This window comes from Paramisgurnus dabryanus, chromosome 4, assembly GCF_030506205.2.
Source record: "Paramisgurnus dabryanus chromosome 4, PD_genome_1.1, whole genome shotgun sequence".
NCBI lineage: Eukaryota > Metazoa > Chordata > Actinopteri > Cypriniformes > Cobitidae > Paramisgurnus > Paramisgurnus dabryanus.
The window spans coordinates 19,161,690-19,262,836 of record NC_133340.1 but is presented as its reverse complement, the minus strand read 5'-3'; the positions used below and the strand labels follow the sequence as shown (position 1 = coordinate 19,262,836).

Below are 101,147 nucleotides of genomic sequence, written 5' to 3'. Positions count from 1 at the left end.
AAGCCAAGGGTAGAGAGTCCAACTAAAACACACACTGATCACCATAATGGTGACTTTGGCTATACAACAGTAATGAAAATGTTAGGATTTATTTTATTTAATTAGTTATTTTGTAACTAAACTAACTATTAAGCACATGACTGTGGACATGGCAGTTCAGCTTACTTGCCCTGAATAATGTGTAATTATTTTAAATTTAATTTAATTCTAGGTACATGTCATTGTGTTCTATGGTGGAGGGGGGTTTATCATATAAGACAAGATTAAAAAAAAATAATATATAAAATTGGATTTTTAAATAAAATAAACACTATTATGTGTTGGGGACACAAATGGCACCAAATAGTAAGAATGATCCCTTTAGTAATTGGACGTCCGCCTATAAATTACTAGAAATCACTAGAAATCTGAAGTCACTGGATTCATAAATTTTTCGCTGGAAAAATCAACATAACCCTTACCACCATGAAGAAACATTTAAAACTTCTTGTGTAATGAATGAGAGATGAATGAAGTGTTGAGCGTCTTCTCTCTCCAGTACAGCAGGAGGCGCTCTGCAGCTCTTTAGTCCGCCGATAAACCCACTAAAGAAAGAAAGAGCTCGCGTGTGATGTGTTTGTGTATCCTCAGTGTTTTTCTCTCTTGAGTGTTTTATTGAGTGTAAACAGAGTCTTGTCTCTGTGTATTTTAGTGTTGATGATGAGATGGATGTGATGTGCTGTAAATCAGGAACTGATCAGGGCTTACAGGATGAGGAATCTACTGATCAAACCTCCACAGAGTCTCTGGATTCTGTCTGGAACGCTGGAGAACAGCAGCAGAACCTGCAGACCAAACTCAAGATGTGTTCAGTCAAACTCATCGACTTCAGGAACCTCATGATGAAGATAAAAACTGAACCCACAGAAACTGAACCTACAAAAGAGGAAGATCACATTGATGAAGAAGAGGATTTTATTACGTCAGGTATGTATCCTCAATTTTTTCCCATTCAACTGTAATGAGTTCCTGTTTTATTTAAGGGTGTTTTTAAGTCACTAACAAAAAGACAACAAAAAATTACGACTGAAATGTTAAAGGCGTTTATTTAAGATATATTTAATACTTATTGAATACAACACACACAAAAAGTGCTTTTTCTCATTCTAGAATTTCAATTCAAATTTATTTATTTAGTGCTTTTTACAATTGTTTGTTTCAAAGCAGCTTTAAATTAATAAAAGCAGGAGAAAATACAGAAACAATGGAGGACAAAATAAGCAGCAGAATACAACGGAGAGATACATAGCTGATTCTATAGAGGATATAATATATACTATTTTATACAATATCTATCTATATGAATAAGTAGATCAAGTAAATAGGGTGGCCGGTGGTTGTTGGTCAGACATTGGCTAGGCATCATATTGAATGAAGGCCAGTGGTGTGTTAAGCTTCACATCAGCATAAACTGGGTCTGTTTGTCTCATTGTCCTCGGGATTGAGGATGAGACAGGGAAAGAGAAAAATAATTTTATAAGCGTAGGGGCCGTTCACATGTAATGCAAGTGTCACACAGTATTGTGGTTTAATATCAACTCGGTTCCAGACAGGCTAACTATTGCAGCATAAATATATTACCCAGACGAGTTATGTGAATGCTTTGCTCCGGACATGCTAAATATTGCATCATAAGTACTAGACAAATTATGTGAATGCTTTGTTAAAGAGAAATGTTTTTGGTGTAGACTTAAAGTAATCGACTGTGTCAGATTCTCGAACATTTTTTGGTAAATCATTCCAGAGCTTAGGGGCTAAAAAGAAAAGAATCTACCACCTTCAGACACTTTTGATATTCTAGGAATAATTTAGTGACCGGAGTTTTAAGACTGCAGTTTTGAAGCTACAAAGGAGCTGCTAGGCCATTTAAGACTTTGTAGGTGATTAGCAATATTTTAAAATGTATGTGATATTTAACTGATTACCAGTTTTAAGATGCCAAAATTAGGCTTATGTTTTCATTTAGTTAATGTAAGAGTCAAGAGTCAAGTTTAAGTTTTTTGACTGCTATAACTCTCTGTGTTTAAGACATGTTTTTTTATGGCAGAGAGTGCAACTCTTTGGTGGTGGTTAGTACATGATGTCAAACATCATCATATAGAAACCATATAGATACCCAATCATATAGATACCCAGCATGCATTGCAAGTGTCAGTGTTTCAAAATTCTCCAGAATGACAAACTGCAATGAGAGTGCTGCATCTTATAATATAGTATCCCATTATTGACGGATGTTTCTTATAAGTGCGCAAACACTTAATTAATACATACATTTTCTAGATAATGATGTTTAGACTTAATGTACTAACCACCACCAAAGAATTGCCATAACAAAAATCTTAAACACACAGTTATAGCAGTCAAAAAACTGTACAAGGCAAGAGTCATGTTTTCAAGTAAAACAAACACTGATCACCATCTGAATAACGTTTAGCCAATGAGCAAAAAGGCTATGCCCATAAAGGGCCATTGTAGGCTTGCTTGCAGGGCAGTTTTCTGTTATCATACAGATTTACTGTACCACCCAAAAGTCTGGACACATTACTATTTTTAATGCTTTTTTTTAAAAGAGTCTCTAATGCTCGTTAAGCCTACATTTGTTTAAAATCCTTCAGAAATAATTTATATTAGAATGAAATCAAATAAATCTACAACTTGATGAGCATAGGTATCAGGAATCTTCAAATTACCTTGTATGCATGTCTGAAACTAAATGTTGGATATGATACACTTTATATAAATTTCCTTAAATTCCCATTAAGTTTCCAATCTGCAATATTCCCAAAATTCCCCAGATTAAGTTCCCATTGAAAGTATCCGAAAAATTATCGGAAACTTTCTGTGGAAAGGGCCAGATTTACTAACAGCTTGCACCAGTGCAAACCTCATTATGGCATTAAATAAGGACTGTCAGGATGTACTAAAGAGTGAGGTGCAGTGGATAATTAGCGTTGAAAAAGTGTGGTCTAGTTTTTTTGCGACTGACCTTATTTCATATGCTTTTCTAGGAGTTTCCTTTTCAGATACAAAATGTATGGGAAGAAACGCGATCTACTAAGGTGTGTGCGTGTGATATAACTGGTATTTGCGCCATAATTTAATGCAGAAAAAGAGCATGTCTTAAATCATTTTGCACTTGAAATGGCTGCAATTGTATCTGATAAGATTAGGTTTATTTATAATGCCAGAAGAAGATATTATTAAAAAATAATGTTTGCTAAGCCATGTTATTTTTGTATTTGAGTCGCACAATAGCAGGTGTTTCAAAACTTCGGGTAAACCTTCATGTTTTATATCGGTTTAGTGTAGTCTGGCTTTGTAACTAACTTCAGGTTTCACACTCCGAATTTTCAGTTGAGATGTCCGTGGTGCTGATCTCGAACGTATGTGGCGATAGTAGATCACTTTTGGTGTATTGATTATTATCAGCAAAACCATGGTTTTACTCTACAGTAACTATGGCTTTTTGGTAAAACCATGGTTACTTTTCGTACAGGATGAGGATCAGATCTGCTTATTTGCGACCCTGAGTTTGCGCTGCTCTTAGTAGATTGCGTTGGTCAATATTGAAATCAGTTGTTGCGCCTGTGTTATTTAAATAGGGCATTTTTGGTAAATAACCTGCCTTTTTTAGAATTGTATATTATAAAATATACAGAATCTCAATTCATAATTTTTGGTATAAATAAAAGTAAAAACAGAATTTAATTGTTTCATGTTTCTTTCAGATGTGAGGAGTGAATTATGTTTGGATAGAGAAATAACGTCATCGACTCTTTCCTGCATCACCGGTGGAGAGACATTGAGCTCACGGAGACATTTAGAGAAACTTCATTCAGAAGAACACAGAGAGAAGAAGAAGAAGAAGAAGAAGAGGCAGTGTCACTGTGAGCAGTGTGGGAAGAATTTTTTTACAGCAACATCTCATATAAACAGACACATGAGGACACACAGTGATGAAAAGCCTTTCTACTGCACTGAATGTGGTAAATATTTCAGCACCAAACAAAATCTTAAAACTCATCAGAGAATTCACACAGGAGAAAAACCATACGAGTGTCCTCACTGTGAGAAGAGATTCAAACACAAACCTCATTTGAAGAAACATGTGCTTTTACACACCAACGAGAAACCATATCAGTGCAGTGAATGTGACAAAGCCTTTATGTATTCATGTTCCTTAAAATTACACCAGAATATTCACTCTGAAAAGAAACCCTATCAATGTTCACACTGTGATAGAAGTTTTGGTTATAAATATCAGCTGATAGTCCAAGAGGTAATTCACACTGGAGAGAAACTTTATCACTGTAATGTTTGTGGAAAAAGTTTCAGTCACTATTACCTTTTAGTGTCACACCACAAAACTCATATCGGTGAAAAACCTTACAAATGCTCTCAGTGTGGAAAGACGTTTACTCGACTATCTTCCTTAAAAATTCATGAGAGAATTCACACTGGAGAGAAACCTTATCACTGTAGTGTTTGTGGGAGGAGTTTTAATCAACGTGAACATTTAGTGTCACACCAGAAAACTCATACAGGTGAAAAACCTTACGAATGCTCTCAGTGTGATAAGACCTCCTTTGCTCGATTAGATGGCTTGAGGAGCCATGAAAGAGTTCATACAAGAGAGAAACCTTACGTCTGCTCGATCTGTGAAGAGAGATTTGTTTATTCTAAATGTCTTTGGAAACATCAGAAGAAACATACTGAAGAACAAACTACACTGAAATCATCATAGTGTCTCAATGTTTGGGAGTCAAACCCAGAGTGCTTTAAAGGTCAACATCACATTGAGTTGTCATGTGGTTTAGTGTTGGAGTGAAGCCAGTGATATTCTGATGATTCTTTTATAGAAGCCTTTGTGTTAAAGATCAAAGGATTTGGCTTTGATTTCCTAAAAACACAGCGCGGGGCACAAACTATCACTTTTTGCCTTTGGCTCTATCATTCAAAAAATATTTAAGTTAGATTAATAATTTTTTTACACAATCAACACAAACATCTCTGTTACAAATGAACACAAAGGGGTGGTTTCCCGGACAGGAATTATCTTAAGCCAGGACTAGGCATTAGTTTAAATGGGTAGTATAACTATTTTTAACAATCATGCCCCAGCTAACAGAACTTTTTTCTAAGAACGTTCTCTGAAAGTTCCCAACATTCCCAAAAACGTTCTGCCAACGGAAAAAGTGTCCAGTTTTCTTGACGTTCTAAGAACGTTTTTGTGTTGTCTGAACGTTAGAGGAATGTTACATTTAACCATTTTTAAACGTTATGACAATGTCATGTTTTAATGTTCACACAACGTTTAAAACAACAACTGTTTATTATGCTGACTTGTTTGATTGTTTTGTAAATAATAGAGAAACATTTAATTTTATTATTTTATAAAACATTATTTCTGAATGTTCAGTAAATATATTGCTGTAGAAAACACAATTCACTTATTAGGTTTAGATGTTGATGTTTGTTTCATTTTAAGTCACCATTATTGTGATTAGTGTTTGTTTTAGTTGAACTTTTGCAGAGGTGGATAGTAACGAATTACATTTACTTTGTTACATTTACTTGAATACATTTTTTTGGGTAACTGGTACTTTTAGAGTAAATTTAAGGATGGGTACTTTTTACTCTTACTCTTACTCAAGTACATTTCTAGTGAGAAAACTGTACTTTTACTTCGCTACAATTGGCGGCGTTACTGCGCTACTTTCAAATGGTAATAATTAACGAATATATATATATTTTTTTAAACTTTATAGGGCGTGTTCAAAAGTTACGCGAGACAGGCTGCGTCACCCTTTAGCGCGCGCTACCGCGCGGTCACCCTTTAACGCGCCTTACCGCGTGTAGATGATAGGAGAAGCAGATGAGGGCGCGTGTGCGTTGTGCGAGATATCGGAGGCAGATCATGCATGGCTTCAAGTTCGGTCTATGTTTTCACTCCAAGAGGTCAAAAATAATAGTTTCATAATGCGATGGATGCTTTGTTAAACGAGCTGACATCTCAGCGTACAGGAATTCAAGATCCAACCTGAAGTGGTATGTGTCGGTAATGTCTATTTGAACACTATTATGTGACACACTGTCTGAGTTTTTTTTTGCCATATGCACTCTTGTGCAAGCGATGACAAATCCTAGTGTAAGTTAAACCATACAAACAGCACGTTCACATCTGCACATTTGCATATCATTTCCCCACATCTAAACAAACTGAACAGCATAATGTAAGGACGTCTTGCATTTATACACAAATTCGGACACCTCACTAATGTGTAGAAAATAAGTTCAACTAAAAACGGGATTGTATTTTATTTAAATCCTCCCTAAAGAATGAATGAATAAAAATAAAAGAATAAAGTTTGATTTTAAAGAAACATGTATTATATATTATAATACATGTAGAGTTGATTTGCACAAACAGATAAGTTCCATATGAAATTCTAAAATGATCATTTTTATTAAGCTTGTGTTTATGTTCAGTAATTGCACTTAAATGGCAATGAAAATAAAATAGTCATATAAAAACATGATAACAAACAGACACACACGTTCTTTTTTGTTTACTGTTTGCATGTTTAAAGGCAGATGCTGACAAGTTTGTGTTGTGAACATGAAAATAAATACAGAGTTAACCGTCAAAAAACATCTGTGTGTATGTTTGTGATTTTTTCTCAAATGACACGTTATGTGATGTTAATGTACCCACTGCAGGACTGAGATAGGCTGCTTTACTTGTATAAAGAGAACAATGAGACTTTTAAGGAGAGGTTTGTGAAAACCCTCCAAGTAGTCTGAAATTCAGTGCTTTTGCGCTATTTCTTTATCAGATCGGAAGTAACGAGTAACTAACTACTTGTAGTTTTTTCATCTAATACTTTTTTACTCTTACTCAAGTAAATAATTAGATTGATACTTTTACTTTTACTGGAGTACATTTTTGTATAAGTACTTGTACTTTTACTTAAGTACAGGTTTTGGGTACTCTACCCACCTCTGGACTCTTGACCCTTGCCTTTTGTGTGCTAGTTTTTTCCCTGGTTGTGTTAACTTTGTGTTAATACACCACATTTGTTATAAACCTGTTAAGTTAATAAGGTAGTTCTGTGGTGGTTGGTACACATTGGTAAAGAACATCACCTAGTTAATTTACTAATCAAAAGTTTATTTTCTATCAATAATGTTTATGAGATCCAGCACTTTCAGAGCAGTTTGTCATTAAGGAGTTTTAGAAACTTTGGACAAAAAATATCCGCTGTATAATTGGGACACACAAACATCAAGAATCAGAGTATGAATCTCTCAACCATGGTGACAATTAAATGAAAAACTTCATGCTGCAATGCATGCTGGTTATCAACAAATTACAAATCTCATTCAGGACTCCCAGCATGCACTGCAGCATGGATAAATAAAGATATTTTTTACAATTTTATTTGTCACCATGGCATGGCGCGTTTCACACAAATTGAGCATTGCCGCGGGGAAAAATCTGAACTTTGGCAGATTTCTGCGCTGCTTTAACCAATTAGGACCTTGCTGTAGTGGTGACGTGATTACAGGAAGCGAGCACACTCTAATTTTCAAGCACCCAACTACGCGCAAACATGTTTGTTATCATGTTTTTTTTGCCGCCTCTACCGCGGCTGGTGTGAACGCAGCATAACCAGCCCAGTCACATGTCGCGTCACCCCCGATCACCTGCATGGCATTAGATGCATGTCTTGCTGCATTTGCATGATCACCTTTTGTTAGATTAAAAAGGCCATGGCATGAAAATATTAGCATTGCCACTTTGTTGGTGTGAGCAAAAATAAGGTCATTGAAATTTCGCTCTCCTTATGATGTCATAAGGAGATCTTATTATTATAATAATACCGCCCCCTTAATCTGCAAAATCCAACCACAGCACTGCCATTTAGTTCAGAGAGAAAGAGAGAGAGAAAAAATAATTGACAGCACAATTGAGTTTGAATTGCATCAAACTACCATCATTGTGATCAGTGTTTGCACTTCATCTGCTCATTTGCATTTTAAAGGGCATACCCAAAACAACACATTTTTGCACCCATAGAGACAGAGCGCAGTTATGCAAATTTGAAAACCCCACCCACCAGTGGGAAAACAATCCAACTGTCTCCATTGACTTTGTATTGCGAGAGGCCGCCTCCTTGTCATTTCTGGCTTATAACAAAAAACAGAATAATGCCAAAAAGTTGCTGTGTGACAAGGTGTACAGCTAACAAGCCAAAAAACCCAGAAATAAGTTTTTATAAGCTGTCGAGCCGTAAAACTCAGCCTTTAAGGAGAAACAAATGGATCGCTGACTACGTTTCCCCCTAGTGGGCGCATTTCTTTTAGTAGTAGTACTATGAAAAGTTACTGGTTTCCACTTTTGTGTCTTTAAACGCTCGTTTTTTGGGGTCGACAGCTTATAAAAACTTATTTCTGTTTTTTTTTGGCTTGTTAGCTTTACATCTTGTCACACTGCAGCTTTTAGGCATTATTCTGTTTTTTTGTTATAAGCCAGAAATTACAAGGTGGGGCCTTTCGCAATACAAAGTCAATGGAGACGGATAGATTGTTTCCCCCCGGTGGGCATGGTTTTCAGGTTATGACGTGCTGCGCTCTGTCTCTATGTTCTGAGTATAGTATATGCTATGTGTAGTGACCCTTTATACGCACACAGTTATGGTGATATAAAATGACTTAAAACTTTAAAGCAACAGTATGTAGTTTCGATGTAAAAATGACTTACAGCTCCCCCATGTGGTTGAAAAGTGCAACAGTGCCTGGTATCAGACACTCTTCTGCAGGCAGGGGGAGGGGCGGGGCTGTGTTTCCTACCCTCCACCTCCACTTTCAGAGTGTGGTTGTAGCAGCTAGGAGGCTGCTCAGGTTGCAGCAACAGTACAATTTGTCCAGTTAAAAGTTGTTCTATCTCTGAAATAATTTTAGAGACATTATTTAAAGGTAAAAAAACTACATAGTGTTGCTTTAAATAACATTTTGGATATTTTGCCCATCTTCAAGTCATTCAATCCCTGTGCAACTTTTTTTGCTTGGTCACACCACAAGGTGTCACTGTGGCCTCAATGCTTCAGCACTGGCTCTCAGAGATCTATTGTCCAAGGTGAAACATGCCCCCTCATTAGTCTACAGATGAATAAATAAATAAATGTGAAAATAAATAAAAGTGTAAATAAATAAAAGTATAAATAAATAGTTAATGTGAAAAAAATACAATTATAGACCATTTCAGCAGTAACAATATAAACAAGCGGCTGTCACGGTCCGCACGTAACTTCCGGTAAACTCCGCTAAGAATAAATAACAACAAAGTTCTTTAAACGTAGTTTATTTATATAACAAGCAAAAAAACAACACATAGATTACCTAGGAAACCAAAACATTTGTTATTTTTGACGAGGCATTCGTTCAAGAGATCAGTTTAGTAACTAGTCAGACCATTAAAAAAACGAAACCGGAAGTAAGGTTCGGATCCAGACGTGTATCACGTGCGTCCAATGAAACCGTCTATACATAATTAAGGAAATACATGTGCAAATTCTCATTTATTTTAGTTTTTTTTACATTCCTTTGTAAATATATTTTTATATTTATTATGTATGTACTTTTTTACATTTTCACGTATATTTATTTATGTATTTATTTATTTATAATTTTGTCACCTTTTGAGTTCCATACTTGGCAGCTATGATGAGGACGTCAGTAATGCAGGGAGGAGCAATTGTAACTTGTAGTCAAAAGATTGTTTAGCACCTGTTATTTTTTGCTGTCATTTATAATCATTGTTTTGTGATAGGTGATGTGCAGGTGTAATATAGTTCATGGGTTTTATCCGCATCTTTGTAGTTTATTATTCAGCACTTTGTTATGTCTGTTTATGTGTATTACTGAAGGAGCTCATGAATCTTCTGTAAGCTGAAAACTATAAATTCTGCAGTGTGACATAAATGCTTACAAAGAGTGTTTTGTCTGAAAATGTTTCTGTCTTATAGTTACAATAATATGTGAGAATCTTCAATTGTAAATCGTGTGTATAAACAGCATTGAGTTGAGTGTAGTGCAGTAAGAGGTCTGTCCTCTAGAGGCGCTGTTTGACTGTGATGATGAATGCAGAGTTCAGTCACTGCTGATAGTGGGTGGGGCCAGTAAAGATGATTGACACTAATAAGAGCTGAATAGAGAGGAAGAAACTGAAGAGCAGTCTGATGTGTAGAGACACAGAGAGAACATTCAACATCAAGAAGATCAACATCCTCAACTCACAATGAAGATCATCCTCATCTTCACTTTCTTCATCATCTCAGGTCACAACTTTTCTCTTTCTGTACTGCAGCACTCATCATGTCATCTGCTTACTAATGTCATCATACACTTATTTCATCTATTAGTTTCTGACTCATTTATATAACTCTACAGACAAATGAAAGGACTAGATGAGCTTTCTGACAGTATGAATCTGATTGACAGGTGCTGTGAAATGCTTGGATGTGATTGGATATTCTGGAGGAGGTGTTCTTGTTTCATCATGGAAAGATTGCTGTAAAGACTGTTATAAATACTTGACCAAACTTAATCCAAATAAAAACATAATAAACTATAAGAAACATGATTGGCGGATTAATGAAGGAAGATTCACTCTGTATTGTAACAAAGGAAAACTGATGATCAACATTAGAGATCTGAACACAGAGGATTCTGGGACATACCGGATTGAGGTTGATGGTGAATGGTCTATTGATATGAATCTGAATGTGAGAGAAGGTGAGTTATTTAACATTAAACTATTTGCTGATCATGTCCAAAGTACTGATGACTGTGAAATAAATGTCTTCATATGTGATTGACAGATTCATGTTGTGGGGCGTCACAGACAGTGATGGTGAATACTGGAGAAACGGCAAACTTCAGATGTCAATATTCACAGCATTATAAGTACTATTACAAGATTCTCTTTAAAGAAGGAAAAGACTCCATTGATGAAGTGATCTATAACACATGGAAGAAGCAGAAGAGATTCAGTATTTCTGATGACAATGATAAAAACCTCTTCAGTGTGAAAATTAATGATGTGAGATCAGAAGATGCAGGAGTTTATTTATGTGGAGTTTATATTTACAATCAAACATACGATTACTCTATTATTACTGCTGTTCATCTGCACACTATGAGTAAGTTAAACAAATCATAAATCATTGAAGGGATAGTTAATTGAAAAATGAAAACAACCCCATGATTTACTCACCCTCAATCCATCCGAGATGCTGATACTCTGCTGAATGCGCATTGGCCGTGTCAGGAAACTGGTAATTATAGTTGGGCACAGATAATGGCTTCAAAACGAATAACGAATTCATCCGAATAACAAAAAAATTATTCGGCCAGACACGTGTTTGCTCTAGCAGCGCTAAATAATATGTGTGAAGTGAATGAGCGTAATCTATGAAATTACATGAACATTTTTTGCACATCTCTAGGCCTATTTGGAAATCCAAGCTTTTTTGGAATTAATTTAAAAATCTTAAAAATGCTGCTAATATCAACCTTCTTTTATGTCAAACCCAACTGTAAAAATTGACCCTTTTTGGGTTTTTTTCTTTCTTCGATTTATTTCAAGAACAGAAAAACTTGATAAAATGCTGCACTCTGATAATAAAATATTTGTTAATAATTACAGACTCCGGTAACAGTTGATCTTTTTATTACATCTAGTTGAAGGAAGATTTATTGTAAATTTAGGCGAATATAAAATAAGTAGATAAATAATAAAATGTAAAAATTTTAAAAGCAAAATTTAAACTGAAGATTACTATGGCATGAATTGCAGTTAACATAAAAATAAAGTAAATAAATAATAACTAACACATTTGAATTTAATGTTTCTGATTACCTCATTGTTTAAAATCATGTTGCTTGTTTTAAACTTATGGTCAAAACTTATTTTTAAAAAACAGAGCATACAGTTGTTTGAAATTTTAAACAAATGTCTGATTATTTATTTAGATGAAGATTAATGAGAACGTTTTTTTTAAAACAATTTGTTTATGCAAACGCATATGGACATTGATAATAGAGCTCAAAAAAGTTTGTTGTAATGTTTATTATGCTTTTGTGAATTTTGTCAAAATTTTTTAACTATTCTGTGTATATGTGTATATATCGGCAGAGGTGTAAAAAGTACTCAAAAATGTTACTCAAGTGAAAGTACAAGGATCTGGCCAGAATCATACTTGAGTAAAAGTAAGAAAGTACCACATTTAAATTGTACTTGAGTATTAAAAAAGTAAAAGTAACAGGAAGAATAAAAACTATAGATTGTTGTTTAAGCTTTTAATCTCTAAAAACATGAAGTGAATGGACCACATACAATTCTGTTTTCCACTGTTTTTATTTGTCAAACTATAAATCTACTTACTAATTTCAGTATGCAACATGCTACTGTAAAACCTCGAATTTAACTTAAATTTCAAGCTCTATCAAGCCTCTCACAGGCAGCCGATGCAGGAAGAGGTGTACAAGACCTTGTTCACACTTTCAGTCCAAATCCGACTTTGGTGCATATCCATTTAGAATGTGTGAATGGGCAAAAAACAGATGAAATCCGTTTTTTCTAATCCGTTTCAGGCTACATCCAAAAATCCTTTTCAAATCGCATTTCCGGAAATCCATTTCAGTCTGACCGCACTGATCGCATTTGTGTAGCTTTTCTGTTACATCATGCTGTTGCGTCACATAAAACGTAAACACGGCAGACGTTGAGGCAGGTGGTCGTGCCAGTGCGACATCATTGCCATAGAAATAGTGCAGATAATCTGGAAAATGGCAGAACGCTACAGGACGCACAGATCGGATCTGAACAGTTAATAGGGACAGCAAGGGGCTAATCACAGCAAACCTGTTTTAAAGAGTAACTAAACCCTAAACCAACTTTTTTTAGTTAATGATCTGTACGAATGATGCTTTATTAGTGCTGTTCATTGATTTTAGTAAGTTTTTTGACATTTGGATATAAAGTGTTTCAATACTACAATATATGGTGTAAAAACGTCTGAGTGCTGCCTTCTTCAGGTTGAACGGTGGCTACTGCAGTTGAATTTTCCTATTGGATGTTGGGTCCAAGAAATAACTCGTGACGTAAGCAGGTTCAAGCTCACCATGCCCTTGTTACTATCTCACCACACACTTAGTTCGTCCCCTCTATCTCCGTTGGGATCTGCCCACTTTTCTTGCATTTTTCAAATATTGCAGTGGGTGGAGTCAGGCTCTGACCAGGGGTTTAGTTACTCTTTAAACGCTTGGAAAAGCAAGGTGAGACACACTGCTTTTTTTAAAAAAAGAGCAGTGCAATGCGGCTTTTTATTTTGCTAGGCAACCACCGAGTCAGATGTCTTGTCAATCAAATATTGCTCTTTTGCTGTTAACTGTCATATTAGCAGAAACTTTAAAAAATGGACACTTGCTAGATATCTCTTGATAGAGAGGCTACAAATAGGCTAAAAATAAACTAGCTATCAGCGCAATTCAATTGGTATGGTAAGAGCAAGGGAAAATAGAATGAAGTGATCTCTAAAAAAGTAGTACTTTTTGACTGTAAATATAATTGTAAGGAGTAAAAAGTATGTGTATTTTTTATTTATTTAATTAAGTAAAAGTAAAAGTATTGATTTTTAATTGTACTCAACTAAAGTAAAAATAAAAAATAATAATATTTAAGTACAGGAATCAAGTAAACTTACTCAAGTACTTAACACCTCTGTATATCAGAGTTAATCAGTTCCCAAACTTTTTGTCTCATAATAATTCTTTAAACATCAAGCAAGTCCTGCATTTTCATTTTAATTCCTGCATGTTTTTAAAGTGAAACTAAAAAGTCAGATGTGCATGTGGATGGACACGCATCTTTTAGTATTAGGTTAATTATTTAGGACAGTACACCTTTCAGAAAATGGTTAACAGGGCTGATGCGTTAAAAACCCTGTTGTTATGACGCAAGAGTTGCAACTACGGTAGCTGAGAGGCCATTCTTTGTGTTCTTTTTAAATGTTTCCAGAGCCCGATGAAATAGTTATAAATACGTGTTAAATACTCTAAAATATGCTCGATATTACAGTCACTGCACTTGCTGTCCAGAATGCAAGAGAATCTTCCAAAAATAAAAATAAAAAGAGGCCTGTAACATATTATATATTAATTGTTTTTGACATGTGTAACTTTAATAATAATGACACCTAAGATTAAGATAATGACATTATTTATGTCCCCACCAATGTCAAAATCAAAATTACGGGTTGATTACTGGGTTGATGTTTTCTAGGCTGATAAAAGCAGTGGGGACCCAATTATAGCACTTAAAGCAACACTATGTAGTTTTTTTACCTTTAAATAATGTCTCTAAAATTATTTCAGTGATAGAACAACTTTTAACTGGACAAATTGTACTGTTGCTGCAACCTGAGCAGCCTCCTAGCTGCTACAAGCACACTCTGAAAGTGGCGGTGGAGGGTAGGAAACACAGCCCCGCCCCTCCCCTGCCTGCAGAAGAGTGTCTGATACCAGGCACTGTTGCGCTTTTCAACCACATGGGGAAGCTGTAAGTCATTTTTACATGGAAACTACATAGTGTTGCTTTAAACATTACATTTTTGCTTGCACCTACAACTCCAGCCCTGTTTACTACCATTATAAAGCTTGGAGAGCAAGGACATTTTCTAATATAACTCCAAAGATGGGCTGAAAGAAGTCCAATATAACTGAAAGAAAATGGTGACCATATTTAGGATGGCTTGAGGGTGAATAAATCATAGGGTAATTTTCATTTTTGACGAACTATCCCTTTAAGGCTATTTGAGGCTATAGCATGATTGCTCTGTCCTATTATTTAGGCTTTGAATTAGCTTGTATTGTACATTTATGTTAACTGGATATGACAATATTATTTATTTTGATTGTTTATTTTTAGATATATCCATGATCACTGTGTGTGTTTGTTTGATTCTGCTGCTGATTGGAGGAATTACTCTGATTGTTTGTAAACTCAGACACAAGATGACATCAGGTAATGAACTTCAGTTTCTCAGAGTTTTAAACAGATCTCACCAGAAAAAGAACTCACTGTCTGATGATCCTGACCTTTCATCTTCATCTAGTTTGTTTGGTTTGGGGTTAATTAGGAAGGAATGCTTTATACAGATACAATACAATAAATATATTTTGTATTTTTTCTATATTCTCCTAGATCCTGGATCAGCCCAAATTTTCCGTAGTGCACAATTACCTACAACCCCCTCTGATGATCTGCTGTATGCTGCTGTCAGTTTCCACAAGCATGAAGATTCAGTCAGTGATGTTACAGTAACCTTTAGTAAGGAGGAAATGTTAACCGACTTTGCCAGTGTCAGACGACACACACGACTCAACTAATTTTTTTTTTAAGAAATCAAAGCTCTTCAAACATTTTTAGTTTTTTACTATACCTTTAAAGAATGTATATCAAGTTTAAGCTTCAAACTGTATTTTAGCCAGATAAAGTACATAAAACCCTACATTTTACACTGTAAAAATTGCTGTGATTATGCAGCTGGTCGCCAGTAACTTGCTGTAGATGATAAAGACTGAAAATATTTTATGTTCATTTAACTTTGAACGAACTGTTCCGGGTAAACAACATAAATGTAAAATCTACAGTAAGTTACTGGCATCCAGCTGCCAGTAACACTGTAATTTCTACAGAAATGTTTTACAGTGATAGCTCTTAAATAGCCAGATAAACCTTTGTGAAAACGTTGTTAAAAAGAGTTTGTTTATCAGATGCAAGATCATTTGAATAACTGTTTCTATTTTTGCAAATTTAAAACTCAAATCTGGGTGTACAGAAGTCTTATAAAAACTAACTTTTTTGGAAATACTTTAAACTTGACAAAGGTTATTGCTGTTTAAATATTTAAAATTGCTGTTTAAAATTCTATTATTTTCCAAAGACTAACTGCTCTTGTGGTATTCTTTTGCTTGCTGTTTATCTTTTCATCATAGAAACTAGAAATGATGTTTGTGTTTTCTTGTTACAAATAAAGATGAAGATGAGATAATAACAGGAAATGGTTTCTTCAGGGTATAAAGAACAAAAGTTTCCATGACCCTCTTCTAACAGCATGAGTTTGTTCATTTTTTTATATTATTATTATTTGATTCATTTGAAGAGTCTGTCAGAGTTGCTCTTGAGTTTAAATTTGTGGTTCATGATTTGTGTTATATCCAAGTATATCCAAGGACATGTTGTTTTTTATGTTGTTGTTCATATACACTAGGGAGTGTCACTGTGATTTGTGTTATGTGTGACTATCTTCTGTATCTTCTACACTGTAAAAAATGATTATGTGCCTTAGTAAATTTAACTCACAAAAAATGAGTAAATTCTATTAAAAAAACTTTGTAAAAAGTAAAGATAACACAAAAATGTAAGTTATTCTAAATTAACACATTATTGAGTAAATTTTACTTTATTTTATCAAGTAAAATCCACTTAAATTTGTATGAAGGAAATGAACTTAATAATTTTGTTATTATTAAGTCATTATTAAAGTAAATGTAACTAACTAGGCAGTGGACTTGTACTTCCCAGTATGCTTTGCATGGGACTGCATTTGGAGAGTAAAATGTGAAATTAAACACTATTTTATGTGTTTTTAACAAAAAAAGAAAGGCTTGTTAGTGTTTAATGGTAAATTATCTTTGAGATTTAGAAGAGTTTCTGTTTTGAGTTTTGTGGTTGCCATCATTTAGAAGAGTGGTGCTTGTGTATAGACAGTAGGTGACACCATGAAAATCATTATCTTCAATCATGATGTGATCATCACTGACTACTAACTTTGCTTATTCCAGTACTGAAACCTACTGAGTTATTTGCTTAATGTTATGTGGCATGTAGTAATAAAGAAAGAAAGAAAGAAAGAAAGAAAGAAAGAAAGAAAGAAAAGAAAAGAAAAGAATAAGCTTTACATAATTAAACCAGAATGATTCCATTAAAAAAGTAACCAATTAAAAGTATCTAAAAATGTTTTGGTAACAATATTCTAAACGATTTCGTTGGTCGCACGTGACACGATTATGTGTCTGGTCTGAACTTTCCTTCCCGTTTCAGTTTTTTAATGGTCTGACTAGTTGCTAAACTGAACTCTTGAACAAATACCTCGTCGAGAATAACAAATGTTTTGGGTTCCTAGGTAATCTACGTGTTGTTTATTTTGATTTAACTACTTTAAAAGGACTTTGTTGTTATTTATTCTTAGCGGAGTATACCGGAAGTTATGCACCACGAAAGCCGCTTGTTTATGTTGTTACTGCTGAAACTGTCTATACATAAAATTTTTAAGTAAACGTGTAATTTAACTTAACTTAGTTAACTAAGGTAAATTCTACTTATTGTTTTTTTTTTACTCAGCTTTTCTTAGTAATTTTTACTTGAAGGGGACATATTATGAGATTTTTTTTAAAGATGTAAACTAAATCTAAATCTAGGTCTGAGCAAAAGTGTGCCATTTTGGGTGTGTCATTTAAAATGCAAATGAGTGGATGAAGTGCAAACACTAATCACAATGATGGTGGTTTGTTGTAATTGAAACTCAATTGTGCTGTCAAGTCCTTCTTTTCTCTCTCTTCTCTCTGAACTAAATGGCAGTGCTGTGGTTGGATAGTGCAGATAAAGGGGGCGGTATTACCTTATTCTGATGTCACAATAGGAGCCAAATTACAATGACCTATTTTTTCACATGCCTGCAGAGAATGGTTTACCAAAACTAAGTTACTGGGTTGATCTTTTTCACATTTTCTAGGTTGATAGAAGCACTGGGGTACAATTATAGCAGTTAAACATGGAAAAAGTCAGATTTTCATAATATGTCCCCTTTAAGCCCTCAACGAAGCCTTCATGGAAGTGGTGCCTGGAATTTACTCCCTATGCCCCGAGCGTTTCAGCCAATCACAGCACTGGTGCTAGATATCGAGCCTTCCGCCAGCTTCTGGCAGTTTGAGCTCACCATTGGTCATGTGAATAGAGCAAATATGGTAAGATAGGAATGTGACTGTATTTATATTCTGCTTGAATTTGACATTTAAGAGACGTGTTTCCACGTTTTCGTGCCAGTTTCACGTATTGATTACTCAATTGTTTTCCCAATTTTCTTACCATTGTAGCTTGGGATTGGGGTTAAAACAACTTTCTGTTAAATAAAATGACATCCTAACCCAACTCTAACCCCAAGCGAAAGCAGTTTAAAATTCTGACAAATAAAAATATAAACCAAAGCTTAAAACGACATCCGCCTTTATGCCAAACACATATTTATCCTCATGCAAAAACAATTAAAAATCAGACAAAAACCACAAATCTAACCCCATTCCCAAGCAACAAGGGTTTGAAAAAAGGAAAAACAATTGAGTAAGTAATATGTGAAACTGGCACGAAAAGACAGTCATGCCACGGACACATGAAAACGTGGAAACACGTTACATTTCGAGCTGAATTCAAATATAGTCACATTCCTATTTTACCATATCTGCGCTACTCACTGGACCAACGGTGAGCTCAAACTGCCAGAAGCTGGCGGAAGGCTCGATATCTAGCACCAGTGCTTTGATTGGCTGAAACGCTCGGGGGCGTGGAGTGCCTTCCAGGCAGTGCTGCCTTGAAGGCTTCGTGAGGGCTTAAAGAGTAACTAAACCCTAAACCAACTTTTTTTAGTTAATGATCTGTAAGAATGATGCTTTATTAGTGCTGTTCATTGATTTTAGTAAGTTTTTTGACATTTGGATATAAAGTGTTTCAATACTACAATATATGGTGTAAAAACGTCTGAGTGCTGCCCTCTTCAGGTTGAACGGTGGCTACTGCAGTTGAATTTTCCTATTGGATGTTGGGTCCAAAAAATGACTCGTGATAAGCAGGTTCGAGCTCACCATGCCCTTGTTACGATCTCACCACACACTTAGTTCGTCCCCTCTATCTCCGTTGGGGTCTGCCCACTTTTCTTGCATTTTTCAAATATTGCCAGTGGGCGGAGTCAGGCTCTGACCAGGGGTTTAGTTACACTTTAGAACACCAGCGAGCCAGGAGGTCACCTCCTGCTGAAAAACTGTGCTAATTAGCTAATCCAGGTAATTGGAACAAAATACTGGAGAGGACTTTTACTCATGGCACATGGATTACACACCTCTGCTACAAAGTGGCAATGCTAACACTTTCATGCCGTGGCCCCTTAAAAAAAATCTCATAATATGTCCCCTTTAAGGTGAAATACATGGTAAAGAGCTTTTGTCACCCTTCAGTAAACATGCATGTGTGACAAATGGAGATTACAAACTTAATATTCTGCTGTGATTCTTTAATAATCTCTGTTTGTTTGTATGTTTCTGTCATAAGGGTCTAAGCTGAGCTTGGTAAACACAGACATCACAACAACGGTAGTCTACAGTCTGCACTTACCCATAAACTCTTCTGACAAGTTAAACCTCTCTGAACATTTACTGACAAAGTGTGAAATATCAGTTAGCTCTTATGGGAAATGATTGTTTTAATGTATATAATGCATTGATAAAGATTGTTTGATGTATGTTCAGTTTCATAAGTGTCTCCTGATGCACGTGCATGTGTTCTCGCCGACCCTGAACATCAGATGATGCACTGAGATTCACTTTTATCGCCACTAGAAGGCAGAAAATAAGTTTCAACCTTGTACAGTACTGTACCGTTAGTGTAATAGTTGATACGTGTTAGATATTTGAACAAATGGAATTCAATTTACTTGTCATTTACTTGTTATCAGAAATAAACTACTGTTAAAGGACTCTGTTATTATTGATTCGGTGTGAAAGTTTACCAGAAGTTGTGTTAAGTCCACAAAAACCATTTATTTATGTTGTTGCTGCTGAAACCGTCAATAACCGTCAATACACCAAATACTTGATTATCTGACCTTATGCAATAAAATGAATGATTTTGTTGCTTTTGCAAATTAAACTCATGAGATTCCAGTGCTGTCCGCTAGAGGCTGTGATGAAATGATGCAATGATTTTTCTTTCTATTCCTGTGTAAAACTACGTGAATAAGCATGATTTTTTGGGTGCATTTATTACCATTGGTGTTTCCATGTTAACTATAAAAATACCATTCATTGTTAAACTATAGTTTTACAATAGTAAGACCACTGAAAAATTGTGGTTACAAAAGAAATGGGTAACTGTATGTTACAAAATACATTTTTATAAGAAGCTAATAGACAAGGGGGATAATCAGAATAAAAGTTAAAGGGGCCATGGCATGAAAATCTGACTTTCAACTGCTATAATTGAGTTCCCAGTGCTTCTATTAACCTAGGTAATGTGAAAAAGATCAACCCACTAACTTTTGTTTTGTAAACCATTCTCTGCAAGCACGTGAAAAATTAGTTCATTGAATTTTGGCTCTCCTTATGACGTCATAAGGGGATCTTATATAATAATACCACCCCTTAATCTGCACTATCCAAATTCCAATTTCAACAAACCACCGTCATTGTGATCCGTCTTTGCATTTCATCAACTCATTTGCATTTTAAAGAACACAAACGGCACATTTTTGCACACACCTATAATGTGTCAACTTTAACATTTTATAATAAATTATCTATATAGTTTTTTGAGCTAAAACTTCACATACATACTCTGGGGACACCAAAGATTTATTTGACATATTAAAAAAATATTGTGACATGTCCCCTTTCATTAATTTTATAAAACTGGGGCCCCCTGGCACAATCTCACGGCCCCTAGTTTGAGAACCACTGCATTATATGTGTGTATGTTATTGTATCCACCTTATTTTCAATCGTACAAGTAAGTTATGTGACATATTTCCTTTTTTTGTGTGAGACCATTTTAATAGCCAGCTGGTAGAAAACAATGTTCTGGGAGCACGCACGTTATGGTAAATATTTACTATACCAGCAGCAACACATCTTTTTCATGCAACACATTTATTCAGTATTGTATACATTTTATACAAAATATTATAATATTGCTTCTTACACACTAGAGGGAAACATTGGCAGTCAATCAAGGAAATTCTTTACTTTCTCATTTTAAACATAACAAAAGTACGCACAAAGTTTACACAGACATATTATAAACAGCTAATAAGCAGTTTATGTTGTATATATTCTGAACTGTAAGCACATTTTTGTAATAATATATAATAGCAGAATAAATAAACCAGCTGAATCGGCACTATATTCGTTGTTTTTGAACAATTATTGTATTTATTATTTACTGGGAGTTTCTATTAAAGATTTTACAGAATGGATTTGTGAATACAGATCATGGATGCACGTGCGTCACATCTACATTCAGCTCTGGTGCGTGGTTATGGTAAAACAAAATTTTTGTAGAGATTTACTGTGTTTGTACCAGCTGTTATGGGAACCCCTAACTTGCACAAATAATGCAATCTTCTTGGATTTCATAATAAGCATTAACTAGCCAATCAAAACAACACACTCATGTCACTTGCAGTACGACTATCATTAGCTTTGGTGGCTCACCGGAAATCTTACACAAAAGAGCTCAAAGATGGTGGCGCCAACATTTACATATAATAAATAAGGTGGATGTCAACACATTTTTTGTGCTTAAAAGCAGACCAAATCACAAAAAAGAAAACATCTAGTATAATATTACAGATCACTATTGTGAAAGCATTTTATTCTGATCCAACCATATTATTAAATTCAGTAATGTTCAAGATTAAACTGGATAAACAATAAATAGATTCATCACAAGACGCTTATAATGCGAAAAAAATGCTGTACAAAAGTTTGTACATTTATTGAGATCTTGAACATGACATCTTCTGGCTTGTTCCTAACAAAACACATAACTACATCCTCTGCATCACACACAATGTGTTTGGCTTACAATCTGCATAAAAAGTTCACTGAACTGAAAGCTACGATGCAGTAGCGCCTCACTGCAGAACGCGACATCCAGGGGGCGGGGTTGGATTAAGATCCAGAGGCGGAGCTGGATCTTGATCCAGAGATCCCATTGGTCGGCAGTTTTACCACAAGACACGTCATACACGTGTTGCTGCGTTACCGGTTCTGCATTAAGTCGTAACTAAATTAAGTTATTATTTTAACATAAAAACTAACTTTACTTATGACTACAATAAAAGTAGTGCCTTTAGGGTGAAATGTAAGTTTTTTGCTATAATGTTTTGGAGTAAAACATTTCGGGTAAGCCTACTACGAGTAATCTTACCACATGCAGTTTAAGACCTATTAATGGATACAGTATAAATATGCATAATTATTAAAATATATAGGCTATGGCATGTTATTTAGAAATTAATAAATTGAATGTTTATCTTGTATGGACTTTGAACTTGTTTTAACGCGTCTTTGCTTACAGCCATTAGGAAACAGGTTTCCCTCGTAGATGGTTCACTTTTTTTATTTGCTAATAAAATATATCAAATAAATTTGTTTTTATATTTACTCGTATAGGAATAGCTGTGTTATAAGTGGGATAATGTACAAATAAATCCCTTCAGTGATATCAAACTGTTGGGAACGTGTCCGTACCTCTCCTTACACCTAACTGTGATACTTTCTAAATTATGAATCTTTCTCAACTATATTATTGATCAAACGTACACTTAAATTGATAAGAGCAAACGTTGGCGACCATAGGTTGCAACTTATTGCGGGCTGCAACAACGTAAATATACTGGTTCATTTGGCTGAACAAAGTATATAAAGTGGGAGGAGTTGGATCTAGATCCAACCCCGCCCCCTGGACGTTGTGTTCCGCAGTGAGGACCATCTCCTACGATGGGGTGGGTAGCACCGTTGCCTCACAGCAAGAAGGTTCCCGGTTCGAGCCCCGACTAGGGCAGGTGGCCTTTCTGTGTGGAGTTTCTGCATGTTCTCCGTGTCAGCGTGGATCTACTCTGGGTACTCTGGTTTCCTCCCACAGGCCAAAAACACGCAAGTTAGGCAAATTGGAGATACCAAATTGTCCCTCCCCCAACTTCTGTCTGAATAAAACTGATTACCTGGTTCTCGCCATGAATATAGCATGTAGATGCTGGAATGGCGTTAAGAAATAAAAGAAGAAGAAGAAAGTTACGATGATTCAAGTGTAGTTTGTTCTTCAGTATGTTTCTTCTGATGAGTCTTAAACGGTCCTGCTTTAGTGAATCTCTCTCCACAGATCGAGCAGACGTAAGGTTTCTCTCCAGTGTGATCTCTCTGATGGAGTTTTAAAGAAGCTAATCGAGTAAACGTCTTCTCACACTGAGAGCATTTGTAAGGTTTTTCACCTGTATGAGTTCTCTGGTGATTCACTAAATGTTGATGTCGACTGAAACTCCTCCCACAGACATTACAGTGATGAGGTTTCTCTCCAGTGTGAACTCTCTGATGATTACTGAAATTAGATGAACTAGAGAAGCTTTTATCACATTGAAAGCAGATGTAAGGTTTCTCTTCAGTATGAACTCTCTCATGAACTTTCAGCTGAGCTTTCTGACAAAAATGTTTATCACAGTGTGAACATTGAAAGAGTTTCTCCTTACTGTGTATTTGTTCATGTAATTTTAAGGAGCCTAAAACCCTAAAGGTTTTTCCACATTCACTGCACTGATACGGGCTCTCATTGGTGTGTAAAAGCACATGTGCCTTAAGACTGTGTAAATAGGAAAATCTCATCTCACAGTGAGGACACTCGTATGGTTTCTCTCTTGTGTGAATTCTCTTGTGAACATGAAGAGTTTGTTTGGTGCTGAAATATTTGTCACATTCACTGCAGTGAAAAAGCTTTTTATTATTGTGTGTCCTCATGTGAGCATTAATATGAGAAGTTGTTGCAAAAAGGTTTATCCCACAGTGCTCACAGTGAAATGTCGTCTTCTTGCTGTGTTCTTCTGAATGAAGTTTCTTCTCTTGTAAGGTAGTAAAGCTGATCTCAGATCTGGTGCAGGTGAAGATTTTCTGTTCTGTGTGTGCAGTCAGTCGCTCTTCTGATGTTGAAGATGTTTCTCCATTCAAACACAATTCACTCTTCATATCTGCAAGGAACAAAAAAAATCTCTTTTACTTACATTTACACTAACTAATTATATATATATATATATATATATATATATATACACACACACAAATTAAAGCACATAAGCCAATAACAGTGATGTTATATCTTCTCCATTATACCCAATGATATTAATTATATTGTATTAATTATCTATTAATTTATTAACTAAAATGGATTCTTGAAGATCGCAAAACAAACCTGAAGGAATAAAAGCATCAATGTGATCTTCCTCTTCTGTAGGTTCCGTTTTAATTTCTGTAAGTTCGGTTTTAATTTCTGTAGGTTCCGTTTTTATTTCTGTAGCTACAGTTTTTATTTCTGTGGGTTCAGTTTTGATCTTCGGGCAGGCAATAGGTTTGACTGAACAAATCTTGTGTGTGAGGATCTGCTGCTGTTCTCCAGCGTTACAGACAGAATCCAGAGACTCTGTGGAGGTTTGATCAGTAGATTCATCATCCTGTAAGCCCTGATCAGTTCCTGATTTACAGCACATCACATCCATCTCATCATCAACACTAAAATACACCGAGACAAGACTTTGTTTACACCCAATAAAACACTCAAGAGAGAAAAACACTGAGGATACACAAACACGTCACACGCGAGCTCTTTCTTTCTTTCTTTAGTGGGTTTATCGGCGGACTAAAAAGCTGCAGAGCGCCTCCTGCTGTACTGGAGTTATATGTACGGACGTTAAGCTGGTAAAATTCCCACAGAAGTATCTTTAAAATGCATAAATCTACACAACAAAAATGTACAAGGTGGGACACATTTATCTAGACATAAAGTGTGTTCTGGTGAAAAGATACAAAACACTTTTCTTGTAAAAATTCAGCATACTTAAAAGGGATACTTCTATCATTAAAGGGGACATATTATGATTTTTTTTAAGATGTAAACTAAGTCTTAATCTAGGTCTGAGCAAAAGTGTGCCGTTTTGGGTGTGTCATTTAAAATGCAAATGAGCGGCTGAAGTGCAAACACTGATCACAATGATGGTGGTTTGTTGTAATTGAAACTCAATTGTGCTGTCAAGTCCTTCTTTTCTCTCTCTTTCTCTCTGAACTAAATGGCAGTGCTGTGGTTGGATAGTGCAGATAAAGGGGGAGGTATTACCTTATTCTGACATCACAATAGAAGCCAAATTACAATGACCTATTTTTTCACATGCTTGCAGAGAATGGTTTACCAAAACTAAGTTACTGGGTTGATCTTTTTCACATTTTCTAGGTTGATAGAAGCACTGGGGACACAATTATAGCAGTTAAACATGGAAAAAATCAGATTTTCATAATATGTCCCCTTTAAATAACTGACTAACTACAGTAAAATTATTATTATTAAACCAATTTCCAAAATAAAGAGATTTATTTTTATTATCTCTATTGTGCTAAATTAAGTACCTGTGTGGAGAAAAATTATGCTTGTAAATCAAGTTCCAGTATAAGAGACATTGGGTCTCATTCACTAAGCATGTGTATGCACGAATTTGCACAAGAGGTGGGAATACGGATGTTTTCATGAACAAATCATGATATAACAAAAACGTTTGTAATAAATTTATTTCTAAATATATGAAGTGTAGCTTAGGCTTAATAATGCCTATATAATAATGTTGACATGGAAAATGTACATTAATATAATTATAATATATTAACATGACCTATATTATTATTATTTGTATTATATAGAGCAGGGTTCCTCAAATCTTACCCTGAAAGTATGGAGCACTTCAGAGTTTAGCTCCAAACCTAATCACCTTTGATTTTCTAGTGATCATAAAGACCTTGATTTTCTCCCGCAGGTGTGTTTGATCAAGGCTGGAACTAAACTCTGCTGAGCTCTGGACCTCCAGGGTAAGATTTGGAGAAGGGGAATATACAGTATAAATTAATACAATAGTATAGCCTAATTATTTTCTTCCTCTTCTATATCTTAATGCTTTGCTTTCTCACATTTAAAATCTCTATATGAAAGCATCTGTTTAAAGTAGCCTAAACGTTATTTAAATGTAATGAGAAGTACAAACATTAATCACTTGATCTCCTGCCTGTTTATTTTGGATAAATATGGGCATCTGTGAAGTCATAATAATTGTCTTCATTATCGTATCCCATACTTCTCTTTTTACTAACGTTACTTCGGTGGACACACAGCACATCTGGCTTCCTCCACCAATAGCAAAACCTCCAATGCAAGCTGGGGCCTGTTTTAGAAAGGTGGTTAAGTGAAAACTCTGAGTTTGTTAACCCTGAAATGAGGGAAACTCTGAGTTATCCGTTTCAAAAAGGGAGGTAGGTTAAACCTGAGATGGTGGGGTAAGTCAAGCCTGTTTCAGAAGGAGAGGTAACTTATACTCAGAGTCTGTTTCCGGAGTAACTTACTCTGTGAACCTAACCTGGTCGGGAGCAGGTTTTATTCGGTAAACTCAGAGTTTCTTGTGGTCTCCTCCCCATTTTTAAAGGAGTAGCTGTGTTTAATCTTGTTAGTTGCTTTAGTACATTCATTCATTGCGCACATTTTTATCATGTACACTGTAAAATATGTTTTAGCTGTCTTTAAGTTTTAATCAAATTGCCAGTGCAAATCATTTTACCTTAGTGCTTTATATATTTTATAAATTACACTTAAATTTAAACAAAAAAATGTAGACAGTATATTGAAATGACTAGTAAAGCCAATTTTATATACTTAAGTGCAGAGACGTCTAGTGACTAAAATTGTAAGTGCTTTTATAGAGGATCCTGTAGATGATGATGCTGCATTCATTTGTAGAAATGTACATGTTGCAAGAGGATTTTGAGACCCCGAGTGGATTTTTGTCATATCCACTTGCATTTATGTGAGCGGAATTATATATATTTTTTGCAGTCATTTTAGAAATAAATATACTTGCGTCACTAATATCAGTCTTTGTGGTGCTCTTGCATCTAAACAGTTGCCTTGACATTTCTTATGCACTCACTCGTCATTATCGCTGGTCTAGTGGGTAGTTCTGTGCGCAGCGGTTAGGGCAGATGTACCCACTGAGCAAAGCGTCTTAAAAAGACGTCATTTCGACGTCCCATGAGGAGCCAGAATGAAAGTTTTTATGACGTCTTTTTATGACCTGTTCTGAACATCCAAGATTGATGTCACGGGGACCTCCACGCAAAGTGAAACTATTTAAAATGTGGCCATTTTAGACATTATATGTGTATATATAATCTTTATATATGAATAAAAGTTAAAAAATATTGCTTATAGATAATTCCCAAATATACCAGTTCCACCTTAACTGTCTGCGTCTGCAATCTTGCTCTCTCTCTCTCTCTCTCTCTCTCTCTCTCTCTCTCTCTCTCTCTCTCTCTCTCTCTCTCTCTCTCTATCGTTCAATAATTGAAGTGAAGTGACGTGAACTTCACTCTCCCTCCCACACTTGCTCTCGCTGGATAATTGTTACATGTACATTCTCTAAAGCAATGTCATCACCATTACAAAAAGTTGTTTTAACAAAACATTGTTTTGAAGTAGGACCATACTGGCTAAACAAACCAAATTCACACTATTTTTTTGTCATTTCTACCTGCTCGTTTTTGAGAATTTACAAGATTCTGATGTTTTATTGAACATGTTTTGTCACCATCATGGTGATCAGTGTTTCCTTTAGTTGGGTAGTTTGACTCTTTGTTTTTATATTGTAGCGTGTGTGCTTGATGATGGCGTTCTGTAAAACACGTTATTATCGCACCAAGTGTTTGTTACCAATGCAACTTATTTGTGGCTTCACATTAGTTACATTGATGGTCAGAAGTGATGATAAAATATAACTGAACTAACAACACAGATAAAACATCATAAATTTCGTTTAAAAGTAAACTACGGTCTAATTTTTGTTTGGCGCTGCAATAAACATACTTCGGGGCACACTGCTGCCTACTGTAACTGAAAATGAAATCTCATGGCTGTAATCAAAAATGTAAAGTCTAAAATTTTTTGACACAGATGCAGACATCAAGAATCAGCTCATGAATCACAACAATGGTGAGTTTTCTAAATGTTGCAATGCATTGCATCAGCGTATTATAAAACTCATGAGTCCAGAGATTGTCACCACTGTTGTGATTCATGGGCTGATTCTTGATGTCTGCATATGTGACAATGACATCTGGACTTTTAATTTTATATAAGCGCTTCCCAGTGGTGGTATGAACCTAAATAATAAATTGGATGTGACACCTCAAATCAACAGAGAAATTGAGACAATACTACATGGTTTACAAAATTAATTTACAGACTTTACATATGTGGTATAAACTTGGTAAACTTTCAATGAAGTTGTAAGATCCACATGTGAGTTTTGTTTATAACAAATTTTCTTTGCAACAAATAACATGCTTTAGCAATCACTCTTATAAAGACCAAACACTCATATGAAGAGTCAAACTACCCAACTAAAGGAATCACTGATCGTCATTATGGTGACAAAACATTTTAAATAAAACGTCAGCATATACATCTCTGTTAATTAAAAAGAGAGAGAGAGAGAGAGAGAGAAAGAAAGAGAGAGAGAGAGAGCATTTAAGGTGGAACTTTATCTATGAGCAGTGCTATGTTTTTGAACACTCATTCATATATAAAGATTACATTATTTTATCAGCTTAACAAAATTGTTCTACAAAAATACACGTGATGTTTATGTTTTTTGACTCAGAACTCATAGACCACATTTGTATAAAATGTTTTTGAATTGATTTCCCGAACCCCTTTTGGACGTCTACCTGACGTCCAAGAGGGGTCATAGTCAGACGTCCAGATACTGTACCAGATCTGCACGTTGTATAGACGTACAGATAAGGGCCTGGACCAACCGACCTAATATAGACATGATCTGCACGTCGAGCGGACGTCTCATGTTTGGTGGGTACTGTCGGCGATCTGAGTTCGAATCCTGGCTCAGCGAATTTCTGTTTTATTCATGACAAACATTTGTAAAGTTCGTAGCCTTATATGCCCAAGGATTTTGCTTAATTTAATTTTTAGCTGAGTTGCTGTCATATCCATGGGATTGCATCTGCATGAAAATGAATATAATAACACACAGTCCTCAGTTTATTTACTTCTGATATTTTAACTGTGATAAAAATTAAATGTACGCATTTACTAGAGTAGCAATTTCCAACAACAACTCTTTTCTTTAAAATATATGCTCGTAGTTGCTGTACACTTGCAGTAACACTTTCAGTTTTAGTAGTAAAAAGGATTAAGACCTCTTTGTCACGTGCTGTTGCCATGGTGAATCGTAATATCGGAGCTCCATTGATGATGGATTTTCATTGTGGCTGTGCACGCGCTTAACTCAGAGTCAACCTACTCAGAGTCGATTGAACTAACTCAGATCAGCTGTTCTGTAACCGAAAACTCAGTTTCCTATCTCAGAGTAAGTCAACTCAGAGTTCAAGTTTAAACTCCGAGTTGGTTGAACCTCCTTATTGAAACGGGCCCCTGAACATTGCAGATCTTAAATATGATCATGGATTTCTTTTCAAGCTCTTTTGCTTCGGTGACACAAAGCTCTGAAAACTTCTGGGGATGAGCGGTGCACTACAGAAACCCCTTATGGAGCTGATTTGGGCGTGTATTATGCAAATTGCCAACCTTGTGCAGGCAGCTGATAGAAAGTATGTGGCTTTTGTGCAAAAAGTGCTAAAATTATAATTTTTACATGTCCATTTCCAACCCTTTCTGTTTACAGAGTGATAAACATGTTTAGAAATCCCACTGAGAATGCTGTATCTCATTTTGACAAAAAAAACTTATGAAGGGTAAATAATTTATTGTACCAACCACCACAGAATTGTACTATTAACTTTACATTATCATAACAAATGTGTTTTGTACACACAAAGACAAAGTTGATGCAACCATTGAAAAACTAGCAAGCAAAATGTTAAGGGTCAAGAGTCCAACTAAAACAGACACTGTTCACCATAATGGTTACTTTAAATTAAACAAATCATTAAAATCTAAACCTACTAAGTGAATTGTGTTATCTACAGGAATATTATTTTCAGAACATTCAAAATAATAAAAAAGTTAATATAGGAAACAGTTGTTTTACATTACATTACATATAACATTGTAAGAAAATTAAAACATGACATTGTCATAATGTTTGAAAATGGTAGAATGTAACATTCCTCTAATGTTCAGAAACCCCAGAAACATTCTTAGAACGTTTAAAAAACTGGACACTTCAAAACACTGCAAAAGATGAGTTTCTTACATAGTATTTTTGTCTTATTTTCAGTACATATATCTAAAAATTCTTAAATCAAGATACATTTTCTTGATAAGCAAAATGGCAAAAAATATACAATTTAAGTGAATTTTTGCTTAAAACAAGCAAATAAATCTCAAAATGGGGGGAGAAAAAAATCGTAAAATAAGAAAATATTTCTCACCCCATTGGCAGATTTTTTTTGCTTGTTTTAAGCACAAATTAACTAAAACTGTATATTTTTTGTCTAAAAACTAGACTAATGTTCTCAGGTCATTTTGCTCATCAAGGAAATACAATTGGTTTAAGAATTATTTTATATTTCTACTGAAAACAAGACAAAAAAGTAAGAAAGTCATTTTTGCAGTGTACACAAATGAATTGAATATATGAATTATTTTCTTATGACTTAAACTAGAACTATTCAGTTAATCATCTTGCACATCAATGGATTAACTACCCTGAAAAAAATTGGAGTAGAATTTACTTGAAAAAAGCCACTTATAGACACTATGATAATTTCAGTGTCGTTTGTTCTTCAGTATGTTTCTTCTGATGATTCCGAAGACATCTAGAATAAAAAAATCTCTCTCCACAGGTTGAGCATACATAAGGTTTCTCGCCAGTGTGAAATCTCTCATGGGTTTTTAAGTAATCTGATCGAGCAAACGTCTTCTCACAATGACAGCATTTGTAAGGTTTTTCACCTGTATGAATTCTCTGGTGTGACACTAAATGTTCACATTGATTAAAACTTTTACCACAGACAGTACAGTGATAAGGTTTCTCTCCAGTGTGAAGTCTCTCATGGACTATCAGCCGATATTTATAAATGAAACTTTTATCACAGTGTGAACATTGATAGGGTTTCTCTTTAGAGTGAATATTCTGGTGCGATTTTAATTTAAATGAATCTCTAAAGGTTTTTCCACATTCACTGCACTGATACGGTCTCTCATTGGTGTGTATAAAAACATGTTTCTGCAAATGATATTTTTGTCTGAATGTTATCTCACAGTAAGGACAAACGTATGCTTTCTCTCCTGTGTGAATTCTCCTATGAACATCAAGACTTTGTTTGCTGCTGAAGTAATTGCCACATTCAGTGCAGTAAAAATACTTTTCACCACTGTGTGTCCTCATGTGAACTTTTAGATTAGAGGAAGAGCCACACACCTTCCCACACTGCTGACAGTGAAACTGCTTCTTCTTCTTCTCTCTGTGATCTTTTAAATTAAGTTTCTTCTCTTGAGTTTGTGCTGTCCGTCGCTCTTTTGATGTTGAGGACAATATTTCTCCATCCAAACATAATGCACTCTTCACATCTGAGAGAAATATGAAACAATTAAACTCTATTTTCATTTTCATTTACACAAAGAAGGATGAATTGAGATTCTGTATATTTTTGTATATTCACACAGAGACAGACATCAGCTGTCAGTCCTGTTATTATAGCTAGGTCATTGCAATTAAATGAAAAACTTAATGCTGTATGGATAAAAAATTAACTTTAAAAAAATGTCTTTGTCCCCATTGTTGAAATTCATAGTCTGATTCTTGATGTTTGTGCGTCCCAAATACACAATGGATACTTTTTGCCCAAAGTTAAAAAAATCCTTAATGATAAACTGCTGTGAGAGTATAGTTCTTCCCATACATTAATGAAAGAAAAAAAAAACATTTGATGAGTGAGTAAATCAGTTATGTAACTATCAACACAGAATTGTACTCTAACTCTACATTATCATCTTAAATATGTTTTATACACAACAGGTTATTAATGTAACCAGGGTATAACTAGCAAGCAAGATGTCAAGAGTCCAGCTAAAACAAACACTAATCCGCATAATGGTGACTTCAAAATCTAAGCCCAATAAGTGAATTTATGTTTTCAATAGAAATATTTTTACAGAACATTGAGAAATAATGTTTTATAACAGTTTCAAAATAATAAAATGCAATGTTTTTCTATCATTTCCATAAGAAGCAAAAAAGTAAACATAGAAAACAGTTGTTTTTAACATCGTGTAAACATTAAAACATGACATTGTCATAACGTTTGAAACTTCAAGCAACCAAGAAACATTCTAAAAACATAAAAAACTGGAAACTTTTTATGTTGGCAGAATGTTTTTGGGAACGTTGGAAACGTTAAAAGAACATTCTTAGAACTTTTAAAACGGCAATAAAACATTATTTTTTGAATGTTCGGTAAAATATTGCAGCAGAAAACACAATTCCCTTAGTAGGCTTAGATGATGATGATTTGATTTTAAGTCGCCATTATGGTGATCAGTGTTTGTTTTAGTTGGACTCTTGCCCCTTGACATCTTGCTTATTATTATTATTATTTTTTTCTTATTGCATTAACTTGTGTTTATAAAAACACATTTATTATAGTAATGTACAATTAGTATAATTCTGTGGTGGTTGGTACATAATGGTAAAAATCACCATGCTAATTGTTTTACATATCAAAAGTCCTGAGGGGGGTCCCAATGACTGAATTAAACAACAGAGAACTCTGGGCCTGTGAATTTAACAAAATGATTCTCGCTTTTCTCAAAAACTCCTTGAGCTTTCCAATGATATATCGTTTGTCAAGATTTCTTTAAGTAGGTTATTATTGGTTTAATAGTTACATTAACAAATTGGGCTCACCTGTGGACTCTCAATAGTTAAGGCCAAGGGGTTAAACATTTTTAAAAAATACAACATTACTGAGGAGACATACCTGATGGAATACAATCATGACCATCATTAAGATTGTCTTCATATTCATATGCTGTACGTTCAGTTTTTATTTCTGTGGGTTCAGTTTTGATCTTCATCATGAGGTTCCTGCAGTCGATGAGTTTGTCTGAACACATCTTGGGTTTGGTCTGCAGGATCTGCTGCTGTTCTCCAGCGTTCCAGACAGAATCCAGAGACTCTGTGGAGGTTTGATCAGTAGATTCCTCATCCTGTAAGCCCTGATTACTGTCACACACTGTAGTGTCCTGAGCGTCTGTGGGCTTTGACTCAGTATAACAGAGTAAAGTCAGACTGAGCTCGGAGTCCTGTGTGTGTCCGGATTTCTCTTCAGAGAGTTTAGAGTCCAGCAGTGGCTGTGGTGTGCGGCTCTGATCTCTGCTCATCCACACTGAATCCAGAAATTCATTGGCGCTCTCATCAGCCACATACACTGAAGCTTCACAACCACCACATTCTTAAAAAACAACACATTAGTAAGATTATAAATGATTTGATGTTTGATGCAAACATGTAAAGGATGTTTAAGCTGTACAAACCTCTCTTTATATAGTCTTTCATTTCCTATAACCTCAACATGTCAACAATAAACAAAACAAAAAACACAGATTTCAAATTGTTTCTCCTTAGATGAATGCTTTAAAGCTTTAAGCACAAATAGTGAAAACAATATTTACATTGCATTCATTAAAATCGGTAAGTAAGTACATTAACATATAACTCATGTGAACACATCGGTTGATGTTTGAGCTCTTTCTTTCTTTCTTTCTTTCTTTAGTGGGTTTATTGGCGGACTAAAGAGCTGTAGAGCGCCTCCTGCTGTACTGGAGAGAGAAGACACTCAACACTTCATTCATCTCTCATTCATTACACAAGAAGATTGATGTTTCTTTGTGGTGTGGTAATGTTGAATGATGAAATCCAAACACTGATTACAATGATGGTGGTTTGTTGTAATTGAAACTCAATTGTGCTGTCAAGTCCTTCTTTTCTCCCTCTTTCTCTCTGCACTAAATGGCAGTGCTGTGGTTGGATAGTGCAGATAAAGGGGGCGGTATTATTGTAATTCGCCTTACTACCTACCTCACAAAACAGGCAAAATCTGAACAACCTAATTTTTCACATGCTTGCAGGAAATGGCTTACTCAAATTAAGTTACTGGGTTGATCTTTATCACATTTTCTAGGTTGATAGAAGCACTGTGGACCCAATTATAGCACTTAAACATGGCAAAAGTCTGATTTTCACGCTATGACCCCTTTAAATGTAACTAATGCAGGTTGCGGTTTAAATCTCATAACCATTCATTAATACAGTACGGTTTTCAAAATGGCACCTGACAATAAAACCTTTCAGTCTGCTTCAAACCAGTGGAAATAATTACAGTAATGTGAGAGATGAACTACTTTTGTGGTTTTACTTTGTTTGCTGTTTATAGAAACCTGAGGTGACTTTGTGTTTTCTTGTGATTAGATGAAGGTGTGAAGTAAAAACAGGAAATGGTTTCTTTAGCAAAAGTAAGCACAAAGGCTTTATGACCCTCATCTCACTCCACACGAGCTGCTTACTGGTTACTGGTCATATTCATTTCTGCTTCAGACTGCATCTACATGATTATCATTGAGTTAAAATGTGTGATGTCTCATTTATGATTTGTACTTATAATAATTAGTGTTGAATCTTGTTAGATCACAGTGGCCAGTTGCATAAACCTAAGACTAGTCTTAAAAGTTAGTCATGATTTTTTTTAATAATAAGACTAATTAGCCCTAACTAATTGCTAGTTAGTCAGAATCATCCTTAAGATGCAGTCTTAAAGTCACCGCTATGTTTATGCAACCGGCCACAGGTCTCTATGCCAGACAAAATATTTAGGATCCAGCCCTGGATGCCAGATCCCTCCAGAATATATAAATTACTCAGCGGAGCCGTAAATACCAAAATTGGTGTTAAACAGACTTCTGTCAGTCAAGACGTTGATTGATTAAAGCTAGAGAAGAGCACAGAGCAACAGAGTTTTTATTGAACAATCTCAATTGCAAATGTCTCAATTTTCAAACGTCATTTGCAGAGCATAAATTCATGCACCGTTATGCTGCTTTACAGCAACATCCCATTTCACCTTGGGCTTCCATAAACTTTCCCTTATCTATCTCTGCTTACACAGACAGGATAGCTCATGAAACTTCACAAATATGAGATTGAACTCCAATGAAATTAATAAGACATATAAAATTTAAAAATATAATGGATGAATAAATTAATAAACAATAATTATAATATAATGATAAAAATGATCAAATAATGAAATTGATAATACTAATAAATAATCAAATAAACAATCATATGGATAACTAATAATTATAAAAGGATTATGATGATTATGTAAATAAAGGATTAGGAAATAACTAAAAAACACAATAATAAAAGCTTTCTGCACGTGAGGATCTAAGGTAGGATCCATTAATCTTGAATAGACAGTACAGCACAGACAGTAAATGCACAGAGTTTATGTGTTTTTGAATGTTGTGTCTCCATCTAGTGGTGAATATTAGTAAGAGTTCAGACTGACTGCTGCTGTCTGTGGTGCTGAACTCACAGCTGTCTGTTAAGTCAGCTTGATTTACGCATTCATATTTACCTAGTTCCTCATCTACAATTTATTTTCGACATCTAGTGGAAGATTTAAGCAATGTCGCTCTATAGATTTGTCTTTATAATGTGCAGCTACGATACACAATTTTTTTTTTGGTTTTGTATAAATGTACATGTTAATATTCATAATTTTTTAAAGATGTATAAAGTCTGTCCAATTTCTTTTATAAATGTGGGACTTTTATTTTGTTATGGATTACGTTCTTTGCACCTGATGTTTTTCTCTTCATCTCTATAGCAAATCAAAATCAAATCAAAGTTTATTTATAGAGCACCTTTTTAAAACAGCAGGTGTTCACCAAAGTGCTGTACATACAGTATAAAATAAACAGAAAATTAAAAAGCATAAAATAAATATAAGATAAAAATGTAAAAACACAATAAAATAAAAATACAATAAAATATCAAATAAAAACAATAGTAATCAGTAATACACACTTAAAAATAACTCCTAACAGGTAGCTCTCATACTGCGTTATATGCTGCACTATACAAATATGTTTTTAAATAAGATTTAAAAACAGTAAGTGAAGGTGCCTGCCTAATGTACAAAGGTAAATTATTCCATAGTTTCGGGCCCGCTACTGCAAAGGCACGTTCACCTCTGCTCTTCAATCTTGCATTGGGGGAGACTAAAAGCAGCTGCCCAGCAGACCTAAGTGCTCTAGATGGAGCATATGGCTGTAATAGATCTGAGATGTATTTAGGAGCAGTGTTGTTTAATGATTTAAAAACTAAAAGTAAAATCTTGAAATCAATTCTAAAAGGAATGGGCAACCAGTGAAGAGAAGCTAAAATAGGTGTAATGTGGTCTTGTTTACGTGTCCCCGTTAATAAACGTGCAGCTGCATTTTGTACCCTCTGCAAGCGTGTTAGGGATGTCTTACCAATGCCAACATAGAGACTATTACAATACCTGCTTCATGGTTGATTTGAAGTATTAACTCTTGATATTTGAGTACAGATTGAGTGATTCACTGATGGGGAGAAAGATCAAGTGAAACTGGGCTGTTAAATAGAAACTTTATGAAGTTCTTATTTGAAAGCTGACATTTCGAGGTTTTATTGTATAGTGTATTGTCTATTGTTTTGTGGCACAGACAGACAGGTTATTATGTTGTCTTTATTATAATTAATAAATTAACTATAATTACTAAAACTTCTATTCAGTGTATTAATCCCTCTCTTTTTATTTTTTTGGTCAACCATCTCACTTCACGACTTTGATTTTGTGTCAAATGCCTGTTACTTTTTCTCTTGATAAAAGTATCCCAAAAGTTATTAAAAGTCTAATGACTGGTCTCTGTAAAATGTATCTAACTGTAGATGACAGCAGATTTGATTCAGCTCATCCACTGAGAGAGAAGCATAAAGTGATGATTTGTGATTGATTGGTCGAATAGACAGAGGGACTGACACACTAAACATACACCAAATCAAATGAATACTCTGAATTAAACTGAAGCAACTAATAATCTGCATGTCAACACCGTAATTATATTCTGTATATAAATACATTATTGTTCATAGATGCCAAATATCAAATTTATTCGCTGTCACAGCAAACATTATGCAGGCTTCTTGTGCTCAAACACATGCAAGGGATTCGCGTCTTTTCTCTCCAGTACAGCAGGAGGCGCTCTGCAGCTCTTTAGTCCGCCAATAAACCCACTAAAGAAAGAAAGAAAGAAAGAAAAAGAAAGAAAGAAAGAAAGAAAGAAAGAAAGAGCTCACGTGTCATTTGTATCCTCAGTGTTTTTTTCTCTTGAGTGTTTTATTGAGTGTAAACAGAATCTTGTCGCTGTGTATTTTAGTGTTTATGATAAGATGGATGTGATGTGCTGTAAATCAGGATTTGATCAGGGCTTACAGGATGAGGAATCTACTGATCAAACCTCCACAGAGTCTCTGGATTCTGTCTGTAACGCTGGAGAACAGCAGCAGATCCTGCAGACCAAAATCAAGATGTGTTCAGTCAAACTCATCGACTGTGGAAACCAAACCGAGATAAAGACAGAAGAGGAAAATCACACGGACGATGACGATTTTCTTACGTCAGGTATGTGTATATATATATTGACAAAAATTATACTTTTAGCTACGTACGTTTCTAAATTGTGCTTTTTTATGTGCAATGCCCTCCCAGATAGCAAGGGACAAGACCAAAACCAACGAATCAATGCTAAAAACTGTTACTTTGTCAATGTCATGTTGGCACCCTCCATTAAATTTTGTAATTAAATGTAAAATTTCAACAAACCATTATTATGGTGATCAGTATTTGTTTCAGTTGGGCTCTTGACTCTTCACTTTCACTAAGTTAATTATTTTTTTAGTGCTTGTATTTGCTTTAGTACGAACAGGGCTGGTAATAGGGCTGTGTGATTTTCCCTTTTTTGTTTTTTCTTTCGATTAATTTGAATTTACGTTTTGACGCAATTTTAATTGTATTTAAATCGGGGAATCAAGATTTTAATAGCAGTTTGTTACAGTCAAAGTGAAACAGTGCAGACATCATCTGATTACACAGCAGACTTTTCCTGCATAAAAAAAATGAAATTGCAGCCGCCAAGTAAAATTTGTGTTTTATAAATAAATTTTATTTTATGAGCTTTTATTCTGTGTACGCTGTGTGAGAAGTACAGCACCGTTATCCCTATTCAGGCGAGTTACCGCGCTCTTAGATCTTAAGAACTCGTTATAGTTGTGCGTCAGTTTTCATTTGTACTGTTGTGTCGTCTTCCGCGTCGACGTGCAAACACATGCTGCAGAAAAGTGCTAAATAAATGTAACAAATTATAATTATTATTATTAAATAAAATAATGGAATTATTTCATTTTTCTTTCAGATGTGAAGAGTGAATTATGTTTCAATGGAGAAATAACGTCCTCCACATCAAAAGAAAGACATTTAGAGAGACATGAGAGAAAACACACAGAACAGAAACTCTTCACCTGCAGGAGATCTGAGATCAGCTTTACTACCTTACAAGAGAAGATACTTCATTCAGAAGAACACAGAAAGAAGAAGAAGAAGAGGCAGTTTCACTGTCAGCAGTGTGGGAAGGATTTTGTCATCTTATCTCAGCTGAAAGTTCACATGAAATCACACAGTGATGAAAAGTCTTTCTACTGCACTGAATGTGGCCATTACTTCAGCACAAAAGGACATCTTGATTCTCATAAGAGAATTCACACAGGAGAAAAACCATACGAGTGTCCTCACTGTGAGAAGAGATTCAGCCAAAAACATAATCTGAAGAGTCATGTGCTTATACACACCAATGAGAGACCGTATCAGTGCAGTGAATGTGGAAAAACCTTTAGGCAAGCAAGTTCATTAAAATCACACCAGAAAATTCACTCTGAAGAGAAACTCTTTCAGTGTTCACACTGTGATAAACGTTTCTGTAAGAAAGCACAGCTGATAGACCATGAGAGAATTCACACTGGAGAGAAACCTTACGTCTGCTCTCAATGTGGTAAGAGCTTCTCTACTCAAAGTTATGTTAGACTTCATCAGAGAGTTCACACCGGAGAGAAACCTCATCACTGTAGTGTTTGTGGGAAGAGTTTTAGGCATCAGGGTAACTTAATAAAGCACCTGAGAACTCATACAGGTGAAAAACCTTACAAATGCTTTCAGTGTGAGAAGACGTTTACTGGGTCAACTTCCTTAAAAAAACATGAGAGAGTTCACACTGGAGAGAAACCTTACGTCTGCTCTCAATGTGGGAAGAAATTTACTCAGTCATCTCATTTCAGAGTCCATCAGAGAGTTCACACTGGAGAGAAACCTCATCACTGTGATGTTTGTGGGAAGAGTTTCAGTCGACATGCCCATTTATTGTCACACCAGAGAATTCATACAGGATAAAAACCCTTACAAATGCTCTCAGTGTGAGAAGACGTTTGCTCATTCAGGTAGCTTAAAAGTCCATCAGAGAGTTCATACGGGCGAGAAACCTTACGTCTGCTCGATCTGTGGAAAGAGATTTGCTTATTATGGAGGTTTTCAAATTCATCAGAAGAAACATACTGAAGAACAAACTACACTGAAATCATCATAATGACTGTTTGAGAGTCAGTCAAACCCAGTGTTTTATTGAGTTTTCATGTGGTTTAGTGTTGAAGTGATTTCTGATGATATTTCTGTCTTCTTTATGGAAGTCGTCATGTTGGGAGATCAAAGGTTTTGGCTTCTAAGAACACACACACACTGATAACATGTATACCTCAAATGCAATGTAAGCCACTATAAATAAAAGCATCTGCCCAATACCCAGCTAACAGAAAAAAGTTCTAAGAACGTTCCCTGAAAGCTTTTAACGTTCCCAAAAACGTTCTGCCAACGTTAAAAGTGTCCAGTTTTTTTGACGTTCTAAGAACGTTTTTGTGTTGTCTCAACTTTAGAGGAATGTTACATTTTACCATTTTTTTACGTTATGACAATGTCATGTTTTAATGTTCACAGTCACACAATGTTTAAAACAACAACTGTTTATTATATTGACTTCTTTGATTGTTATGTAAATGATAGAGAAACATTGCATTTTATTATATTTATTTATTATATTTATATTATTTTATTATATTTATTATATATTATATATTTATTATATATTATATATCTATTATATGTAAGTTTAGATGTTGATGTTTTGTTTCATTTTAAGTCACCATTATTGTGATTAGTGTTCGTTTTAGTTGGGCTCTTGAGCCTTGTCTTTTGCTTGCTAGTTTTTTCCCTGGTTGTGTTAACTTTTTGTTAATACACCACATTTGTTATGAACATGTTAAGTTAGTAATGTAATTCTCTGGTGTGGTGGTTGGTACATAATGGTAAAAAAATCATTCCTAATTAATTTTCTAATCAAAAGTTTATTTTCTGTCAATAATGTAAATGAGATCCAGCACTTTCACAGCAGTTTGTCATTAAAGAGCTTTAGAAACTTTGGACAAAAAATATCTGCTACTTAATTGGGACGTACAAACATCAAGAATCAGACTATGAATCTCAACCATGGTGACAATTAAATGAAAAACTTCATGCTGCAATGCATGCTGGGTATTAACAAATTACAAATCTCATTCAGGACTCCCAGCATGCACTGCAGCATGGATAAATAAGGATTTTTTTCCAATTTTCTTTGTCACCATGGTTGAGATTCATAGTCTGATTCTTGATGTTTGTGCGTCCCAATTATACAGCAGATATTTTTTGTCCAAAGTTTCTTAAACTCCTTAATGACAAACTGCTGTGAAAGTGCCGGATCTCCTTTACATCATTGACCGAAAATACACTTTTGATTAGTGATGGTCGTTTTCGAAGCACTGCTTCATGAGGCTTCGAAACATTTACGAATCTTTTGTTTCGAATCAGTGGTTCGGAGCTTGTTTCAAACTGGCCAAAGTCACGTGATTTTAGCAAACGAGGCTTCGTTAGTGATGGGAGAAACGAAGCTTTTCGAAGCTTCGAATCAATTGAACCAATTGCTTCGAAAATTGATTCAGTTTTTCGAAGCAGTTCGAAACCCACACACGCTGGCGACCCCTGCTGGTCAAAACAGTGTAAAAGCAGATCTGTCCACACATTTTACACTTTTTTTTTACAAAATAATAGCAAGATTTTTATTAAAATATGTTTAAAAAATGATTTAACTTATTTAAGACATAGTTAAAAGTGTTTTATGTGTTTTTAGTTGTATTTAGGGCAAACAAATGAATAAAACTAACTACCCTTTTAATTATGCACATTTTTGTCATTAAATCTGTCTATAAACAAAAAGTAGACAACATGGCAGTGTTATTAGTCAGAAGGATAAATGTTTTATGAACTTTCATTATAAAACTGACCCGAGTTCACCTAAACTTATTAGACACTGGTCATGTGATCAACTCCCCCTAGTGGTGAACCATCGGATTTTCGAAACGTTTCGAAACAGTTATGACGTAACGAAGCCTAGTGATGGTCGTTTTCGAAGCACTGCTTCATGAGGCTTCGAAACATTTACGAATCTTTTGTTTCGAATCAGTGGTTCGGAGCTTGTTTCAAACTGGCCAAAGTCACGTGATTTTAGCAAACGAGGCTTCGTTACGTCATAACTGTTTCGAAACGTTTCGAAAATCCGATGGTTCAGTGTTTAAATCATAATTTTGAGGAGAACTTGAATGTGTCTTACACTTGTCTCCCATCTCTTGGTTTTGACTAGAAGAGATACAGCTACGACCTAAACCTCACGAGATGTTGGGTTTAGGTTTAGGTATGGGGGTAGGATTAGGATGAATACAGCGGTCCTGGCTAGATGGAATACAGCTTAGGCCTAAATCCTGTGAAATTTTGGCTTTAGGGGTAGGATTAGGATAAAAATCCTAAAATCCGAGGTTGCATGAGATTTCATTGGTTGCTGTATCCTAGCACACATTACATCTTCTCGGCTCTCTCTCAAGAGTAAACGATCCCATCACGCCGCATTGGTCAAGGTCAGTAATTTCTAGTCAGTTGTTTTGACCCTCCCACAAAGGGACAACTAGTTATGTATCTAGTCTACTGGGTAAATCTTCTGGCTATCAAAAGTTGTTCGTCTACATAGCTGTATTCTGCACATTTGTGTACGATAATCCAAATACCATAGTTTTGAGCTTCTGGTACGATCCTTGAACATTTCCAATCTGGCAACCCTGAACTGCATGCATCACACTTATGTATGAGTGTTCTACGGGGTGCATTGGAAAATTTAAAATGACAAATGAAATAACAGATGCCAAAAGTGATATTTCTATTATATCCAATGATATAATGCCCACAAAAGTGTAAGTACCAATTAAAAAAATATTTTAGAAATTATCAAACTGAAATACTGAAAAACTCATAAGGATCAGCAAGCATATTAACAGACAACCAAACAACAACAGAGAAGGAAACAAACCTGAAGGAACAAAATCACCATAATGACTGTTTTCTTCCTCAGTGTGATCTTCCATTGGTTCTGTTTCCATTTGGTTTCCACTGTCCTCCTGTTTGACTGAAGACATCTTGAGTTTGGTCTGCAGGATCTGCTGCTGTTCTCCAGCGTTCCAGACAGAATCCAGAGACTCTGTGGAGGTTTGATCAGTAGATTCCTCATCCTTTATGCCCTGATCAGTTCCTGATTTACAGCACATCACATCCATCATCAACACTAAAATACACAGAGACAAGACTCTGTTTACACTCAATAAAATGATTACAGAAAATGAACAAACACAAAATAAAACTAATGTAAACGCATAGATGTTTTCTTCTTCGTACTTCTTCTTCTTCCCATTTAATACACTACTGTTAGGTCAGTTCTGTGATCAGTTACTTTCTCTTTCCCTCGTTCTCAATGCAAATCAAAAGGTGATTGAGCTTTCTCTGTAGCCGCTCAGTGATTTTTGAGATCAGGGACAAAACAGGGTTTGATTTTCTGAAAAAATCTTCATTATTTTAAAAAAAAGTATATACATATTTGTTAAATGAGGGTTTGGGTGTGTAACCATGTTTTGAAACAACCTCCCATTTTTTTAGTTTGCGGAATCAGCACTGAAATGTCTATAAAATATTTTTTTTAGGAAATGATCACAAATATTTTGATTCTTAGCAGTTTTTAATGGTCTTAAACACTAAAAAATGTTTTTAAAATAATCATATCACCTTTGAAAAGTTTAGACGGATTGCGGTTTAGGCTGTACACTGTAAAAAATACTTTGCTGCCTTAAAATTTTTTGTTGAATCAACTCGGATTTACAAGTCATTTCAACTTACTATTATTTATCTTGACTAGAGATAAGTTGGTATAACTACAGGTGAGTTGTTATAACTAATAAAATTAAGTTGACTTTTCTCAACTATATTTTATAAGTTGTGACAACTCATTTCTGTTGACATGACTTGTAAATCTAAGTTGATTTAACAAAATTTTTTGCAGTGTATGGATTAATCAATTTATCATTTAATATCCATAATGAACAGTGATACTTAGAAGCATACAAATTACACAATAACTTTCTATTAACAAATATTGTTGAGGGAACTAAACAGCTCATCTTTACAAAAAAAAAACAACAACAACAACAACAATATATCATTCGGACGGAGTTGATAAGGCATCAATGGTGTTGACATGACGGAGTTGACAAAATACCATGTTTCCTCTCATTACACATGTGCTTCTCACAAGAGCCATCTTGTTTATCATTAATTTCTTGTTACCTTTATACTTTACTTAAATTAAGCATTTATTTCAGAAAATATCATACAAATCTTACATTACATTGTTTATAGGTTTGACACACTATGGTGTGACATGCAAAGTATTACCGAATAGGTATACATTTAAAAGAATATTAAAAACTTACCAGAGCTAGAGTGGTCTCATGGCATTTGAAAAAAAAGGAAGTGATAAAGGGGTCCTCAGAGTTTTGGTTGCCCTCAATGATTCCTGATTATTTTTTTTTTTTTTAAAGTCTGACGGTGTTGACAAAAACTCAGGACACAAAATCGGTTTTTGAGTTGTAACTTTTGATGCTCATTAAATACACATAGTAAATATAACATTTAATTTAAAATGACTTTTAATTGTTTTTAAGCTATTGTAATGTAATGACACCTGCTTCCGGACAAGGGTTTTTACAGACACTGGTCCCATATCATATCATTTAGAATTAAAAACATTTCTAAAACAAAATGAAATAATATTTAGTTGTGCGTTTATTATCCTTTTTAGTCTTGTAGTTAAAGGTGCAGTGTGTAATTTTTAGAAGGATCTCTTGACAGAAATGCAAAATAATATACAAAACTATATTATCAGGGGTGTATAAAGACCTTTCATAATGAACCGTTATGTGTTTATTGCCTAAGAATGAGACGTTTTATCTACATACACAGAGGGTCTCCTTACATGGAAGCCGCCATTTTGTGCAGCCATGTTTCTACAGAAGCCCTTAACAGACAAACTTTTTGTCTCCAACGATGACATGTTTGTCCGGTTGCATCTCTATGTGTTTTAAAAGCAAGAGGTGAGCAGTGGAATGAGCCGTTGGTTGCAATTCGCAACCTCACCACTAGATGACGCAAAATTTTCACACTGCACCTTTAAGTGTATGTGTATAATATTAAGTATTTTTTACCCACAAACTGTGTTTTATCTGGTGGACATGTTTTGTCCCTGAGATCAAGAATCACTGATATGATAGAATGTAACATCTAACATTCACACAACCAAGAAACAGGTCATCGCTTGAAATGAAAAGTCAAGGGCCCTCATCTAAAGCAAACACTGATCACCACAATGGTGGTTTGTTGAAATGTATTTTTTTACACTAATGGAGGTTGCAAATCTGGTATTAATTTAATGCAACAAACATTCAAAAAACAGTTTTTAACATTAATGGTTGCTTGCTATCTGGGAACATTTTGCTGTTATGATTATACTTCATGTTTAGCACAATGTCAAGGGTATTATAGAAGTGGTTTGGTAAGTGAAAAATGCATAGATAAAATTTTAAAGAATAAACTCAGTTCGTTATGCTATGCTAACATTAATTCTGTTGTCAGTTCAAATCAACAGCGACAAAGTGATGTCGATTTAAATAAAGATGTTTTATTGAACAATCTTAGTTGTATTTTCGATGCTCTGGCTAAAATGAGGAGGTGTTATTATACCAAACGCTGACAGTGGACATCACAACATTCTCATGACATTAGGCTGCACAATTAATCTCATGTGTTTGTCACGTGCATCTCGTCAGTAAAGCCGGTTTCTGGAGTTGTAATAAATCACCATCATCTGCTTTCAGATGGAGCGGCTTTTACTACACAGAGCCGTAGTTCACTGATGAGCGGGGAAATATCGCATTCATAATCACGGATAAATCGCCTGTGAATATGAACGCGATATTTCCCCTCGTCATTCAACTACGACTCATTTTAAAAAACAATAAAACCGTTACAGAAAATTCTAATGGTTTCCATTAAAATACCAATAGGAACCATTAGCTTTTACCATAAAAACCACTACACTGTAGTGTGTTTTGGGCTATATTCCATTAGAACCAATAAAATTCCCAATACAACCAATAGAATGTTCGTTATTGGTTACGCTCCATTCTTCAGGAACGAGAAGAGCAGGGGGAGTTCATTAGATTGATACAAGAGTTGAAACTGTATCTTGATCGTTTTCATTTGTATTTCAGGATGTCCTTCGATCACTTGTATAAATGTTTCAATGGTGTGATTGCGTGCGCTGTAAATACAGTTTTGTGTGCTGTACCGCCACGTCTCACTCTTTTGACATACTACATTGGCTCTGGGAATGTGGCGTTATGATCAGATCTCATTGGCACTATGATGATTTCAGTGTAGTTTGTTCTTCAGTATGTTTCTTCTTATGATGATGCTGAAGACTTCTAAAAGAAGCAAATCTCTCTTCACAGATCGAGCAGATGTAAGGTTTCTCTCCAGTATGAACCCTCTCATGGACTTTTAACCTACTTGAATAAGCAAATTTCTTCTCACATTGAGAGCATTTGTAAGGTTTTTCACCTGTATGAGTTCTCTGATGTCTCAAAAAATTTTCACGTTGATTAAAATCCTTCCCACAAACACTACAGTGGTAAGGTTTCTCTCCAGTGTGAAGTCTCTTATGCGTTTTTAAGGAAAATGAATGAGTAAACGTCTTCTCACACTGAGAGCATTTGTAAGGTTTTTCACCTGAATGAGTTCTCAGGTGTGGCACTAAATTGTAATGTTGACTGAAACTCTTCCCACAAACATCACAGCGAAACGGTTTCTCTCCAGTGTGAACTCTCTTATGGCGTATCAGATGAGATTCATGACTGAAAGCTTTATCACAGTGTGAACACTGATAGCGTTTCTCCTCAGAGTGAATTTTCTGGTGTAATTTTAATGAACCTGAATCTTTAAAGGTTTTTTCACATTTACTACACTGATACGGTCTCTCATTAGTGTGTAAACGCATGTGTTTTTTTAAATAATATTTGTGGTTGAATCTCATCTCACAGTGAGGACACTCGTATGGTTTTTCTCCTGTGTGAATTCTCTGATGAACAGCAAGATTGTGTTTGGTGCTGAAGTATTTGCAACATTCAGTGCAGGAGAAAGACTTTACACCACTGTGTGTCCTCATGTGACTTTTCAGCTGAGATAAGACGACAAAATCCTTCCCACACTGCTGACAGTTAAACTTTTTCTTCTTCTTCTTCTCTCTGTGCTCTTCTGAATGAAGTTTCTTCTCTTGAGTTTGTGCTGTCAGTCTCTCTTCTGATGTTGAGGACGTTTTTTCTCCATCCAAAAATGATTCACTCTTCACATCTGAAAGAAACATGATACAAATTAAAATCCTCTTTTCACTCTTAAGCCCTATTTGGATGGTAATTCTTTCTCATGGGGACGTAAAGCATTTTCAACATTTACAGGGAGTAGTTTATGATTTTATTGCCACCCGAATACATAATATCTACGTTTTTCTCTGACCACTCATTTAAAAATTCCCAAGCAGTGTGGAAATTTATTACCATCTGAATGAGTTTATAAAAGAGGATCAATGAAAAAGTCACTGTGCACATTGATTAAGACCAGCGGTTTTCAAAATGTAGTCCAGGGCGACTTTCTTTGCAAGCATTTTTAACACCTTCATATCTGAAATGATGAAAAGTTAGGGTGACCATACGTGCCATTTTTCCCAGACACGTCCTAGCCAGGATTCCGGGTGGGTCCTTTGAAAGTCGCATTTGGTGACTGCATATGTCATCGAGGTTTATCTCAGAACGTGAAGTAGATGACGTATGCAGTCGACAAATGCGACTTAACTCAGACCAACACCTCACCAATACAAAAGAACAAAGAAAGGAAATGAGGTCTCATCTGGGATTTATGGGTAATCAAGTACACTGAAAATCGGTGATGCAGTCTGCAGAGGATTGTGGAGATCTGGAATACATCTGGTGTGTAAAAACAACTTATAAAGGTCTTAGAAAGAGCAGTGATACTTAAAATCTAACTCAAAAATGTCTTGCAGACATCTTCAATATCTCCATATGACATCTTTTAGGAAACCTCTCAGAGACGTATTGCAGATGAGCAAACAATTAAAATAATACATCTTCTCTTGCAGAAGTAAACGCAGACATCAAACAGATATCTCAGAGATGTATGTGTGCTATCAGAGACATTAACATTAAACATTAAACAAGTGATGTTTTTTGACATTTTCTATATACATAGCTCAAATTCATTGCATTTTCCTGTTATCTTTTGATTGACAGGATATATCGGCCATGACCAACAACATGGAGATAACAAACACTGAAAAAACTTGTGGACACACCGGTTGCACATGATTAAATTAATTAACATTCATTTAATTAAAAGAAAACTCATTAAAATCATGTTGAACTGATGTACATAATTGGGTGATTCTCACCAAACCATTGAAACACCACGGCACTAATGATTTTAGATATAAAATGTGTAATACAGTAATATTAAAAAGCCTCAGAATTAACACAATACTGTGTTCTACCTTGCACAATGTGTGATTTCAACATAAGAATTTATAATTTGTCAATTTTATCTCATTTTCTGCAGAAATTCTCATTACCGCAATGCGTCCGGCTGTGTTTGAACATGCGTTAGGCTGTAATTTAAACATATTAAAACAAAAATATTTAGAAAAAAAATAAATGGATGTTTTGCTAGACTACTATAGATGACAGAAAAATAATTTACTGAATATTCATGTATAATGATAATGAAGAAAAATTAGGAAATTGATATGTCCATGCCTGATGTTCTCATCCTCCGCAACACTTTTTGAGAACAGTTTAAGCACACATACAGAATTTTAATAAAGTTTGATTTTGAGTGAGCAAGCACATGGACCAGTTACTTCAAGATGGCTACCAGGTACGATCATCTCTTTATATCTTTCCAGTTAAATTTGAAATATTCTCTTGTCCGAATGCTTACACGACATTTTGATTATCATTACCGAAACAGGTAGTTTTCTACATTTCGAAAATTGTTTGATTTACAGTTTTTTATGAAAATGTTCTTTATTAAAGTCTAATTATATGCACTGAATAAAACATGAGCAAAGCCTACGTGGCATCTCTATTTTTAGCAAAACATACTGGGGTACCTCATCCTCCGCAACACCATTCTCATATACCGCAACCATTTAATAGCAGTTGCGGTAAAGAGAACTTCTGTTTCGGAAATGAGAATTTAAGCATATTGTTTATTACATTTAAATATCTCTTATGAATTTAAGATAAATTTAAAATGTTATAACTGTTGATATTTTGCTTTATGATGCTTCATTGTAGACAGTCAGCAAGTGAGGAAAAAGCTTTAGCAAAGGCCAGGTTGACAAAGTTCAGGGAGAAACTTAACAGCAACCCAGAATGGCTCGAGGAGTACAGAAGGAAGGAGAGAGAGAGGTTAGGTTTGGAGATTTACTAGCAGGTGTAATTAGCAAAAAACACACTACAGTGTTAGGAAATGTACATGACACACACACAACACAACGCAACAAGTCTATACTATATGATGATGTGTACATACATTTTTTTCTCCCATGTTGTGAGACATGCTAATTTAATGTTATGCTTTCTTTCCACTTTCAGGTATCAAAAACAACCTAGCGATGGCACGCCATGCATCTAGGCGCTGCAACATCAGTTGGATCACAAGATCCACAAAGTTGGATCCCATGCGTGCCAGCATCTCAGCTACCTGCGACCGCACAACGCGCGCTGTCTGCAGCATCAGATTGCTGCCTGGGGGCGAGGGACAAAGGGAGACTAAAGGCGGCACCTCCTTTCTGCCCAGTGCGGGAGTCACAGACACCAGAGAGGATGGCCTAAAAGCGCCCGGCGCTGTGACAGAAAGCGGGTTGCTGCGCAATTCATTAGGACTGTGCGTTAACCCTTTCCGCCTCTGCTGTCTTCGCAGCATGTGGGTCGTGTTCGAGAGTGGGGGGGCGTGTTGTAGACGCTTATGTGAGGACGGGCCCTGGGGCGAGCAACACAAAACCAACTGAGGAGAAAAATGCTGTTTTTGAGCGGCTTCGTTCCGGACGGCAGTCCCCCGGGACCCAGTTTCTTGCATCATATACTGGAGGATTTGTGCCAGGGACTCTTGTTATGCACCACCGGTTCTGGTCCATGAGACACAGGGTGGTGAGGTAGGAAGTGGCTCATAGATTTAGAGCTCTTCACCGCTTCCGAGAAATGCTCCGTGATTGTGCCCACCGTGTCACCAAACAGGCCGGATGGAGAAACAGGCGTGACTGTGCATGACCACCATGAGTGGTCTTCGTGGCCCTTAGCGTGAAATCCTTAGCCATTCTCAGATCCCTGAAGGTATTTAGATCCGTGCTGCCCTCATCCAGAGCCTTAAGCACCTGCGCCTAAAAGATCTGTAGGACCGCCATAGTGTGCAATGCAGACAGAGCCTCTCTCGGCGCGGGTATGCTTTTTCGGACAGATGTGTTGTCATGAGGCTTCACTACCCTCAAAGCTGTGCCACACCATCCAAGGAAGTGGACAAGGGGCAGAGGTGAGCAGCCACAGCGTCCTTGATGGGGGGAATACACAGGTAGCCTACCTAAGAAAAAAATGGGGGGAGGGGTAGCCCACGCTTTGGTGACTTTCCTCCGAGCATCAGCGGGGCGGCCTGAGTGAAGAAAACAAAAGTCAAGCTTGCTTCTCTGGGGTTCTTGTGGGGTGCTCCACTCAATCTCCAAGTCCTGCACGGCTTTGAAGAGAATGCGCACCAGTTCCTTGTAGAAGGATGGCTGTGTGTCTGATGCACCATGTGGAGCCTGGTCCCAGTCTCCATCCAACGCAGTCAGAGACATCTCATCTTCCTCCGCCGGAAACCCAAAGGAAACAGACCTGGCGGCTCCCGGTTCAGGACACAGGCTCTCGGCGACAAACTGAACCGGTTGAGCGAGGGGAGGACGACCACCAGCGGCTCTTTGCCGGCAGTGGGACACTGCAGTAAGAAACCTCCAAGGGCAATGTTGAGCCGGGTCCTGAGCACCTTCATCGGGAGATCCTCACAATAAGGGACAACCTGAGCCAACAATTGCCGCCTTTGGGTGGAGAAGCCCCAAGCAGAGCACACAGAGCTCGTGTGAATTGGGTGGGTCGATCAGACCTCCGCACCACAAGCAGATTTGCGACATCCCGGGACACAGAGAGGGCTGCTTACATTTCAACCTGAATTCAATTTTGCTGCCTATGAAGTCTGTCCTAAAGCATTTCTCGGAGCTGCCATTATGCAGCCAAAGTCATTGTCTCATAAAGCAGCGAGGGAACAAGTCAGCTGTCTAAACTTTCGGATACAGCCTCTCTCTCTCTCTCTCTCTCTTTAATCGAAACAGATACAGAATGGTAAAAGGTCAGAAGACCAAATCATATCCAGCAAGGAAATATTTTTCATCTTATTTACACAAATGTTTTGTGATATCCAGCTGACATTAGCTGCCCATTTCTCAATCCGATGGCTGCAGCCTTCAGAGCTCGCATTTGTAGGCAGCATATGTCATCAAGACCATCTTATTTCAGTATGTTAAATGCATAAATGGGGACTTAAATATGACACAAAGGAATATTAATATAAGCCTTCCTGTTCTCATGTTTTTTCTTTAATATTTTTTCCAAAGACTACACAATAAATCAGTTTTGAACTTGAACGCATGATGCTGTAAATATTATCAGACTTTCTACTTTAAAATTTGTTTTTAACTAAATCTCAGGCTAGTATACGTATTCTCATTACCGAAATATTTAACCTCATTTCCGAAACCTATGTATCATTACCGCAACAGATGCTTATTAAATGTTAATTTCATTAATAGAAGCATAATACTTTGATTTTAAATGCATGTGCAGAATCTCCAAATTATGTTCTTTCAGGTTTGTCATGTCATTTTGAAAATGTGTCAGGTTTCCTCGAAATATAAAAAAAAAATAGTTGTAAATTGTGGAAGGTGTTGTGGTATATGAGCTAAATAAAACAAAATAAAAAAAAACGTTAAATTTAAAATAAATATTATTTCAGAATTTCAATTTACTGTGCATGACTATTAATAATCAATTTTTAAAAATGTGAAAATAAATTAGCTTTTCTAACAGTGTTGATGTTTTCTGACTGTTGCGGTAATGAGATTTTTTAGGACTTATTTTTGAAATTATGTTACAAAAAGTGTTAAATGATAAGTAAAAGTTTTTAAATTAATGTTCCCATATACTTCAGACTTTGTTTCTAATGTCTGGTGGAAAAAAAAGTACATTTAAGCAATTTTTACATTTTCATGCTTGACATTTTACAACCAAGTTTTCGTGAGAATCACCCAATTAAATTACGTCACAACTTTTTTACATTTCATTGGGAAAAAAAATTAATTCAATCATGTGCAACCAGTGTTTTTCAGTGTTCATACATGCATACAAAGCACCCTAAAAATGTTCTAGCCAATTGGGGGCCATGAAATGGTGCCAGGGGGCCAAAGTTTTATGACATTTTATAAAATACATTAATTTTACATGCGAGTGAATTGTGGTAAAAGACAACAGAAGAAACATACCTGAAGAAATAAAAGCATCATCATGACTGTCTTCATCTTCCTCAGTGTGATCTTCATCTGCTGTAGGTTCAGTTTTTATTTCTGTAGGTTCAGTTTTGATCTTCATCATGAGGTTCGAGCCGTCGATGAGTTTGACTGAACACATCTTGAGTTTGGTCTGCAGGATCTGCTGCTGTTCTCCAGCGTTCCAGACAGAATCCAGAGACTCTGTGGAGGTTTGATCAGTAGATTCCTCATCCTGTAAGCCCTGATTACTGTCACACACTGTAGTGTCCTGAGCGTCTGTGGGCTTTGACTCAGTATAACAGAGTAAAGTCAGACTGAGCTCGGAGTCCTGTGTGGAAGATTCACAACAAACACACACAGAGTAAGATTAGAAATGATTTGATGTTGTCTGATTCAGGTAAAGGATGTTTAAGCTGTACAAACCTCTCTCTTCAGTCCTTCATCTCCTCTTAACCTCAGCTTTGTCTCCAGTAACGCCACCTCTTTCTTCAGCTGAGAGATTTCTGTGATGAAATCATCAATATCCAGCATGGACAGATCAGTTCCTACTGATTTACAACACATCACATCCATCATCAACACTAAAATACACAGAGACAAGACTCCGTTTACACTCAATAAACACTGAGGATATACAAACACATCACACGTGAGCTCTTTCTTTCTTTCTTTCTTTAGTGGGTTTATTGGCGGACTAAAGAGCTGCAGAGCGCCTCCTGCTGTACTGGAGAGAGAAGGCGCTCAACATCGTCAGACTCGCACTGGTACCCAGATAGCAGTCAGTTCTGGGCCAATTCTGGCTTTTTTCCGCCAGTGTACAGATTTTTAGTGTGTGCGCCAGAACTGGCCCAGATGAGGAAATTGTATACCAGTAGTAAACACTATTTATAGCTGTTGGCCCAAGTGTAAGCATATGCAGCTGAGGTCCGGGTCTACTAAAGTAGTGCCTCAGTGTTATCGAGCCGAATCTGGCATTGTGCAGTCGGACTGACTACATTGCATTGTGCCTGGGCCGATTACGGCTGAATATAATACTGCCAAGATGCATGATGTCAGAAATTCAGTATGTGGCCCGATGCCAGTGGAACTGAAACATGCAGGTGTTGTGTCGAACTCAGTTCCCCCTATGTTTCCCTTTAGTGTAGTGCTTTTATAGCGTTTTCATCACGTTACATTTAGAAAGATTAAAGATTTGAATTGGTTATACTAAAAAGGCATAATATCATGTATTTTATAATACAATTTATTAAATATTTCATACATTTGACAGTTTTCTATTAGGGTATTTATTTTAAAATATAGCCTGTCTTTTTCTTTTTTTCCCTTTACTGGTTGTTTTAAAAATGTAATGTTTGCATACATAATTAAATAAATATTATACATATAATATGATTCATACTGTAAAAATAATTGACTTACCATTAAGAACAATACAGATACATTACAGAAATGCACATATATACATCTCAGTAGCCATTAAAACTTTAAATATATAAATAATAAAACCTATAACGTGATAAAAACGCCATAAAAACACTACACTGAAGGGAAAAATAGGGGGAACAGACTTCGACACAACACCTGCTGTAACGCTGTTTGGCGGCAATTTAGAAATGTTTATGCTTCAGACGGACAGTATACAGTACACGGGCCGATTCCTTGACGTGACAATCAGCCCAATCAGCAACATCTCGACTGCCGTTACTGATTTGAATCAAGCAGAGCACAAAGCTGAGCTTGCCTTTGACATCATCATCAACAACTGGTAAGTCACTCATTTAGTTTTTATATGTTAAACATGCATGAGAACAATGAAAAGGAATTGTTTGCTACATATTCAGAAGCGTGAATTTTCCTGCACATTTAGCCAGCTATCACGGGTAGTTTTAAAATTGTTGTTAGTATAAGGTGACCAGATTTTTAAAATGAAAATCGGGGACATCTCCTAGTTAAATGGTCAAAATATCATTAAAATCTCATTTGTTGTTATCAATGAATTACAAAATGGAGACAAAATGTTTTTTGAAAGTTTTCTTCTTTTTATTGTTGTGGGTTCACTGCAAAAAATTACTTACTTCTTACTTAATAGTATTTTTGTCGTATGTTCAGCTAAAATATCTAAAAAATCTTAAATCAAGATGCATTTTCTTGATAAACAAAATCCCCTATGAAAAATCTAGCTTTAAGAAAAAAAAAATTAAGTGAATTTGTGCTTAAATAATTTCTTGAATTAAGTTTTAAAGCACAAATTTGATATTTTGGTCTAAAAATTAGACTTATATTCTTAGGTCATTTGCCCATCAAGAAAATGCAAAATATTTTATTTATATTTGTACGGAAAACAAGAGAAAAATACTAATAAGAAAGTAATTTTTGCAGTTTTTCTAATTGAATATTTTCTGTATCCTAAAAATCTATTTTCCCCGTTTTTTACAAGAGACATACCCCATCATCAAAAATGACTTCTAAGGTACTTCTTCAGCTGATTTCATAACATTGTAAACGTGAAGAACAGAAGGAATAATGCAAAATGTAAACATATTTAGCCTACACAAAACAAATGCTCCGTAACATACTGTGATCAGTTCACTTCAATGGTTTATTATTTTAATTTAGCATGAGTAGTTAGTACCTTAAGCCCCCATGATTGAACTGTTTTCATATCTTATGATAACTTGATTGATGATAATGACGCTTTCTCATATGTCTCGTATTAAATTCTTCATCGCAAAATCAGTGGCGTGCACAACTAATAAGTAGCTCGCGGGCGCGGCCCCCTCTACTGGTGAAAATAATCATTACATGATTGCTCCGGTCTGGTACTTGTTGATAGGGTTTTTCAGTGTATTTGCTGGTTGTTTTGGACATGCTGTAAAACGGGGACATTTCCGGGGACAGCTTCAGTCGGGGACAGAACACCAAAAAACGGGACAGTCCCCGGAAAACGGGGACGTCTGGTCACCTTATCTTACATACTCATGTACAAAACACTCTGCAGCATGTTTACTTGCTAAACAAGCAGTGCACTCCGACATAATATTAGTTTGCCTCCATATAAACTCATCATTACTCCCGCTCGGGTTTGAATGACAGCAGAGAGACTCGCCCACCGTCTCAAAGATCACCCCCAAAAGAGACGGATTTAAATACCAGGTGTAAACGTAATGTGTCTCTCTCGTCCACTTGTGATCCGATCGACGAAAACACATCTTAATACCAAGTGTAAACAGCCCCTTTTTTGTTGTTCTTCTCCGAGCTCTTCTGCGCTTTCTCCAATGAAGACAGGTCTTTAAATCATGCTTTAAACCGTAATGTATCCCTTATGCTTTGTTCTAATACATGTATCAATCTCTCTACTCTTAATAAAAAGTAAATACAAAACCATGTCATTTTGTTAAAGTAACACTATGTAGTTTTTTTTACCTTTATATAATCTCTCTAAAATTATTTCAGTGATAGAACAACTTTTAACTTGACAAATTGTACTGTTGCTGCAACCTAAGCAGCCTCCTAGCTGCTACAAGCACACTCTGAAAGTGGCGGTGGAGGGTAGGAAAAACAGCCCCGCCCCTCCCCCTGCCTGCATAAGAGTGTCCGATACCAGGCACTGTTGCGCTTTTCAACCACATGGGGGAGCTGTAAGTCATTTTTACATGGAAACTACATAGTGTTGCTTTAAACATGCAATTTAAGAGCTGTCATGCATATATTCCCAACTCAGTGATTATAATACTTTGCATTAAAAGAACAATCAATTGCAGTGATGAGGTTTCTCTCCAGTGTGAAGTCTCTCGTGGATTCTAATAGATCTTAAATCAGGGAAGCTCTTTCCACAATGAGAGCAGATGTAAGGTTTCTCTCCTGTATGAACTCGGTGGTGCTTTAAAACATTAGCATGTTGCCTAAAACTCCTCCCACAGACATTACATTGGTAAGGTTTCTCTCCAGTGTGAATTCTTTCATGGACTTTGAAGGAAGCTGAATGAGTAAACGTCTTCTCACACTGAGAGCATTTGTAAGGTCTTTCACCCGTATGAGTTCTCTGGTGTGTCACTAAACTGTCACGTCGACTGAAACTCTTCCCACAAACATTACAATGATGAGATTTTTCTCCAGTGTGAAGTCTCTCGTGCACTCTAAAAGAACTTAAATCAGAGACGCTCTTTCCACAATGAGAGCAGACGTAAGGTTTCTCTCCAGTGTGAACTCTCTGATGGGTTTTTAAGTGACCTGAATGAGTAAACGTCTTCTCACACCGAGAACATTTGTAAGGTTTCTCTCCAGTATGAAGTCTCTGATGGTCTTTTAAGGAACCTGACTGAGTAAACGTTTTCTCGCACTGAGAGCATTTGTAAGGTTTTTCACCTGTATGAGTTCTCTGGTGATTCACTAAATGTTGATGTCGAGTAAAACTCTTCCCACAAACACTACAGACGTAAGGTTTCTCTCCAGTGTGAATTCTCTCATGGACTATCAGATGAGATTTATGACTGAAATGTTTATCACAGTGTGAACATTGAAAGGGTTTCTCTTTAGTGTGTAGTGTTTGGTGTGACTTGCACTGATACGGTCTCTCATTGGTGTGTTTCTTCAGATGATGTTCATGTTCTGTGTGTTTTCTCTCTAAATATCTCAATGTCTCTCCACCGCTGATGGAGGAAAGAGTCGAGGACGTTATTTCTCCATCCAAACATAATTCACTCTTTACATCTGAAATAAACATGAAACAATTAAATTGACTTTTATTTATATAAAGTAGGATGAATTGAGATTCTGTATCTTTTCTATATTTACACAGAGACAGAAGACAGCTGTCAGTGTTGGTATTATAGCTGCTTGGGTAATTAAATATTGATTAAATCAAATAGTTTTGTCTTTTACTGAATTTATACTTAAAACCACATTTTCCTTATAATAGTTTACTATGGTAAAGGGCTAACATAAAATTTAGCTTGTTATGGTTCTATTCAGGGCTCATAAGATGACTTGATGTTTGCTACATACTCTTGTGAAAAAAATATACTATTGCATAACTATTAACACAAAGTTTTAAAATTTTGAAAAATATATTCTTGGAGCTTTCCATTGTTTAGATTATTTTAGGTTTACAGTGTGATATTAGTGTTATAAATATGTATTAACAACTTGATCTCATCTGTGGGCCCCTTACATTTGACAAAATTCTCACTCCGTCATTTTCTTTCTCAAAAAGGTGATGAATATAAACTACACACTTAGAGCTACATAAACAGTTTGTGTGGGCCCGCAACAATTCGTGTTAAAAAATAGTAAAAATGCAACAATTGTGGAGACATAAATTTACCTGACAGAAAAAAATCATGACCATCACTGTGTTTGTCTTCATATTCATCAGATGTGGTTTCAGTTTTTATTTCTGTGGGTTCAGTTTTGATCTCCATCATGAGGTTCCTGAAGTCGATGAGTTTGACTGAACACATCTTGAGTTTGGTCTGCAGGATCTGCTGCTGTTCTCCAGCGTTACAGACAGAATCCAGAGACTCTGTGGAGGTTTGATCAGTAGATTCCTCATCCTGTAAGCCCTGATCAGTTCCTGATTTACAGCACATCACATCCATCTTATCATCAACACTAAAATACACAGAGACAAGACTCTGTTTACACTCAATAAAACACTCAAGAGAGAAAAACACTGAGGATACACAAACACATCACACGCGAGCTCTTTCTTTCTTTCTTTCTTTCTTTCTTTAGTGGGTTTATCGGCGGACTAAAGAGCTGCAGAGCGCCTCCTGCTGTACTGGAGTTATATGTACGGACGGTATGCTGGTAAAATTCCCACAGAAGTATGTTTAAAATGCATAAATCTACACAACAAAAATGTACAAGGTGGGACACATTTATCTAGACATAAAGTGTGTTCTGGTGAAAAGATACAGAACAGATTTTCTTGATAAAAATTCAGCATACTTAAAAGGGATACTTCTATCATTAAATAACTGACTAACTACAGTAATATTATTATTATTAAACCAATTTCCAAAATAAATAAATTTATTTTTATTATCTCTACTGTGCTAAATTAAGTACCTGTGTGGAGAAAAATTAGGGATGCATCGATACCGATACTGGTATCGGGTATCGGCCTCGATACCACATTTTCTAAAGTACTCGTACTCGTTAAAAGTCCCCCGATACCAGGGATCGATACCAAGGTCTGAGAAATGTCTATGTTTGAGTGGCGTGTAAGGGGTTAGTGCCTCTTGTGTTGTCCAAAGAGGCAGAGTTTAGAACAAACTGGAAAACTAGTCACTTGTTTTTTTGTTAAATTATATGACTAAAGCTGTTACCTGTAAATTTGAATCATGTTTTTTATTAAGTACTCAGTATCGGTATCGGCAAGTACTGAAATGCAAGTACTCGTACTCGTACTCGTATTCCAAAAAAGTGGTATCGGCGCATCCCTAAGAAAAATTATGCTTGTAAATCAAGTCCCAGTATAAGAGACATTGGTTCTCATTCACTAAGCATACGTATGCACGAATTTGCACAGAGATGTGCGTATACGGATGTTTTTATTAACAAATCATGATTTAACAAAAACGTTTGTAATAAATTTATTTCTAAATATGAAGTGTAGCTTAGGCTAAATAATGCCTATATAATAATGTTGACATGGAAAATGTACATTAATATAATTATAATATATTAACATGACCTATATTATTATTATTTGTATTATATAGAGCAGGGTTCCTCAAATCTTACCCTGAAGGTATGGAGCACTTCAGAGTTTAGCTCCAAACCTAATCACCTTTGATTTTCTAGTGATCATAAAGACCTTGATTTGCTCGCGCAGGTGTGTTTGATCAAGGCTGGAACTAAACTCTGCTGAGCTCTGGATCTCCAGGGTAAGATTTGGAGAAGGGGAATATACAGTAAATTAATACAATATCCCAGCTAACAGAAAAAAGTTCTAAGAACGTTCCCTGAAAGTTTTTAACGTTCCCAAAAACGTTCTGCCAACGTTAAAAGTGTCCAGTTTTCTTGACGTTCTAAGAATGTTTTTGTGTTGTCTCAACGTTAGAGGAATGTTACATTTTACCATTTTTAAACGTTATGACAATGTCATGTTTTAATGTTCACAGTCACACAATGTTTAAAACAACAACTGTTTATTATATTGACTTCTTTGATTGTTATGTAAATGATAGAGAAACATTGCATTTTATTATATTTATTTTTTATATTTATATTATTTTATTATATTTATTATATATTATATATTTATTATATATTATATATCTATTATATGTAAGTTTAGATGTTGATGTTTTGTTTCATTTTAAGTCACCATTATTGTGATTAGTGTTCGTTTTAGTTGGGCTCTTGAGCCTTGTCTTATGCTTGCTAGTTTTTTCCTTGGTTGTGTTAACTTTTTGTTAATACACCACATTTGTTATGAACATGTTAAGTTAGTAGTGTAATTCTGTGGTGTGGTGGTTGGTACATAATGGTAGAAAATCATTCCAAATTAATTTACTAATCAAAAGTTTATTTTCTGTCAATAATGTAAATGAGATCCAACACTTTCAGAGCAGTTTGTCATTAAGGAGTTTAAAATGTTAAAAATACAATAAAAATTTAGGAGACATACCTGACAGAATAAAATCATGACCATCATTAAGATTGTCTTCATATTCATCTGCTGTAGGTTCAGTTTTTAATTCTGCAGGTTCAGTTTTTATTTCTGTGTGTTCAGTTTTAATCTTCATCGTGAGGTTCGTGCAGTCGATGAGTTTGACTGAACACATCTTGAGTTTGGTCTGCAGGATCTGCTGCTGTTCTCCAGCGTTCCAGACAGAATCCAGAGACTCTGTGGAGGTTTGATCAGTAGATTCCTCATCCTGTAAGCCCTGATTACTGTCACACACTGTAGTGTCCTGAGCGTCTGTGGGCTTTGACTCAGTATAACAGAGTAAAGTCAGACTGAGCTCGGAGTCCTGTGTGTGTCCGGATTTCTCTTCAGAGAGTTTAGAGTCCAGCAGTGGCTGTGGTGTGCGGCTCTGATCTCTGCTCATCCACACTGAATCCAGACATTCACTGGAGCTCCGATCCGCCACATACACTGAAGATTCACAACAAACCTCATCCTCACAAAACAACACACAGAGTAAGATTATAAATTATTTAATGTTGTCAAACAGACAGATCTGATTCAGGTAAAGGATGTTTAAGCTGTACAAACCTCTCTCTTTTCATTCCTTTATCCTATACACATATATATACATACATACACACATACATACATAAAAAAATCATATTCTCACATACAGCCCTGCACTCTTAAGGAACCTAATCAGTTCCCCTGGCTTTACTCCAGGTCCCAGAACTGCAGCCAAACTAAAGCCTGAGCATCCTGCTCTTTGTAATTGATCCTTCCACTGCTCCCTGTGACTCTGATATTTAGGACAAACAAGCAATACATGTTTCACTGTCTCCTCTTGATCTGGACACCACATGCAATATCCTTTCTCTACTCTACCAACCCTGCACTGAGTGCTGTTCAACAGTGTATGCCCAATTCTAAGCCTAGCAATGACAACTTCATCCCTTCTGCATCCTCCCACTTTAGCTTCTATCCCAACCTCTGTGTGGATATTATACATGTGCCTCCCTTTGGAACTTGAGCTCCACTGGGTCTGCCACTGCTTTGTCAGGGCTCTTCTAATAAAAACTTTTACCTCCCCCCTCCCAAACTTAATATTGACCTGTTGATCTGGTCTCTCTAGTCTAGAGCCTTTTTGGCAAAACCATCCGCCTTTTCATTGAGAGCTGGAATCCACAAGAAACATACAGAGCCACCTCTCTGCTCCAGCCTATATAGGCACATATACACTTCATTTATTAGATCCATTCTACAGGATCTATATGACTGTATACTGCTCAGCACTGCTGTAGAGTCAGTGCAAATTAGCACCTTCATACTCCCAGCATGGCTCCATCACCTTTTTAGCAGGATTCCCTTGATTATGGCCCTCAAGATTTGACCAGTAAGCTAATGATAGTTTTTTCCTTCTTCTCCCAGCTCCACGTGTAAACCCTCCTTTCTTTCTTTCTTTCTTTCTTTCTTTCTTTCTTTCTTTCTTTCTTTCTTTCTTTCTTTCTTTCTTTCTTTCTTTCAAGGGTTTATCAGTGGACTAAGGAGCTGCAGAGCGTCTCCTGCTGTACTGGATAGAGAAGACGCTCATCACTTCATCTGTCATTCATTACACAAGGTTTAAATGTTTCTTCATGGTGTGGTAGTAAGGTTTGCCACAATGCTGATTTGTAATCCAGCCTCAGGAAATACAGCGATTTTAGATTTCTAGCGATTTGTAGGTGTGTACAATGTTGAAATGCATGTCATATTGGTTTAAAACTAATTCAGTTTATATACAACTCCTCAGTTAAGCACTTCTGAGATTTTAACGTCATAAAAATAAAGTTTTTCCTTCTCAAACAACAAATCAAACTGTTATTTTAACTTTAAACACTGTTTCAATGTTTCAATTCACTTCTCAAATGTCATTCTGAGTGTTTAATCGTCTATTTAAGAGCTGATATTTACTGTAAGAGGTTTTATTAATTATATGAGGAAAGTATAAAGTGTAAAGTGTCTCATCTATGTTTGGAGTAAAAACTTATAAGATCACTTTTATTTCCTATAAAATAAACTTTTAAATATTTTTATATAAATATTTTGTCTTGCTGACACTGGCATAGTTGGTAAAAATCTCCTTACTGCTCTGTAAATAAAATGCTGAAAATTGTGCATCCTGTGCTGTAAAAAACATGAATATGACTGCAAGTTGCCAGTGGATTCAATCAAATGTATATAAATTATTAAATAAACATTTTGCTATTATACAATAAAGCATTTTAAATGTTTTTCTTGTATGTAATTAATATACAATTTTCTATTCTTATTTTCTTTAATTTATTATTTGGATTGTGTTTTACCTTTGATTTTGATGAAACGAATTGATATATTGTGATCGGTTATTTTACATTTTGTCTGTTTGCACAAATTTAGTGGACCGGGGTCTGGATGAAGTTTCGGGACAATCTTTTGTCTCAGTCCAGCCCTGATTTAAAAATAAATATTCTAACTTTTATTGTAACTTTAGACAGATTGTCTCAGACTAAACTGATTTATGTCACAGATTTATGTTACACTGTTGCTGAATTTATAGTTTCAGTTGTTTGTTCTGATATTTACCACTATAGCAACCTTAACCTTACTGATAATTTAAAGTGGTTAATTGTACATCACACATTCACTGAAGAGTCAGTTTAACTTTAGAAAGAGCTGAATAATAAATTACAAACATGCAGATAAAACCCATAAATTACAAACAGCTTCATCACCACAGACAGCAGCAGCAGTCAATCTGAATACCTACTAATATTTACCACTAGATGGAGACACAAGATTCATTTACACATCAACCGTGTGTTGCTTTAAATGTGCTGCACATTTAAAACTAATTGATATGCACACAAATATTAAGTTTTTCTCAAGTTTAGAGAAATAGGTAAAAAAAGTTAGTAGAGAGCTCCAGAGTAGGCAAAAAACAAAGGCAAACATTTTCAATTTTTTTTATTCTGGTTGCGGTTTAAATCTCAAAATTATTCATTATATACAGTACTGGTTTAAAAATGGCACCTGACAATAAAACTTTTCAGTCTGGTTCAAACCAATGGGAATCAAACCAAGGTTTAATCTGCATGTGTAGTGTACTACGCTGCAGTCCTTATGTTTATTTAATGTTGTGTAGTACTGCAGGAGTTCATAAATCTACTGTTAGCTGAAAACTATAAATTCTGTGACATAAATCCTTTTAAAGAGTGTTTTGTCTGTATTATTTTGTCTAGTATATGAGAATCTTTATTTGTAAATCTTGTATATAAACAGCATTGAGTTGAGTGTAGTGCAGTAAGAGTGTTGTCCACTAGAAGCGCTGTTTGACTGTGATGAATGCAGCGTTCAGTCACTGCTGATTGTGGGCGGGGCCAGTAAAGATGATTGACAGTGATAAGAGCTGAATAAAGAGGAAGAAACTGAAGAACAGTCTGATGTGTAGACACACACAGAGAACATTCAGCATCAAGAAGATCAATCCTCAACTCAAAATGAAGATCCTCCTCATCTTCACTTTCTTCATCATCTCAGGTCACAACTTTTCTCTTTCTGTCCTGCAGCACTCATCATGTCATCTGCTTACTAATGTCATCATACACTTATTTCATCTGACTCATTTATATAACTGTACAGACAAATGAAAGGACTAGATGAGCTTTCTGACAGTATGAATCTGATTGACAGGTGCAGTGAGATGCTTCGATGTGATTGGATATTCTGGAGGAAGTGTTCTAGTGGATTCACAGAAATCTTGGTGTAAAGACTGTTTTAAATACATGACTAAACTAAACCCAAACAGAAACATAATAAACTATAAGAAACACGATCAGTGGATTAATGAAGGAAGATTCACTTTGTATTGTAACAATGATGGAAAACTGATGATCTACATCAGAGATCTGAACACAGAGGATTCTGTAAGTTACCGTATTGGTGTTGATGACCAATGGTACACTGATATGACCCTGACTGTGAGAGAAGGTGAGTTATTTTAAACATCAGTGAAGTATCTGCTGATGATGTAAAATAAATATATTTATATGTGATTGACAGATTCATGTTGTGGGGCGTCACAGACAGTGATGGTGAATACCGGAGAAACTGCAAACTTCAGATGTCAATATTCACAGGATTATAAGTACTATGACAAGATCGTCTTTAAGGAAGGAAAATACTCAGTGAAGAATATCTACAGCAAATGGGAGAAGAAAGAGAGTTTCAGTATTTCTGACGACAAATATAAAAACCTCTTCAGTGTGAGAATAACTCATGTGAGATCAGAAGATGCAGGAGTTTATTTATGTGGAGTTCAGCGTTACAGAGAATCCTACAGTTACTCCATTATTACTGCTGTTCATCTCAACATTATGAGTGAGTAAAACAAAACTCTCAATAACTCCCCAGCTAACAGACAAACGTTCTAAGAAACATTTCTGGGTTGTCAGAAATGTTCTACCATTTTTAAAATGTCCTGTTTTAATGTTCACTCAATGTTTAAACCAACAACTGTTTTCTATACAGTGGCAAGCAAAGTATGTGAACCTTTTGGAATTTCATGGTTTTATGAATTAATTTGTCATAAAATGTGATCTGATGTTTATCTAAGTCAATGGTATTGACCAACATAATCTGTCTAAGAATAATAGCACAAAAAATTCAGATCTTTTTTTCATGTAATTGAAAACACTCATTTAACATTCAAAATGGCAGTGGAAAAGGTAAGTGATCACTTAGAACTTAAAAACTGGTTGACCCCCTTGGCAGCAATAACTTCAACCAGGGGCTACTTGTAGCTGTGAATCAGACCTGCACATTGTTGAGAAGAATTTTTTGCCCATTCTTCCTGGCAGAACTGCTTTAGCTCTGTTATATTCTTTGGACGTCTCATGTGTATGCCCTTTTTCAAGTCAAACCATAGCATCTCTATTTGAGCATCAGAGATCTGAACACAGAGGATTCTGGAAGTTACTGGATTGGCATTCATGACCTGAGCAAGACACTTAACCCCTAGTTGCTCCAGAGGCATGCAACCTCTGACATATATAGCAATTGTAAGTCGCTTTGAATAAAAGTGTCAGCTAAATGGATAAATGTAAATGTAGGCCCAGCTAGCAGAAAAAAAGTTCTAAGAACATTCCCTGAAAGTTCCCAAGGTTCCCAAAAACATTCTGCCAACGTTAAAAGTGTCCAGTTTTCTTTAAGTTCTAAGAACGTTTCTGGGTTGTCTGAACGTTAGAGGAATGTTACATTTTACCATTTTTAAACGTTATGACAATGTCATGTTTTAATGTTCACACAATGTTTAAAACAACAACTGTTTATTATATTGACTTGTTTGATTGTTATGTAAATGATAGAGAAACATTGCATTTTATTATATTTATTTTTTATATTTATATTATTTTATTTTATTATATTTATTATATATTTTATAAAACATTATTTCTGAATGTTAAGTAAATATATTGCTGTAGAAAACACAATTCACTTATTAGGTTTAGATGTTGAGGTTTTGTTTCATTTTAAGTCACCATTATTGTGATTAGTGTTTGTTTTAGTTGGACTCTTGACCCTTGACTTTATTCTTGCTAGTTTTTTCCCTGGTTGTGTTAACTTTCTGTTAATGCACCACATTTGTTATGAACATGTAAAGTTAATAGTGCAATTCTGTGGTTATTGCTCCATAATGGTAAAGACCATCACCTAATTAATTTACTATAAAAAGTTCATTTTCTGTCAATAATGTAAATGAGATCCAGCACTTTCACAGCAGTTTGTCATTAGGAGTTTGAGAAACTTTGGACAAAAATTTCCACTGTATAATTGGGACGCACAAACATCAAGAATCAGCCATGGTGACAAATAAAATTGTTTAAAAAAATCCTTATTTATCCATGCTGCAGTTCATGTTGGGAATCCTGAATGAGATTTGTAATTTGTTAATACCCAGCATGCATTGCAGCATGAAGTTTTTTATTTAATTGTCACCATGGTTGACATTCATACTCTGATTCTTGATGTTTGTGCGTCCCAATTATACAGCAGATATTTTTTGTCCAAAGTTTATAAAACTCCTTAATGACAAACTGCTGTGAAAGTGCTGGATCTCATTTACATTATTGACAAAAAATAAACTTTTGATTAGTAAATGAATTAGGTGATGATCTTTACTATTATGTACCAATCACCAAATAATTACACTATTAACTTTTCATAACAAATGTGGTGTATTAACAAAAAGTTAACACAACCAGAAAAAAAAATAGAAAGCAAAAAGTCAAGGGTCAAGAGTCCAACTAAAACAAACATTAATCACAATAATGGTGACTATAAATGAAACAAAACATCAACATCTAAAACTAATTTAAAAAATAAATAATTAAAATAATAAGTATATATAAATATAAATATAAATAATAAAAGGAAACGTTTCTCTATAATTTACATAACAGTTAAGTCAATATAATAAATAGTTGTTGTTTTAAACATTGTGTGAACATTAAAACATGACATTGTCATAAAGTTTAAAAATGGTAAAATGTAACATTCCTCTAACGTTCAGACAACACAGAAACGTTCCTTGAACTTAAAGAAAACTGGACACTTTTAACATTGGCAGAACGGTTTTGGGCACCTTGGGAACTTTCAGGGAACGTTCTTAGAACTTTTTCCTGCTAGATGGGGACTGGTCTCCGACTCGGTCACTCCAAAAGTCTGGATTTTGTCTTTCTCAAGCCATGCTGTTGTAGACTTGCTCCGGTGTTTTGGGTTCGCATTACCCACCTCCTACACAGTTTCAGCTGACGTACAGATATTCTTCCATTAGGATGAAGAATTGTCTGATATACTTGGGAATTCATTTTCTCCTCAATGATTGCAAACTGGTCAGGCCCAGATGCAGCAAAGCAGGCCCAAATCATGATGTTTCCTCCAACATACTTACAGTAATGATGATTGGTTTTTTTATGATGATGATACGACATGCTCTTTATACACAGATAGTTAACGCAATCAGGCAAAACCAGCAAAGCAAAATATCTAGGGTCAAGAGTCCAACTAAAAGAAATACTGAGCACCACAATTGTGACTTGAAATGAAACAAAACATCAACATCTAAACCTAATAAGTGAATTGTGTTTTCTACAGCAATATATTTACTGAACATTCAGAAATAATGTTTTACCACAGTTTTAAAATAATTCTCTATCATTTACATAACAAGCAAAATAGTAAATATAGGAAACCGTTGTTATTAAACATTGTGTGAACATTAAAACATGACATTTTCATAACGTTTGAAAATGGTAATATTGAATTCCTCTAACGTTTAGACAACCAAGAAATTTTCTTAGAACGTCAAGAAAACTTGAACACTTTTATGTTGGCAGAATGTTTCTGGGAACATTGGGATCTTTCAAGCAACGTTCTTAGAACTTTTCTCCTTTAGCTGGGTCAAATAAATTCACACAGATAATTGACTCAGAACAGTTTAAATATTTTATATATTTTAACATGTTTGTAATTGTCTTATGGTTTATACAGATACAGCTTTGTCACATTTGTGGGTGAATAAATCAGTTTTTCTTGGTGATGAAGTCAATATTAGCTGTCAGATCCCAGAGGAACATCAAGTCCATCCAAAACTCTTCTGTAAAGAGGATGAAAATCACATCTGCCAAAACATCAACACATCTAAAGTTAAACGGAATGATTTATCTCCTAAAAGTGTTTTTACTGTGACCATCAGTAATGTGACAGTGAGAGATGCTGGAGTTTACTGGTGTGGAGCAGAAACCACTGAGAGAGATTTAACTTTCATCTCTCTGACCACTAAAGTTCAACTCAATCTGTTCAGTGAGTAAAATCTCAATATGTTTTATCATATACATGTATGGTCAGAGTTTGATATTGTATCTGTTTGTGTGTTTGCAGTGCCTCCAGTGTTTGGAGATGAAGGAGGATCTGCTCAGATCATCTGTCCTTATGATCCCATCTATAAATCAAAGTCAAAGTATCTGTGTAAGAGCTCCACTACAGATAGAAATCCTCTCATTGAGACTGTGAGAGATGAGAATGTGATGAAGATGAACAGATTGACTGTGAATGATGACATGACAGCAAGTGTGTTTACTGTGAACATCACTGGATTGACAGCAGAGGATGCTGGGAAATACTGCTGTACAGTGAGATTAGAAACAGATGTGATTTATCTTTACACTCATCTGATTATTATCATGAACGAGGGTGAGCAACATTTTCAATGAACATGAATATTACATGTGTAAGGGGGTACAACTAGATCACCCATCCATCCGTTTGGCCCACCGGCGGAATCCAAGCACCATGGTGAAGGATTGTAGCGTGTTCTGTCTTTTCCGGCACTTTGCAGATGACGTTTTGGAATTACGTAATTAATGTATATTTATCTCTTATCCGACTCCAAAGAAAAAGATTTATATTATAATACAAATTGGATTGATTATTAATTTTAAAACTTACAGAATTTGGATGTTTGTTTATTTATTCTGATTAAGCTCTGGTATTACACTCGTTCATTCGGTTCTCATAGTCGCACATGATCCTAGTATGGGCCTTATAATTAATATATTGGTCAACGGTCATAAGCGAATCAGTATTGGTCGCTGCCAGAGGTTGGACTATACGCTTAAGCGGCCGCTCTCTGCATGCTCAACTTTAAACATACTTTATATAGTCCCCTAAGAGGTGACACTTAATTATTACAAGAATTATTTCTAGTCAAAGTTAATGAATAGAATAATATTAAAATAAACAGAGGTTGAGGCTGACCCTATTTAGAATAATCAGAAATGTTACTCTAAACGGAAACACAGCCTCCACGCTTCTAAGTACACTTAAACTAACGGCAATCGCTAGTCGTATCTCACAAATCCTCAGCTGATGTATTATTCACTATCTAACTGGGATTGGGCCGATCCTAGCCTGATTTCAGTCCTTACGGTAACGACGGATACAACAATATTACTTGCAGTGTCAACATTTACCGAGCAACACAGAATAAAATCAAACATAACAATTTATTAACCAGGTAGGAAAAACATAATTCAAAAGCCAATTTAGATTCCAATTCAAATACGAAGAAACAAATAGAATCAAATGAGAATAATGCATACCTGGCAAATGATGAATATCTGGTTACAGATTTCTCAAAGTAAAATGAAATACAAATATCAAAGATACAGCATCATGGGGGTGAGTTTCCAAATACAGAAAGACCCACTGAACCATTTTACATCATTCCCTTAAATATCCAGAGAGACAAAGCATATAGGAATTTGGTACTGATTGGTTGTTGTAAAACTCAGGGCTGTCCTTAATTTGCATACAGTGGGTGATTGGTTTATGTTTAGGATGGGATGTGTCTATCAATATTGAAGGAAGTTTACTTATACTTTAACATTGAATTCTGTTGTTAAATGAGTGAGACCATTGTAAACACTTGCAATGAGATATTCTAATGAAAAACAAATATAAGATCAGTTTTTAGATTCTTTGTGCATGTAGCATTTTATATACAGTTTGCGAGAGAATAAGAATACAAATGTATGACACCCTAAAGGTGTGTCTTGGAAACTCAATTTTGTCTCAGTTGGAAGTCCTCTGTGAATCGTAGAGAGTTGTTTTCCCGGGCACTCACTTTGCCCCCATGCAGTGTCGTTTGGGGAGGTGCTATCTTTATTCAGGAAATTGTCCTTACACGTGTGACTGAACCTTCTGTGCTGATATTAAAACTGATGATGTTTTTAGAGATGATCTTGAATAAACGTGAAGGAGACGACATGTCAATCCAGTGTAAACATCATGCTGAATATCAGAAACTCTTCTGTAAAGCACATGAACCCTCAATGTGTATAAATGATAGAGTTTCATTACAGTCAACGAGAGATGATGAAACATCTGCTGGAGTCTTCACTGTAAACATCAGTCATCTGAGAGAAGAGGATTCTGGGATATACTGGTGTGGATCTCACATCATCACTAAAGTCAAGTTAAACGTCACAAGAGGTGAGAGAATTTATTTATCTTGCATCACAAGTCAACAATATAGCCTATCAATAATTAGGTTACGGTAATATGATTTCAGTCCCTCCTGACATGAGAAACATGTCATCTTTTGAGTGCTGTTCACAAGCTTGTTCTCAGAAGACACTTTATACTCTATTAAGTTGAGCTCTTTATACAGTAAATATGAATACCCTGCAAGCAAGCCTACAATGGCCCTTTATGGGTCCACTTAGGGCTATCCCAAGGGCCCCGCGCAGGTTTGCTCACTGGCAAAATGTTGGCCCGTTAGTGCTGGCCCTGCGCGGGCAGCCCTCACTTAGCCCCCAGGAAGCCCTCATACACAAAACTCCCCAGAGTTAAATGAACACTTCTTGATGTATATATTGTCCCATCTTACAGAGTGTTAAAAAGTAACACTGAAGCAGAATTAAAAACTCTTTTATCCCCTCACTCACCATCTCTGTCTGAAACCAATGAGCAAACCTGCGCGGGGCCGTTAGGCTAATTCTATTGAGTAACCAAACAATAAATTAGTAAATCAGTTTTTTAAACTGTATATAATTTTGGAATTATTTATTAATTAAAGAGTTGCTCTATTTTCTTTTTACTGTCATAACAAACATGTTTTAAACACATAAAGTTATATCAACAAAAATAAACAAACAAGCTAAGCGTCAAGAGTCAAGTCCAACTAAATCAATCACGGATCACCACAATGGTGACTTTAAATGAACAAGCCAACATCTAAACCTAAGTTAAAGGGGACATATTATGAGATTTTTTTTAAGATGAAAACTAAGTCTAAAATAGGTCTGAGCAAAAGTGTGCCGTTTTGGGTGTGTCATTTAAAATGCAAATGAGCGGATGAAGTGCAAACACTGATCACAATGATGGTGGTTTGTTGCAATTGAAACTCAATTGTGCTGTGAAATATTTTATCTCTCTCTTTCTCTCCCTACTAAATGGTTGTGCTGTGGTTGGATAGTGCAGATAAAGGGGGCGGTATTACCTTATTCTGACATCACAATAAGGGCCAAATTCCAATGACCTATTTTTCACATGCTTGCAGAAAATGGTTTACCAAAACTAAGTTATTGGGTTGATCTTTTTAACATTTTCTAGGTTGATAGAAGCACTGGGGACACAATTATAGCACTTAAACATGGAAAAAGTCTGATTTTCATAATATGTCCCCTTTAAGACAACAACTCATTTTACACATTAGATGTAAAATGCAATTTTAGGTTTCAAACAGAGATGCTGATAGAGAGGATCAGGGGCGTCAGTTTGTGTTGAAAAGTGGTGGGGACAAAAGATTGGAAGAAAAAACATTACAGCAGGACGGGAAAAATATTGAATAACGGCGGATCAAAGATGGGCATAGTGTAGGCCGGTCAACAACACAAAAATACTCAGCATAAACCCTCAACAATGTCGACTGCACATGTAACAGTCCCTGCAACACCAGATCAACCAAACAGTGCCAAAGCACCATACTGTAGAAAACAGCAGCATGTTAAGTCAATGATTACAATGAAATTCACAATGCTGTGACCCTGGACCACAAAACCAGTCGTACACTTCAAAAAATCATTTTCAAGAAAAACATTTCTTAGTATTTTTGTCTTGTTTTCAGTAAAAATATCTAAAAATTCCTAAATTAAGTTGCTTTTTCTTGATGAGCCTAGTTTTTAGACCAAAAATACCAAATGTGATTTTGTGCATAAAACAAGCTAAAAAAATCTGCCAATGGGGTAAGCAAATAATCTTGAAAATTTTTCTTAAACACTAAATTCAAGAAAAATTCAAGAAAAAATTGCTTACCCCTTTGGCAGATTTTCTTGCTTATTTTATGCAGAAAATCACTTAAATTTGATATTTTGGGTCTAAAGATCAGATTTTTGCTCCTCAAGAAAAAGCATCTTAATTTAAGAATTTTTAGATATTTTTACTGAAAACAAGAAAAAAATACTAAGAATTTTTGTCTTGAAAATCTGACTTTCTTACTTAGTATTTTTGTCTTGTTTTCAGTAGAAATATCTAAATATTCTTAAATCAAGATGTATTTTCTTGATGAGCAAAATGACGTTACAAAATAAGTCTAGTTTTTAGACAAAAACTATACAATTTATGTGATTTTGTGCAAAAATATCTGCCAATGGGGTAAAAAAAAATTGCTTAAATTAAGTGTTTAAGAAAAAAGAAATCTTATTTTTAGATTTTTTTTCTCATCCCATTGGCAGATATTTTTGCTTGTTTTAATCACAAATTCACTTAAATTGTATATTTTTTGTCTAAAATCTAGACTTTTTCTTGGGTCAATTCTTGATTTAAGAATTTTTTGATATTTCTACTGAAAACAAGACAAAAATACTAAGTAAGAAAGTAATTTCTGCAGTGTAAGTCGCACATGTATTGCTTGATTTTTCAGAACATTTTAACCAAATGCTTTCAAAAAGTGGTGGGGACAAAATCAGCCATTTCAAAAAGTGGTGGGGACATGTCCCCAGCGTCCCCAGTGTAAATGACACCTATGGAGAGGATTAAGTTACTCATTGAACTGCTTCTAACTCTGCTTCAGTGTTACATTTTAACACTATGTAAGATTGGGACAATATGTACACCCAGCAGAGTTCATTTAGTTCTGGGGATTTTGCTCAAATGTATTTTCAACAGAGGTGGGTAATAGTGGGCGGCACAGTGGCCTAGTGGGTAGCACTGTTGCCTCACAGCAAGAAGGTTTCCGGTTCGAGCCCTGGCTAGGGCAGGTGGCCTTTCTGTGTGTAGTTTCTGCATGTTCTCCCTGTGTCAGTGTGGGTTTACTTCGGGTACTCCGGTTTCCTCCCACAGGCCAAAAACACGCAAGATAGGCAAATTGGAGATACCAAATTGTCCCTCCCCCAACTAGTGTATAAATCAACTTATCTGAATAAACTTGCGTATGGATTACCTGGTTCTTGCCATGAATGTAGCTGTAGATGCTGGAATGGCGTTAAGAAATAAAAGGAAGAAGAAGAGGTGGGTAATCCATGAGTAAAAGTCCTCTCCAGTATTTTGTTCCAATCACCTGGAACAAATCACCTGGATTAGCACAGTTTTTCAGCAGGAGGTGAGCTCCTGGCTCGCTGGTGTTTTAATCCCCATGCCCCGAGCGTTTCAGCCAATCACAGCACTGGTGCTACATATCGAGCCTTCCGTCAGCTTCTGGCAGTTTGAGCTCACCAATTGGTCCAGTGAGTAGCGCAGATATGGTAAGATAGGAATATGATTGGATTTTTTTTTCAGCTCAAATGTTTTGAGCGTTTAAGAGACGTGTTTCGACGTTTTCGTGCCAGTTTCACGTATTGGTTTCTCAATTGTTTCCCCAATTTTCTTACCATTGTAGCTTGGGGGTTGGGGTTAAAACAACTTTGTGTTACATAAAATGACATCCTAACCCAACCCTAACCCCAAGCGAAAACAGTTTAAAATTCTGACAAATAAAAATATAAACCAATGCTTAAAATGACATCTGCATTTATGCCACACCCAACTTTATCTTAGCATGAAAACAGTTTAAAAATCAGACAAAAACCACAAGTCTAACCCCAATCCCAAGCAATAAGGGTTTGAAAAAACGAAAAACAATTAGTAACCAGTATGTGAAACTGGCACAAAAAAGACAGTCATGCCACGGGCACGTGAAAACGCGGAAGTGGCTTCCAGGCAGCGCTTCCTTGAAGGCTTCATTGAGGGCTTAAAACACCAACGAGTCAGGAGGTCACCTCCTGCTGAAAAACTGTGCTTATTAGCAAATACAGGTGATTAGAACAAAATACTGGAGAGGACTTTTACTCATGGCACATGGATTACCCACCTCTGATTTTCAAGTACTACTATGTATTTGCATGAACCTTACAACACTCAGTACAGAGCCACACCCCAAGAGATTAATCTGTCAACCATACTGAGCATTGCATTTCCCCACTCATAATAAGAACAATGGCATCTTGTTGATATTTTATTTTTGAAGTGGCTTGGAGAAAATATGGATTTTTCAAATAGAAATTTGCTTCCATTAACAAAACAATTTCAGTGCTACTTTATGGGTTCTTTGCAAAATACACTAAATGCTTGTCCTCTGCACATCAGACTTGTACTATGCTGTTATCAACCGCTGCTATAATATTTGTAAGGATGTTTACAGACATTCTGATGTAATCAGACTACAACTGTACTAGTCAGTGCTACTTCTAATTTTGTATTCTATTTTTATATTTTATTTTATGACTTTGTGGTGTATTGTATTGTTGCACTGTCGTGTATTTTTTTTTTTTTTTTTGCACTGTCTCTTGTTTGGCACTGTCTGCACTATAGGTTGCACACATGCACGTTATGTGGCTTGGTTAAAAAGTAGCTTATATAAGTACTACCATTGTCCTGGAAAAATGTTATCTCATACTACGCTGCTATAGATGATTGAAATGACAATAAAGCTTCTCTTGACTCAATGCAAGAATTCTTTATAAAAATTTATTTTAAATGTTACAAGCAATGTTAAATGCAGTAGGCTATAGTTGGTCTGTACGTGAAGTGTATGCATTATGAGTTGGTCATTTGTTCATACCAGCTCTAAACCACAGAAGAGATCTAAGTTTAGTTTTACTGTCATCAAAGTTCTCAGGAAACCACATCTCTGAAGTAAGCAAGAAAGGTGGAAAGAAAGAGAAGAAAACATACGTCTAAAATACATCTTAATACATCTTTAACTCAAGTCACTTTTACTCCTGTTTTATTCTTTTTAACATTTTAAACTGTTTTTATTAAAATCACATTTATTTTCTTTAATTGTTCTCATCTATCTTTGTTTTTATTGTGATTTTATCGTGTATCTCTTATTTTTACATTTTTTTTATATATTGTTTTCTCATTTCTGTGTAAAGCACTTTGAATGACCTCTGTGTATGAAATGTGCTATACAAATAAACTTGCCTTGCCTTGCCTTGCCTTGCCTTGCCTTGCCTAAAATCGAATCATGTGTTCAGAGGACAATTGTCCATAATACTGTGTGAACTTATTGTAAGATGAAAACAGAATCAATTATAAATGAGACACAAACTGAAACTTGCATATAATTCAGCTTTTAATTTTGTTCATACTATTGTTTTTTTTTCCAGATCTGTTAAACATCATCACTATTTCTGTGTGTGTCCTGCTGTTAAGTAAGACAATAATGCTGGTGATGAATTTATGGTGCATTAAAACAACAAGATGATGCTCAGAGAGAGAGAGAGACAAACAAAGTTTTTTTGCCATTTCTGTGTGCTACTGTAATAAAGAGTAATGTCATGCGAAGTCTCCTGGTTCAGAGACATGATCATATGTTTATGTTCATGTGTCTTTTAAACCCTTTATGCACATTCAGACATAGATTAACTTTACATTTCTCAGCCTACTATCAACCATCTTATTTATATTTATGTTTTCATGATATTTTATTGTGATATTTGATAATTTATTTCATTTCAATATATAAAGTTGTCTGTTTTCAGGCCTCAAATGACTGTCATTAAAGTTTATATGTTGTCTGAACTCATGAGTTTTCCAGCAGGTCTTTTTACTGGTCAGTGTGAGGGTTTATATACAATATATACATATCTGCTCAAATCATCAGTAATACAATCTGATAGTAAAACTTACATTCAAATAAAGATCATCTGTGTTTATTTGTCTCCCCCTGCTGGTTATTATAAGTCATTACAGAAACTTCTGACTATATCAGGTGAACACAGCTGAATTTTATCCTATGATGATCCTCATAAACACAAAATGAGCTGATCAACAATGAAGCTTTAAAGGGGTCATATTATAAAAAAATAAGATATGAAAGAAATCTTTGGGATCCCCAGAGTGTGTATGTGAAGTTTTAGCTCATAATACCTCACAGCTAATTTATTATAACATGTTAAAATTGCTAATTTGTAGGCCTGAGCAAAAGTGTGCAGTTTTCGGGTGTGTCATTTAAAATGCAAATGAGCTGATGAAATGCAAACACTGATCACAATGATGGTGGTTTGTTGTAATTGAAACTCAATTGTGCTTTCAAGTATTTCTTCTTTCTTTCTCTTTCTCTCTGCACTATGGCAGTGCTGTGATTGAATATTGCAGATAAAGGGGGCGGTATTATTGTAATTCGCCTTGCTACCCACCTCACAAAACAGGCAAAATCTGAACGACCTCATTTTTCACACGCTTGCAGAAAATGGCTTATCCAAACAAAGTTACTGGGTTGATCTTTATCACATTTTCTAAGTTGCTAGAAGCACTAGGGACCCAATTATAGCACTTAAACATGGAAAAAGTCTGATTTTCACGCTATGACCCCTTTAAATATTGTTAAAAGGGAACAAAAAGTCAATCGTTTATTGAGTTAAATAAGTCAAAGACTTCATGTCATCCTAACTTCTGATTGTGTGTATAGCAGTGTCATTGTGGCTTCATGTTTCATCTTTGACATGAGGTGAACTCTTCTATATTTACAATACATGTGAGAATAAACAGCATTGAGTTGAGTGTAGTGCAGTAAGAGTGCTGTCCACTAGAGGCGCTGTTTGACTGTGATGATGAATGCAGCGTTCAGTCACTGCTGATAGTGGGCGGGGCCAGTAAAGATGATTGACACTGATGAGAGCTGAATAAAGAGGACGAAACTGAAGAGCGGTCGGATGTGTAGAGACACACAGAGAACATTCAGCATCAAGAAGATCAACATCCTCAACTCACAATGAAGATCCTCCTCATCTTCACTTTCTTCATCATCACAGGTCACAACTTTTCTCTTTCTGTCCTGCAGCACTCATCATGTCATCCGCTTACTAATGTCATCATACACTTATTTAGTCTGACTCATTTATATAACTGTACAGACAAATGAAAGAACAAGATGAGCTTTCTCACAGTATGAATCTGATTGACAGGTGCAGTGAGTTGCTTTGATGTGATTGGATATTCTGGAGGAAGTGTTCTAGTGGATTCACAGAAACCTTGGTGTAGCGACTGTTTTAAATATATGACTAAACTAAACCCACACAGAAACATAATAAACTATAAGAAACACGATCGGTGGATTAATGAAAGAAGATTCACTCTGTATTGTAACACATTTGAAAACCTGATGATCTACATCAAAGACCTGAACACAGAGGATTCTGGAAGATACCGGATTGGTGTTGATGACCAATGGTACACTGATATGATTCTGACTGTGAGAGAAGGTGAATTATCTTAAACATCAGTGAAGTATCTGCTGATCATGTCAAAACTACTGATGATTGTGAAATAAATATCTTCATATGTGATTGACAGATTCATGTTGTGGGGCTTCACAGACAGTGATGGTGAATACTGGAGAAACTGCAAACTTCAGATGTCAATACTCACAGGATTATAAAACTGATGAGAAGTTCATATTTAAAAAACGAAAAGACTTAACCGATATTATCTACAACACATGGCAGAAGAAAGAGAGATTCAGTATTTCTGATGACAGAGATAAAAACCTCCTCAATATAAAAATTACTGATGTGAGATCAGAAGATGCAGGAGTTTATTTATGTGGAGTTCAGCGTTACAGAGACTCCTACAGTTACTTCATTTTTACTGCTGTTCATCTCAACATAATGAGTGAGTAAAAGAAACTCTCAATAACATGTCATGTCAATTCACACAGTCTGAAAAATTCTCACATTAGTTTAAATATTTAATATTCAATATATTTAAACATCTGTATAATGGTCTTATGGTTTATGCGGCAGGTAAAGCACTGGAACATTTGTGGTTGAATAAATCTGTTTATGTTGGTGATGAAGTCAATATTAGCTGTCAGATCCCAGAGGAACATCAAGTCTCAAAACTCTTCTGTAAAGAGGATGAAAATCACATCTGCCAAAACATCAACACATCTAAAGTTAAATTGAATGATTTATCTCATAAAAGTGTTTTTACTGTGACCATCAGTAATGTGACAGTGAGAGATGCTGGAGTTTACTGGTGTGGAGCAGAAACCACTGAGAGAGATTTAACTTTCATCTCTCTGACCACTAAAGTTCAACTCAATCTGATCAGTGAGTAAAATCTCAATATGTTTTATCATATACAGGTACGGTCACAGTTTGATCTTGTATCTGTTTGTGTGTTTGCAGTGCCTCCAGTGTTTGGAGATGAAGGAGGATCTGCTCAGATCATCTGTCCTTATGATCCCATCTATAAATCAAAGTCAAAGTATCTGTGTAAGAGCTCCACTACAGATAGAAATCCTCTAAATGAGACTTTGAGAGATGAGATGAAGATGAACAGATTGACTGTGAATGATGACATGACAGCAAATGTGTTTACTGTAAACATCACTGGATTGACAGCAGAGGATGCTGGGAAATACTGCTGTACAGTGAGATTAGAAACAGATGTGATTTATCTTTATACTCATCTGATTATTATCATGAACGAGGGTGAGCAACATTTCCACTGAATATGAATATAACATGTGACTGAACCTTCTGTGCTGATATTAAAAATGATGATGTTTTTTAGAGGTTTTATTGTTTTATTAGGTACCCCATTAGCAGCCCATTTAATGGCAGCTAATCTTCCTGGGGTCCTCTTTAAAATTATTCACAACATAAAATTACACAAAGCAATACCAACACAAATTACAATCAAGATAATTCAAACATTGCACTTACATTCAGGAAAAAAATTACTATTTGAAAAAACATGACAATTTCCAGCTGGCACTAGATCATTTGCAGCAATTCCTGAGTTACTGTCCTCTTAAATTTGTATTTGTTCTGAATTTGTTCTGAATTCAGAGGTGATCTTGAATAAACGTGAAGGAGACAACATGTCAATCCAGTGTAAACATCATGCTGAATATCAGAAACTCTTCTGTAAAGCACATGAACCCTCAATGTGTGTAAATGATGGAGTTTCATTCCAGTCAAGGAGAGATGATGAAACATCTGCTGGAGTCTTTACTGTAAACATCAGTCATCTGAGAGAAGAGGATTCTGGGATATACTGGTGTGGATCTCACATCATCACTAAAGTGCAGTTAAACGTCACAGGAGGTGAGAGAATTTATTTATCTTGCATCAAAGGTCAACAATATATCATTAATTAGGTTATGATAGTATTTTTCCATCCCTACTGACAGGAATTAAATTGAAATTGAATGTTATTTATATAGTGCTTTTCACAATTGTTAATTGTTTCAAAGCAGCTTTACATTGATAGATGCAGGAGAAAACACAGAAAAATTGATGGACAACATAAGCAACAGAATACAGTGGCACAGATTAAACTGTACTAGCGAGCGTAGTAATAATGTAACGTATAGAAGTTAAGTTTAGTCAGCAGGGAAAAAATCCTACAGTAGGAGGGAAAAACCTTGAGAGAAAGCCAGACATAGCTGATTCTATAGAGGATATACTATATATTAAATGCTATTTTATAAAATTATATATATACACATCAGTGGCGGCTTGTGACTGCTCTTCCGAGGATGCGCTAATTCAGAATACGTTTTCGGATTGTCACGTGTGGTTCCCTTTTCCAAAATATGTGTCCTGCGTGTGTAGAGATCCTGTGTGCATCACGTGTTTTGTCAAAATAAGTGCCTGCTGCACATACATCAAAACCGTTTATGATAAAAGAGACGCGCACATTCCCTAAATACACGCAAGACACTCCCTTAACAGTAAACTCTGATTACGCATGAGATTATGCGTGTATTTGGCAAACGCGAGCGTCTCTTTTCAAGTTCAAGGCAGCAGGCACTTATTTTGGCATGACACGTGATGCACACACGATCTCTCAAAGAGCAGAACACATATTTTGAAATGAAGAACCACACACATGAAAAGCTACATACATGTTGTGACGAACTTCGCATTGTGCGCTTCAAAAAAATAATGATACACATGGATAAGTAGATTAAATATGGGCAGACAATGGTCGTTGGTGAGACATCAGCTGGGCATCACGTTGAAGGAAGGCCAGAAGATCAGTGGTGTGATGACCTTCACGTCAACAGGAACTGGGTCTGTTTGTCCTATTGTCCTCGGGACCAAGGACAAGACAGGGGGAGGGAGAAACAAAATCCTATTAGTGTAGGGGCCGTTCGCATGTAAAGCAATTGTTATACAGTATTGTGGTTTAATATCTGCTCGGTTCCAGACAGGCTAACTATTGCGACATAATTATATTACCCAGGCGAGTTATGTGAATTCTTTGCTCAGGACACACTAACTATTGCGGAATAAGTACATTTACTAGAAAAATGCTTTGTTAAAGAGAAATTTCTTTAGTTTAGAATTGATCGACTGTGTCAGATTCTCGAACGGTTTTTGGTAAATCATTCCAGAGCTTAGAGGCCAAGTAGGAAAATAATCTACCACCTTCAGACACTTTTAATATTCTAGGAATAGTTAAGTGACCATAATTTTGTGACTGTAGTGTACGTGATGGATTGTATTCTGATTGTAATTCTCTAGATACAAGGTGCTAAGCCATTTAAGGCTTTATAGGTGATTAGCAATATTTTAAAATGCGATATTTGGTAACCAGTGTAAAGAGGCCAAATTGGGCTTATGTGGTCATACTTCTTAGATCAAGTAAGCACTCTCAGTGGCGTTTTGAACCAGCTGAAGCCTGTTTACCTGATTTGCCTGACACCCCCCGAGAAACGAGTTATAATAAAAGCATTGATAGGCTTCTCTGTATCTGATGCAGACAGCATATGGTGTATTTTTTATATATTTCTAAGACGTAAGAACGCTATGCGGCAGACTTTGGAGAAATGACTATCAAAAGATAGATTGCTGTCAAACATCACACCTTGGTTCTTGACTGTGGAAGACGGCACCACAGTGTAATCTGACATAGCAGTGAAAACTTATGTTTTGTTTCCTGATAATGTCTCCTAGAGGTAAAATATACTGTATAACAAGAACAGGATAGGACCTAAAACTGATCCCTGCGGTACACCATATTTAACTGGGGAGTGATATGACTTCCTCATTTACATGAACAAAGTGAGGATACGATCTAAACCAGGCTAGCGCCTGACCACTGATGCCAACATAGTTTTCTAGTCTGTAGAGTAAGATTGTGTGATCTATTGTGTCAAAGGCTACACCAAGGTCTAATAATATAAGAATTGAGATTTGACCACGATCGGATGTTAAAAGGATATCATTTGTAACTCTAAGCAGTACTTTCTCTGTGCTATGGTTGGGCCTGAATCCAGTAGCGGTACGTTCATTTCACACCTAGGCCTTCAGTGGTGTCCTATCTTAATGAATACATCTTGTAATATAAGGCTGTCCCTCACAACACTCAATACAGATCCCCACCCACAGAAAATTGCAACTGATGATTGGTTTCTTTTCAGTAGTAGGCAGGACGTCTGTTTCTAGAGCGGCCATGTTGAGCTTTTTTACATTTATAATAACAGAAAACAGAAGTGGCTTGGAGAGTGGGTAGATTTTTACTAATCAAAATTTGCTGATAATAACAAAACAATCCTTACTAAAAATTTCTTGATGATTTCGAGAATTTTAATAGCAATATAAAAGGTAGAATAGTTTAAGGTTTTATAGTTTTAGGCTTGAAGTGTTTGTAGGAGTGGGGCTTTTTCACACCAGCTCTAAACTGCAGAAGAGGTGTGAGTTTAGTTTTACTGTGAGTTAATCAGGAAACCACATTTGACCACAGGACTGAATGAAGAGACAAAGGTTGTAAGAAAGAGAAGAGAACACAAGTCTAAAATCAAATCATGTGTTCAGAGGATAACTGTCCATAATACTGAACTTATTGTCAGATGAAAACAGAATCAATCATAAATGAGGCACAAACTGAAACTTTCATCTCTGGATATAATTCAGTTTTTAATTTTGTTCATGCTATTGTTTTATTTTCAGATCTGATAATATCATTATGATTTCTGTGTGTGTCCTACTGCTGAGTAAAACAATAATGCTGCTGATGAATATATGGTGGATTAAAACAACAAGATGATGCTCAGAAAGAGAAAGTGTCACGGTAGAATAAGTCCATCGTGACTTTCTGTGTTGTGTTGTCGTATGACTGGAGTATGCGTGTGTGTGTCTGATCACTAATGATCTGAGTGAATGCAGGTGCGCGTGATTGCTTTGCTCCAGCTGGTGATAGTTACGGAGACGGCATATATACTCACTCATTCTCTCTTCTCACTGCCAGATGATTACGCTACATGTCTCGCTTGTGTTCTCGTGTTCGTGTGTTCCTGTGGTCTCGTCTTCGCGTGGAGGTTTGCCTGTTTGTGTATCCGGTTTCATCCGTTCACCTGACTTCACCCACGAGCACCAGGATCCGTCACCGCAGCCTTTGTCTGTCCCATCAGATCATCCGTATCATCTGTGTCTTTTTCATAATAAACTGTGTTTCATTTCATTCCTGCATTTGCTTCCTGTTTATTCACATACAGTCATCACAGAATCATCTGGCCCATAATGGAAGCAGCAGGTAAAGGATCCCCGGCTCGGTTTGAAGAGTTCATCTCCGCTGCTATACATCGATTCACCACCCAGGACAGCCGGATTGAGGAACTGAGCCGGGGAATGAAGGACATGACAGACAAAGTGTCCGAGCTCACCCAGGCGATCCAACAGCTGACGCTACCCACTGCGCCACCCGCACCGTCTGTTCCTCCTACACCACCCGCGAGCGCGTCCCGTCAGGAACCTAAACTATCTACGCCAGAGAAATACGCAGGTGATCCAGAATGTTGTAGACCATTTCTATCTCAATGCTCTCTCCATTTCTTTCTTCAGCCCCAGACCTACAACACGGAAGAAAGTAAAGTAGGATTTGTGTTGTCCCTCCTGACGGGAAAGGCAGCGCGTTGGGGAACAGCGGTGTGGGAGAACGGCGATCCGTGTACCCAGAGCTTCGAGGCGCTGTCAGCGATGATGAGGAAGGTCTTTGATCGATCAGCAGTTGGAAGAGATGCGGCCAGGAAATTGGCCGATCTGCGTCAGGGTACACGGACCGTCTCTGATTTTGCCATTGACTTTCGTACGCTAGCAGCGGATACGCATTGGAACGAAGAGGCGCAGTGGGACATTTTCCTGCATGGGTTAACCGGCCGCATCCAGCGTGAACTTCAGCACGGGGAGATTCCTGCCTCTCTCAATGGTCTTATCGATGCGGCTATCCGTGCGGATATTCGACTGCGGAGTATTCCAGCTTACGACGACGAAGGGGTTGTTCACGCGGTTCTGGAAAGAAGACCGCCATTGAGAGAGAGTGCGGCCGGTCCCTCCATGTCCGATCCGGAGCCCATGCAGGTGGGTCGAGCTCGGCTTTCCCGGGAGGAGAGGATTCGCCGTCGAGCACTGGGGCTTTGCCTATATTGCGGAGAGGCCGGACACCTCCTCCATCGGTGTCCGGTAAAAGGCAACGCTCGGGAGTAGTGCTGGGGTTACTTTCGGGCGGAATCTCTTCAGCAAAGACCCCATTAACATCTACCCTCCTCCCGGCGAAGCTGCGGTGGCGCAACGTACATCTCACCTGTGATGCACTACTGGACTCGGGAGCCGAGGGGAATTTAATCGATCACCACTTTGCATGTAAGCTCCAGGTTCCGTTGACAGTTCTCTCCAAACCCATTTCACCCTTCGCACTAAATGGTAGTGAATTATCTGTCATCACTCACATCACGGACCCGGTCAACATCTGTATTTCTGGCAACCATTCTGAGACTTTGCAGTTCTATGTCACTATTTCCCCTCTGGCTCCCATTGTACTTGGACATCCTTGGCTGCTGAAACACAACCCTTCTGTCAACTGGAGATTAGGAACTATCACCGGTTGGAGTGAAGCTTGTCATAAGTCTTGTCTTGTCTCTGCTTGTATACCTGTCTCTGCGTCTGTGTTTCAGGAGGAGACGGTGGACTTAACTAACGTGCCCGCTGAGTACCATGACCTGAAGGGAGTGTTCAGTAAGTCCCGGGCCGCTTCTCTACCTCCACACCGTCCCTATGACTGTGCCATAGATTTACTGCCAGGTACGTCTCCGCCTAAAGGCAAACTTTACTCTCTTTCTGTTCCTGAGATGGAGGCCATGGAGAAATATATTTCTGATTCTCTGGCAACCGGGTTCATCCGCCCTTCTTCATCTCCAGCAGGGGCGGGGTTCTTTTTTGTTGGTAAGAAGGATGGGTCCTTGCGTCCTTGTATTGATTACCGAGGGTTGAATAACATTACGGTAAAGAATACTTATCCTTTGCCGTTAATGTCTTCGGCCTTCGAGAGGTTGCAAGGAGCATCCATCTTCACAAAACTGGATTTACGTAATGCTTATAATTTGGTCCGCATAAGGGAGGGGGATGAATGGAAAACTGCTTTTAACACCCCTCGTGGCCATTTTGAGTACTGCGTGATGCCTTTCGGATTATCTAACTCGCCAGCGGTTTTCCAAGCACTCGTTAATGACGTGTTGCGAGACATGGTCGATCAGTTTCTGTATGTCTACCTGGATGACATACTGATTTTTTCTACGTCTCTCCAGGAACATGTGCAACACGTACGACGAGTGCTTCTTAGGTTGCTAGAGAATGGGCTTTTTGTCAAGGCGGAGAAATGCGAATTTCATGCACAGTCTGTTTCCTTCCTAGGGCACATCATTTCGACTGAGGGTGTCTGTATGGATCCGGAGAAAGTTAAGGCTGTGGTGGATTGGCCATCCCCAGAGTCTCGCAAGGCCCTGCAGAGATTTCTGGGGTTCGCCAATTTTTACCGGCGTTTTATTCGCAATTTCAGCCAACTAGCCGCACCTCTGACCGCCTTGACCTCCCCTAGCACGGCGTTCAGGTGGTCGGATGCAGCCCAGACTGCATTCACTAAACTGAAAGGCTGCTTCGTTTCAGCCCCGATTCTTGTGGCCCCTGACCGTAAACGCCAGTTCATAGTGGAGGTCGATGCGTCAGATGTGGGGGTAGGAGCCGTGTTGTCCCAACGCACATCCTCAGACGGAAAGGTGCATCCCTGCGCGTTTTACTCTCATCGCTTATCGCCTGCTGAACGTAATTATGACATTGGTAATCTGGAGTTGTTGGCTGTTAAACTAGCACTGGAAGAATGGCGTCATTGGCTTGAGGGGTCGGGTGTGCCCTTTATAGTTTACACTGATCACAAGAATCTCGAATACATCAAATCTGCTAAACGTTTGAACTCTAGGCAGGCTCGGTGGGCTTTATTTTTCGGTCGTTTCGAGTTTACATTGTCCTACCGTCCAGGTTCTAAAAACACCAAACCTGATGCTTTGTCCCGCATTTTTGAGCGTCCCGATCGTATTTCCTCTCCCGAGCCGATTTTACCGGAGACTCTATTCATCTCCGCGCTCTCATGGGAGATCGAATCGAAGGTAACTAAAGCCTTAGAAGGGGTAACGCCCCCGGCCCGTTGCCCACCGAACCGGTTATTTGTGCCAGAGGGACTGAGATCAGAGGTACTTAAATGGAGCCATAATTCCAGTATAGCTTGCCATCCAGGGGTCAGTCGAACCAAGTTTTTGGTTAAACAAAGATTTTGGTGGCCAGGGATGGCTCGTGACACACACGATTTTGTATTGGCTTGTTCGGTTTGCGCTGTCGGTAAGGCGTCTAATCGTCCTCCTGACGGATTACTTAGACCGCTGCCAGTCCCTTCGAGACCCTGGTCCCATATTTCGCTCGATTTCATTACCGCCCTCCCACCCTCCCAGGGTAATACGGTGATTTTAACCGTAGTGGACCGATTCTCGAAGGCGGCTCATTTTATTCCCTTGCCCAAATTACCTTCAGCCAAGGAGACAGCGGTTACTATCGTTGATCACGTATTCCGGTTACATGGCCTCCCGACAGACGTGGTCTCCGATAGGGGTCCTCAATTTATATCTAAATTTTGGCGAGAGTTCTGCAGATTGCTAGGGGCTACGGTTAGTCTGTCTTCGGGGTTTCATCCTCAGACCAATGGTCAAACCGAACGAGCCAATCAGGATGTGGAAAGAGTGTTGCGATGTTTGGCCTCCAAGAATCCTTCCTCCTGGAGCCAACAACTCTCTATGGTGGAGTACACGCACAATTCATTACCAGTGTCAGCTACGGGCCTATCTCCGTTTAAGTGTAGTTTAGGGTACCAACCACCATTATTTCCCAGTCTGGAGTCCGAGGTCGCGGTCCCCTCCGCGCACGCTTTTGTCCAGAGGTGCCGTCGCACTTGGTGTAGGGCACGTGAGGTCATACTCCAAGTGAGACAACGCACCAAGGCTAAGGCCGATCGCCACCGGTCGAAGCCTCCCGTTTACGTCGTGGGTCAAAAAGTGTGGCTTTCTACTCAGAACATTCCGATGCGTTCCGTCTCGAATAAGTTGACTCCCAAATTTATCGGCCCGTTTTCTGTTGCTAAGATCATTAACCCAGTAACAGTCCGCCTTAATCTCCCTCCTGTGTACAGACGAATTCATCCGGTTTTCCATATTTCCAAAATCAAACCCGTGTTTAAATCTCGTCTTAATCCGCCAGTCCCGGTTCCCCCCCCGCCTCGTATCGTAGATGGGGAACCAACTTATTCGATTAATCGTATTCTGGACTCTAGACGGAGGGGACGCGGATTTCAGTATTTGGTGGATTGGGAAGGTTACGGTCCGGAGGAGAGAAGTTGGGTTCCTGCTCGGGACATATTGGATCACTCCCTTATTGATGAATTCCATCACAGGACTAGGAGCCCGGGGACGTCAGGTGACGCCCGTGGGGGAGGGGGTACTGTCACGGTAGGATAAGTCCATCGTGACTTTCTGTGTTGTGTTGTCGTATGACTGGAGTATGCGTGTGTGTGTCTGATCACTAATGATCTGAGTGAATGCAGGTGCGCGTGATTGCTTTGCTCCAGCTGGTGATAGTTACGGAGACGGCATATATACTCACTCATTCTCTCTTCTCACTGCCAGATGATTACGCTACATGTCTCGCTTGTGTTCTCGTGTTCGTGTGTTCCTGTGGTCTCGTCTTCGCGTGGAGGTTTGCCTGTTTGTGTATCCGGTTTCATCCGTTCACCTGACTTCACCCACGAGCACCAGGATCCGTCACCGCAGCCTTTGTCTGTCCCATCAGATCATCCGTATCATCTGTGTCTTTTTCATAATAAACTGTGTTTCATTTCATTCCTGCATTTGCTTCCTGTTTATTCACATACAGTCATCACAGAAAGAGACTCTAACAAAGTTTTTTGCCATTTCTGTGAGCATATACTGTAATAAATATTTGATAATTTATTTTATTTCATTATATAAAGTTGTCTGTTTAAAGTTTATATGTTGTGTGAACTCATGAGTTGTCCAGCAGGTCTGTTTACTGATCAGTTTGAGGGTTTATATTCAATATCTACATATGTGCTCAAATCATCAGTAATACAATCTGAAAACTTACATTCAAATAAAGATTAGCTGTGTGTATTGGTCTCCCCCTGCTGGTTATTATGAGTCATTACAGAAACCTCTGACAGTATCAGGTGAACACAGCTGTATTTTATACTATGATGATCCTCATAAACACAGAATGAGCTGATGTATCAATAATGAAGCTTTAAATATTGTTAAAAGGGAACAAAAAGTCAATCGTTTATTGAGTTAAATAAGTCAAAGACTTCAGGTCACCTTAACTTCTGATTGTGTGTATAGCAGTGTCATTGTGGCATCATGTTTCATCTTTGATATGAGGTGAACTGTAAAATACAAAACTCTTCTATATTTATAATACATGTGAGAATAAACAGCATTGAGTTGAGTTTAGTGCAGTAAGAGTGCTGTCCACTAGAGGAGCTGTTTAACTGTGATGATGAATGCAGCGTTCAGTCACTGCTGATAGTGGGCGGGGCCAGTAAAGATGATTGACAGTGATAAGAGCTGAATAAAGAGGAAGAAACTGAAGAGCGGTCAGATGTGTAGAGACACACAGAGAACATTCAACATCAAGAAGATCAACATCCTCAACTCACAATGAAGATCCTCCTCATCTTAACTTTCTTCATCATCTCAGGTAACAACTTTTCTCTTTCTGTCCTGCAGCACTCATCATGTCATCTGCTTACTAATGTCATCATACACTTATTTCATCTGACTCATTTATATAACTCTACAGACAAATGAAAGGACTAGATGAGCTTTCTGACAGTATGAATATGATTGACAGGTGCAGTGAGATGCTTCAATGTGATTGGATATTCTGGAGGAAGTGTTCTTGTGGATTCACAGAAATCTTGGTGTAAAGACATAAATAAACTAAAGCAATGGAAACAGATAATAAACAATGAGAAGCATAAACAATGGATTGATGAAGAAAAATTCACTCTGTATTGTAACAAATACAAAAAACTGAGGATCTACATCAAAGATCTGAACACAGAGGATTCTGGAAGATACCGGATTGGGTTTGATAACAGATGGTTTATTGATATGATCCTGACTGTGAGAGCAGGTGAGTTATTTTAAACATTCGTGAAGTCTCTGCTGATCACGTCAAAGTCTCTGCTGATCACGTTACTGATGATTGTGAAATAAATGTCTTCATATGTGATTGACAGATTCATGTTGTGAGGCGTCACAGACAGTGATGGTGAATACTGGAGAAACTGCAAACTTCAGATGTCAATATTCACCGGATTATAAGTACCAAGACAAGATAGTTTTTAAAGAAGGAAAAGACTCCATTGATGAAGTGATCTACAGCACATGGTGGAATAAGGAGAGATTCAGTATTTCTGATGACAGAGATAAAAACATCTTCACTGTGAGAATAACTGATGTGAGATCAGAAGATGCAGGAGTTTATTTATGTGGAGTTCAGCGTTACAGAGACTCTTACAGTTACTTCATTTTTACTGCTGTTCATCTCAACATTATGAGTGAGTAAAACAAACTCAGTTAAATCTATTTGTCATTGATCTCATATCATATTTTTAATAGTTTTCCTAGTTCAGAATTTACAAAACCATAAAACTTGAACTTTCACAGATTCATGTTGTGAGACGTCACAGACAGTGATGGTGAATACCGGAGAAACTGCAAACTTCAAATGTCAATATTCACAGGATTATAAGACTGATGAGAAGATCTTATTTAAACAAGGAAAAGACTCAACCGGGTTTATCTACAGAACTGACACACAAAAAAAGAAAGAGAGATTTAGTATTTCTGATGAGAGAGATAAAAACCTCCTCAATATAAAAATTACTGATGTGAGATTAGAAGATGCAGGAGTTTATTTATGTGGAGTTCAGCGTTACAGAGACTCCTACAGTTACTCCATTATTACTGCTGTTCATCTCAACATTATGAGTGAGTAAAACAAATGTGCAATGAGATTAATTTTTTATTGTTTGTCATTTGTATTTTATGTAATTTTTCCTGCTCAGAGTAACAAAATCTTAAATCTGGAACTTTGACAGATTCATGTTTTGGGGCGTCACAGACAGTGATGGTGAATACCGGAGAAACTGCAAACTTCACCTGTCAGCATTCACAGGATCCATGGTACAATGAGAAGATCTTATTGAAAAAAGAAAATGACACCATTGATATGTTGCTTTCCACCACAAATGTAAAGCTTAAGAAGGAAAGACTGACCATTCATGATGATAAAAAAATTAAAGTTTTGAATGTGAGAATGACTGACGTGAGATCAGAAGATGCAGGAGTTTATTTATGTGGAGTTCAGCGTTACAGAGACTCATACAGTTACTCCATTATTACTTCTGTTCATCTCAACATTATGAGTGAGTAAAACAAACTCTCAATAACATCTCATGTCAATTCAAACAGTCTGTGTTTACTGCTGTAATATTTGATTCATTCAGATGTGATGAGATGCAGATGTGATATTTGTGATTGACAGGTAAAGTGGGTGTGGTCAGAGTGAGCGGATACTCAGCAGGTCAAATCATCTTCAAGTGTCATCACCCTCAATACAAAAATAACCCAAAATATCTGTGTAAAGAATCAGATGGATGTTCTGAGAGGAGATCTCCATCAGTTCAGGATCAATGGATGAAGAATGGAGATGTTTCTCTATATGATGACACCACAGCAGGAGTCTTGATGGTGTATTTTAGAGATCTGAATGCTGGAGATGCTGGGACATACAGGTGTGGAGTGAAAGTATCTCAATATACTGAGAGCTTCACTGAAATACAGATGGACATTAAACAGGGTGAGGAACTTGACATCATTTATTTCATTTATATAAATATAAACAAGATTTCAATGTGTGTGTGATTGTGTTTCCAGCGCTGACACACTGGTGGGTGAATCAATATGTTTATCTTGGTGATGAAGTCAATATTAGCTGTCAGATCCCAGAGGAACATCAAGTCTCAAAACTCTTCTGTAAAGAGGATGAAAATCACATCTGCCAAAACATCAACACATCTAAAGTTAAACTGAATGATTTATCTCATAAAAGTGTTTTTACTGTGACCATCAGTAATGTGACAGTGAGAGATGCTGGAGTTTACTGGTGTGGAGCAGAAACCACTGAGAGAGATTTAACTTTCATCTCTCTGACCACTAAAGTTCAACTCAATCTGATCAGTGAGTAAAATCTCAATATGTTTTATCATATACATGTATGGTCACAGTTTGATCATGTATCTGTTTGTGTGTTTGCAGTGCCTCCAGTGTTTGGAGATGAAGGAGGATCTGCTCAGATCTTCTGTCCTTATGATCCCATCTATAAATCAAAGTCAAAGTATCTGTGTAAGAGCTCCACTACAGATAGAAATCCTCTCATTGAGACTTTGAGAGATGAGATGAAGATGAACAGATTGACTGTGAATGATGACATGACAGCAAGTGTGTTTACTGTGAACATCACTGGATTGACAGCAGAGGATGCTGGGAAATACTGCTGTACAGTTAGATTAGAAACAGATGTGATTTATCTTTACACTCATCTGATTATTATCATGAACGAGGGTGAGCAACATTTTCATTGAATATGAATATTACATGTGACTGAAACTTCTGTGCTGAATTTAAACTGATGTTTTTAGAGATGATCTTAAATAAACGTGAAGGAGACGACATGTCAATCCAGTGTAAACATCATGCTGAATATCAGAAACTCTTTTGTAAAGCACAAGAACCCTCAATGTGTGTAAATGATGGAGTTTCATTACAGTCAATGAGAGATAATGAAACATCTGCTGGAGTCTTTACCGTAAACATCAGTCATCTGAGAGAAGAGGATTCTGGGATATACTGGTGTGGATCTCACATCATCACTAAAGTGCGTCTAGAAGTAACAAAGAGTAAGTACTAGTCATTCATACATTATTGTGGTAGGCTATCCTGTTTAGTTTCAAATTTTATAGCAAATACACATGTTGACAGTTAGAGATGTGACATTTTGGGTCGATACGTTGGCCTGTCAATGCTTGGTTAATGAAACTTTTATGGGAAACGAGAGTCCATGAACTCAGAACAATTTGAAAGTTGTTGGCATCACATTTTTCTGGTTAGAAAAGCAGAAGTGAGAAAAATCTACAGCTAAAAATAGACTGTCGGAAATTCACAGTTGCAAATTATTTTGCATTGTTTGAAGATTTTTGAAGTTTAACACAACAGATTAGGGCTCAGACTATCATACGGTGTGGTTCATTTAAAGTATGTAATTTCATAGTACCTAAGATGTCTGTAGTTTTCAGTACCGTAAGTGCTTTGTGTCTGAGTTATCCAAGATGTTGTGTCCTGTCTTTTAACCGTGCTGATATCAGACATCACCATGTCTCTGCAAACTCTAAACATGGACGTTTCTTTGTTCTCCAGGTGTTTCTGGAAAAATCTTTGCTTGTATCTGTGTGACTTTACTGCTGATAGGAGCATTGATCCTGTTGTTATACAAATTAAGATACATCAAGACACCAGGTGATGTTCTCAAACACACACACGCACATGTACAATCTCAGAAACACAAACTCTTTAACGGTCTGCTGGCCTTGTGTGACCTATAGTTTCAACTTCCCCTTCTACTTAAATTAAACTTAAATGACGTAATTTCACAGAAATATGATTTGACATTATTAAAGGGCACATATTATGCCCATTTTTACAAGATGTATTATAAGTCTCAGGTGCGCCCAGAATGTGTCTGTGAAGTTTCAGTTCATAATACCCCACAGATCATTTGTTAACATATCCAAAATTCCCATAGCAAAAAGCGCTTTCATTTCAATACCTTTAAATGCAAATGAGCTACAGCTCCTCACTTCCTTTCAGTTAAAAATAGATCTGATTCCTGTGAATACAGTCTGAGACAATAATATCTTCAGTCGCTTTAGTGCTACGTGCACAAACACATTTTACATAGCTTTTAGGTAAAATTTACCAGTCAGTCAGTGGCCATGGCTTTAGCAGTGTGACGTCACATTAACAAGAGAATCAAAACAGCATGTCTAATGAGACTGTTTTGGTTTAAATGGGATTAAAAAGTATATGGATTTTTTTCATTGTTGGGTTGTTGTGTTCACATACTGCCAACACACATTTATGTCCAAACATTTAGTAAAAGTAGATTTTGCATAATATATGTTTTTTTAAAGCACAGCGATCAAGTCAAAAATGGAAAATGGGATTGTATCTACTTATAAACATATATAAAATCAAGTAAAATTTGAAAATATCAGGTTTCTTAAAAAGGGCCTGACTGTGTTGTGGTTTATGTTATCTTATTTCTGTATAATAAAAAAGCTTAATTTGATTTTTTTTTCTAAATAGAAAACAACTTTTCCAGGACACAAAGGACCATTGGAGAGGTTAGTAGTGTGTTTGTGTAGAGGTTTGTCTATACTTCTGATAATTGTTTTTTAAAAAGGTCCTCACAAATATAATGAAACATATTAAAAAACTTACCTTTAAGGACAATTGTCTCATTACTAGAAAAGGGCCCTTTTGCAAATTAACATCCTGTTTAACTGTTCACTAATGCATATTGAAACATGACCAATGTTTGTCATGGTGGTTTTAGGTTTGTTTACAGTTCTGCACCTGCAGCAGAAATAGAAACAAGTTAATGTGTTTTCATATGTGACCCTGGACCACAAAACAGGTCATAAATCACACAGGTATATTTGTAGCAAAAATCCAATTATTAAAATGAAAATTTTTATGTCAAAAAATCATTAGGATATAAAGTAAAGATTATGTTACATAAAAATATTTTGTAAATTTCCTACCATATAAAAAATGTATTTATCAATAGTCATATGTGTTGCTAAGAACTTCCTTAGGACAACTTTAAAGGCGATTTTGTCAATATTTAGATTTTTTTCAACCTCAAAATAGTCTCAGACAAATAATGTACTTACATACATCAACGGAAAGCTTATTTATACAGCTTCAGATGATGTATAAGTCTAAATAAAAAAAAAAAATGACACGTGTGGCTGTTTTTTTTTTTTTGGTCCAGGGTCACTACTGTGAATGAACATGCGATTTCAGATTCATTAAGACAGTAAATCGTTTTGTGTTTTCAGGTGTCTAATACTGCCTGTGACTATGAGAATGTTAAAGACGTCAGACAGCATTTAGACTGCGAAGAAGCTGGTATATATTCTTCTGTAGGGATGCCCACAATCCCCTCTGATCTACACAGTCCACTTTACTCTAATGCACAATTACCCACAATTCCCACTGATGATCTGCTGTACGCTGCTGTCAGTTTCCACAAGTATGAAGATTCTGTCAGTGATGTTTCAGTCACCTTCAGTAAGAAGATTTTATCCAACTATGCCATTGTCAGTCACCAAACATGATTCGACTGATTCAAAGAGACAAGCTTATTGTGTTTATTGTTATTTATGTCTCTTGAGTTGTAGCAGGTCTGCAAGACATCATGTGTATGTGTGACTGTTTATTTGCATGTTTACTAACATGGGAAATAACCATTTACCGGTCCACCAACCCTCAGCAGCCACAGGGTGTGGATTGTTTTTGGTTGTATTTACTGAGCATTACATGTTCGTGTTTGTCTCCCTCTGCTGTTCAGCCTGAAAAATTATAATTTGTAACAAAATTTAATCCATGTCCAGATCTCTGGTTAGACTTGCTTATAAATGAGCAGACATTTTACCTATATGGTTGGTAATAAAACAGGAACAAAAACTGTTGAATACAAATATCTCGTTGGCTCTTTTGTCTTGGATCAACCATGTACAGTAGCAACACCCTAGCAACTACCCAGAAAATCCTTCAGCTTCAACTGCACAGCATTGCCACAACATGCAGTTCATGGATTCATAAAAAAATTTAAAATCGGTCATCTTTTACTCACCTTCATTGTTTTATACCAGTATGAGTTTCTTTTTCTGGTGAAAATGTCACCGGTAGGGGTGGACCCAGATGTTAATAAGGTCACGCCCCTTTTTCCACCTCGAGGAGGTTCCCAAAGCCTACAATGACCAGACACACAAGGTAAACATAAAATTAAAATGCACTTTATTAAATACTTAAAATGATAAATAGGGGAGGGAGGAAAGGGAACTTAAAATAACGGCCTCTTCAGGCTCTCGTTATCTCCACTGGCAGCAGCTCTTCGCTGGGTACAGCTTTTGGTAAGTACGGGTTGTTCGCACAGCTCATTCTCTTGGTGCTCACTCTCGTTCTCTTTTTCTCCACAGGCAGCAGCTGGGACACAAAGACACGGTTATTTCTGACTTGGTGGTTTCTCACCTCTCCGCTGTTTACAGCTCTTGGTAAGTGCAGTTTTTCCACAGTTCGTTCTCCTGACGTTTACTCTCTTTCTCTCTCTTTCTCCACAGGCGACAGCTGGGACACAAAGACACAGTTATTTCTGACTTGGTTGTTTCTCACCTCTCCGCTGTTTACAGCTCTTGGTAAGTGCAGTTTTTCCACAGTTCGTTCTCCTGACGTTTACTCTCGTTCTCTCTCTTTCTCCACAGGCGACAGCTGGGACACAGACACGGTTATTTCTGACTTGGTTGTTTCTCACCTCTCCGCTGTTTACAGCTCTTGGTAAGTGCAGCTTTTCCACAGCTCGCTATACTGCGTTCTAAAGGGCAGGGATGGATCGACAATGGAGCGGGGGCTGACTTGCGATGGCTGGCATACACAGGGAGTCCAAAGGGCGATGATTTCCCACAAGACGCCGGGGGCAGACCCTCTCGGCGAGTTCGCTGGTCGGCAGAGGGGCGAACTGTCACACCGGGTCGAGCGCTGCCCTATCCTCGCTACCCGTAGGGCGATCGAACACCGGACAGGGGCGCCCTTTTGTAGAGACCACGGGGCGGCGGAACACCTTCGCCTATAACTCTGCAACAAGGGGACACACACAGGTAAGGTATCAATGCAAATGGCCCGTATTTGTACTCACACACGCTGCCAGCTTCCGAATCCTCACCGCCGTTCTCCAAAACCTGCCGATATACAGACGGGGGCAGCTTCCAGAGGCCTACGCCGTCACTTTACACTTAAAAACCGCACACAGCGTATGATAGATGATTTCTCCTGGGACCGTTAGCCTCTCCGTCTCTTCCTCAATGAAATGGATGATGCGGGGTAACGTCTGACAAGACACACAGCACTTGCACAGCAACCCACAGCAGATACACAGCACCACTTCAACGTGAAAGGTATTCAAAATACAAGGACTCACCCACCACACTACAGGTGTATACAAAGAGACGCCCGTCGTCCTCCACTTCGCTTGGGTTGGATGGGGGCGATGTTAGTACGGATATTAGTTCTGCTGCTGTAGCTGTTTACATGGGAAGCTCCTACGGCTCACCTACCACGCTAGTTCAGGGGTAGGGCCGCCCTCCTCCTCCTGGAGGTATTTAATAAATTCACAGGTTAGTTTTCCACTTTACTTTTAACACAGGAGTTGATACTCACAGCAGTCTGCCTTTGTTTACGTTGCAAAACACAATACGTTTCCTTCCTCCTTTGTTCCTCTAAATGTGTCACTTAGACCGATCTTCCTTCCACCCGTAGGGTTTCTTATTTCATTTATTACTTCCACTGTAGACTACGAAAGAGAGAGAGAGCAAGAAATAATAACCACCAATGCGTATCGGACGAGCACAGCTCCGCACCTCAACTCACACTAAACACACCAAACTGTGATTTAAGCTGCTCTTAAATACTCCTCTGTGTGCTTCTCTCTTCCAATCACCCGGCGCTCCTCTTAACAACGCACAGCTGTGCTTGATTTCGCTGATTACAGCCCTCGCGATGCTACCGGATGTCCGGTGTTTCCCTCTTCTCGGTCTGGGCGGAAACATCCGGGCGGAACCAAACTTGCCCAACTTTTGGTTCCGCCCCAAAAAGATTGTCACCTTGTGACAAAAACAAAAGAAGATATTATGATAAATGATGGAAAGCACAAAGTTAACGGTACTACAGAATTCAAACACTAACTAGATATGCAATTCCCAAGGAATTACCAGTGCATGAAAATGCAAAAAGCTGATTGACAGAAATGTAAAAGAAATTTAGTTTAGTAGTTTACCTGGCTGTTGACATGTTTAAGTGTGAAGCTAGCATGATTTAAAAAAGTTATCATGATGAAATATGATGATAGCATGATTAGCATGATTCAGCATGACGTTAGCATGATGCTAGCATGATTAGCATGAAGCTAGCATGACTAGCATGAAGCTAGCATGATGCTAGCATGATTAGCATGAAGCTAGCATGAAGTTAGCATGATGCTAACATGATTAGCATGAAGTTAGCATGATGTTAGCATGATTAGCATGAAGCTAGCATGATGCTAACATGATTAGCATGAAGCTAGCACGATGTTAGCATAATGTTAGCATGAAGCTAGCACAATGCTAGCATGATTAGCATGAAGCTAGCACGATGTTAGCATGATTAGCATGAAGCTAGCACGATGCTAGCATGATTAGCATGAAGCTAGCACGATGCTAACATGATTAGCATGACGCTAGCACGTTGCTAGCATGATTAGCATGACGCTAGCACGTTGCTAGCATGATTAGCATGAAGCTAGCATGATGCTAACATGATTAGCATGAAGTTAGCATGATGTTAGCATGATTAGCATGAAGCTAGCATGATGCTAACATGATTAGCATGAAGCTAGCACGATGTTAGCATAATGTTAGCATGAAGCTAGCATGATGCTAGCATGATTAGCATGAAGCTAGCACGATGCTAGCATGATTAGCATGAAGCTAGCACGATGCTAGCATGATTAGCATGAAGCTAGCACGATGCTAGCATGATTAGCATGACGCTAGCACGTTGCTAGCATGATTAGCATGACGCTAGCACGTTGCTAGCATGATTAGCATGAAGCTAGCACGATGCTAGCATGATTAGCATGAAGCTAGCACGATGCTAGCATGATTAGCATGACGGTAGCACGTTGCTAGCATGATTAGCATGACGGTAGCACGTTGATAGCATGATTAGCATGACGCTAGCATGTTGCTAGCATGATTAGCATGAAGCTAGCACGATGCTAGCATGATTAGCATGAAGCTAGCACAATGTTATCATGATAAACACGAAGCTAGCATGATTAGCATGAAGCTAACATGATGCTAACATGATTAGCATGAAGCTAACATGATGCTAGCATGATTACCATGAAGCTAGCATGAAGCTAGCATGACTAGCATGAAGCTAGCATGATGCTAGCATGATTAGCATGAAGCTAGCATGATGTTAGCATGATTACCATGAAGCTAGCATGAAGCTAGCATGATTAGCATGATGTTAGCATGATTAGCATGAAGCTAGCATGAAGCTAGCATGACTAGCATGAAGCTAGCATGATGCTAGCATGATTAGCATGAAGCTAGCATGATGCTAGCATGATTAGCATGAAGTTAGCATGATGCTAGCATGATTAGCATGAAGCTAGCATGATGTTAGCATGATTAGCATGAAGCTAGCATGATGCTAACATGATTAGCATGAAGCTAGCATGATTAGCATGATGCTAGCATGATTAGCATGATGCTAGCATGATGCTAGCATGATTAGCATGAAGCTAGCATGATGCTAACATGATTAGCATGAAGTTAGCATGATGCTAGCATGATTAGCATGAAGCTAGCATGATGTTAGCATGATTAGCATGAAGCTAGCATGATGCTAACATGATTAGCATGATGCTAGCATGATTAGCATGATGCTAGCATGAAGCTAGCACGATGCTAGCATGATTAGCATGAAGCTAGCACGATGTTAGCATGATTAGCATGAAGCTAGCACGATGCTAGCATGATTAGCATGAAGCTAGCACGATGCTAGTATGATTAGCATGAAGCTAGCATGATGTTATCATGATTAGCATAAAGCTAACATGATGTTAGTATGATTAGCATGAAGCTAGCATCATTTGCATGAAGCTAGCATGATGCTAACATGATTACCATGAAGTAGCATGAATTTAGCATGAAATTAGCATGATCCTAGCATTATTAGCATGATGCTAGCATGATTAAGATGATGCTAGCATGATTAGCATGAAGCTAGCATGATTTAGCATGAAGCTAACAAGATTTAACATGAAGCTAGCATGATTTAACATTAAGTTAGCAAGATTTATTATAAAATTAGCATAAAGCTAGCATGAAACTAGCACGAAGCTAGCATGACTTAGCATGAAGCTAGCATGAAGCTTATATGACCCAAAGACCCGACCCCCATGTCTCTATGATGTCCGGATCCAGAGATATAAGGCTTTGTTTATTATGTTGCTAGGCTGCTCATATTTGGTTGCTAGGGGCGTGGCTTAATACCTCAGTAAGGATGGTGAGAGACTGATTGGATGCCTGAGTAAAATGAGCCCACCCCCATGTCTCTGTGACACTGTGCTGCAAAGATATCCATCTGGGCATTTTATAATGGCAGTCTATGGGAGATGTTGCTAGGGTGCCCAAAATGGTTGCTAGGGGCGTGGCTTGATAGCTCAATAAGGATCCTAAGGGACTGATTGGATGCCTGAGTAAAATGAGCCCACCCCCATGTCTCTATGACACTGCGCTGCAAAGATATCCCATTCGGGACGTTGTTAGTTCCTTATATGGGCATGATTCCTGCCCCATTATAAGTCTATGGGGAAATTTGGGGACCTCTTACACCCCAGGGGTACAACTTACACCCCATTGTGAGGTATGTTCTTACAGAGCCTGCCAGCCTCTTCAAATGTGGCAAGTCACAAGTTTCTGTGAAATCCTAGGTCTGAGCTACGACTCGTCAAAGTTTGTCGCAATGTTAAGTCTATGGGATTTTTCGGCTGATTTTTCGCCCCTGGGGCGTAGACCGTACCCCCGATTGCTTATAAAAGTCATAGCACACTATTCCCGAATAGTCCGCACGTTTGAGAGTTTGAATGAAGTTTCTAAGTTAAACAGTTCGAGCCGTATTAATTGCGGAAATTTGGTTGGAAGAATAATAATAATAATAATAATAATAATAACTAGATAGGTACATTTCCTGAAGAAAATGTGAGTGGTGCTTGCCGTGGCAAAATTCTGGGGACCATACATGATTATACTCCAAGCCAAAAGTAAAACGATCCAACTCCCGTGTCTCTACGATGTTCTGATGCGGAGATATAAGCCTTTGTTTACGCTGTTGCTTGGGTACTGTATTTGGTTGCTAGGGAAAAAATTGGCATCCACTGGTGATTACACTCCAAGTCACAAGTCAAACGGTCCAACCCCCATGTCTCTACGATGTTCTGATGCGGAGATATAAGGCTTTGTTTACTCTGTTGCTAGGGTACTGTATTTGGTTGCTAGGGAAAAAATTGGCATCCCATAGTGATTACACTCTGAGTCACGAGTCAAACGGTCCAACCCCCGTGTCTCTACGATTATCTGATGCGGAGATATAAGGCTTTGTTTACTCTGTTGCTAGGGTACTGTATTTGGTTGCTAGGGGAAAAAGTGGCATCCACTAGTGATTACCCTCCGAGTCACAAGTCAAACGGTCCAACCCCCATGTCTCTACGATGTTCTGATGCGGAGATATAAGGCTTTGTTTACTCTGTTGCTAGGGTACTGTATTTGGTTGCTAGGGAAAAAATTGGCATCCCATAGTGATTACACTCTGAGTCACGAGTCAAACGGTCCAACCCCCGTGTCTCTACGATGTTCTGATGCGGAGATATAAGGCTTTGTTTACTCTGTTGCTAGGGTACTGTATTTGGTTGCTAGGGAAAAAAATGGCATCCCATAATGATTACACTCTGAGTCACGAGTCAAACGGTCCAACTCCCGTGTCTGTACGATGTTCTGATGTGGAGATATAAGGCTGTGTTTATCCGGTTGCTAGGGTACTGTATTTGGTTGCTAGGGAAAAATTTGGCATCCCATAATGATTACACTCTGAGTCACAAGTCATACGGTCCAACCCCCGTGTCTCTACGATGTTCTGATGCAGAGATATAAGGCTTTGTTTATTCGTTTGCTAGGGTACTGTATTTGGTTGCTAGGGAAAATTTTGACATCCTATAATGATTACACTCTGAGTCACGAGTCAAACGGTCCAACTCCCGTGTCTGTACGATGTTCTGATGTGGAGATATAAGGCTGTGTTTATCCGGTTGCTAGGGTACTGTATTTGGTTGCTAGGGAAAAATTTGGCATCCCATAATGATTACACTCTGAGTCACGAGTCATACGGTCCAACCCCCGTGTCTCTACGATGTTCTGATGTGGAGATATAAGGCTTTGTTTACTCTGTTGCTAGGGTACTGTATTTGGTTGCTAGGGAAAAATTTGACATCCCATAGTGATTACCCGCCGAGTCACGAGTCAAACGGTCCAACCCCCGTGTCTCTACGATGTTCTGATGCGGAGATATAAGGCTTTGTTTACTCTGTTGCT

The 101,147-nt window shown here is 37.0% G+C and overlaps 7 protein-coding genes and 1 pseudogene across 8 annotated transcripts; 5 read left to right on the top strand and 3 right to left on the bottom strand.

Moving 5' to 3' along the window:
* Positions 1–592: 592 nt before the first annotated feature.
* On the top strand, positions 593–16,061 carry LOC135760525 (uncharacterized). The gene is made up of 6 exons (XM_065274538.2): positions 593–966; positions 3,768–4,025; positions 10,543–10,836; positions 10,923–11,243; positions 15,032–15,127; positions 15,308–16,061. The coding sequence occupies exons 1-6, from the start codon at positions 705–707 to the stop codon at positions 15,490–15,492; spliced, it is 1,416 nt and encodes a 471-aa protein (XP_065130610.1). The 5' UTR covers positions 593–704; the 3' UTR covers positions 15,493–16,061.
* A 4,903-nt stretch (positions 16,062–20,964) lies between these two features.
* LOC135760532 (uncharacterized) lies at positions 20,965–60,747 on the bottom strand. Of its 2 annotated transcripts, none has more exons than XR_010537426.2 (3): positions 24,392–24,800; positions 23,157–24,170; positions 20,965–23,068 (listed from the first exon to the last, which is right to left on the bottom strand). XR_010537426.2 is itself a non-coding variant. In XM_073814530.1 (3 exons), the coding sequence occupies exons 2-3, from the start codon at positions 24,693–24,695 to the stop codon at positions 23,227–23,229; spliced, it is 1,248 nt and encodes a 415-aa protein (XP_073670631.1). In that variant the 5' UTR covers positions 24,696–24,708; positions 60,138–60,747; the 3' UTR covers positions 20,966–23,226. The 2 variants fall into 2 exon arrangements, 1 of the variants encoding a protein (XP_073670631.1); XM_073814530.1 differs by adding an exon at positions 60,138–60,747 and having other exon boundaries at positions 20,966–24,170; positions 24,392–24,708.
* LOC135760527 (uncharacterized) lies at positions 30,031–33,958 on the bottom strand. Its single transcript, XM_065274540.1, has 3 exons — positions 33,743–33,958; positions 33,187–33,660; positions 30,031–31,777 (listed from the first exon to the last, which is right to left on the bottom strand). The coding sequence occupies exons 1-3, from the start codon at positions 33,762–33,764 to the stop codon at positions 30,963–30,965; spliced, it is 1,311 nt and encodes a 436-aa protein (XP_065130612.1). The 5' UTR covers positions 33,765–33,958; the 3' UTR covers positions 30,031–30,962.
* Positions 37,554–40,347, top strand: LOC135760522 (uncharacterized; annotated as a pseudogene).
* On the bottom strand, positions 44,135–58,217 carry LOC135752444 (uncharacterized). The gene is made up of 6 exons (XM_073814576.1): positions 57,825–58,217; positions 56,261–57,211; positions 54,148–54,263; positions 52,925–53,209; positions 52,496–52,829; positions 44,135–47,211 (listed from the first exon to the last, which is right to left on the bottom strand). The coding sequence occupies exons 1-6, from the start codon at positions 58,096–58,098 to the stop codon at positions 46,223–46,225; spliced, it is 2,949 nt and encodes a 982-aa protein (XP_073670677.1). The 5' UTR covers positions 58,099–58,217; the 3' UTR covers positions 44,135–46,222.
* Positions 60,748–64,223: 3,476 nt separating the features above from the next.
* On the top strand, positions 64,224–75,630 carry LOC135752443 (polymeric immunoglobulin receptor-like). Its single transcript, XM_073814529.1, has 5 exons — positions 64,224–64,535; positions 67,707–68,018; positions 68,097–68,408; positions 69,951–70,208; positions 75,365–75,630. The coding sequence occupies exons 1-5, from the start codon at positions 64,247–64,249 to the stop codon at positions 75,460–75,462; spliced, it is 1,269 nt and encodes a 422-aa protein (XP_073670630.1). The 5' UTR covers positions 64,224–64,246; the 3' UTR covers positions 75,463–75,630.
* A 1,268-nt stretch (positions 75,631–76,898) lies between these two features.
* On the top strand, positions 76,899–81,391 carry LOC135752442 (polymeric immunoglobulin receptor-like). Its single transcript, XM_073814575.1, has 7 exons — positions 76,899–77,011; positions 77,165–77,461; positions 77,553–77,870; positions 78,002–78,310; positions 78,389–78,694; positions 79,055–79,312; positions 81,375–81,391. Exons 1-7 carry the CDS (start codon positions 76,972–76,974, stop codon positions 81,389–81,391), a joined length of 1,545 nt encoding a protein of 514 aa, XP_073670676.1. The 5' UTR covers positions 76,899–76,971.
* A 6,849-nt stretch (positions 81,392–88,240) lies between these two features.
* LOC135760501 (uncharacterized) lies at positions 88,241–94,433 on the top strand. Its single transcript, XM_065274504.2, has 12 exons — positions 88,241–88,300; positions 88,454–88,738; positions 88,845–89,165; positions 89,275–89,598; positions 89,709–90,035; positions 90,155–90,469; positions 90,547–90,849; positions 90,928–91,233; positions 91,311–91,568; positions 92,086–92,184; positions 93,034–93,071; positions 93,792–94,433. Exons 1-12 carry the CDS (start codon positions 88,261–88,263, stop codon positions 94,068–94,070), a joined length of 2,895 nt encoding a protein of 964 aa, XP_065130576.1. The 5' UTR covers positions 88,241–88,260; the 3' UTR covers positions 94,071–94,433.
* The last annotated feature ends 6,714 nt before the right edge of the window (positions 94,434–101,147 follow it).

Bases quoted from the DNA above. Each gene is read 5' to 3' on its own strand.
- LOC135760525 (XM_065274538.2), top strand. From the start codon at position 705: ATGGATGTGATGTGCTGTAAATCAGGAACTGATCAGGGCTTACAGGAT. The intron at 967-3,767 runs GTATGTATCCTC...TGTTTCTTTCAG, and splicing joins AGAGGATTTTATTACGTCAG to ATGTGAGGAGTGAATTATGT. The intron at 15,128-15,307 runs GTAATGAACTTC...ATATTCTCCTAG, and splicing joins CAGACACAAGATGACATCAG to ATCCTGGATCAGCCCAAATT.
- LOC135760532 (XM_073814530.1), bottom strand. From the start codon at position 24,695: ATGGATGTGATGTGCTGTAAATCAGGAACTGATCAGGGCTTACAGGAT. The intron at 24,171-24,391 runs GTTTGTTTTGCG...TGTTCCTTGCAG, and splicing joins TGATGCTTTTATTCCTTCAG to ATATGAAGAGTGAATTGTGT.
- LOC135760527 (XM_065274540.1), bottom strand. From the start codon at position 33,764: ATGAAAGACTATATAAAGAGAG. The intron at 33,661-33,742 runs GTTTGTACAGCT...TTGTTTTTTAAG, and splicing joins GAAAGACTATATAAAGAGAG to AATGTGGTGGTTGTGAAGCT. The intron at 31,778-33,186 runs GTATGTCTCCTC...TATTTCTCTCAG, and splicing joins TCATGATTGTATTCCATCAG to ATGTGAAGAGTGCATTATGT.
- LOC135752444 (XM_073814576.1), bottom strand. From the start codon at position 58,098: ATGGATGTGATGTGCTGTAAATCAGGAACTGATCAGGGCTTACAGGAT. The intron at 54,264-56,260 runs GCAATTGATTGT...GTGACTTACCAG, and splicing joins TGGAGAGAAACCTCATCACT to TTGTTGATGATGATGTCAAA. The intron at 53,210-54,147 runs GTACTGTATACT...GCAGGAGGCGCT, and splicing joins ACGTCAAGGAATCGGCCCGT to CTGCAGCTCTTTAGTCCGCC.
- LOC135752443 (XM_073814529.1), top strand. From the start codon at position 64,247: ATGGTGAATACCGGAGAAACTGCAAACTTCAGATGTCAATATTCACAG. The intron at 68,019-68,096 runs GTGAGTAAAATC...GTGTGTTTGCAG, and splicing joins AGTTCAACTCAATCTGTTCA to TGCCTCCAGTGTTTGGAGAT. The intron at 68,409-69,950 runs GTGAGCAACATT...TGATGTTTTTAG, and splicing joins GATTATTATCATGAACGAGG to AGATGATCTTGAATAAACGT.
- LOC135752442 (XM_073814575.1), top strand. From the start codon at position 76,972: ATGAAGATCCTCCTCATCTTCACTTTCTTCATCATCACAG. The intron at 77,462-77,552 runs GTGAATTATCTT...TGTGATTGACAG, and splicing joins GATTCTGACTGTGAGAGAAG to ATTCATGTTGTGGGGCTTCA. The intron at 78,311-78,388 runs GTGAGTAAAATC...GTGTGTTTGCAG, and splicing joins AGTTCAACTCAATCTGATCA to TGCCTCCAGTGTTTGGAGAT.
- LOC135760501 (XM_065274504.2), top strand. From the start codon at position 88,261: ATGAAGATCCTCCTCATCTTAACTTTCTTCATCATCTCAG. The intron at 89,599-89,708 runs GTGAGTAAAACA...GAACTTTGACAG, and splicing joins TGTTCATCTCAACATTATGA to ATTCATGTTTTGGGGCGTCA. The intron at 90,850-90,927 runs GTGAGTAAAATC...GTGTGTTTGCAG, and splicing joins AGTTCAACTCAATCTGATCA to TGCCTCCAGTGTTTGGAGAT.